Source organism: Scomber japonicus, chromosome 22 (assembly GCF_027409825.1).
Source record: "Scomber japonicus isolate fScoJap1 chromosome 22, fScoJap1.pri, whole genome shotgun sequence".
Lineage (NCBI taxonomy): Eukaryota > Metazoa > Chordata > Actinopteri > Scombriformes > Scombridae > Scomber > Scomber japonicus.
Genome location: NC_070599.1, coordinates 3,074,529 through 3,196,424, shown reverse-complemented (window position 1 = coordinate 3,196,424; position 121,896 = coordinate 3,074,529). Strand labels below are relative to the sequence as shown.

The 121,896-nt window shown below is 39.3% G+C and overlaps 7 protein-coding genes across 8 annotated transcripts; 4 read left to right on the top strand and 3 right to left on the bottom strand.

Annotated features, from left to right (window-relative positions):
* Window positions 1-2,608: 2,608 nt before the first annotated feature.
* cd99l2 (CD99 molecule-like 2) lies at window positions 2,609-17,192 on the bottom strand. The gene is made up of 10 exons (XM_053343817.1): window positions 17,088-17,192; window positions 13,842-13,907; window positions 11,655-11,711; window positions 11,188-11,301; window positions 10,518-10,598; window positions 4,839-4,907; window positions 4,702-4,755; window positions 4,477-4,596; window positions 3,939-4,004; window positions 2,609-2,722 (listed from the first exon to the last, which is right to left on the bottom strand). Exons 1-10 carry the CDS (start codon window positions 17,146-17,148, stop codon window positions 2,661-2,663), a joined length of 750 nt encoding a protein of 249 aa, XP_053199792.1. The 5' UTR covers window positions 17,149-17,192; the 3' UTR covers window positions 2,609-2,660.
* A 10,687-nt stretch (window positions 17,193-27,879) lies between these two features.
* Window positions 27,880-41,980, top strand: arrb2b (arrestin, beta 2b). 2 transcript variants are annotated; one of them, XM_053343478.1, is made up of 14 exons: window positions 27,880-27,991; window positions 32,803-32,833; window positions 32,996-33,056; window positions 33,788-33,832; window positions 34,373-34,569; window positions 36,907-37,034; window positions 37,458-37,593; window positions 37,672-37,756; window positions 38,538-38,610; window positions 39,065-39,202; window positions 39,294-39,377; window positions 39,631-39,707; window positions 39,835-39,889; window positions 40,712-41,980. In XM_053343478.1, exons 1-14 carry the CDS (start codon window positions 27,969-27,971, stop codon window positions 40,797-40,799), a joined length of 1,221 nt encoding a protein of 406 aa, XP_053199453.1. In that variant the 5' UTR covers window positions 27,880-27,968; the 3' UTR covers window positions 40,800-41,980. The 2 variants fall into 2 exon arrangements, with proteins under 2 accessions (XP_053199453.1, XP_053199452.1); XM_053343477.1 differs by having other exon boundaries at window positions 27,883-27,991; window positions 40,709-41,980.
* Window positions 41,981-42,123: 143 nt separating this feature from the next.
* On the bottom strand, window positions 42,124-48,125 carry med11 (mediator complex subunit 11). The gene is made up of 3 exons (XM_053343482.1): window positions 47,941-48,125; window positions 47,202-47,332; window positions 42,124-43,267 (listed from the first exon to the last, which is right to left on the bottom strand). Exons 1-3 carry the CDS (start codon window positions 48,008-48,010, stop codon window positions 43,070-43,072), a joined length of 399 nt encoding a protein of 132 aa, XP_053199457.1. The 5' UTR covers window positions 48,011-48,125; the 3' UTR covers window positions 42,124-43,069.
* A 30-nt stretch (window positions 48,126-48,155) lies between these two features.
* pelp1 (proline, glutamate and leucine rich protein 1) lies at window positions 48,156-68,346 on the top strand. Its single transcript, XM_053343472.1, has 19 exons — window positions 48,156-48,375; window positions 48,594-48,658; window positions 49,735-49,840; window positions 49,946-50,095; window positions 50,408-50,479; window positions 50,617-50,676; window positions 50,769-50,925; window positions 52,205-52,337; window positions 56,151-56,238; window positions 56,713-56,801; window positions 56,955-57,068; window positions 57,342-57,492; window positions 58,791-58,944; window positions 59,033-59,088; window positions 59,271-59,401; window positions 60,215-60,317; window positions 61,354-63,000; window positions 65,491-65,799; window positions 67,724-68,346. The coding sequence occupies exons 1-19, from the start codon at window positions 48,235-48,237 to the stop codon at window positions 67,814-67,816; spliced, it is 3,819 nt and encodes a 1,272-aa protein (XP_053199447.1). The 5' UTR covers window positions 48,156-48,234; the 3' UTR covers window positions 67,817-68,346.
* Window positions 68,347-74,945: 6,599 nt separating this feature from the next.
* On the top strand, window positions 74,946-93,330 carry alox12 (arachidonate 12-lipoxygenase). Its single transcript, XM_053343474.1, has 15 exons — window positions 74,946-75,119; window positions 79,173-79,319; window positions 84,195-84,396; window positions 84,889-84,970; window positions 85,056-85,178; window positions 85,390-85,496; window positions 86,075-86,247; window positions 86,683-86,826; window positions 87,205-87,408; window positions 89,516-89,602; window positions 89,933-90,102; window positions 90,797-90,918; window positions 91,426-91,526; window positions 91,662-91,832; window positions 92,956-93,330. The coding sequence occupies exons 2-15, from the start codon at window positions 79,173-79,175 to the stop codon at window positions 93,133-93,135; spliced, it is 2,013 nt and encodes a 670-aa protein (XP_053199449.1). The 5' UTR covers window positions 74,946-75,119; the 3' UTR covers window positions 93,136-93,330.
* A 297-nt stretch (window positions 93,331-93,627) lies between these two features.
* rnaseka (ribonuclease, RNase K a) lies at window positions 93,628-97,532 on the bottom strand. The gene is made up of 4 exons (XM_053343483.1): window positions 97,184-97,532; window positions 95,791-95,870; window positions 94,951-95,077; window positions 93,628-94,545 (listed from the first exon to the last, which is right to left on the bottom strand). The coding sequence occupies exons 1-4, from the start codon at window positions 97,256-97,258 to the stop codon at window positions 94,528-94,530; spliced, it is 300 nt and encodes a 99-aa protein (XP_053199458.1). The 5' UTR covers window positions 97,259-97,532; the 3' UTR covers window positions 93,628-94,527.
* Window positions 97,533-100,544: 3,012 nt separating this feature from the next.
* On the top strand, window positions 100,545-106,575 carry zgc:92664 (uncharacterized protein LOC436695 homolog). Its single transcript, XM_053343480.1, has 5 exons — window positions 100,545-100,848; window positions 101,409-101,503; window positions 102,378-102,622; window positions 104,514-104,621; window positions 105,690-106,575. The coding sequence occupies exons 1-5, from the start codon at window positions 100,828-100,830 to the stop codon at window positions 105,752-105,754; spliced, it is 534 nt and encodes a 177-aa protein (XP_053199455.1). The 5' UTR covers window positions 100,545-100,827; the 3' UTR covers window positions 105,755-106,575.
* The last annotated feature ends 15,321 nt before the right edge of the window (window positions 106,576-121,896 follow it).

Below are 121,896 nucleotides of genomic sequence, written 5' to 3'. Positions count from 1 at the left end.
AACTGTCCAAAAGCACTCATCACGATACTTCAACATCCTATCACTAACTATTGCTGCTAACTTCATCTACACGGCTAAAGCAGACCTGTTTTTTATCAAATGCATATTATTGTAACCAGTATCATCTCTGAGGCAGTGCCAACTCCTCTTCCACTTCATACGTCTGTCTCTGATGTTCTGACATCACATCAGTGCCACCACTTATTACTCTTCCTGTGGTGGCCATTTTGAACTCTACCAAGCAGAGGCAAATCTACAGGAAGAGGACAAAATAAAAGGAACAGTGTAAAGTTCCCAGTATGCTGCAACCATCAAACAGTCTAGTGTGTTTGAAGCATACAGAGGCCTTAAGTTCTCCAACAATGTGAAACTCTGTTTTTACAGCCTTAATACAAACTACAGCTCCTCTAAAGGATTCAAACTTTCTAATTCAAGAGCCTCAGTGCTCATATCAAAGAGGACACAATAATGTAAAGGATGTTGTAATGACACAAAAATGCTACATATAAGCACATCACAAAGCAATATCTACTGCTATACTACATCTTAATGTCCCACTGCTGTGTGTCAAGATTCATATTTATGGGACTGTAAAAAATAGGGCAAACTTTTAATAATTTCACTGATTCAGACGTTATCATTGAAGCATATTATATCATATTTTTGTACCTGTAATTAGAAGAGGAGTAATAAAGGTAAACATTTGTGACCACAGTAGTGCTTAATCTGAATGTTAGCAATTGCTTGCTAACAAGAAATCTCCAGACTTGTTTGGGGTTGCTAGCTGCTAGCTAGTTTTTATATCAACCCAGTACAATTTCTCACTACATATAAATTCAAAATGGCCACCGTAGGAGAAAGATAGATTTGGAATTGTTGTGAACACATGGCACTACAATATTAGGACAAAAATAGACAAACAATATAAGCTAGCATGTAGCAGTCATTTCATGCCACGTGCCTGCTTCTTCAGAACAAAGCGCTGTGGTTTTCTGTGGTTCACCACTGGAGGAAATCCCCTTCATATTCACTGAGAGGAAAAAGCACACACTGCATTTTAAGCTCAAACTGCAGAGGAACTGATTTAGCTAGCATCTTTTGTTTTGTTTTGCTACATCAAGTGTGGTGAGTCCTTGTTTCTGCTTTATATTTGGTGCTACGGTGAAGACCCTGAACTGTTAATGTTACAGGGCTGAACATTCACTTTACCAGCAGTGTGGTAAATGAATGATTACTGACTGTTTGTCTGACTGTTATTTTAGCATCACCACTTTGGAAAACCAAGCTTCTCCAGGCTTCCTTCATTAGGCATTGTCAGTAAAGACTAGTTGAAAAAACATTTTATATTAGGCTATTTACACTATAAAAAGTCACAGGTTCTAAGTAGACAGAAAATTTTGACGCCTTATTTTTCCCCACTGCAAAAAGATCCCAATCTGAATAAGGCAACTTTGTACATTAAGATAAACAACACGAAGAGGGTGGAGATGGAGATGGAGTAGCACATAGCAACTAATGATGTAACTGTCATATGATGTAAACAGCAGTTACCTCCAGTTCTATGAGTATGTACCTTTGTTTACTAGTCAACAACTAACAGTAAACTAATACACATCAGCGGGCAAAGCAAATGTAATGAAGCCTGTAAGGAAATATCAATGATCACTGATTATTAATAAATAACACTTTATAATAATTATGAATTCAGATTTCATCATTATTATATAGTCAACTGAAGATGAAATAAATGAAATAAAATGTCACATTTTGTCGGATCAAGAGATACTAATATTGATAGATGCAATAACTATGTACCTCACCCTCAGTTTAACATGTTACTGTAATATCACACTATTACATGATCTGCCTTTTTTCCCTTGTTTCATCATTGTGCATCAACAAGCAAACCTGATGTGTGATCTGATGTGTCAAGAGAAAACTGAGAACTGTTGCATTCCAGTCAAAGTCAGGAAATTCCTGATTAAACTTCACATCTTCCACTCGTATTAAAAGAACAGTTTGCGTGTCACAGAGCCCAGGGCCAAGCAAACATCATTCTTCTGATTCACTGGACGTTCCACAATGTAAAGAAAATACTAAATTCATTTGCTCGTATGGTGATTGACTCCATGTGAACTTTTGAGGAGCTTGAGACACACCCACACATGCCTAGAGAAGTTTCATTCAACACATAATCATATTAACTTGAAACACTTAAACCAACTAAACAAGAAGCCAATCTGTTGCCTTTTTTTCTGTTTGTCAGTATTCCAGCTTCACAGTGTGTGGAGCTCACAGAGGAGGACTCACATGCTGAAGGCCAGTAACTGGAAACCAATGCTGTTAGTAGTGTTTAAAGGATGAACAATAAATTACTATATACACATACATTTGGCAAAGTTCAATACACCGCCATGTTTACAGCAGAGGATAAAAAAATGGTGTTCACATTCAGTGTAGAAGAACTACAATTCCCAGCTACTGCAGCACACAGCTGCTGGATCAACAAGGACATACTACACATAGGACAGCCTATCCTGTAGCATGGTATGTGTGTGTGTGTGTGTGTGTGTGTGTATGTGTGTGTGTGTGTGTGTATGTGTGTGTGTGTGTGTGTGTGTGTGTGTGTGTGTGTGTGTGTGTGTGTGTGTGTGAGTGAGTTACACAGCATTCTCTTCAGTGGGGGGTTCAGCGTTGGGTGGCTCCAGGAGAGTCTGTTGGACTGCAGAGACAAACATACACACACACACACACACACACACACACACACACACACACACACACACACACACACACAGGTTGTTACAGATAATTTCAACCACAGTCATGCAGAAAGATGAAGAAGTTGCTTTGTTTTCATATATATCATTCAAATGAGATTATAGTACCTTTGCATTACATGAATATAAATTTCATATTTTATTTTTTTAAAGTAAGTTGCCAGTTTATAAAATGAATCTAATGAGGCCTATTAAGGTTTTGTTTGAGGACATGTAGACAGGATGTGTCACACCTGCAAAGAGGGTTTTTTAATACCTGCTCAATTCTTTTAATTCAATACTTGATTAATATTATACTCAAAGTCCAGATCCACTCAAAACTTCAGTTGGATGTTCTCCTCTCTGTGCAGAATGATGTAAGAGCACAGTTTGTTTTCACATTCATCTGATGAAAGTGGAAAGTTTCTCTGAGCTCATTAAGAATTGGATTTGAATATAAGGGGCCTGTGATCATGATTTAACCATTTCAAGTCCTAGTCCAGTATTCAACTTACACAAGTCATGTGATGAGGAAACTTGAAGCCTTGAGGATGGACTTCACAGTAAAGTAGCAGACATAGTGTGTGCAGTAGTTCAACTTTCATGATGAAATATATTTACTTGTTCACAGATTCTGTCCATTTGAATGAGGGATGATTAAATTAATAATGTAAACTGAAAATGATATTTTTTTGTGTGGGAAATGTCACATTATTATTGCTCCAAGCAGACTGAGTAGCACATCATGTAGTTAGATTAAGTTTAATAAATTAATAATTAAAAAAAATATCAATAAGATTTAAGTTTGGTAATTACATTTTTGTAATAAACTGAAGACTGTTGGTTTTTTCTATTTGACCAGAGAGAACAGAGCAGAACAGTGTGTATGGAAGCTGATAAAGCACAGCATTTAATAAGAAGGACAGATGTTGTCTGACTGTGACACCTGATTTCCTGCTGACCTCACATTAAAAACTCTGAGCTTCTGTCACATGTTTAAACATCTGTCCATCTGTCTGTCTGCTGCAGGAATGATGATGATGAGGAAACAGCAGCTCCAGAGTCAAAACAAACAACAAATCTACATCATGTTCTTATATTTGTGCACAGTGGTCATAGATGAGACTGAAAAACCAGTGTGAAGCAGAAGTGAGCAGAGTGCAGCAGAGTGGAGTTTACCTTGTGGTTCTGTAGCCACCACAGCTTCAGGGTTCTCAGCTTTCACCATGTCAGTGTTCAGACTCTCTGTGAACACAGGAACACTCAGTGAGCACCAGTAGCTTTCCTGCTATCAGACAATAATCATTTGTTTATCTTGTTTTTTGAACGTTTATAATGTAGAGATGTATCAGAGAAGAACAAAGTGAAGATCTCATGTTCTGTAGTAGAGTGTTAATAGTTTCCACTGCTGTTTGGTTAACAATGGTTTTGTTAACAGACCACATCTGCTGCTGCTGTCATAGGATGTACAGTAATAGTTGGATCATTTTCTATCATTTCTTATCTTTCTATATTGTTGCCATGCTATATTGTTGGACATTTATTTAGTCCTTTATTTATATTGATAAACCCCAGGAGGAATGATTCATGTTCAGGTTCATTTGAGCTACTGATTGTGTTTTAAGACTCTTGAAAATGGTGAACCTGTCTGTCTAACATTTCTAAATGTTTGTGAACAGTGTAGTTTCAGAAAGGTCAGGCTTAGTGGCAGACTTACGCTGTATACTGAAGCACAGCTTCTTCTTCTGGTAGGAGATGTAGCTGGTGACTGCACCTACTAGCGCCATGGCAACAGCACTAACGATCCCTGCAATGGTTCCCACCTCTGCTGTGGTCTCTGGAAACACACACACACACACACACACACACACACATGGATATACTATAAGCACAGGCAGTCTAATAGACATGTAGTTATTTGTGAACACACATAAACACCCACCACTGTTGTCATCATACTGGTTAATGTGATCACTGTCACCACTGGGCCGTCCACCTGTAACACACACAACACACATGTTCACACCTGTTTATACTGCTGCTCTGTGTACTGACAGGCTGACACACAGCAGGCTTTACCTTTGCCTTTATCAGGTTTGTAGGTGTCATCTTTGCCAACGTCAGCCAGGTCACTGTCTGACAATCCTCCTGAGACACACACACACACACACACACACACAGATTATCAGCACACTGAGGAATGGTAAACAGGAAATGAAAGGTGAAGCTATATTTTCTCTGATGGCTGATATGTGGCTCAACTGGTGTGTGTGTGGGGGGGGGGGGGGGCTCTAAAGACCTTTTCAGACTTGGACTAACCAACATTGTGATGACTCTGACATTCAGACATGACAGGACGTTTCCAGAAAGACACAATGCTGACGTGATATTAACAGACAGAGATGGAGAGATAAAAATGAAATGATGACAGGAAGAAGGAAGACTGTTTCTTGTTTGTTCTCAGGCTGTATTACTTGTGAATATTAAAAAAGAATATACTGTTGATGTAATTCATAAGCATCATGTTAGTACTAAAGAAGCTCAGTTACAAAGTTTCTTCATGGATAAATACAGAACAAGAGCTATTAGCAGCGATAAGGTCTAAGGTCTATTAAATATGTGATTTACATCATGGACCATTCTGAACCTGCATGTGAAGTGTGAGTGCAAAAGTAAAACAGGAAGCAGAAGACAGTGACAGTCTGTCAGTCTGTCAGTGTGTGTGTGTGTGTGTGTGTGTGTGTGTGTGTGTGTGTGTAAACAAGAAAACAATTAGCTCCCTCTCAGGAAGAGAGAAGAGTTGAAGGAATGTGTGGCTGAACAACAGACGACTGGTTCAATCAGACTGTGTAGAAGAACTATGCTTCTTACAGCTGACATCTGCAGCCTGCTGGAGAAGAGCTTTATTCACAGTTCCTCCCATTTCTCTACTCTGTTATTGATTCAAGCCTATAAAATAAAGTCACATTGTAAATCTCTCCAGTGTGAGGCAGTATTTACTAATCACTTCAGACAGAACGGACCTGTGCTACTTTTTTCTCTTTTAAATGTAAAATGTTTTCATTTTGTAATGAATCTATAAACCGAATGTCACATCTAACTGTTTATTAATACACACATTTACTTTAAAATGTCTTTTTATTCTTTGATTTTGTTATAAATGTACCTCAGTAGAATGGTCCACTAACACTAACACTGTCACTGTTATGTTGGTTCTTGTAATCTCTGTCCTGTTCCCAGCCAATCACATCCCTGCCTGTTCTCCTGTTCAGTCAGCTGTTTCCTGTCCACTCGTTAGTTCAGTTTGGATTTAAGTCCTGTTGTTCACTTCAGTCTTTGTTGGATCCTTTGTCCTGCACTCCTGACTGAGGATAAACTCTCACTGTCATGTGTGTGTGTTCATGGTTAAAGACATAAAGCATAAAGACAGGAAGTAGCTAGCTTGGCTCTGTCCAAAGTTGGAAAATACATGAACCAACAGCTCTAAAGCTCCCTGATTAACATGTTTCATCTGTACTTTGTGTATTAGTGGAATAATGTGCAGGATTACTTCCTGTCAAACAGCAGGAAGCAGTGACTTCTCAGAATGCTGCAAAGAAGTGATGAAAGACAGAAGTGTAGTTTATCCACCATTTTTTAATCTGCTCGTTCTTAGAAAGAAAGCTAATTAGTTTCCTAAAATGTTGAACTAATCCTTTTTAAAATGATGAATTGTGGGCCACATTTTTACAAATTGTGGTGCTTCATTTTAATACTGCTGCTGTTGTTTACTCTAAATGTGAAAATGAAATGTTTCTGATTACACTTTCTAATAATGTATAACCTTCAATTGTTAAGCACGTAGAACACAGCACACTGTTATCATCTCTGACAGCGGAGGAACAAGGAAGTGAAGAAGGTCAACAGCTCAGAAAAAAAGAGGAGTAAAGCTGTGTGGAGAAAGAGAAAAAAGAGGAAGAGGTAGAAAAGGTGAAGGACACAGACATGTTCCTGATGAAATATGTAAACCATGTTCTATATATCATGGCTGAGGCGGGTCTAAGTGTGCAGCTCAATGTTGGGAGAACAACAGAGTCCTCAGTCATTCACATGTTTCATATATAGAACAGATGTGGAATGTACTGTAATGTATACTTATATTACTGCTTCATATTACAGTATAGTTAGAAGAAATGAACTTACTGTGTTGTAAATGTTGTGGCAGAGTAAAACATTTTAAAGGACATACAGTATGTGGGAGTAGGGTTGCAAAATTCCGGGAATTTTCAAACTTGGAAACTTTCCATGGGAATTAACGGGAATTAACGGGAATAAACCGGGAATTTACTAAACTGAAGGTATGTTCTTATTAGGGAACTTATTATATATATTATATTTTAGCATAATCCTGACTAAAACAACCAGATATCATGCAGTACAGTTGAATATCTATGCTATCACATGCTCACATAGCACACTGTTTACCGCAGGGCTACTGAGACCACACCCCCTACACGCACTGTCCATAATGAGACCACGCCCCCTACATGTACTGTGCATACTGAGACCACGCCCCCTACATGCACTGTGCATTCCTCCATCACATGCACAGATGATTTCTACAATCCTAGACCACACTTTTGAACCCAGAGCACACAACTTGAAACCAGACTTTTGAGCCTGTGGTTTTGATGACATTATATGGTAATATATATTTAGGGATATTTTTATGTGTAAGTGCTATATTTAGCCTTTATACAGTAAATATCACTTTAACAGACAGGAGTGGAACTTTGATGTTACTAGTTATATCATTTACACCTAAGTAAATAACAATAACTAATAGTTTTACAAACATCTTGTATATTTTGGATTTTATGAGTTGTATCTCCACCAGGATACATTGGACACACCCCCCTCAGGGATGTGTAGCTTCACAGACACATTGTTGTATTTTTTCAGAGTTGTGTGAAACCATTAACAATAATAACATTTAGTTGTTTTTTTAATATTAAATGATAAATAATTGTATAATTTAATATAACTTCAACAGCTCAGGCACATCAAGCGGCATTGTGCACCTTTTTTCATCGTCAACTTAAAATAATGTTCTGATTTTTAATGAAGGGGTGGACTTTTTTATCCAATTAATCAATCAAATGATGATACCTTTCCACTAAATTACCCTCAGTTGCCATAAATTCCTCATAAAGTTTCCAATTTGGAATATTTCCAAAATTCCCCAGCTTAACTTCCCATGGAAATTTACCGGAAACTTTCCGGAAATTTTCCACCCCTTTGCAGCCCTATGTGGGAGAGATGGATAATGAATGATGGAGGTGGCATGTAAAGCACCGACATAGTGTGCAGTGTACACTATTAATAAAGCAAAGAGGTATCGTACTGTCATGCATGCATGCATGTATGTATGTATGTATGTATGTATGTATGTATGTATGTATGTATGCATGTATGTATGCATGTATGTATGTATGTATGTATGTATGTATGTATGTATGTATGTATGCATGTATGCATGTATGTATGTATGTATGTATGTATGTATGTATGTATGCATGTATGCATGTATGTATGTATGTATGCATGTATGCATGTATGCATGTATGTATGCATGTATGCATGTATGTATGTATGTATGCATGTATGTATGCATGTATGTATGTATGCATGTATGTATGTATGTATGTATGTATGTATGTATGCATGTATGCATGTATGTATGTATGTATGTATGCATGTATGTATGTATGCATGTATGTATGTATGTATGTATGCATGTATGCATGTATGTATGCATGTATGTATGTATGTATGTATGTATGTATGTATGCATGTATGCATGTATGTATGTATGTATGTATGTATGTATGCATGTATGTATGCATGCATGCATGTATGTATGCATGTATGTATGTATGTATGTATGTATGTATGTATGTATGCATGTATGCATGTATGTATGTATGTATGCATGTATGTATGTATGTATGTATGTATGTATGCATGTATGTATGTATGTATGTATGTATGCATGCATGTATGTATGTATGCATGTATGTATGTATGCATGTATGTATGTATGTATGTATGTATGTATGTATGTATGTATGTATGTATGTATGTATGTATGTATGTATGCATGTATGTATGTATGTATGCATGCATGTATGTATGTATGCATGTATGTATGTATGCATGTATGTATGTATGTATGTATGTATGTATGCATGTATGTATGTATGTATGCATGCATGTATGTATGTATGCATGTATGTATGTATGCATGTATGTATGTATGCATGTATGCATGTATGTATGTATGTATGCATGTATGTATGCATGCATGTATGCATGTATGTATGTATGTATGCATGTATGTATGTATGTATGTATGTATGTATGTATGTATGTATGTATGCATGTATGTATGTATGTATGCATGTATGCATGTATGTATGTATGTATGTATGTATGTATGCATGTATGTATGCATGCATGTATGCATGTATGTATGTATGCATGTATGTATGTATGTATGTATGCATGTATGTATGTATGTATGTATGCATGTATGTATGTATGTATGCATGTATGTATGTATGCATGTATGTATGTATGTATGTATGTATGTATGTATGTATGTATGTATGCATGTATGTATGTATGTATGCATGTATGTATGTATGCATGTATGTATGCATGTATGTATGTATGCATGTATGTATGTATGTATGCATGTATGTATGTATGCATGTATGTATGTATGTATGTATGTATGTATGTATGTATGTATGTATGCATGTATGTATGTATGTATGTATGCATGTATGTATGTATGTATGTATGCATGTATGTATGTATGTATGTATGCATGTATGTATGTATGTATGCATGTATGTATGTATGCATGTATGTATGTATGTATGTATGTATGTATGTATGCATGTATGTATGCATGTATGCATGTATGTATGTATGTATGCATGTATGTATGTATGCATGTATGTATGCATGTATGTATGTATGCATGTATGTATGTATGTATGCATGTATGTATGTATGTATGCATGTATGTATGTATGCATGTATGTATGCATGTATGTATGTATGTATGCATGTATGTATGTATGCATGTATGTATGTATGTATGCATGTATGTATGTATGCATGTATGTATGTATGTATGTATGTATGTATGTATGTATGTATGTATGCATGTATGTATGTATGTATGTATGTATGCATGTATGTATGTATGCATGTATGTATGCATGCATGTATGTATGTATGTATGTATGTATGCATGCATGTATGTATGTATGTATGTATGTATGCATGCATGTATGTATGTATGTTTGTATGCATGTAGACAGAGGCTGAACTGATGGGCTGCATAAAGGACCAGTAGAAGATAAATAAGCAGTTTTTAACTGGAAATCATGCACAGATATTCCATTAAAGCTCCAGTATGTAAATCTGGTAATGTGCAGAATATGTCCTCTTTAAATGTCACTAATAAATGATAAAATAACTACTATATATAAAAGCCACTATGTGTAGAACCTATGTGCTTAAAGTATTTTGAATTGTACCACTGGGGTTACCAAACTGACAAATGTTAGAATCCTACACATTGTGGATTTAATTCCACATGCTTGTATTCATTATTAAGTCATTGGACTTAATAGATACCGGTGATTCAAAGTGAAAGTTGAAGTATCATCTCCAAATGAACTTTTGGGAGATACTCCCACCCACCTCCCTGCCCCTTGTTCTTATCCTTGCCACCAATGTCATTTTTGGGGTCCAAGGCATCAGCCAGGTCAAACTCATCAGCAGCTGTAAGGGTCAAATGATACATGTTACAGCAAAATAAAGGCAAAAGCAGGGGTAAAACTTTTTATAGTGTTAATAATAATAAATAAAAAATAAAAACATGTTTGTGATTGGAACAAACAGAAAGAACATCTGAGCAAACTATCTGCAAGTGTCAGTAACAGAATGCAGAAAATCAGTCTCATCATATTGAAATTCAGTGTTTGTCATGTTATAGAATTTGCTTTACTTAGCAGAGTAGTACACGCCTATTATCCATACTGAAATGATACTGAATGATGCTGTTTTCACATTATGGTGACGTTAGGCCATGCTGTGTTTATATGGGATTTATGAGGCTCCTCGGTGCATCACCCAAACACAAGTAAACACTGAATGTTTGTAATAAATTTCATGTAAATCCTCAGACTGACATTACAATCTGTAAGTGTTGTCAGCAGAGTGGTGAGTATGACGTGAATAAAAGAAGAGTTTAGTTTGTATAAACTGCAAATTTAAAAAAGCAGCAGATTAGTCAATAGAAAGGTTTGTAAAAAAGAAAAAGAGGAGTTTAGAAGGGGGTTAGAGGGGGGGCTTTGGTGGATTCTCTCACCTGGCTTAGGTTTGGGCTTGATTGGGGCTTTGGTTGCTACAGGGAGCTTAGGCACAACCTTGGGTGGAGCTTTGGTGGTGACAGGGTCATCAAAGAAGTCATCAAGTTTCAACTCTGCAGAGAGTATGGAGTACACTCATTATTAAAGACTGTGTTTTTCTTCTAAACACATTAAATAGGTCATACATGTATTTCTAAAAAAGGTGTAAAAAGCATTTATTTATTCTTACTTAACACAGACTTTAAATAGTAAATAGACTTTAATTTATATAGCAGCTTTCTACTCTTTCTACTCAAAGTCAACATTCAGCCGTTCACACACACACACACACACACACACATTCATTCATCACATTCATGACATTTATTAGACAATCAACGAACCTCCAGCCTGTCATTCTCCCTGCTTACACTCATGTTGTGTTTTATAATGTTATAGAGTTAAATATTCATGATGTGGTTCTTACCTCCTCCTGGTCCACCTGCTGGTGCTGCTGGTGCTCCTGGTTTTGGTGTTGGGGTCACTGTTGTGAGAGAGAGAGATCAATTATTTATATATATAAGTTTTACCTTCTTAACTATAAATCATATGTTCATGTTTCTGAATACATGCTTCACATTTCTAGATGTTCAGATGTATTTTCTATTGATTTCCATTCCATTTCCGTACAATTTGAAAATCCACTAGGTGCTACAATTTAGGTGCAGATTGAGATGAAATATGACCTCAAACAGATTAAGTACTCTGGTGTAAATGACTGTAAACTTGATGTTTTTAAGACTACAGGTCATTCCTGTCACATTTCCATATTGCAGAAACTCAATGGAAACCAATGGAGATAGTTCTCTTATAGATACGCATTAAAAGACAAGCCAACGATTGTGAGATTATCTTTTGTAATTAATCAATTCAATAAACTGAAACAGACGATAAAAGAGACATTAGAAACATTAGACACATCTATACATAGTCTTCACTGTGCTGAGAAAGTGCATAGTTAGTTGGAATCTAGGGTGTGATTACAATGTTAGACATTAAAGAAACTGTCTCAGGAGGAAATGTTCTCCTTCAGACTGTTGAGCCTGACAGTGATGTATAGAAATGTATAGAGATGTATGGAGATGTATAGAGATGTATGGAGATGTATGGAGATGTATAGAGATGTATGGAGATGTATGAAGATGTATGGAGATGTATAGAGATGTATAGAGATGTATGGAGATGTATGAAGATGTATGGAGATGTATAGAGATATATAGAGATGTATGGAGATGTATGGAGATATATAGAGATGTATAGAGATGTATAGAGATGTATGGAGATGTATGGAGATGTATAGAGATGTATGGAGATGTATGGAGATGTATAGAGATGTATAGAGATGTATGGAGATGTATGGAGATGTATAGAGATGTATGGAGATGTATAGAGATGTATGGAGATGTATGGAGATGTATAGAGATGTATAGAGATGTATGGAGATGTATAGAGATGTATAGAGATGTATGGAGATGTATAGAGATGTATGGAGATGTATAGAGATGTATAGAGATGTATGGAGATGTATGGAGATATATAGAGATGTATGGAGATGTATAGAGATGTATGGAGATGTATGGAGATGTATAGAGATGTATGGAGATGTATGGAGATGTATGGAGATGTATGGAGATGTATAGAGATGTATAGAGATGTATGGAGATGTATGGAGATGTATAGAGATATATAGAGATGTATGGAGATGTATGGAGATGTATGGAGATGTATGGAGATGTATAGAGATGTATGGAGATGTATAGAGATGTATGGAGATGTATAGAGATGTATAGAGATGTATAGAGATGTATGGAGATGTATGGAGATGTATGGAGATGTATGGAGATGTATGGAGATGTATGGAGATGTATGGAGATGTATAGAGATGTATGGAGATGTATAGAGATGTATAGAGATGTATGGAGATGTATAGAGATGTATGGAGATGTATGGAGATGTATAGAGATGTATGGAGATGTATGGAGATGTATAGAGATGTATAGAGATGTATGGAGATGTATAGAGATGTATGGAGATGTATAGAGATGTATAGAGATGTATAGAGATGTATGGAGATGTATAGAGATGTATAGAGATGTATAGAGATGTACAGAGATGTATAGAGATGTATAGAGATATATAGAGATGTATGGAGATGTATAGAGATGTATGGAGATGTATAGAGATGTATAGAGATATATAGAGATGTATAGAGATGTACAGAGATGTATAGAGATGTATAGAGATATATAGAGATGTATGGAGATGTATAGAGATATATAGAGATGTATAGAGATATATAGAGATGTATGGAGATGTATAGAGATGTATAGAGATGTATGGAGATGTATGGAGATGTATAGAGATGTATGGAGATGTATAGAGATGTATGTGGTTTAATGAAATTGTAGGGTTTGTTTGTTTTATATTTACATTGTTTTAATTGGGGTGGGGTTAGTTACTCGCATTCATTGTGGGGATTTGGGCTCATAGCTACAGCTCTGCATCAATGTACTGATTATGAATGAATCAGTGTCCAGCTCACCTCACCTGAGCTTTGGACCAGCAAACACAGAGAACACATTTAAACAGGTGAGTGCTGTTCAGTTGTACTTACATGATTTACTGTCTTCATCATCAGCAGGAAGAGCATCGGACAGGTCTAAGTCTCCCTGACACAGGACTGCAGAGAGGAAGCAGGTGTTACACATTCAACACAAACTGTCTTTAAGTCTTTGATTAAAGCATGATACACTCAGCAGAGATATAAGCATTCAGTCATCAGCATTCCAGACCGTGCTGCTCTCACACAGACCCTAAAGCCCGGGGCCACGCTGTGCACACAGAGCTCTAATCCTCTCTGTTTGTTGTCTGCACTCCAGGCCACAGATCATTTACCAGCACTGACACAAAGAGACGCAGACAAACAAAAAACTCATTGGCTGCAGCAAATAAACACATGGTGGGTGTGTGTTAAAGCACATTTATGTATGGATGATGTAATGATCATTTATTGTAATATATAGATCTAATTCTAGGTTATGATGTATTTTTATTGATTTCTTTCTTTATTTCACTCTGCTATTTTGTATCTCTTTGTGTTCTGTGTCTTGTGCTGCTGTTGCACCTTGTTTCCGCTCTGGAGATCAATAAAGTGTAATCGTATTACTCAAGTCTTCCAGCATTGATTTCCTGTTCATGCCAGGCCAGATTAAAGGACCAGTTCATTTTTTATTTTCAAGGAATTTGATGTAAATGTGTCAGATATCACTTGATATGACTAACTCACACTGATGAAGCTCAATAGATAGATCATAGAAGATGATCATCTACTTTTAAATGACTGTGTGGACACACTGTGGATTTTATCCTCCATCACTTCCATTGAAAGCTCATTTGAAGATCTTTTAATAGTCAGTATGAACAGGAGGAATGATTCATATAAACACCTGACTGATGTTTTAAGACAGACTTCAAAAAATGTGAAGTTGTTCTTTAAGGATATTTTGTCATTGCTGCTTTCATTCATTATCTGACAGAACAGACAGAAACATTAAGAGAGGTAGAGGGGGAATGGAGGGGGCAAGGTCCCCAGCATGAATTGCAACACATGATATTGAAATCGGTGTGTAATTACATGGTACTGTATGAGCCTGAAGGCATCAGTATGCATCAGTATGCCTGTTAGATCATCTACCAGTGTCTGAAACCTCTTTTTTCTAATGGGGGAGGGAGGTGGGGGGTACATGCGCTTCATGCAGGAGGTGGGGGTTTGAACTTCCTTCTCAAGCTCTCATTTTCATTCTGGGCACAGCCGGGGCCGTCACCGTTCATGTGAACAACCGAAGCGACGGCGTGAATGCCTTCCAGGAGAGACTGTCTGAAAGTGTGTGTCTTTGTCCCAAACACACAAAGATGGTGGAGAGAGGAGAAGGGGGGGGGCGTGAGGGGGACGCCGTCACAGCATGTGGACTGGACACGTCATGTGACCTCATTTGTTTGAAGCACTAAACAAAACGTGCTCCTATTAAAAAATATATTCATGAGGTTTTCTTTATGGATCAAACTGAAATGCAAATATCTGTCAGTTTCAGACTGTTGGACATTTAGTGATGTTAATGAGGATCAAGTGATTCATTGGAAAAATGGTCTGCTGATGAATTGATCATTCTAATAATCGTTATGTTAGTTGCAGCGCTACAAGAACGCTTCCTGACGATGACTCTTTATAGTAATAAGTAATAAGAACTGAGAAGAAATCCTCCCTTCATACTGTAACATCTGTCTGGAGCTGACCTACAATCCTTCAATCTACATTTACACATAATCCCCAGTCTCTAGAGGATTCTAATGTAAGTCAGGCTTAGCTAGGCTTAGTTACAGTAAGCTACACTTTTCTTCCATAAAGGATGGAGCGGCGTGCAGCGTTCAGGGAACTCTGTTACAACTATTCTTACCATGGATCCTATATCTCATTTAAATGTTCCTCATTGTATGCTGGTACTCCACGCTGCCCTCACAACTGCCCCACCCACCTTCACCCACCCCCACCCACCTTCACCCACCTTCACTCACCTTCACCCATCTTCACCCACCTCCACCCACCTTCACCCACCTTCACCCAGACATTCCTGAACCCTAACCAGACCAACCCTTATCTCACCCTACACATGCAATTATTCAGTTCATCCTTTCATTGCCCACTACCTAGTTATTTTGAGGTCAACATTTTCCTTCTTCTTAAATGTGCATATTTTTCTATCATATTTTTCTGTAGTCCTCTGTCAGTAAACTGAATATCTTAAACTGAACATCTAATGACATCATTTTGGACTTTGTGAAACATTTTTCACAATTTTCTGACATTTTATGGACTAAACAACTCATTTGGTAAATTGACAGATTAATCATGATAATGAAAGTAATCATTAGTTGCAGCTCTAACCGACCCCAACTAAAATAACAGTGTTTTACTAAAACTACCTAAACACAAGTATTTTCAATCTTATGCATAAACTCAATGTCCAGTTCTGGCTCCTGCTCATAACCCTGCTTATAATATATTCACATAATTTGCATTGCATGTGCATGATCTGCATCACATTGCAGCCTGCTGGCTGGAATCATTTTTTTTCACTCTATGACTGCAGCTGTTTAAGTCAGTTCCTTCTTTTAACACGAGGATCATGGTGCACTTCTAAAAAAAAAAAAAAAAAGAAATAATGAAGCAGAATGAGAAGTGAGGGGCAGCGCTGCACCTCCTGCTTGTCTGGGGGGTGTAACATCAGGTGGAGATCACAGAGGTCTGAGAGGACAGTGGGTGCAGATTAAGAATTCTACTACTAAATTTTTGCCTTTCAATTATTCACATTAAAGTGACTTAACTTCATCCTCATCATCCTCATCACCACTGTATGTGTGTGTGTGACGTGATTATTCCCAGCATGGCATGTGTAATCCAGACAGACAGACAGAGGTTACTGTGGGTGGTGCCATGCGCATCACTGACTGATAACTGTTACATATCTAAAAATAAGCTACTGTTATTATCACCACAAACATGATGTAGTAATATGTTAGTGAATGTGGAACAGCTGGATGTGTTCTAACTGCACCACTGCTAATACCTGGATAGAATAAACTGAGCCATGCTCTATAGACTAATAACTGAATCCAGCTTTAATGATCAAATATACAACACGTGCATGTGTAATCATGTAGTAATAAAGAAAGGATGAATCCAGTGGGTGTGTCTCTTTAACGTCCAGGCCGGTGGACCGTTACTCGGCCTAGAATCAAAGTGCGGCACAAAAGGCAGAACATGTGGATCTGCTGAGGTGAGCAGGACAAAGCCTTCACTTACCTTCCAGAGGCAGCAGCAGTGCTAGCAGAGCAAACACACACCACACAGAGCGCTGAGCCATGACTCCTCTGTCCACACACACTAACACCGCGTCCGAAGAGAGAATACAGCGGTTAATAACAGGCCCGACACCGGTCACTTCAGTCCAGTCTGTCTGCTGGAAAGCCGCATTCAAGGCGTTGACTATGGCAGTCTGTGACACTCCCACACGCGCACACACTCCTACACTTCCTGCCGCACCTTTCAAAATAAAGTCGAAATGTTGGATTTTACTTGACTTTATATATTGTATCTATTCTTCTTTTTTTAAAGCAACTTTTACTCCCTACTATTTTTACTATTTTAAAGTTATTGTAACCTATTTTTTATTTTGTATTTAATATAACATTAATGTTTATTTTTCTTTCAACGTTCTTTTTTGTTCTTACATACTGTGACTCATAATTAGTCTCTACACCAATTCACATTCATAAATTCCCCATCAGTCATTAATACATATGTTTGATTCATCTTGTGGGGAAAAAAAGGCATTCACAATCACTGTGTTATGGTCCAGGAGAACATTTTACAGAATATAATGAATAAATATGTTTGAATGCTGATTTTAAAAAAAAGCTGCAGAGCTGCATTTCTTGTATGAAAGGTGCTATAAAAATGAAGTTATTATTATGACATACATTATTATATAGACTTTCTTGTATTAGCATTGTGCTAATAAATGAGGCACAACATGGAGTTTCACCTCTCTGTCACTAATCAATTTAATGACATTACTTCATTGAGGGACTGCTGCATGCTGGATCAGACTGACATGCCTCCTAATCAGTTTGGATTTAGCTTTTACTTTATTTACTACAGTGGCCCCAGGGATAAGAGTCAGCTGCTGTGCCCCTGTGCACCCAGCTGTTCCTACAAAAGTGTGAAGAAGTGTTCAGAACCCTTTTACATAAAATCTCTTTTACAAGTAAGAATCCTGCATGCAGACAGATGAAGTTTGTTATACATTATATTATATGGATTATTGTTACTGATGCATCAGATAGGTTCATAATGTATCTTAAAGCAGCAGTCAGGTGTCTATATGAAAAGTAAAGAGGTTTTCCTCTCTGTAATCAATCCTCATGTTCATACTGACTATCAAAAGATCTTCAAATGAGCTTTCAATGGAAGTGATGGAGGACAAAAAACAGTGTTTCCCTGTTGAGCTGTGGTGGAAGTATAGTAACAAAAAGAGGGCATTTGGCACTAAAAAGACTGTAACGTTGAAAAATATCTACTAAGTATTAACATAAAAAATAGAAAGTGACAGATGTGATTTTGAGTGAATGTTGTGCGTTAATTATTTAACACATGGAACAACATTTTAGCACAAATCTTAAAGACTGTGTAAAGTGAATTCAGACATTTTCTTCTAAACACATTAAATAGGTCATAAATGTATTTCTAAAAAAGGTGTAAAAAGCATTTCAACCATTTACATTTGAATTGTGGAGCTAGGCTTCACAAACTGTGTTTCAAGATTTCTGTGTTCAGGATTTAGTGGGCGGGTCTGAAAAGCACTGCCACGTTACATAACGCAGCGGTGATTAGCATAAACCCGCCCCTGCTGCTGTAGAGGTATAAATACATTCAGCACACACTACTACTACTCATAGACTGTATATAAGAAATGGACGTAACATCCGTGACGTCACCCATTGGTTTGTGGACTGCTGCTCGGAAGCCAATAGTATCGAATCTAGGCAGCGCCATCTTGAAAATTTCAGGTGCATGCCGGGAAAAAAAGAACACGGATTCTACTTATATGGGCATGAGGCGGGGCCATGGACGGAAATATGGGCGGGGCCAACGGTGGAGCGGGGAGGTTGCGATTGGTTGCGAGGGCTGGATCTCGAGGACATTGGTCAATCAACCTGTTAATCACAACATAGCCACGTAGCCTGCTTTATCGTCAAATATAAAATCAGGGAGGCCAACATTTCACAATTGAACATCATACTGTATTGAAGAAGGCTTTAAACTAGCAATTGAGACCATAAACACATTTTGAAAATGTTTACTGAGGTTACAAATCAAGTGAGAAGTTGGTGAATTCTCCATTGACTTGTATAGAGCCGGAAGTTTTTTTGAACACAAAACGGTCGCCTCCTGGTGGCCTTTTGATTAGAATGCAGCTCTAAGTTACTTCCGCATTGGCTTCTTTTCAGAGGACTGGAACTCCCCGCCTGCTACTACTACAGTCTACAGTTAGCCAAATAGCTTAGTTAGCTGCCGAGTTAGCCGCAGAGCTAGCAGTGAGTTAGTTGCCGAGCTAGCAGTTGAGTGAGCCACCGAGCTAGCAGCTGAGTTAGCAGCAGAAAGCTGTTTTCGGTAGAAGTTTCTGGTAGAGGTGGTGACTTTGATTGACAGATGACACTTGGTAGGGGGCGGGGTTTCAGCGGACTCAGCGGCCACTCCCACAGCATTTGGCAGCAGAGAAAGAGGCTGATTTTTACACAACTTTGAAGCCTAATTTCACATGTGGCGATTTTTTTAATCATTCAAATTTGGCAGGGTGGTTAACAACACACTTTTCTGTGGTATGTCAGAAAACAGTGCAATAAACCTTGTAAACCGGGCAGGCGAATACTGCCACCACCTGGAATTAACCAGTAAATGTTTTTGTCAGAGGATTTAGTTACCCACACACACAGGACACAGAAAGCAGTTATATAGAAAATTACAAAACTTTATTTCCTTTTCAATAACAATTTAAAGGTTGAATATGTAGAATATTTATTAAAAGCTATATATATTTTTTAAATACACCCACGGGGCATTTTGAGGGCTACAGAAGGAAAGATTTGCTTTTCCATAAAAAAACATTTTTTAGTCTAAATTAATATTTTTAAAAAATTTTGACGGGTTTGACAATGACTTTCTGTCATGTTCTGTGTACATTGTACCAGCCATTTAGCGGCCGGAATTGCGGGTTGCCAGGGTTGTCTGTTGTTCCGGTGCAGCTACTGTAGACTGGCACTGGGTGAAATGGAGTTGTAAACAAGCAGAGCCCTGTTGGACTTACTAAAACCAGCGATTTTTGCTCTCAAGTACAACTTTTCATCACAAAACTTCGAAGGTAAGACAGAATATCTGTTAGTCGCTGTAAATAAGTGGTTGTTTACCTTTGTATTCTTTGGCTGCTGGTTCACTGAGTTTTTAGCTCAATAATAATGGTACTGTTGAACTCGGCAGGGTCTTAGCTCTCATATGAGATGCTATTTGTTTGTGTACCATGAAGTATCAAAACGGTAGCAATGGAAATGTGGAGAGTGGGTTGACTTTCTGACGCTATTCGGATTTTGATATTTGATCATTAATATTCTTGGTGTTTGAGTTGTGTTTGGTGTGTGTAAAAATGACATATGTGCTTGTAGCGGAGTTTCTCCTATTTAATTTGATGTGCAGTATGACTGTATTGCTACATAATTAGGGCAGCGTTTTATGCCTTTTGCTGCGGAGAGTCTCAGGGTCTCCCAATTGGGGGGGACCTTGGAGTTTAACAGGTTTAACTGGTACTCCCACTGCCGTTACAATGTAACCGTTACAACTAACTTTGGCAACGTTAGTTCTGCTATATGACCATACTATATATTATATATGTATGTATGTATGTATGTATGTATGTATATATATATAGCCTATATATATTATTAGGGATGCAACAGTACAGTGCGCCCACGGTTCGGTTCGTATAGTGGGTTCATGGCCCACGGTTCGGTTTCGATATTTAAATATATTATTTTAGTTCTAACATGCAGTAGATTATTTGCCCTTTCAATTTCAAATAAACAAACCACAGATGAAGTTAAATCACCACATTTATTATACAAAAGGAACAAACAGTTCAACAATATCAAATATAGTGAAGTGCAATAAACTAATGTGAAATGTAAACATGAACATTAATCAACTCAAACAACTTGTCAGTCACACACTAGAGAAGGGGGGGGGGGGGGGTGACGTGACGTGCGCGCACACAGAGAGAGAGAGAGAGAGAGAGAGAGAGAGAGAGATTTTGGCTGTACTAGTCTCTGAATGTTTCTCGTTTGTAGAAGAGCATTTAGCTAACGTTAACCCTATGACGTTAGCCCATCCACACCGCTATAGCTAATCTTATACTGCCCTCGTGCGGATAGGAGCCGAACTGCACGCCAAAAAAGGAGGAGATAAAAAGACGATAGTTCATATATTTATTTATGCTTTAGTCGCATTAACTAGCCTTTTCGAATTTTTACAATGTAACTAATATATGAATATTCGAAAATCGTGACCCATCCCAAATAATTACTATAAAATGTAAACATAAACAACATTAAAAGCAGAAAACAACGTATTAGAACAATTAGCCTTATTGTAACCTACAGTCTTATGGGAAATGCAAGCCCTCTGTTACAAATAGGTAGCATAAAATGTAACTTGCCAAAAATGCAATTAGTGCCCTATAATAGAGCTTTTCGTTTACTTTGAGGTTCTTCTGTAAAAAGACAAGCATGTCTACATTCTCTGGGGCAAGACAAGAAAAGAGCTACTCTTTTACTTTGAGGTTCTTCTGTAAAAAGACAAGCATGTCCACATTCTCTGGGGCAAGACGAGAACGACTTGCACTCACAATATCACCTGCAGTGGAGAAAGCTCTCTCACTTGCAACAGAGGTTCCAGGGACACAGAGATACTTTTGTGCATGCTTTGAGACCACATGGGGGAATTCGAACTGATTCATTTTCCACCACTGAAAAGGATCACCATCTCCATGAAGGCAATCAGCTGCTTTGTAGAAGGAAACCTCTTCCTCAATAGTTTTGGTAGGTGGTTTGAACTGCTGCTCCTCTGTTGCTGTGAAAAGATCCCCAAGTAACTCTGACATGGCAGTCTTCTTTTGAGGAGGGGATACTGCTGGTGATGGTTGTTCTGTCTCTGTGGATGGTCCTGCTTGCACTGCTTCAAGCTGCAAGAAAATATTAGAAATGAATAATGATTATAACAATAATTATTTAATGCACACAATGAAAACAAAGACAATCAATTACAAATTAACATTTAAAAAAAATTCAAATACCTGATGTCCATGCTCCCCAATTCCTGTTATGAGGTCCTTGTAGACTTGGTCACGGGCAGCTTCATCAAGAAAAGGTAATGACTTGAACCTGGGGTCGACGACTGTAGCTCTGTGCAGGTAGCCTCGGAGATCTGGGTCTGTATCTTTTCTCCAAGTCCTTTGTGATGGCTAGCTTGGCTTCCCTGATAGTTGGACTGTCCTGTGCATGTAGTGTCATGGATTCATGGAGTCATTGTCTTCAGAGGAAGAATCATGGATGAGGTGGGAGTTGATTCGCTGCTCATCAGAGTTGTCATTTTTTTCAGTGGGTTAAGCAACTGGATGAGGTCTTCCGCCAGTTTCAGCTCACCGTCAGTGAGCATGGCCATATCCTTGCCTGTGTTTTTCACAGCCTTGTCTACCATGGCAGAGAATATGGCTGGTTGCTGCTCCACATAACGCTCAAGCATGTCATGTGCTGTGTTCCAGCGGATTTCAACATCATGGATCAGTTTGTGCTCTGGTATGTTTAACATGTGTTGTTTGTTGGTCAAAACTTGAGCAGCAGTGGTGCTTTTATGGAAAATGCTACTATTTTTCTGACCTTCCCCAGGAGACATGACACTGCATTGAGAGCCACAGACTTCTTGGCTGCAAGATTCAAGACTTGTGCAAAAAACCCAATGTGTGGCCCAAAGACATCTGTGTCACGGATGGCATTCACAATGTTAGGAGCATTATCTGTGGTAGCTGGAATAGTGATGTTTTCTCTCTCCAGCTTCCATTCTGTGACTGCTTGCTTCAGTTCTTGTGCCAAATGTGCACTGGTATGGCTCTCATACTTGGGACGAGTCTGTAGCACGTAGCCTTTTAGCTCCCAATCTGAAATGTAGTGTACAGTCACTGTAAGGTAGCTAGTTGTTGCCCTGGATGTCCAGCTATCAGTAGAAAGAGCAAGGAAGGGGGCTTTTTTCAACTCGGTTTCAGCTTCACTCCTACACACTTCGTAAAGTTCAGGAATGACTTTACTGCTGAAATGGGTGCGGGAGGGGATACTGTAACGAGGTTTGAGTACCTTTAGCATGTAGCAAAATCCCCTGTCGGAAACCACAGAGTATGGCTGCATGTCTTTCGCTATGAACACGCCTATTGCTTTTGTTATTTCCTTGTGTTTTTCCGAATTGTTAGAGAATTGTTGATGAAAGGCTGCAGCAATGGTTGGCTGCGTTTTCGCTGGGAAACTAGCTCTCTATGCTGCTCCGCTTAGTGTTACAGCCGGGTGATGGCGACGCAGATGGGCCGACATGATAGTTGTAAAGCAATGCTTGCACACCGTGATTTGCCTGTTGACAGTCCTCTTCCCCTGCTCGTCATAGTTTACACTGAATCCAAAATGCTTCCACACAGCGGATTTAAATGTCGGCGGTGCCTCTTCATATTTACTCTTGTCCGTCTCGTGTTGACTCGCCATTATCATTCAGCGGAGAAGTTTTGTGTAAGCTAGTTTCCCCTCACTTCTCCAGCGTCTGCATTCAGAGCACTGATTCTGGTTCTTGCATGGTTGTGGAGAGACACTGAGCAGACATCCCCTCTGCGTATCACTCAATACACATAATGCGTGCTCAATAACCACATATTAAACATTAAATTTTGATGTTGCGTGTACCGAAATATTGCGGTTCACCTGGGTGTACCGAACGGCTCGGTACAGTACCGAGAACCATTGCATCATATATATATATATATATATATCTTTGTGCAAACCTCAGTCTCTCCATCAGCCTTCAGCCTCACTGTCACTGCTGTGGAAGCTGCTGGTCTGCTAGCTAGCTAATCGATTACATCCCACTCAAAGAAAGACTTCCAGTTGAAGACTGGCTAACGTTGAATACTGTTGTAAAATTAATTGGTCGAAATTAGTCATTACCCTGTATGATTCATCACTTGACATGGCGCAGGCTGATTGATTGACACACTCGGCAACGAACCTGGCAACCCGACTGCTGGAATTATTTTTGGTTGTTGCGACTACGATCTCGAGACACTAGATGGCAGTGTTGTGCTCATTCTCCATATTCAACCTTTAAGGCACAGGAGCACCGGCTGAGACAGGTAACAGACCAAATAGCCAGATAGCCACAACACCCAGAGCTCAGTTTCACACCACAAAAGGGCTAGATAGACAATAGACTAGCTTACACCACACATGGGGGGTCTTCGCTTGATGCGCCGTCTGACTCCCCGGGGAACAACACTTCGTCGGCGCACCGAAAGGTCTCAACCCCAAGCACCAGGTCACACAGTCACAGCAGCACCGCTGATGAAGTGCTGGGGAAAAGGCTGTGGAAGAACGGCGGCTAGCAGCCCTGTTAAAGCCCCGGCCCTTGCTACCTAAAGGAGGCAACTAGCCTTTCCTCCTCACCCAGGTTCAGCTCCCCTACCTTAGTACGCCGGCAGCCCTAACCGACTGTGAGCGCCCCTCCACAGACCAAAAGGGAACCAGCCACCAAACAAATAAGACGTCCACACTGCTCTCTCACATCAGAGACTGAACCCCTTTTTTAAATTTCTGCTCTCTACCTGGCGTCTCACATGTGTGTCCAATAGTCCGCAATTAGTCTTTTTGCAGCGAGACAGCTCCACCTGCTGTCTCACTACAATATTTATTCTTACTTTACACAGACTTTAAATTTGACACAGATGGTCTTGTCAAGACAAGGTCTGGAGATCAGGTGACAAAGCAGAAATTACCTCATTATGTCACTTGTTGAACTTTACTAGTGTATATTTCCAAACAAATGTCTCTTTTCTTCTAATCTGTCTTTGTCTTTGGATGATTCCAACATATCAAAGTCCCATGAAACAAAAATACTAGACCCCTTTTAGCCAGATTTGTAATGATTAGGTTTTCAAGATTTATTTTTTGATGATATAAAATGTTAATAAATATTTGAAAAAAAGTTTTTTTTTGTTGTTTTTTTTGGTATATCATGCTCCTTACATATTTGCTCAAAGCTAAGTAGTTTGCCATTTCTGTATAGGCCTTTGGTTGCCAAACAAATGTCTTTATTTAACAGTGACATTTAGAATACAGACAGAATATAACAGAGAGAAAGAGAAACTCAGTGTGGGTTTGTGGTTACATGTGCTGTATGTACTGTTTGTGTGGGCCAGTGCTTTACTAGACATAAGAACAAGGACAACACTTTGCAGCACAGTCTGCAGTGATATGTTTATATATTCAGCAGATTATTGTAAAATGTTAGATGGATTTTATTGTAGACTGCATTGTTCCTTATAGAAGGAGTACATTTGCATGCTCTGCTGTTAAAAAAACCCCTCTGAAACACTGGCTCAACTTCCATCAGAGCTGCTGTCATAACTAATGGACAATGCTTTTACTCACTGCTTGCATTCATATATTATTTATAGTTCATATTCTAATGCTTATCTTAACATTATTTCTTTCCTTTTTATTATGCTTTGCTAAGTTGTTAACATTCACAGGGACTACAGATGAAAACTAACTCTGTCACATTTACATTGCAGTGTGAACTACAATGTTGATTGATGTGTACTGTCCCTGCCAAATAAAATAAAGTAAATACATAAGTACAAATATTTATAGTTCTCAGTCAGATGATGCTAAATGATGACTTCCAAAATGACCCTAACCCTAACCTTAACCTTTTTAACTACTAACTTTATTAATTACTGCACTGCTTTAGAATTACTGTAATGGAGCCATTGATAATGTTTACACCTGTGCTTTTTCTGCTCTAGCAAGTCTGCTGTGTCTGCTGTGAAAAAGGCAAATGAATCAGATTCAGATTCATTCAAAAACAAAAACAAAATAAGCATGAATGGACAGGCAGAGTCCATTCACACTCTCAAAGAGACAAACTGCTTTGTGTTGAGCCACCTTCAGGACATGTAACAGTAGCATTGCCCTCTACTGGTAGTGCTCTAATAGCAAAATAATCATTTATTAACCTGAAAACTCAACTGTAACCTATAACTGTTTGTAAAGACTGATGGGTAAAGGAGCTGTAGTGGTTTTACATGACAGTGGCTGATTTTAGAAGAGACACCCACATCTGATGAGTTTATTTACATGTTTTCTTCTTTATCTCTCCACTATTGGTATCTGATAAAGGCACATAAAAGCTTACTAGTATCATCTGTAGAAGTCTCCAGGTCTTTATATTTCATCTTGAGGAATTTCTTTAATGAATTATTTGTGACTCAGACTTACTTTGACACAGTGTCCTTTTCCCACATTCATCATGTAAAGTTTGCTGCTGTCATTAACTGCTGACTGGTGTTTTTCTCACAGAGCTTCATGGACATAAACACTGATTAGTCTCATCCTCTCAGCCACATGGTCACTGTCCTTTACTACAGGCCCTTTATCTACAATGTTACACCCTATCTAATCTGAATGAATATACTGAATACTTTCCTCGAGAACATTACAGTTGTTATTAGAAGCTTAGACCAAATTATTAATACCTGATTACCATAGATAGATAGATAGATAGATCGATAGATTGATACATATAACCATAAAAGTAATAAAGCAACCAATGACAGACAGTAAAAAGGAGGTTTAAGAGTAAAACTTTATTATATTTAAAATGACCATAAAGGTGGTTATAAAGTTCTAAATAAAAACCATATGTAATGTCTAAAATAAATAAGGATACTAAAATCCTGTTATAAATGCATACTCAGCAACCTGTAGGCATGTTTACATGCTAATAAAACTTGCAATGCCAATAAAGATTATTCTATTATATTCTATTCTATTCTATCTCAATCTTATACTATGGATACAATCTCACAGTTCTCCAGGTAAATATTGACAGATGTCATCTAATTCATAAGTGCTGCTTTTTGTTACTTTGGCTCCTCACTTATTCTCTTACCCACCCAATACAGGTGTGCAAAGATCATTTTTCCATCAGTTATCAAGCTCCTCTCCTGTGGAACCATCTGCCAGATTCAGAGACAGACACCCTGCATATATTTAAGAGTAGGCTTAAAACTTTCCTTTTTAATAAAGCTTATAGTTAGGCCAGGCTTGTCCTAGACCAGCTCCTAGCTTATGCTGCTATAGGCTTAGACTGCCGGGGGACTCCCATGATGCACTGAGCTCTTTTCTTCTCTCCATTTACATTCATGTACTATTAGTTCTCTGTGCTCTCTCATCTCACAGGTGACCTGCACAGTATCCTGGACCCTGCAGATGGCCTAAGCTCATGACTGTTGTTATTATTATTTTCAATGTTGATTGATTGTTTGTCCCTCTCTCCCTCTCCTCTTTACTTATCCTTTCTCCCTCTTCTCCTTCTCTCGCTTTCCCTTCCTCTCTCTCTCTCTCAACCCCAACCGGTGGAGGCAGATGTTCTCCCACCTAGAGCTTGGTTTTGCTTGAGGTTTCTTCAGTCAGGAACCCAAATTAACACCTGGGACGTGTAATCATTCCTCCTGCATACTGAGCATGTTATGTCTTCAAATCTTTAAAGGTTAAATGGAACAAATCTCATTATTATTATTATAACCATGATGATTAACATTAGTAGTAGTATTGCTGGATTTTTTTTTTCTTTTTTTTTTGGTGGTCACGGTGTACATCATATCTGGTGGGCGGGGCTTTTGTCCCTCAGCTGCGGAAACAGGCTGAGTGGTTCCAGAGAACAGACAGCTGCAGCAGCATGCTAACCTGATCTACAGACACACACCACACACACACACACACACCACACACACACTCCACAAACACTGTCCGCAAGGCTGACGAGATGGGGGATAAAAGTGGGACCAGGTAAGACAGTCATCTTATTAGTTCAGTAGTGATGTAAACAGATGGAATAAAACTAGTTCCGTTGTGTCGTGAAGAGAAAAAAGGGAACTGTGAGATCGTTTAAACAGCAGACTATTGGAAGCTGTTGTTTACCGCCGAGAGGAGCCTGAAACCACCTTAAACAGGCTGTTATTATCACATCTGATAGAACATCTGTTTAACACCAACAGACCGACAACATCTGCTGTAGCGCAACATCTGGACTCAAAGTTGACGTTTAAAAAAAAAAAAAAAAAAAAAAAAAAAAACACCAAACAAACAGATTAAATGTCGACTGATATGAATGTAGAATATAAAAGTGAATGTGAAGAATGAGTGAACACTTCCAGATGTTTCCTGCTATGTAGACTATGCAGTTATCAGAGAGAAGCGTTAAATGTATACATTTCAACAAGAGTCTGGCGTAACTTCCTCATAAGAGAGAACGGACAAGGAACTAAAGGAAGGAGGTGTAGTCTCTGTCTGTTCAACACTTTTACCTTTATTTCTATTATTATTCGAGGCCACAGAATCCACTAGTCTCCTAAAATATGGATGTGTATATTTGTAAGTCGAACATGGACCATGGAGGTAAACAGCAGGTCGATCAGCACCGTGCTTGTTCTGAAAACGCCAAATTCTTACATAATCATTTGAGGAAAACAACAATTGTTCGGTGTACAGTAGAGTTAGCTTTAATCCGTTTAGAAACACTGGTTTGTACTTTGTAACATGCATAGTTAGCTGATAAAAAAGCAACAATGAAGCCAATCTTTTGGCTGCAGTGTCTGTATCTGCAGCTCCTGTTTAACTCTGACAGACAGACAGGCTGAATATTAAAAGGAAGGACGTTTACACAGAGAGACAGCTGGTTTGGGGACTTTCTTAGTACCACAAAGAATGTCCAAATTTATAAATGTTGAAATCTTGGATGCTTTAAAGGACTCATTCAATATATTTCAAGTGTGGCTTAAAACAAAATGAACATTAAACCCTGTTGTTCTTCCTGTAATCATTCCTCCTGTTCATATTGACCATTAGAACATGTATTTATATTTAAACATAACCCAAATGAGTCAAATCTTCATCTTCTATGTTTCAACATTTCAGTGTTTTTAGTGTCAAAGTCTTCTTGTTACTATACTTCCACCACAGCTCAACAGGAAACACTAAGAGGGAATTTACTGATAAACAGACTGTAAATGTGTCAGATATCACTTGATATGACTAACTCACACTGATGAAGCTCAATAGAAGATGATCATCTACTTTTAAATGTGGATACAGTCCTCCATCACTTCCATTGAAAGCTCATTTGAAGGAGATCTTTTAATAGTCAGTATGAACATGAGGAATGATTACAGAGAGGAAAACCTCTTTAACCTGACTTCTGTTTTTTAGACACACTTGAAAAATGTGACGCTGTCCTTTAAGATAAATCATCTGAGTAACACTAGAGGAACACGTATAGATTGTCTAAACTAAAGGTTCATTCTTTGAGGAATATAAATGTGCTAAGTAAAGAGATTTTAAAGGTGCACTTATTGATATTTCATAGCATAAATGGATCTAATGTGTGATGTTAGAGGGGTCAGGGGTCTTTTCAAATGTCACTTCATTTTCAAATGTAATGGTTTGATAAAGCCACTGTATACTACTGTACCTGCTCAGCATCAAACAGCACACACACACACACACACACACACACAGCTGCTGAACATAGTGAAGCATTTAGCAGCAAGAGACAGATACTTTTCTACTGTGTGTGCTGGATGTGTAAACAGACAAGTGAAAGCCAACACTTGATCATTTATGTGTGTGTGGTGTTGAAAGCTTGTTCTGCTGCCTCCAAGCAACCAACAACATGAACACTGCTTTAAGTTAAAATACAAGCTGTGATCAACAACTATAGTCTCCATCAAATGTTGTAAAGATATCACTAGCTAATCCTACAGCATGCTGAGCTGTTGGAAGGAGTTTATCATGACTAGATGTTTTTTGTTTTTTTTTGCCTTGAGGATAGGGGGTTGACAGGAAGTGGTTCACATGTCCCAGTGTTAAAGGAAGTAATGGACGTTTCTGTGATAATCAGGATGTGCATTTTGTTCTTCGCCCGTGTTTTCTTTCCTCTAAATGTAAAAGGCAGCACATTCCTGCACAGGGCCATGCTAAAGGTTCTTAAAAGTGCTGCTGTCTGCACAAACCTGGTAAAGCTGACTTAACCTCCAACAGCTGACTGCTTATAATCCCAAATATGTACAACAATCATTTTCTACAATCACCTAAATGAGGACTAAGCATATCTTGTGTTTTGGTGTTGTGCTGTTGTACACAAAGGGACAAACGGGTGGCTGGTTAATCACAACTCGTGGTCACAGACTAATTTCTGGCATACACCACCCACATTTCCTGGAAAACACTTCACCCCACTTCCTGTTCAACTTCAGTAAGGACGCTCTGCCCATTCGCTCTCTGCTTTGCTGTCATTTACCCATTTGTGTGCTCTTACTTCTGCTTTTTATGTGCTCAGTGTCTACATATATTGAGCAATGATCCTCCTAACAATAACATCACAGGGATTGTCATTTATTCTCTGTATTGCAGACAGTAAGTTTTTGTTTGAAAAGTGGAAATTGTTACAAAAGATGCACTAGAGAAGATTTATGAATTCCACAACCGGCCCACACTGTGCCTTTTAGTATGGAGTTAGAGTTGTGAAATGGTTAGCCTAGCTTAGCAATTCACAGCAAGAAAGTGAATAAGCATTTCCAAAATGTTGAACTACTTCCTTTTCTATGCTAATATTAATAAGAAGGTGGCAGGGATCCTACAAACCTTCCTCCATTGTTACTGTGGCTTGTCCAGAGTCTGCTGCTGATCCTGACTTATCGTGTGTGTGTGTGTGTGTGTGTGTGTGTGTGTGTGTGTGTGTGTATTGTACTTGTGTGTGTTTTAATTGAGGCGTGTACGACTCCATGAATTTCCTCTAGTGGGATAATAAAGTTTGTCTTGACATTGACCTTTAACGCTCCATGAGCTTAATTAGATTTTCTGGAGACTTGCACAGCCAACAGTCTAAAGAAGACACATGCAGTAGCCATCATGTGTGTGTATCACACAGATAAAAGTAGGTAACCTATATACACTTCCTAAACGCCTCATTTGTGTCTCTGCTGTTGCTTTCTAAAATTTGTCATTCCTTTTATGTAAACACCTGTTCCTTCTACTATAGTAAAGGACTGGTGCTCTGGATCTGGAGGTGTGTGTGTGTGTGTGTGTGTGTGTGTGTGTGTGTGTGTGTGTGTGTGTGTGTGTGTGTGTGTGTGTGTGTGTGTGTGTGTGTGTGTGTGTGTGTGTGTGTGTGACAGGAAATATGATGTGATTAAACAGTGCTGTAGTGTGTACAGGGCTGTGATGAGATCCACAGTTCCCACAGTCAGAGATTATATTAGTTTATCTTCCACAGTCTGACTAACTGGACTTTAAGGTTTCCTGGTTCACTCTCAGACTGTATATCATTTATATCTACTTCTACATTTATACAGAAATTGATTATGTATTAGAAATAGTGTGAATGCAGCATGATTCAAATGTGTAAAGTTCTTAATTCTGATGAACACAGAAGTGCTTTTATTTTGAAATGACAGCAGAGTTAGGTAACAGGAAAATGTTGTTTCTTGTGTTTTTCTGTGTAGCTCTTACATCAGTGATGAAGTGGGAGGAAAACTAATTAAAACTCGCTGAACCATCAGACAACTTCGGGCGCTTTTATTTTTTCGATGGGGTTGCTACAGTGAGGTTTAGGGCTGTGTCAGTGGTGTACTGATCCCAAAACAGCAACACTCCTGGATCAACTTCAGACAGGAGTTTCAAACCTCTCCCTGTTTCCTGTCAAAATTAAAACAAATAAACCCCAGAACTAATTAAAAGAGAAATGTTAAAGACTGTGTAAAGTGAGTTCAGACATTGTCTTCTAAACACATTAAATAGGTCATAAATGTATTTCTAAAAAAGGTGTAAAAAGCATTTCAACCATTTAGATTTGAATTGTGGAGCTAGGCTTCACAAACTGTGTTTCAACATTTCTGTGTTCAGGATTTAGTGGGTGGGTCTGAAAGGCACCGCCGCGTGAGCCATTAGCATAAACCCGCCCCTGCTGCTGTAGAGGTATAAATACATTCAGCACACACTACTACTACTACTACAGTCTACAGTTAGCCAGTTAGCTGAGTTAGCCGCCGAGTTAACTGCCTAGCTAGGCGCCGAGCCAGCAGCTGAGCTAGCTGCCGAGCTAGCAGCTGAGTTAGCAGCAGAAAGCTCTCAGACCTAGCGTCCATGTTTCTGGTAGAGGTGGTGACTTTGATTGACAGGTAACACTTGGTAGGGGGCGGGGTTTCAGCAAACTCGGCGGCCACTCCCACAGCATTTGGTAGCAGAGAAAGAGGCTGAGTTTTACACAACTTTGAAGCCTAATTTCATATATTTGGCGATTTTTTTAATCATTTAAATTTGGCAGGGTGGTTAACAACACACTTTTCTGTGGTATGTCAAACTCAGAACACATATTTATTCTTACTTTACACAGACTTTAAAGTCTGATGGATGCTAGATTTTTGAGGCCAATGGTTTGAAATATCCAATAACAATATACTTGCCTATTTAAAAAAAGGAAGTTTAGCATGTGTTGTTGAATTAGTACATACTTCAACCCAGGTTACTGATATGATGGCGCTATTAAATTCATTTCAAACAGACTTACTAGTTACTAAGATAACCTCTCTCTCTTTCCACAGAGTTTTTAAGAAGTCCAGCCCCAACTGTAAGGTATGTGTGTATGTGTGTGTGTGTGTGTGTGTGTGTGTGTGTGCGTGTGTGAGGAGGAGTTCTTATCATCTCTTCTTTATCTCTAGACCATCTTTTCACTTTCAGTAGCTGATGTAGTTTATTTGAATCTTTTTTTTTCCCTGCCTTTCTTTATTTCCACAGGTTACAGTTTATTTAGGGAAGCGAGACTTTGTAGATCACTCAGACCATGTAGATCCAGTAGGTGAGTCTAGACATGCGCGCACACACACACACACACACACACACACACACACACACACACACACACACACACAGACAGAGGTAAATACGACTTTTGTTAACAAAGATATACTCATACACTCATAGTCTCATCTGGACAGATGTTCTGTCCACTGTGGATCACATTGAGTATAAACAGTAACTGGCTCCCAAATCAGACGGTGACTCCCACAAAGCTTTATCGCTCAGAAGATCAGAAGGCTTGTAGGATTTGCCTTTGTGTGTAAAATGAGCTTCTGTGCTCATCATGTGTTGGTAAAGTTGTCTGTGTGAAGAATTGGCAAATTTAGTATTGAAAAAAAAACTGTCAGATATTTCACTCCAGTGCATTAGATTACGGGATCTTAAGGGTTGCAAAAGACACTCAAGTTGTGTCTACATTTAGACAACCCCAACTAACCCTGCTCATTGCTCATTTACTTTAGAAATGTGGACACCAGTATTACACATGTTGCAGCAAGACAGCATCCTTCTCAAAAGTGCAATTTCCCTTAATGTTTGAGTTATAGCTAGTCTGGATAATGTGTAACCATGTAGTATGTAGACTAAAGCATACACACCACCACAACCTTAGTGTTTTGATGTGCATTATTCAACATCACTGCTCAGGTGACAAATGTACAGCTGTAAATGTGTGTGTGTGTGTGTGTGTGTGTGTGTGTGTGTGTGTGTGTGTGTGTGTGTGATTTCTAGTGGGAGTGATCCTTGTAGATCCAGAGTATCTGAAAGATCGAAAAGGTAAGAAACCCTAAAGGTCCATTTATGCTCAACGTACGTGCGAAAATGTTTACGTCCTTTTCAAACAATGTTACCGTCACTGCTCACATACTTCCATGTGTCCTTTACGTTGGCATGGATGTTAACCAATACATCCACCAGGGGGCAGCACAGAGTCAAAAGTTTATGACAACAACAAACTCAAAAACAAACATGGCGACTGTGGAGGAGATATTGATAATGTTCCTCTTCCATAAAAGTTCCGCCATTGTTATTTCTTCTTCGTGTCTCACTAGAGCTACGTATCGAGTAGGGACAGTAACACTGCCCCCCCATTGGTTTCTGGTGGTACTGCTCCGTTTGGTCCGTATCCGTAAGCTTTATGGAAACGTGCAGAAATACGGACGAAATGAACGCAGAGCACGGACAGAAGGCTCCGTCCGTATCCAGATCCATATTTAATGTTGAGCATAACTGGGCCTTAACCCTGCAACAGAGATTGCATAACTGGTTGACTGACAGATGACATTGCTATATAACTGAGCTTCATCATGTCTTCAGTGTTTGTGACTCTGACCTGTGCGTTCCGCTATGGTCGGGAGGACCTGGACGTCCTGGGCCTTTCCTTCCGGAAGGATCTTTATGTCAGCAGCTTCCAGGCCTTCCCTCCACTGCAGGAGAACAAGAAGCCTCTTAGCCACCTGCAGGAGAGGCTGCTGAAGAAGCTGGGTCAGCATGCCTACCCCTTCAACTTCACTGTAAGACCACCAAACATCACCCTGAGACTACCTCACACCAGCACACACAGCCTTTAATCACACATGACCATTAACTGTACTGTACTCTGATTAACAAGCAGTCCTTTTTTGAGTACACCTGTGACTTCCAATTTAGACTAACTGTGTACAAGCCTATACAAGAACCTGTAAACACAACACCTTTATCAGTTGTGGCTTGGGTTTGTGAGTTATGCCACATGGCTCCACTTTGTAAGGAATTGCCTGAACAAGTAAGAAACCAAATTGCAAGAAGATCATCAGTAAGCTATAGGGATGAGCAATTTGTCAAGATTTCCTACCAGCCACGGTTGGCCCAGCAACCAGTAATTGCTGATTTATTTGTTCCTGTGGGTGTGTGGCACCATGGAGGACATCGCCCTTTTTAGCAAAAGCAATCAGCTTTATTATGAAAGAGTATACAAAATCCCCTATTATGATTTGGTTTGGTAGTGTTTATTCACTGAGATATAGCCTAGACTGAACACATATTGCACTGCTACATTCACAGCTATACTGCTAACTTCGTGCTCTCGCTCCACTGCACACTCACCCCACACATAATCTACACTTAAAAAAAACAAATACATGATCCAATCAGCACAGAGCCTAGTACTGTAGGTTACTGAAGTCGAAACACAGTTGCAACACGTGTAGGAGATACAGGAAGAGAGGAGGAATGATATAAGGGTCAATAAGGTTTTATTTGTGTCCATGTGGTTTAGTTTAAATTTAAAGAGTTAAAATGTGAAAATAAACATATGAATAACTTGCACACATTCTTTTTTTGTGGACCCAGCATCAAATTCCTGCTTTTAATCCATTTAGAGAGAATATATTAGAGGATTATGGTAAAAATGTCTAAGTGGTGTAACCATAAAAACTTTGTACCAAATAATTGAACTTGCTTAAAAACAGTAAATAGTCAATAAAACACCATATCAACTAGTTTGGCATGATCTTACATTATAACTTTTATATTAAATAAAGCTAATGGAATACTATTGTTCTAAATATTACATTTCATCTGGAGAATCATGGAGATCAGGAAACATTTACATTTTTAAATGAAGTCATTATTAGTATAAGTCCACTTAAATACACTGTAGGTGATCAAATATGTAATATTTATCATTTTTTTGTGGTTACACCATTTGACATTTTCAGGAGCATTCAGTCTTACTTTTGGTAAAATGGTGCAAATGTCATTTAAATGATATAAAACCAACAAAAATACTAAATGTACATTTTAACAAACCTGATGCTGCTTTTAAATCTAGTTTAACTGATTTATGGATTGCTCATCTTGCCAACACTTTTTAGTCACTGAACCATATAGCAAATATTGACTTTTGTTGAAGTTTGTCCTTAAATGTTTGACCTTTCATTATAGTTTAATTAGTCAAACATTCAGGTTTTTTTCCAATTGGCTTAATTGTTCTTGGGGTTTATCTGAATAAGAAATAAAATAACAATAAAGTTGTACTAAAGAAAGGATTTGTAATTACTTTTTAGTGATACTTACCAGGGCTGTACTCAGTGTTGTATACTGTATATAAACAGTAAACTATATATGCAAAAAGATATTTTTCAGAAACCACAGAAGGATTTCTTGCACTCACTCAGTCTTGTGTTCTTGGTAGTTATAAATGCTATGCTTCTTTTGTGCTGTTATTTTGAAAAACATCTTAGATATCTCAGTTCAATGTTTGTGGACAACATCACACCAGTCTCACAGGGAACATGTTGTGCTTGTAGTGATTTTATGTTATTTATATACTGTTATGATCTCAAATATTAAACATGGAACTGTAAATAACATAAAAATATTCCAAAAGCACTCTAGAATATAAATATAGACCTGGGAATCTGTTATTCACTGTAACACTGAACAGCTCATATGAATCATGTCACATTCTGTAAAGAGAATAAAAGCAGGCATAAAGCTGTTTAGTCTTGTGTAGTGTCAGACTAAGCAGCCTTCATTTGTACTGGAAACCCTTTCACATCCTGCCAAGTGAAGTACTGTTGAGTGAAATGGATAAGAGCAGGCTGTTAATTGTTCTAGTGTTTAGTATTACTTAACAGAGCACATAAGTGAAGTGGATAAGAGAGTAGGTATTATGTAGTAGTATGATATCAATACTGATACCTTTTTTATATTCTGCAAAGTGAAATGAAAATAAATAAAGTATTAAAACAGTACACATAGCTACTCTTAAGTCCTATTCTCCCTTTGAAATGAAGTGGTTAAAAGAAGGCATGTGTCTCCCAGAACTAATATTTGGATTTCACTTGATTTATATTTGGATGTGTTAGATCCCCCAGAACCTTCCGTGCTCAGTGACCCTCCAGCCAGGCCCAGAGGACACTGGGAAAGCGTGTGGTGTGGACTATGAGCTTCAAGCCTTCTGTGCCAAGACTGCGGATGAGAAAATCCACAAAAGGTCCAACACATTAAGACACCTTAACACTACAACCAAACTAACCCATCTAGAGAGATACCTTATATATACCGGGGGCCCCCTGGGCACTGAAGCTCATGTTCCCCAAACAACTTTTATTTTATTGTGATTGGATAACACTGCTGTCAGATGGAAACCTTGTAACTCCATGTTATTTGGACACATTATTGGAGCCCTATCTGCTCAGGGGCCCCTGGGTACTTTCCCAGATTGCCCATACGGTAGATCTGGCCATGCCCAATATGGTTCTCTAAGTAGTACTAGAACAATATGTAATACCCAATTTCAGGGCTCAGGATCAGGGCTAACTCTGTGGCTATGGAGGATGTAAACCTCTGTCCTCAGTAAATAAGCATACTGTCATATCAACTTTGTGTGTGTGTGTGTGTGTGTGTGCGCGTATAGGAACTCTGTGCATTTGGTGATCCGGAAGGTTCAGTATGCTCCGGAGAAGCCTGGTCCACAACCGATGGTGGAGACCAGCCGCAGCTTTCTGATGTCCGATAGATCTCTGCACCTGGAAGTGTCTCTGGATAAAGCGGTAACACACTCATCAAACACACGATGTGTTATTTGATTGGTGGAATGCAAGCCATGCTCAGTCTCTGTCTCCTTCCAGCTGTACTACCATGGTGAGCCCATCAGTGTTAATGTCCACGTCACCAACAACTCCACTAAGACTGTAAAGAGGGTGAAGATATCTGGTAACTCCACCTGTCCTTACATACTTCCACTATCCTTTCAGTTTAAAGACTGTGTAAAGTGAATTCAGACATTTTCTTCTAAACACATTAAATAGGTCATAAATGTATTTCTAAAAAAGGTGTAAAAAGCATTTCAACCATTTAGATTTGAATTGTGGAGCTAGGCTTCACAAACTGTGTTTCAACATTTCTGTGTTCAGGATTTAGTGGGTGGGTCTGATTAGTATAAACCCGCCCCTGCTGCTGTAGAGGTATAAATACATTCAGCACACACTACTACTACTATAGTCTACAGTTAGCTGAGTTAGCCGCCGAGCTAGCCACCGAGTTAGCCGCCGAACTACCAGCTGAGCTAGCAGCTGAGTTAGCAGCAGAAAGCTCTCAGACCTAGCATCCATGTTTCTGGTAGAGGTGGTGACTTTGATTGACAGGTGACACTTGGTAGGGGGCGGGGTTTCAGCGAACTCGGCGGGCACTCCCACAACGTTTGGCAGCAGAGACAGAAGCTGATTTTGAAGCCTAATTTCATATATGTGGTGATTTTTTTAATCATTCAAATTTGGCAGGGTGGTTAACAACACACTTTTCTGTGGTATGTCAAACTCAGAACATATATTTATTCTTCCTTTACACAGACTTTAAACAACTGTTATTGGGTGTAAATAACTAAATCAAGTATTATATATCACATCTCCTGTAATCTGACGTTCCCCAATGTACACCTTGATTAGAAGACAACACGACTAACAGAAGCACTAAAATCATTCTCCTCTCCTCTCAGTTCGTCAGTATGCTGATATCTGTCTGTTCTCCACGGCCCAGTATAAGTGTGCAGTAGCCCAGGTTGAAGCAGAGTGAGTATTATGAGTATTATGGGAATATTAGCACTTTTTATAATAATCTATTGAAGGGGTAAGTTTCTCTAAAATGTGTGCCTATTTGTGACATCACAACTAGTTTGGATCCAGTCATGGTCCATTATGCAACTTACACAAGTGTGATTTGTGACCACACACAAAGAATGTATTTTACAGTGAAGTAGTAAAACATTTTATGTATTTCACAGATAGTAGATTTTTCTATGGGGAATGGTTAGGTGTAACTTTGTTTGTGGAAGAAACATTCCAGACAGACATTATTTAAGGCAGAGTACTTGAACAGCTTCCTCAAATATTGAAATGTATTATATCTTATATGTGGCTGCTGTCAAGAGTCAACATAAAAGCTCAAAAATCTCTCACTCTTTAAAACTCTTCCCCTTTGCCCCTCTCTCACTGACATTTACCCCTCCACCCCCATTCTCCTTAGTGACCAGGTGTCTCCCAGCTCCACCTTCTGCCAGGTCTACACTCTAACCCCCATGCTGGGTACCAACAGGGAAAAGAGAGGCCTGGCTCTGGATGGAAAGCTAAAGCATGAAGACACCAACCTGGCCTCCAGCACCATGTACGCACATACACACACACCTCAGAATTGGTTTATGGATGTGCATTGTGTACTGTATATCTCTCATACATGCTGTGTGTGTGTGTTACAGAGTAAAAGAAGGGTGTAACAGGGAGATGATGGGGATCTTGGTTTCCTACAGAGTCAAAGTCAAACTGGTGGTGTCTCTTGGAGGGTAGGTGGACAACAATATTTAAGTTTATTACACTTTTTGGTCATCATTCATATCCAATTTTTAAACAGACAGCATCCTTCTCAAAAGTGCAATTTCCCTTAATGTTTGAGTTATAGCTAGTCTGGATAATGTGCAACCATGTAGTATGTAGACTAAAGCATACACACCACCACAACCTTAGTGTTTTGATGTGCATTATTCAATTGTGTGTGTGTGTGTGTGTGTGTGTGTGTGTGTGTGTGTGTGTGTGTAGGGATGTATCAGTGGAGCTTCCATTCGTCCTGATGCATCCCAAACCTGCAGAGCAACCCAGACCCAAACCACAGCCAGGTATGTCTCACACACACACACACACACACACGTATGCATATACACCTCATAACAGTTAACAGCTGAGCTGAGCTGTGTGCTCTGTGAGGATTACAGTGTAATTAAATCAATGTGTTCTTGTGTGTAGTTGCTCTACAGGCTGATGCTCCTGTGGATACAAACCTCATAGACTTTGAAGTGAAGTAAGTATGTGTGTGTAAATAAAGATGAGATTTATCATAGCCTGCTATAAAACTATTTTTCACCATATTTTCCACTTCTAGACTGGCTGGTTGTGATTTAAGTCCTAAGATAATATACTGACAATCTGAATGCTCCAAATAGGACCAGATGATACTATTTTTTCACCAGGGATTACATACAATGACTAAAACTCCATCAGGATTAACAATGCAGGGAGAGATGTGGAATTAAATATTTTCATTGCCACTTGATAATTGTATAAGCTCGACCTTATAAGAATGATGGGTTACATTCCATTTTAAAGATGGGGGAATGACAGGATATGGTCTGCATTAGGGGGAAAAAGAGTCAAACTCAAACAAATCTTAACACACTGACATGAAACACATATTGATATCATTCAGTGTAACTTTCCAAGGATATGTCATTATTTTCAATGTCCATTGCCAATAAACCTTCATAAATCAGAGAAAAAAAGAGGCTTCAGAACTTGCCAGAGTATCATCAGATTTTTAAGTTTATTTTACTATCAAAGTAATCCATGGTTAAACTTCTAATAGCTAATTCAGCATCATTTCAAAGATGTCATTTGGCAACAAATATTTGGATCAAAACTAGACTCAAAGGAGCTATAATTATTTCTGGGACCCCCATACACGTTTCTGACTGGATTCACATCACTGAGGAGGTGATGTTAAAATCAACCCACCTCCCCAGGATAAATGTGTTAGGATTAGATGAGGCATTATACATAACATTAGTTCAACCTTAACAAACCAGCTGTCTGATACCAACACCCTCTTCCTGTCTGTGTGCAGTAGTTCCCCTCAGGGTGATGACTTTGTGTTTGAAGACTTTGCTCGGCTACGGTTGACGGGAATGAAGGATGAGGATGACCCGCTCGGTTAGGTGCAACTCCTCAGTTACCAGGGTTATGTGGCTGAATGGGAGGTTACAGGAGGCCTCAAGAAACCTGCTTTAATTGTACCTTTTTACTCTGTATGGGCTATTAGATGTCTCTTTTTAAAGGAGCAGCCAACAATTTAGGAAATGTGTTGTTTGCTGTTTTAGCCAGAGACATACAATAAGTGTGTTACTATATTAACAGAAGAGATGGTTAATGCATCAAGTGTCATGTGTCAAAGTGTCAAACAACAGCGCTCACCTAACAGGAGCTACAGTAACATGTTTTCTGTTGAAATGTTGCTGCTTGACCGCTGATATCAGCATTATTATTCATGCTGCTGTGATTCAGGACTTACAATTCTAGCAGGGACATCTTTTAAAGGAAACATTCAAGATATTTTTATATAGATTTTTTATTGATAATAGGTCAGTTGTTGTCTTCAGGTATCAGTAAAACTGTTCAGAGATATGCCTTTTACTGCTTCCTATTCATTTGTCTGTAACCTTTTTTTTTTTTTTTAATGGAAAACAAATACACTTCATATGAGGAGCAGAACAAGTTAGAAGCTGGTGTTCAAAAAAGGAATAGGAATCATTTTATTTTTGTATTTTGTCATTTCTGTTTTTATTAGTTGTATATCACATATTAAGAAGATGATTTATTGCCCTCTCTGGTTGTAGTACATTATAAACCTATTACCACTGTAACCACACACAACAGAGATGTCATGGAGTACACCTGTATCACCACAGCTAGGTCAGGAGGTCAAGATTTTGAGGAGGTGTTATCTTATGTACCTTATATAAGTACAGTCCATTTACCTTACGTTTTAAAATGTGTTTCATGCAAAATGCAGTTAATCCAGGATCCAAACACAGTCCCAGTGAAGTGTCTTGATACTATCCTGTGTCCCAGTGGCCTGCAGTATTAATATGATGACATGCAGTACGTCTTTACTTGAAAATGATGTTAGATTACCATGAAATTAAGTTCAGACATTTAGCCTTAGCACAGCCGCACAGAGCTGCTAGCACGCCTGTAGCATTGCAGTCACAGTTGACACCTCTTGGTAGGTTACAGCGTTGTAATGTTAGAATATTAATGTCATATGCTTTAATGTAATCTGTCATATGGAACTGAGACACAGCGTAGGAGAAGACTTGGCCAACATGTGTACACACAAATGTTAGCATGAACGTGAACATACTTCATGCTACATGCCAAGTCTTTCCTACGTCACTACCAGTGTTTGTCAGTGTCTCTTTCAGTTGGACACTTGTGCTTTTATATCATGATGATATGTGATTTCAGATTAAGTATTGAGTATTTTGTTGGTTTTTTTTACAATCCACCTACTATATCTAGTTACCACTATAATCAAATGAGATTGATCAAATACTTAAAATGCTACATGTTAATCTGACTACACAATATAGTATGAACACAGCAAACTGTATGAATATGTATTTTTGTCAATAAAATGAAACAAAAAAACAAGTGTTATTCAAAAATATCTTTATTTTGTTGTGTAAAGATTAAAAAAGGTTGTCACACAGCTGAACGTGAATTTCTCCACCTGTCAGATGGAAGATGTGACGTGACATATTTAAGTGATGTAAAACATGACAAAAGCTTTTGTATTATTTAACAAGCAAAACACGTCCAGATTCAACAGACTGAGGACATATTTAATGAAGCTTTATGTGATTTTTAAACCAAGAGACAAACAACAAACCTGGCTTTGCTCACTCTGTCTCTCATACACAAAGCAAAGTTCACTACTTGACCAAGAACTGGATCTTCCATGTAAATCAATACAAACCATGAGCACCGTATGGGCATGAAAAACACCTGTTTGCCAAAATCCTAACATTATCAAACACAGAATTTAACAAAACGGGAGAAAGAAATGCAAAGAGCACATTTCACAGTGCAGACCAGATATTTGTCCTGAGTCTGTCCTCAAATCATAACTGTCATCACTCTGAGGCTTCATTAGAAGTACGACAAACTCTACAGATTATATGTGACACATAAAAAAGAAAAAAATGCATCACAAAACAACAAAATGGACCCAGAAACACAATATTCATGCTTAGACAGAGTTCTTGCATATCTGTCATCTTTTTTGTGTTCTCATATTCTTCAGCATTTGTACTCATGAATAAAAAAGGAGAAGTGAAAAGATCAGAAACACTGGTGGTAGACAGTCACATCAGCATGAGATAGATCCTGCTGTTATCCACCAGTCAGCCAGCTGTCCTCGCTGCTCTTATGTCTGCTGTTGCTGCTGCTGCTGCTGCTGTTGTTGCTGTTGCTGCTGCTGCTGCTGCTGCTGCTCCAGCATGACTTCACAGGTCCGTCCCAGTTCTCCCAGTTTGACCTTTGCGTACTCTGCTCTGTTCAGGGCCATCTGACAGTCCTTTCTGGCTGAATACGTTGAACCTTCATGCGGTTGACCGGTAGCCACCTGTGGAAAAGAGATCTTTAATTCTGCTGCTCACAATACGATGCACTCTGTCTTTACATTTTTAATGTATTAACTCTACACTGGGTATTTAAGTGAAGGCCAGCTGTGGTATTAAATGTGTTTCACAAGTACTCAGTTACTAGTTTCTACATTGTAGAACGATATTAAAGATGTGTTTTTAATTTCTGTAACCCTGTACGGTGTCCTTGAGTGCCAAGAAAGGCGCCTTTAAATAAAATGTATTATTATTATTAGGGCCCGAGTGCTGACCAGCACGAAGCCCTATTGTATCTGTAAACCGACATCCGTGGGGGGGGGGGGGGGGGGGACCCATTCACCGCTGCTTGCAGCTTTAATTATTATTATTATTATTATTATTATTATTATTATTATTATTATTATTATTATTATTATTATTATTATTATTAGTATTATTAGTAGTAGTAGTAGTAGTAGTAGTATTAGTATTAGTATTATTATTATAAAGACAGCAAATCTTTGGAATAATAGAAATGGAATTATCCAGTGAACAAAAAAATGTTGAATGTGTTTCATATTGTAGATTCCTCAAAGTAGCCACTGTTTGCCTCAATGACAGCTTTCAATATCCACTTTAAAGCACTGTGCTACACCGTTAGCCACCATATACATGTACATTTTCAACCAGGCACTGCAGCTCCACACAGTCCCTGCCTGCTTCAAATCATCTATAGTCTCAGTCCCCAAAAAAGCAGAGAAGTACACAGTTGTAGGACTACAGGCCAGATGTTCTGACTCCTGTGGTCAGGACATGTTTGAAGGATCATCCTGCCCCACCTTAACCCTTACATACTGCTCCACCTTAACCCTCACATACTGCTCCACCTTAACCCTCACATACTGCTCCACCTTAACCCTCACATACTGCTCCACCTTAACCCTTACATACTGCTCCACCTTAACCCTTACATACTGCTCCACCTTAACCCTTACATACTGCCCCACCTTAACCCTCACATACTGCTCCACCTTAACCCTTACATACTGCTCCACCTTAACCCTCACATACTGCTCCACCTTAACCCTCACATACTGCTCCACCTTAACCCTTACATACTGCTCCACCTTAACCCTTACATACTGCTCCACCTTAACCCTTACATACTGCTCCACCTTAACCCTCACATACTGCTCCACCTTAACCCTCACATACTGCTCCACCTTAACCCTCACATACTGCGCCACCTTAACCCTTACATACCGCTCCACCTTAACCCTCACATACCGCTCCACCTTAACCCTTACATACTGCTCCACCTTAACCCTCACATACTGCGCCACCTTAACCCTTACATACTGCTCCACCTTAACCCTCACATACTGTGCCACCTTAACCCTCACATACTGCTCCACCTTAACCCTTACATACTGCTCCACCTTAACCCTCACATACTGCTCATATTCTGATCATTCACTGTATGGAGTGGGTCATTTTGAGTATTCCCTTTATAATTAATCCCTATACCAAATTTTTAACAACTGTATTTTGAATCTATAGATATCTTATCAGTCATCTATTTATGAGAAAAAAATATATTCACAATTACACTATATTATGGTCCACCAGAGAATATGACAGCTCAAAGAATGTCATTTAGGGTTTTCATTGTTTCCACAGGTTACAATGCGTTTTATCACTTTTAAAGAATACTGTGGTATCAATTATGAATTTCCCTTTAGGGGGATCAATAAAGTTACCCTACCCCTAAGTGTTAAATCAATCACTGTCCCACTGATGGACCCCATGACTAAGAGGTCTGAGGATGACACAGTCAAAGTAGGCCTGCACTTCATCCTCCAGTATGTGGACAGCCGGAGAACCTAGATCAGGATCCTCTTTGTTGACTTCAGCTTGGCATTTGTCACTATTGTGCCAGAGCTCGTCCACACGGAGCTGACTGTGCCTGAGCCTCTCTGTCTGTGGATCACTAACTTCCTGAGAGACATGAAGCAGTGAGGCTGGAAAAGCACAACTCCACCTCTCCTCTACTGTCTGTGTATGAATGACTGCACTTCCACAAGCTCATCTGTGAAGCTCCTCAAGTTCACCAATGATAGTGATCACTGGTCTGATCCCGAATGGGGACGAGCCTGCATACAGACAGGAAGTGGCATGACTGGAGATTAACACCTTTAAGACAGTAGACTTCAGGAGATGTCTTAATGTCTTTTACTTTGAAATTTGATGACTTTTTCTAAAGTGGTAAGTAAATGAATAGTTAATAGTTTTAATAAGGATTTCTTTTTATGATGTAGCAGTGAAGACTGATGGCTCTAATGGTTCTACATTTTACCTTTACATTAAATACATTTCCATCATTATTGCTATATTATATTTTCATGTCTTAGGTAAAACAGGACATGATATATATGCATCTGTGGTTCAAATTTTGGTATAGACACTTTTAATGAGGGGATTCTTAGACTGAGTCAAAATGGAGCTGAAATATACAGTGAGGGGTGTAGAATATGAACAGTATGACTTAATGGGACATCAATGTAAGCTGCATAATCAATGAGTTCCTCCTGAGGCAGCTGAATAAGCTCAACCAACTGCGGTTCTACATGGAGTCCATCTTCACATCATTCATCACGGTTTGATACAGTGCAGCAACCACACAGGACATTCAGAGGCCCCATCGCATCATGCACTCAGCTGAGAAGATCAGCCTGGAATCCAGATCACAGACTCTGAACTTCTTCCCTCAGGAATAAGACACACCTCCAGCAGCAGAACAGGAACTCCAGTAGCTGTTGTTCTACTTAAAAAGCTGACTTGTACTGTTGTACTGCACTGGTCACTTTCATATATTTCATCAAACTGGATTTACATTATACACTGCATTCAACCTCCACTGTTACACCATTTAATTAGAATTATAATAATAATGCAGTGCTGCATAATATGACCTGGCCTCCACAATCACCTGACATTAACCCAAGTGAGCTGGGTTCAACATATGTAGGAAAACCTTCAGCATCCTAGGTGATGACCTCATCAAGCTACTCAAAAGAATACCAGGAGTGTGTTCAACTGTCATGGAATCTAAAATATCAAACATATTTTTGTTTAAGTGTTAAAGTGTTAAAGTTTAACACTTTTCTTGTTCACTTCCATCTATGATTCCATAGATGTTATTTTATACTTCTGTTACCTTCAGTGTAGAGCTGGGTGATTATGGCAAAAATCTAAATCACCATTAATTGAACTTTTATCCTCGATTACGATTAATGAACCATCATCTCCACCCTTGATGAACAATGATGTATTTTCACAGTTTGTTTAGTTTAGTATTTTCCACTGCTGCCCTCACACATGAGGATCTTTAGGGAGTGAAAATAAAGATGTTTGAAGGTGTGACGCTGTGGTTAATATCTAGTTTACTTGATTAGAACTATGTAAAGATCATGGTTTGGGTTCAAATGATCACTGGAGACAAGTTTTAAATTCCTTAAAGATATGCAACCTTTGCTGTCATGGCAACAGTGAACACCACCATTAATTGACATGAGCAAGATTAAGTCGATTAGAGTTTCTAAATGTTTAGATTATTTTTCAATGAATTGCCCAGCCCTACTTCAGTGTTCTACAATGTAGAAACTAGTTAAAATAAGGCAAACCGTTGGACTGGTACTGTATCACATTCAAAACCTAGTTAAATGATAAAAGCACACTATAATAATACTATTGGGGTCTACCTTTCAATTTAAAGTTACAGTTTTAAGTAAAATCTATCAAGGTGTTTTTGATCAGCTTTCACATTAATGTACATGTGTACATCTGTGCATAACTACCTAAAATGATAAATAAAATAAGGTGAATCAGCTTCTGACACATTTGCACTATAAAACACAACATCTCTGTTCTAATACTAATATTACTCCTGAGTTTGACCTGTGTGAGGTAGCGGATCTGGCCGCTCAGTTCATTCTCCACTCTGTTGACGGAGCTCTGGAACTGGACCAGCTGTCTGTCCAGGAGGCTGGCGTTGTGTTTGTCTTTAGAAAGCTCCAGAACGATAGTACCTGTAGAGCAATAGATCAGATTAATGAGCAGGTATAGTGACAATAGCATGACTTTAAATTCACCATCAACATCTGTCCACCTGATCAAAATACACTCACAAGAAAAAAAAACTAAAGCAGTACAATACAGTAGAGCAGATTAGACTCGATATTAAACACACCTGTCAGTATAACCCAAAAGCACCAGAGCAAAAGACACTAGGGGTGTTTTTACAGCAAAACAGGTCCCTGAACAGTATGTAAGGGTTAAAACAATCTTTACTTGGAATAATAATGTGTGCCTAACAAGGCTTTTCCACATAAAAAGCCCTCATTAAAATCAAAATTCAAAATTACATCTAAGATGAATGTCAAAATAAACTCTGCACATAGAGAGAACGTCCAGCTGAAGGAAGTAGAATATGTATTTCCTATCATAAAGCATCAGATGTATTTCCTATCATAAAGCACAGTATGAGCTGAGGGGCCCAGGATTGTTTGGGCCCGGCTCTGTCTGGTCCTCATTGACAACTAGCGATGAACTATAACAATGTAAGTCAACAATAAGTCAACATTGTGTAAAAATACTAAACTATAGGTATGTATGGGTATACTCTGTCTGTCCTCACCAGCACACTGCAGGGTCGTCGCTATCTCCTTCTCCACATCCTCCAGAGCTCGCAGCCGCTCATTAGCCATCACAGCAGGCAGGAAACAGCTTCAGTCCTCGACTGTCCAACAACCTGGTCCTCCGTCCTGCAGCACAGTGTGGTCTCACAGCGCTCAGCTCAGCTCAAACACAACTCAGTTTGGACTTTCACCTCCTCCACACTGAAGCTGTATCAGCGCACAACAACAAAGAGCTCACTAAATCGACGTCACCCTGTCGCACAGTAGTGACGTTCGCTTGGCGGAGAGGCAACATGGCTACATCGGCTTGGCTGCATGGCCCATCTGCGATGCGACTAACCGAGTGTTTGGTGTCGGTTCTGAAAGAGCAGCGTCCGGAGTATTTACCCTCACTGCTGGCCAACTACAGAGAACATGGCGTGTTCCCCACACAGGTAGGGCCTGGCACATGGAGGACAGTTAGCTCTGAAGCTAGTCATGTGTTAGCCTGCTGTCGCTGTGCTGTGCTGCAGGCTGGGGCGCTTTGTAGACCACTGAGCTGTGTCTGGAGACATTTGGGGGGGTCGGGGGGTGTCAGGTCAGGTCAGGTGTTATTAGTACTGTTATTGTTATTGTTCACTATCAGCTCACACCTGTGTTTATCTCTCTGCAGAGCGCGAGCGCCGTTGGAGGTCTCGTGGGTTTCAGCAATGCCAAACTGGGCTCGAGCAAGACCAAGTGAGAAAATGTTTCACGTTATAATATCACAATGTTTCTGTCATCTCAGCCTGATTTAAGCTGTTTGTGTCTATGCTGTGTGTTTGTGTCATTGTTATCCTCATCTTTATTGAGTCGCCTCATGTATACATAGATAGACTTATTCATCTCCATTGAGGAAATTCATGTATACAGTAGCTCATACAAATACATAAATAAACACATATGCATAAATAGATTACCCATAATATATACAGTAAAAAAAAAAAAAAAAAAGTAAAATATGTAATACAATAATGTGTTCATCTTATTGCAGTGCCCAGCTGTCACTATGTTGTAATGTTATCATTGTAAAGTGTAAGAGCTGCAGGTATAAACAGGGCAGGTGATGAGTCTGCTGTGCTGTAAAAATGATGTTCATTACAGCCTGTATCATAGCACCTGTAGCCCTCTCTACTGCTTCCTTCAGTGTCTCTAAGCTATGAGTGTCCAGCTTGCCTTCCTCACAAGCTTATCCAGCCACTTAACATCATTGTCTGCCAGGCTTGTTTTACATATACAAATCATCTGATTGGAATAATAAATTGTCTGTGTTTGTGTTTTTCCACCAAAAATAATTAATAAATATGTTTAAATAGCATATGTTCATGCTAAACAATATAACTGGCCTGGTAACTCAGTGCCTTTTCAGATTATGTGGTGCTAAACAAATAGTGATGTGTCTGCACTCACTCAGTCAGGCTCTTAATGTAGTAGAGCCTGACTGATGCTGGATGTTTATGGCCGATACTGATATTAGGGAGTAAAAAAAATGATGATTTGGACCAACAAATGAAAGAAAAAACATTAGATGCATTTATTAAACTTGAATTAATAAAAAGGATCAAAAAGCTGCCTGTATAACTTATAACTGTGTATATATATATATATATATATATATATATATAACTGTATACTTAATAAAATATATCAGCACACATCGGACAAATGAAAAAGTGCATTGATTTTTGTTTAAGAACACACATAGTAGAGAGAAACTAACTAATGTTGTGTGTGTGTGTGTGTGTGCGCGCGTGTGTGTGCGTGCGCGTGAGCAGATTTGAGGGGCTCTGCCTGCTCTCCCTGCTGGTTAAAGACAGCTCCAGTGATCTATTCCAGCAGCACTGCCTTTCCTGGCTGCGCTCCCTGCAGCAGGTCATCCAGGTAACATCCACACACATGCACACACATGCAAGTGAACACATGCTCACTTCTTTACTCTATCACAGCTAAATATGTACAGCCTTTCTAACACAGTTCTTCCTCCAGTCTCAGGCTCCAGTTCAAACCATCCAGCTAGCTGTGAACATTCTGAAGGATTTGCTGCAGTACTCGTCTCAGATAGCCGAACTGGCCAGAGAAGTCGGCCTCAACTCCATCCTGGGTATCCTTACATCACTGCTGGGCCTCAAGACAGAGGTGAGGGAACTAATGAAGAGCACGATTCAAGATGGCATGACAACACAGTGTGAAAAGATATTTGTATTTCAAGCCATTTAACACTTACTCTATTTAGTGTGTGTGTGTGTGTGTGTGTGTGTGTGTGTGTGTGTGTGTGTGTGTGTGTGTGTTTGTTTGAGCAGAGTGATGGAACCGTTTTCTTTAATGTGATGACAATAAAGACATTCATTCGTAATTGGAAAAAGTCCTGAAGAGATGAGTTCTGCAGTTGTCATAGTAACCTGCTGAAAGCCTCTATCAGTTACATTGTGTGTGTTCCTCTTGTGTCAGTGTGAGCAGGCAGCTATGGAGGGGATGACGGCCTGTATGAGCTACTACCCCAGAGCCTGTGGATCCCTCAGGGTAAGACACACAGTGGAGGAAAAGTAAATGAAAGGATTATTTCTCGATGTAGAAACTTTGACTTTGCTTTTATAACATGGATGTTTAATCATTTGAGGGAAATGTGAAAACCTGTGCGGTGATTTGTTGTCTTTCAGGACAAACTAGGAGCTTATTTCCTCTCCAAAATGGACAGTACTAACAAGAAAACACAAGAGGTTTGTGATAGTGATCTGTTACCTTACATGATCTCTGATTATCTATGAGTAGACCAGAGTTATACACGATTCTCCTCCTCTCATTCATTCAGATGGCCTGTCAGTGTTATGGCCGCCTCCCCTGTTTAGGGGGGCTGTTGGACAGAGGGGTGGGTGCCGGCAGAGCTGAGGGCTGGACCAGTCAGATTCACTGTCTCCTGGCCTCAGCCAATGGCCTGCTGTCTCAGATCTACCAGAGTTCAGAAACAGGTACAACACTAACAACATGCTCCATAGTTATTCTAGAGGCAATCATTTCTACCACTTCTAACATTTTGGAGCACGATGCCAGCAGGTTGTAAATAAAATTCCAGATCAGACAGAGTGTTTCATGCCTGTTTAACTCAAAGTATTATTGGCTGCTGCCTTTGTTAAAAACTCAGACAGGTGCTGTTAACGGGACAAAAAAGGCAAAACTCAGCTGTGAGGAAGACAGAGCAGCACCCAGACAGTCTACAGCACTCACACACACTAGAGTTATCTTGCAGCTCATCTATCAGAAAGCATTCTATATATATATATGTACTGTGAACTGTCTTTCTTGGAGATGCAGCAGAGAGGCTGCTCTCCACTATTGGATACATGACTTTAATATGAACAGAGCCAAGCACTTCCCCTCCCATCAGTGTGTTAGTCTCATACAGGCAGCAGACTGTGAGACGCTTTTAAATCAGTTCATTCACTAATTAATTCACTTTAGAAAATAGAAAGGCTGCAGACTATTTATCTTAGTGGACAGTTATGTATCATATTGTTTTTCAGTACTGTGGAGCACGAGACTGAAGATTGTGCTTCCTTTTCTATTCATTTACTTAAAAAGCAGTTTTCAATCAAGAATCGATTTTGAATCAAATGGGCACTCAGATATCATGATGGTCTCAAACTGGGAGATCAACACATGATCCCAGTCCTAACACCAGCATTTCATTCCATCACAACCTTTATTTTTCATCTTATTGCAACATCTTAGTATGAAAATTAAATCACTTTGGACACTGTATGTCAAATCATGTTTTTTTTACTTTGACTAAACTATGTAAAGTACAGCACACACGTTCTCCAGCCTTTGAACCTGGGTCTCCTAAAACTCTAGAGAAAGCCCTGTTAGATGAACACAGTGAGACTGTCTGGTATTAGTTTATGCAGATGTGCACACAAATAGAGTAATGACTTGACATCATTTGTTTCTCCCAAAGCAGTCTGTAGCTCCAAAACTGTTAAACCTCAATTCTCTTTATCTGTTAACCCCCTAAACTAGGCTTAAGAATAGGTCAAGCTCAAGTCCAGCTAGGCTCCTTAGTCCTTCATGTCCTTACATTTATCTACTGTGTATGTGAAAGATGTAAAATGGCCAAAAATGTTGCAGTACCTCCAACTTTGATGCATACAGTGTGGCTGCAAAGAGAATATTTGTACTAGAAATAGTGAGAAAGAGTGGAGCAGTGAAAGTGTGAAACCATGAGTGTGTCATCACTGTTTGCTGTGACAGATGGAGCGGTGCAATACGAAGGTCCTGGAGTGGAGCTGGCCTTTCCTCATCTCGACCAATCAGATCCCCTTCTGCTACTGCAGCTCCAGCACAGATACACAGCTGTGTGTCTGGCTCTCAAACACACTCTCAGGTACTAACACACACATGTGAACACAACCTGCATCTGACATGAAGAAGCATCTGAGATCACTCACGTGCCTCATTGTGTACAGTGACAGGAAGCCTCTGAATGACCAGAACCAGTCATTATATATATATATATATATATATATAATCACCTTTCATAGTGCATAGTTCAAAGTGCTTTACAATGAGTTGATTGACAAGTGACAACATTAAAAAACAAAGAACAAATTAAAAGACAAAATCTGTGACCAATGCACCCAAGAGAAAATAAGAATGACAAAAATGTTTAGAACATCATTTAGGTAGATTGCTATTTACCAGTAATGTGTTTCAATAATATAACATGAGTTACTTTTGCTGAAAAGAAAGTTGGCTGATGAGCTGCTAACCTCACATTTAATTCATATAAAGGAAGAATATAGAGTTATAACCAACCAGTGTGATGAGTGTAGAGGTGTGTGTAGTTATAACCAGTGTGATGAGTGTAGAGGTGTGTGTAGTTATAACCAGTGTGATGAGTGTAGAGGTGTGTGTAGTTATAACCAGTGTGATGAGTGTAGAGGTGTGTGTAGTTATAACCAGTGTGATGAGTGTAGAGGTGTGTGTAGTTATAACCAGTGTGATGAGTGTAGAGGTGTGTGTAGTTATAACCAGTGTGATGAGTGTAGAGGTGTGTGTAGTTATAACCAGTGTGATGAGTGTAGAGGTGTGTGTAGTTATAACCAGTGTGATGAGTGTAGAGGTGTGTGTGGTTATAACCAGTGTGATGAGTGTAGAGGTGTGTGTAGTTATAACCAGTGTGATGAGTGTAGAGGTGTGTGTAGTTATAACCAGTGTGATGAGTGTAGAGGTGTGTGTAGTTATAACCAGTGTGATGAGTGTAGAGGTGTGTGTAGTTATTACCAGTGTGATGAGTGTAGAGGTGTGTGTAGTTATTACCAGTGTGATGAGTGTAGAGGTGTGTGTAGTTATAACCAGTGTGATGAGTGTAGAGGTGTGTGTGGTTATTACCAGTGTGATGAGTGTAGAGGTGTGTGTAGTTATAACCAGTGTGATGAGTGTAGAGGTGTGTGTGGTTATAACCAGTGTGATGAGTGTAGAGGTGTGTGTAGTTATAACCAGTGTGATGAGTGTAGAGGTGTGTGTGGTTATAACCAGTGTGATGAGTGTAGAGGTGTGTGTAGTTATAACCAGTGTGATGAGTGTAGAGGTGTGTGTGGTTATAACCAGTGTGATGAGTGTAGAGGTGTGTGTAGTTATAACCAGTGTGATGAGTGTAGAGGTGTGTGTGGTTATAACCAGTGTGATGAGTGTAGAGGTGTGTGTGGTTATACTGCAGCAGTCTGGTGTAATCAGCTGATTTAATAAACAGTGATCAGCTGTGCGTAATGGCACTGCGCTCTGTGTAGCATCAGAGGCTACAGACTTTCATAGGTTGTTAGGACTGTCCACAATGGTGCTATCCATTTTTTTTTACAATTAATTAAATCTGATAAATATTATGACTAACTAATGAAATGTATTTTTAATATGTTGATGTACATCATAATATGAATTCACATTGTAATCCTTTTATTTGTAATGTTTTGCATGTTTGTGTGCTGTGTGTCCGTGTGGTAACAAGCACAGTGTCTGTGCCTATATACCCGCCTATATATTCCCCTATATACCTGCGCCTATATACCCCCCTATATACCTGCGCCTATATACCCGCCTATATACCCCCTATATACCTGCGCCTATATACCCCCCTATATACCTGCGCCTATATACCCCCTATATACCTGCGCCTATATACCCCCTATATACCCGCCTATATGCCCCCCTATATACCTCCCTATGTACCTGCACCTATATACCCCCCTATATACCTCCCTATATACCTGCGCCTATATACCCCCCTATATACCTCCCTATATACCTGCGCCTATATACCCCCCTATATACCTCCCTATATACCTGCACCTATATACCTCCCTATATACCTGCGCCTATATACCCCCCTATATACTCCCCTATATACCTGCACCTATATACCCCCCTATATACTCCCCTATATACCTGCGCCTATATACCCCCCTATATACCTGCGCCTATATACCCCCCTATATACTCTCCTATATACCTGCGCCTATATACCCCCCTATATACCTCCCTATATACCTGCGCCTATATACCTCCCTATATACCTGCGCCTATATACCCCCCTATATACCCGCCTATATACCCCCCTATATACCCCCCTATATACCTGCGCCTATATACCCCCCTATATACCTCCCTATATACCTGCGCCTATATACCCCCTATATACCTGCGCCTATATACCCCCTATATACCTGCGCCTATATACCCCCCTATATACCTGCGCCTATATACCCCCTATATACCTGCGCCTATATACCTCCCTATATACCTGCGCCTATATACCCCCCTATATACCCGCCTATATACCCCCCTATATACCCCCCTATATACCTGCGCCTATATACCCCCCTATATACCCGCCTATATACCTCCCTATATACCTGCGCCTATATACCTCCCTATATACCTGCGCCTATATACCTCCCTATATACCTGCGCCTATATACCTCCCTATATACCTGCGCCTATATACCCCCTATATACCTGCGCCTATATACCCCCCTATATACTCTCCTATATACCTGCGCCTATATACCCCCCTATATACCTCCCTATATACCTGCGCCTATATACCTCCCTATATACCTGCGCCTATATACCCCCCTATATATCCGCCTATATACCCCCCTATATACCCCCCTATATACCCCCCTATATACCTGCGCCTATATACCCCCCTATATACCCGCCTATATAGCCTGTTATACTGTTATTTAAGAGGTCCTTAAATAACAGTGACATATGCACCAGTGACTTTAGACCTGGTTTTTTTGGTCAGTAGCTCAATCGCTTCCCTCTGCCTCAAAATAGCAACGTGCCACCAATGAACCTGACCACACCTCATTTAGAGACCAACACACCCATAGGTGCACAGACTGGTGCAAGTGTATTTGCTATTTAGACAACGTGGGTGCAGGGGGAGAAAATGACAACTGCGCTGGGGGAAACTAACAAAGACACATGCACCACGCGCGCCATCCACCGTGCACCAACCGCAAGATGGGGCCCTAAGAGGCAACAGTAACATATAAATAAAATAAGATACAAGGATAAAATTATAGACTGATAATAAAATAGTGTTAAAAAAGTAGTTTAAAAAATGTAAAGATAAAACATTTGAAGCATTAAAACAATGAAATAGAACAAAAAGACTATAAAAGGTTAATACACAAGTGTGATGGAAACAGAGGACAGTGTGATTCCAGCTCTGCTCTGATGATCAGCTCTTCAACAGACAGCACTGTTTACAGGGAAAGTATGGTTTATTACAGTCCTGTCCAAGCTTGGGTCAGGAGATCATTCTGATGATTAACGGGAAACTAAAAACGAAGAAAATGGAAATCCCCAAATAGTTAATATATACTTTTGTTTTATCTTAGTTCGTCTCTGAGCAGAAGTTCTATTAGTTTTAATAGTATACCAGTTATACCAGTTAGTTATATTTACTCATTACTGATCCACATATATGTCACTGATAATGACAAGAAATTGAAATGTCAAAGCAAAAGTATCTCTATTATACAGTTTATCCAGCAGAGAGCAGTGTTTATTTCCAACACATATATGAAGTGTTTAAACAGTTAAATATCTATATTGTTATTGGTATAATTGTACATGACTGTTTTATATAGGGCTGCCGTATTCACTGCTTTTTGTCTCCATGTGTCAGGGTGGATCCACACTCAGCTGTGCGTCTGCCTGTCAGACCCATACTCAACCTCGTGTGTCGGGCCCTCGCTGTCAGCTCCAAGAGCATAGTGAGAACACACACACACACACACACACACACACACACACACACACACACACACACACACAGTTATCAGTTAACAGAGAAGGTGTGTCATTTTGATTCCCAATTTGTTCACATGGTTTCCACTGAAATCTGTGTATGGATTTGTTTACTTAATGAATGGCCATTTGAATGTTTATTATTAAATTAAATTGAATTAAATGATTTAGGTAAATTATATTTATGTTTATTTTTGATATTCTACTTTGCATTGTTATTGTGTTTTATCTCTTATAGGTGAGGTTTTAAGATAAGCCCATAGTGGGTTCTTACCTCACCTGAACGTGTTTTATTTTTAAGTTCCTCTTTTTCTCTGACTTTTATTTTACAGATTTACAAAACCAAACGTTTTATTACTGCCTCCAAACTACAAAGCAATGGCTGACTAATATGGACTAAAATCCACATTTTGAATTGAGTTTGTGTGTTTGTGTGTCAGAATTTAACAGGTGATGGAAGTGTGAGGTTACTGGTCCTGCCCATCATACACACCAACACACTGGAGGTCCTATCAGCTCTTATCACAGCGTGAGTGATGTACACACACTGTTATGTATTTCAGTTCATAGATATAATTAGAAGTATGCTGAATGATTACAAGCACAGAACATAACAGTTGAAGTGTAGTGTTGACAGTTGTGTGATGCTGACAGTGTGTGTGTTATGTTGTGTGTATTGCAGTGTACGTAGCAGCATGGTTCAGTATGCAGCTGTACTACAGAGGCTGTTTTCCCAAACTCTGTCTGCCTGGACACCTGTACCAGAAGCTAACCTGGGTCAGCAGAGAGCCTACAGGTAACTAACAAGCTCGGCTCATAAACAGGATTTGGTTTGATAAGGTGCTGAAGTTCACCAAGGAAAGCTATTCAAACATCCTGAAAGACTGTGTAAAGTGAATTCAGACATTTTCTTCTAAACACATTAAATAGGTCATAAATGTATTTCTAAAAAAGGTGTAAAAAGCATTTCAACCATTTATATTTGAATTGTGGAGCTAGGCTTCACGGCGGGCACTCCCACAGAGTTTGGTAGCAGCAGTTTGGTAGTGTCTGTGTGTTCTTCCTGCAGCTCTGTGCGGGTGTCAGTGTACAGAACCTTAGAGCTCTGGGTCCAGGTAGCTGGAGCCTCCGCCAGCATTCTTCAGGGAAGCCCTGGTCACTCCGAACTCCTGTTTAACCACCTGCTTGGTGACATCACACCAGGGGCAGAGTCTGTCAAGGTGAGTTCAAGTTTCAAGTAGTTCACTATATATGCCTCGTTTTATCAAGCAGCTTTGTAATTTGGGTGTCTGTCTGCTGTAACTGTGATGTGATGTAAATATTGTAAAGCACTTTAAAAATCATTACATGTACAGTAACGGTCAGACGTTTGGACACACCTTCTCATTCTATTGAATAGAAGCATGTTCAAACTTTGTACTGATAAATGTGAAAGAAAAACACTATATTGGCTCCACCCTTTTCATTGACGTCCAAACAAGATAAAAGTGACTAGAGCTGCAACAATTAATTGATCAATCAATATTCAATAAATTGCCATGGATTTTAATAAGTAATCCATTGTTGTCCATTCAGTCATTTTTGTAAGAAAAAAATGTCCAAATTCTCAAAATCGAGCTTGTCAAATGTGAATATTTTCTGCTTTCTTCAGTCCTCTATGAGGGTAAACTGAATATGTTTGGGCTTTGGAAAACACTGATCAACATGTTTCACCATTTTCTGACATTTTATTGACCAAACAATGAATTAATCAATCAAAAAAATGATCGCCAGATTAATCAATAATGAAAATAATCTTTTATTTGCAGCCGTAACCATGACAATGCTTATTACAGTGTTGCCTTTTCAGTAACAGACTGTGTATGTGTAATGTTCTGTTGGGTAAAACATAGTGGAAAACAGAACCAGGCCACATGTTGAAGTTAAGGTCAGGTTTTCAACCATTTAGATTTGAATTGTGGAGCTAGGCTTCACAAACTGTGTTTCAAGATTTCTGTGTTCATGATTTAGTGGGCTGAAAGTCACCGCCGTGTTACGTAATGCGTGACTTTATTGGCATGAACCCGCCCCTGCTGCTGTAGAGGTATAAATACATTCAGGCCACTACTACTACTACAGTCTACAGTAAGCTGAGTTAGCCGCCGAGCTAGCCACCAAGTTAGCCGCCGAGCTAGCAGCTGAGTTAGCAGCAGAAAGCTCTGAGACCTCAAAGCTCTGAGCATCCATGTTTCGGGTAGAGGTGGTGACTTTGATTGACAGGTGACACTTGGTAGGGGGCGGGGTTTCAGCGAACTCGGTGGCCACTCCCACAGCTTTTGGGAGCAGAGAAAGAGGCTGAGTTTTACACAACTTTGAAGCCTAATTTCATATATTTGGCGATTTCTTTTGTAATCATTCAAATTTGGCAGGGTGGTTAACAACACACTTTTCTGTGGTATGTCAAACTCAGAACAGATATTTATTCTTACTTTACACAGACTTTAAGTTTGATAAAGAGCTCTTTGTATTTTTCCTCCAGCTGCGAGCCGGTCTGTCAGCTGATGTGGTTCCTGGAGGGAAACCTGGCCCTCGGAGGACAAAACCATTGGTCATGGCAGATTCAGTCGGGCCGTCACTCCAAAGGAAAGGAGACCTTTTGGCCAATCAGGATACATGCATTTCAGCCCTGAGGGGTGAGAGCCCACCTCTGTTTGATTACAGTATGGTCTACTGGTTCTTTGTAAATCTTGTCCAATCACACAGATGTTTTCTTTCTTATAGCACTAAGACAAATCATACTGACCAGTGGTACACTGCTAAAGGATGATATACACAAGGTAAGGCTGAGCTGAGAATCACAATGAGCTGCTTTAGTAACTGACTGCACAGGACTGGAAACTACTGAGAATCCTTGTTGTTTAACTGTGTGGTTTCCTGTAGATTTTGTGTTCTCAGACTGATAGTTCTCCTTTCTGCACATTTCACACTGTTTCCTGATCTGTGTTTCCTTGTCTCACAGCGTCTCCATGATGTGGTGCTGCCTCTGTGTGTGCGTCTGCAGCAGCAGCAATCCAGCAGCACTGCCTGTGAGTCTGCAGGTGGCGTCAGCGGGCAGTATGGCAGTGCTCTTACCCGACGAGAACTATACAGGTACCACCTTCATTCATTACATACAGTACACTCCAGACAGGAAGTTAGTTCCATGTTTTCTGCTCTTCAGGCTCTGTGTTTCTGCTCTTCAGGCTCTGTTTTCTGCTCTTCAGACTCTCTGTTTTCTGCTCTTTAGGCTCTGTGTTTTCTGCTCTTCAGACTCTCTGTTTTCTGCTCTTTAGGCTCTGTGTTTTCTGCTCTTCAGACTCTCTGTTTTCTGCTCTTCAGGCTCTGTGTTTTCTGCTCTTCAGGCTCTGTGTTTTCTGCTCTTCAGGCTCTGTGTTTTCTGCTCTTCAGACTCTCTGTTTTCTGCTCTTCAGACTCTCTGTTTTCTGCTCTTTAGGCTCTGTGTTTTCTGCTCTTCAGGCTCTGTTTTTCTGCTCTTCAGGCTCTGTTTTCTGCTCTTCAGGCTCTGTTTTCTGCTCTTCAGGCTCTGTGTTTCTGCTCTTCAGGCTCTGTGTTTTCTGCTCTTCAGGCTCTGTGTTTTCTGCTCTTCAGGCTCTGTTTTCTGCTCTTCAGGCTCTGTGTTTTCTGCTCTTCAGGCTCTGTATTTCAGAAGATTAATTCTCAAATAAAGTTAATAGATCTTAACTCGCAACCCAAATTTTGAGTAGATTTACATCAATAAAGAAAGTTATAAGGAGTGTTTAGATCATGTTAGAAATCATGCAGAGATACTCCAGTACAGCCACAGAATAAAGACCTGGAAATATGCTGAATATGTTTTCTTTAATGTTGAAATCAATATAAAGAATAAGAACCTGTAATAGAGTTGTAGGAGTTATGTTACTGTTTATCTGTGTGGATTTGCAGGTTATTGCTGGCTCTGGTCCTGGTCCCGTCACCCTGTTGGCCCCCACCTCTGACCTGTGCCGTGTCCATCCTCAGTAACTGTCGCACTGACCGAAATATCAAGGTGACAGAGGATTATTCATTATTCAATCATTTTGTCAGCATTGGGTATCAAAAAAAAGTTAATTAACTAAAATAAAAATGAAATGATCGTTGTTTTGTTCTTTTTTAAGAAAACTAAATAAGAACTAAAATGAATAATGCCAAACTAACTAAAACTAAACTGAATTGCAGATAAAATCAGCTTCGATTTTTACTGTTCAGTTTGACTTCTTGACATAACAGGCTGCTTCAAGTAGGTGGCAGCATAGCAGGTGTAGACTGTCACATAATGCACAAGAAGAAGATGCTTGACTTGAATTTGTAATTTCTGCAAAGAAGACGAAGTTCCAGGCAGAGAAGGTCACAGCCCAATATGAGAATATTTAGACTCTGACCCCGCAGTAGATAAAAGTAAAAGTGTGATGAAGAGTGATGAAGAGTGATGGGAACATTTGTGGGATACAGCTCAAAGGGAAAAAGTCCAGCTTGGAAGCTCTCACAGAAAAGCAGGAGACAGTTAACATAATGTCACAGTTAGGAACACAGTAAACCTTACCTCAGTGTCAGGATTACTTCATCCTTTACTGCTTCTACTAATCAAGAAAAACTCAACTAAGACTACTTCATCACTTGTTAAACTCACTAAAACTAAACTGAAATAAAAAACAAACAAACTGAAAAACTAAATGAAAATAAAAACTAGTGAAACTTTCAAAACTATAATAACCATGAGCAGTACAAAACTGAGTGATTGTATGTATTAAAATGAGTGGAACTGCTTTCTTCCTGTCTAAAAACTGAAGTGACATATATTAATATTCCTACTGTGAAAATTACAACAGCCATACATACCCAGCATGCCCTGTGGTCAGATAACATTATGTAATTCCCCAGCAAATCTGAGAGGTAACATAAAACAAATCACTACCAGTGCAGCAGTGTGGAAATGTTACAGCAGACACAAGATTTCAAAACACCACATCCTGGAGCAGAGTGTCATGTTTATTTAGTTTCTGTTACAGTATTTTACTAACGTTGTCTCCTCCATCTCTTCTCAGGTGTCATCATTCTGTACTGAGGCTCTGACTATCTGCAACTCCCTCCTCCACCCTCGCATTCCCTCCATCTCACTCCCCTTACCACCCCTCGCCCTAAAACCCACACCAACTGCTCCCATCCTCTCCTCCTCCCAGGGACCAGCCCCCGGACTCACTTTGCCGACCCTTCTAGGAGGCCCGGCCCCTGGCCCTCCCTTCCCTACCCGTCACTCCCTAGGCCTAGGCTCTGCCTCCCTGCTGGGCTCTCTGGAGAACCACCTGTCCCTGGTTCCAGGTCTGCCAGGCCAGGGCCATGGACCAGGTGACATGATCTTGTCCCCACACACACACCACCAGCCGGACCCAGCCGGGCTGGGCCCTCCAGAGGGACAGAGACCCGTGTTTGTCCGCTACGACAAAGAGGAAACGGAGGATGTGGAGATCTCTCTGGACAGCGACTCAGACGACAGCGTGGTCATCGTTCCTCCAGGGATGCTGAACATGGAGAACCAGCAGGATGAGACGGGAGCAGCAACAAACTCCCAGAACCTGACCTCTGCCGTACCAGGGGTTGCTGCTGTCACACTACCAGGAGCTGAATCTGTCACCATGCCAACCACTGCACCAACAACCACAATAGACGGAGTCTCCCTCTCCAATGACCTCGCCACCTCCTCACCCCTCCTCACCACCTCCACCACACCTATCAACTCCTTCCCTCCTCCCAGCGCCTCAGTGGTCTCCCTCGTTCCACCTTTGAACTCCAGCACACTCACAGCTCCACCTGGCGGTTTGGGGGACCCTTTGCCTGGCAGACCGCAGCTCCAGCAGATGCTGATGCAGCCCTCCTCACAGGGCCCGCCAGGCCCCATGGGGATCCCCCTCCAAATGCACCAGCTGCAGAACCAGCTGAGCCAACAGGGAAGGCACGTTCACCAGCACCAACCACCACCTGCCAGCAACGAAGACTCCACCGTCATCAACATCAACAGCACTGATGACGAGGAGGAAGAGGAGGAAGACATGGAGGACGACGAGGAGCTGGAGGAGGATGAGGAAGATGAGGAAGGGATGGATGAGGAGGACGAGGTGAGTGATTTTGCGGAGGAGTTCTACGACGGGGAGGAGTATGACGATTATGATGAAGAGGAGGGAGAGGAGCTGGAGGATGAAGAAGAGGAGGAGGATGGCGACATACCACCTCTAGAGGGAGCGGAGGACAAATCAGGAGAAGCGGGCATAGAGGAGGGGAAGGTGCTGCGAGCGGCGGTGGATGAAGGAGGGATGGCTGGATTCAGTGTGGAGGGAGAGACAGAAGGAGGGATCGAGGAGATCCAGACCAACAGAGCCATGTTTGCAGAAGATAGGATGAAGGTGCAGGAGGTGGAGAGCATCGGAGTTCTGGAGGAGGCGAGGGAAGGGGAGGGAGAGGAGGACGAGAACGAGAGGATGGACGACCCCACCATGCCCCAGATCCTGTGTGTCACTGGAGGAGCGCTGGAGGAGAGGGAGGAGGCTGAGGAGGAGGGAGCAGCAGCAGCAGCAGCAGCAGGAGGAGGAGGAGGAGGAGCAGCACTGCAGGAGGAGAGCAGCTCCTGGGAGCAAAGAGCCAATGAGACAGAGCTGACTGCACCCTCAGAAGAACGCACAATGAATCAGAACCAACAGGTAAATAACACAACTATATATGTCACCTCTGAAGAGAGAGTGCTGAGGTCAGTATAACATGATGGAGGGATAGGCTTCACAAACTATGTTTCAAGATTTCTGTTTTCAGGATTTAGTGGGCTGGTCTGAAAATCACTGCTGCGTTAACATAAACCTGCTGCTGTAGAAGTATAAATACATTCAGCTCACACTACTACTACTATGGTCTACAGTTAGCCAGTTAGCTGAGTTAGCCACCGAGTTAGCCGCTGAGTTAGCAGCAGAAAGCTCTCAGGCGTAGCGTCCATGTTTCTGACTTTGATTGACAGGTGACACTTGGTAGGGGGCGGGGTTTCAGCAAACTCGGTGGGCACTCCCACAACGTTTGGGAGCAGAGAAAGAGGCTGAGTTTTACACAACTTTGAAGCCTAATTTCATATATTTGGCGATTTTTTTAATCATTTAAATTTGTCAGGGTGGTTAACAACACACTTTTCTGTGGTATGTCAAACTCAAAACACATATTTATTCTTACTTTACACTGACTTTAAGTGTTGCTTGAAATGACCAGGGCTCAGCTAGTGTTGCCTTTTTAAAATCATCGATTTCCTGGGATTCCCTGGAAAATTGGCTTCTTTGCCCGGGATTTAAAATGTCTTATTTTCGGGAAAAACATTAATCCCTAGTGCGCATGCGTGACCAAGTGTACCGTGCTCAAGCACACCTCTTCTAAGCGTACCATGCCAGGGAAGTGTACCGTACTCAAGCACAGTACACTCTCTCTCACACTAGCCAAATAATCCGGTCTTTAGGGGGCAAACATGCTTGGGCACAGCATGATTGCATAGTGTGAGTGAACCCTAAAGCAGTTTACATGCACAGGAAATAGTTTGAGCTGAAAGGAGTTTAAGAGACACTGAAGGCTTCAGTCTGCCTCATGTAAACTAGTTCATGTGAAAGATCGTCTAAACAAGTCTGAGTATTCATACATAGCCAAAAGATTCCTGCTGATAAATGTGAACATTGTCATTGTTGTTGCACTTTTCTACACAAGGCCTGATTTACTAAGATCCCAAATAAAGAGTACTAAGTTGTGTGTGCAGTCCAACAGATTGCAAGTTTGGTTAGTGTGTGTTTTGCAGGTGATCTACTAGAATATCTGTGTAAATGACAACAGATGCAGACAGCAGTATTTAAATGAGGGTTTTATGTCTTAATGCAGAGTTTGGACGAGCAGAAAACCCACAAGCACAAAATGAAATGTGATCACATGGAATTAGAGGCAAAGCAAAACAAAATATTACCAGAAAAAATCTTAGTTTCAAGTGTCCTGCCTGAAGAGTGTTAGAGTTCTCACACAGATACAGAAAAGAACTCAGAAGGATCAACAAAACAAAATGAATCTCCAGTGTGAATTATGAAAGGACATGAAATGACTTCATCAGTTGGCAGCAGTGCTTTTAAAATGAACTAATTACATTACCAAATGTATGCCATTAGAAAGTAACTAGTTCCATTCCAGCATTACCTTATGAGAACAGTAACTGGTTAGAGTACTTTAGTGTTACTTTGTGATTCCAGACCTCCTTTAAATATAATGACTGTACCATCATCACACAGCCAAGTCTGACCCTTTACACTAATAGCAGGAATGACACACACTATGTCCCATTTACAGTCTTTATTGGACTAAAGTGTCTTCTCAAACATAAGCTCACATACAAGTTGTAAACTCCATCCAGGCTTTTAAACACATCTACATCACTGCTACAGGCCAACACACACAACTTACATGTTACTGGAATATTCCTGCTCTTATTTGTGAATAATTACACCAAATGAATGCTGTCCCTTCTGAGCTGCCATACAGGTGAGCAGTGATAGAACCGTAGCACGTAGCCAGCTGTCTGCCTGACAGAAAAGCAACTATGAGAATTAGTGGTGGATTTTCTTTTCTTGTGGTAAACAGGTAGCTGGTTGATAGTTGGTTAAAATAATAACAGATTACCTTTCTGAAGATGTAACTAAACACCTGAGAAGTAAAACTGTGGAGCTAACGCATTAGGTTACTCATTACATCAAAGGAGCTGGAGGGCCACTTTGAACTTTGGAAGTAAATGTAGTTTGACAGGTCAGACAGGAATAAAAAGAAATATGAATTGGAAAAGTGAAGGAGAAAAATGGAAGGAATTCTTAAAGAAAAAAAGGACAAAGAAGAAGGGAGGTTGGTGTTGGATAAATGATACTTGTCATAATTCAGTGCTGCTCTATGAGCCTTTCACAATAAAATGATATATTGAGTGTTAAGTTGGAAATGAGCAGAACTCCAAACACTCAATTTCTTTTCTCCACATTCCTAACATTCTTTCTTCACAGCCCTGAACGAACATCTGTCCACTTTAACACTTTATATTGTCACAATTAAATGTCAGACTGTGTCTTTAATTGAACATTATCCATGTGTTTTTCACTGATGTTGATACATGAGGCTGATATTGTTCCTCTGAGCAGGAGCCGGTGTCTGAACCTGCACAGGAAGCCAGTGTGAGTGAGAAGCAGGCCTCCAGTCATCCAGAGGAACAGCTGGTAGCTACTCAAGACGGAGACTCTGCAGCTGCTGATCCTCAAACCTCTACATGCTCCAATACAGAAGAACAAGAAGATACAGATGCTGAGAAAAGAGACAAAACAGAAGCAGAACAGCAGGAGACACAGGAAGGAGGGGGAGGGAGTGATGGAGAGGAGGGAAAAGGAGTGAAAAGGAAGAGAGAGGAGGCGCACAGGGAAGATGAGATGGGACAAACCCCCGAGAAGAAAAAGGTAAAATATCCTGACTAGTTTCACATGAATATCATGTTTACAGGTTGAGACTTCATTTAGAACCACAGTAGAGCCTGACTCATACTGGATCTTTGGGATCAATACTAATTTTAGGGAATAGAGAAATTCTAATATCGATATATATATCGGCCAATAATCTTATATATCCAGAATATATACATAAAACACTTTTTTCTCCAAATGTGGTTATCAAACACTTAGATAATGTAATGAAGGTTGTGATATTTTACAGTTTGAGAATAAACATTTTTTTATAAAATCCCATCAGTGCAGTGAAACAGTAAACCTCACTGGGTATTTAATATGCATATATTAAAACTTGAAATAGGAAAAAGGATTCAAAGATCAAAGTTTATTCTGACTTCTTGAAGATGATTTCAGTTAGATGTAAATAACACTCATTGAATAATTGAATAATATCAAAAGAGCCACATAACCAGAAATCCATGTGTTCAGAGTTGCATCAGTTAGTTCATCAATCACCTGTCAAATATTTATTCAAATAGTCTCCAGAGTTTGAATATTAGCTCCATCCAACTAAGAACACAGCACTTCCACTACAAATCTCAACACAACACTATAGGAAATATTGTAAACCCACCTGTCCACATCCCGCTTTTGTTTTACAATATGTTGGGTTTTTTTTTTTTTTACTTAATTCTGGTTAAAGAACCAAGCCAGCCAACAGCAGATATCAACCTCCATCCATTTTTAGATCCAATTGATCCAGTGTGTGACTCATGTATGTGCTACACTTTATAGTCCTGCAACTATTCTGATCATTTATTCATCACTTCCAGTCATTTCAAAAATATATTTATCCCCACCCCCCCCCCCCCCACTTTTAATCCTGTGTCCCTGTGTTAATATATTATTTCTATATCTTATTATATGCCAAATCTGTCATAAAATCAGTATCTTTACATAATTACATATAGTTTCAAATGTTTACTCAGAATGTGTCAGAGACATTTACAAAAGTTCAGCCAATCAAAGCTGACTTTGTGTAAGTAGCCAGTCACAGTGGACATATAAAAACACATTTGACTGTGTGTGAGTCACAGCATCTAACAGCATTATGGAGAGAGATTACAAGTGATTTGACATCACAACAATGTGTCTGAACTCTTTATCTGAAATGAATCTTATCTATCACATCTCAGGTCTGCTAATAACTAATCAATGAATCAAGAAAATAACTTACATAAAACAATAATGAAAATAATCATTGGTTGCAGCCTTGTATGTGTCTAACGTTGCTATGGAAACATGAATCATTGGTAAAGGTAACAGGATTCTTGCCGATGTGTTTTCGAGCCAGCTCATGATAACAGTGTTAACCCTTTGTAGGTCACACCATAAAGTGCTAATTAAAAAATCATTGTTTTGCTTTTCCTATCCCTTTGTTGCCATGACAACATTGACAACATTCTCATTGAGCCTAAATGTGATGTTGTACAGTCTCTACAGACTCATTCACACCTCATTTGTTTTTAAAAACATGTTAGACTCATTCTGTTCATGTACAAGGTGACAGAAAGTGACCTCTACCGAACAGCTGATCAGACCTACAAAGGGTTCATTTTGGCACCTGATTTAGATTGACTTCAGTTTGTGTGTGTTAATTTCAGTCAGATTAGATTATTGTCCGTTTTAGTCAACAAACACTAAAGATGTTAGTAGTCTCATTTATTTCAAGAATTTAGACAGATCTACTAGTACTTCCTGCTTCAGCTTTGACCTGCTCCACTGACTCTACTTAGTTTAGTATTACATCAAATGAACTATATGGGAACAATCGCAGAAGACCAACATGCACTGAGGAACAAACTCTCCATTTAGCTTCTTGTGTCCTTCCTGTCAGCATGTCTTAGCTATTGTCTCTCTGTCATGTCTCCCTCAGCTGGACGATGAAGCCATGGCCTCCATGTTGGCTGATTTTGTTGCCTGTCCACCGGATGACGAAGACGGCGCTTCTGGATCCAACTGCACATAAACACTTGCCAACTGAACTGATGCGGAGTTACCATGGATACCTTTAGATACTGCTGTATCATTAGTGACATTTACAAGGTTTAATTTCCTCAGACAGCTGTCATTCATCAGTGTTCACAGTAAGGCTGGCAGACACGAGGCTTCCACTGTTCTTCTTTTTAACATTATTGCTAACTTCCAACTACACTATGTGGGAACATTTAGGGAAAGGGAAGTCCGACTTTTTATTGTGTCACATCATCCATCTTATTATTGACATCAACTAGTATGAGCTAAAAGACATGAGTACATGTTGTATAGTGCAGCAGGGAGGTGAAGCTATATGAAAGGTATTACCAGAGTAGGGAGCCTTTGTTCTTGTATACAGTCAGTGCATATTATCCTACAGGTAGTGTCCCAAGTGGATTTCTTGGAATTATATGTATCTTTTATGCTCTCTGTTTTGTCATCACTGTCGTATGCTTTGTCATAAAAAAGTAAAAAAGAAAAAAGAAAAGAAAAGTTTTTTTTCCCCTTGCAATTTAATTGTAAATCAGAACAAGAAGTTTTTACATGAGGTCACAATGAGGTCTGTGGATTGTTCTGAGTAAACAGAATAAACATGATGCTACTGACAATCATTTGCTTTGTGTTTAGAGCAGCACAAACTAAATTCCTTTCACTACCAACATACTGAGGGAATTTAGCTGAACTTACTCTTTACAATGAGACTATCAAGTGTGTGTGTGTGTGTCAGTTTCATAGTAAATACTAAATGTATATAGTATACAGTCAGGTGAAATGATGGAGGACTGTATCCACAGCCATTTAAAAGTAGATCATCAGCTTCTATGAGTCTTCATCAGTGTGAGTTAATCATATCAAGTGATATCTGACACATTTACAGTCTTTTTAGCATCAAATTCCCTCTTAGTGTTTCCTGTTGAGCTGTGGTGGAAGTATAGTAACAAAAAGACTTTGCTACTAAAAACACTGAAATGTTGAAACATAGAATACGTGATTTTAGCTTCATATCAACTTTTAAATCCATGTTTCCACAGAAGGAGGACTGTGGATGTAGTCCTCCATCACTTCCATTGTAAGTACATTATGAAGAGATCTTCTAATGGTCAGTATGAACAGGAGGAATGATTACAGCAAGAAAAAAACAGCTTTAATGCTCTCTGTGCTCCTGATTGTTGTTTTAAGACACTTGAAACACTGTGAAGCTGTCCTTTAGCTGCCACTGTATTCTGTATTTGTGTTAGTATATCAGTACAGTTCTGTGCTTACAGGACACTATTAGTACATATGTCAGCAAATCTACAACTTTGAAATTTTACTTTTTGAACAAAACACAGACAGCAAATAGTTGTTTTCTATTAGATCCTCACACCTACTGCATGTGTACATATTTCAAACTCCCCCAGTTTTTAATAAGCTTCATTTTAAATTAGAATTTTCCAAACCACTGACATCATGAGGGCCTATAGTCTCTGATGTGACGAAGCTCCAGAGCCACACAAGATATTCTACAACTGTTTACAGAGTTAACAGTGTTAGCATACCATCACTCATTCAAGGATTTTACTCATCGCTATAACTATGTAGGTACATGAAAGAACTGAATACAGTACTCAGGTCCCAGTGAGTGATTAATATACATATAAACATGTACTACATATCTACAGTGCCTATAAAAAGTATTCACCCCCTTGGAGGTTTTCTCCTTTTTATTGCTTTTATAAATGTAATCATGGTCAATATATTTTTGCTTTAACAACTCTTTAATGTCAAAGTGAAAACAGATTTCTACAAAGTAATGTCAATTAATTAAAATATATAATGTAGAATAAATGATTGCAAGTATTCACCCTCTTCAAGTCAGTATTTAATAGATGAAATTTTCAGTTCAATTTTCTTTTTTTAAAAGGAGAAACCATCCAAGGGGCTGAACACTTTTAATTGGCACTGTATACATAAATACGCGATCCAAAAAAAAGAACATCTATAATAGAATAAATGATTTTGAAAATGAGTTGAGCTACCCCATCAACAACCTAATCTGCTGATATTCAACATCATTCTTCTGTCATAATAAGGACTTAAATGTCTCAAGCTTCTGTTCTTCATTGTGGCAAATCTATTCTGAATATGTAAGGAAATTATTCAGTTGGTCTTGATAAATGCGCTGATGGTGCTGATAAAGTCTGAATCATGATATTTTTAAGAGTTAGTATTAGGAAACAGCTGCATTTTTCTACTGTATCTTGGGTGTTAACAATCATGCCCTTCATGAATCATGTTTGTGTGCAAATATCCTGTGCTACCACAGTTTGCTTGGAGAATGCAGATCAGATGCATTTGAATGAAATTTGTAGGACACGGTTGCCGTTATCTTTTATGCACCACATACAGTAGTCTTATACACAGTGGGGTTGTGAAATGCTAATATGCCTTCACAATCTTACACTGTCAATATACCACATAATCACAAATCAAGAGCATTATGTTCAAAATTAGATGTAATTAAAGTAATTAAAGTGAAGTAATTAAAACTGCAATTCAGAAGCTGCATTTAAAGTCTGTGTAAAGTAAGAATAAATATGTGTTCTGAGTGTGACATACCACAGAAAAGTGTGTTGTTAACCACCCTGCCAAATTTGAATGATTAAAACAATCGCCAAATATATGAAATTAGGCTTCAAAGTTGTGTAAAACTCTTTTTCTGCTACCAAATGCTGTGGGAGTGGCCGCCGAGTTCACTGAAACCCCGCCCCCAAGTGTCACCTGTCAATCAAAGTCACCACCTCTACCAGAAAAATGGACGCCACGTTTCAGAGCTTTCTGCTGCTAACTAGGCGGCTAACTCAGCTAACTGGCTAACTGTAGACTGTAGTAGGTGTAGTGTGTGCTGAATGTATTTATACCTCTACAGCTAGCTAGCTCCACAATTCAAATCTAAATGGTTGAAATGCTTTTTACACCTTTTTTAGAAATACATTCATGACCTATTTAATGTGTTTAGAAGAAAATGTCTGAATTCACTTTAAGTCTTTAAATTTAGCAGAATATCAGAATATGCGGGAATATGTGTAGAGTCACACACATCTGGAGAATCCATGACAATGAGCATTGAGGCTGCTTTAAATGCTTACTTTACTAAGACATGTGATGGTTATCCTTTGTCACACATCTGTTGTTAATCAGGAGTTGGGACAAAGTGAACACTGCATAGAAAGCCAAGAACAGACCTCTGCCTCACAACTGGCAGGAGCTCAAGTTTGACAGCTGAGTGGAGGAGCAGCTCTGGGAAAAAAAACTCAACACCACCAACACATACATTTGCACCAAAGTGAAATTCTGTAGAAACCTGAATATCACAGCTGAACGAAATCTGAGAAAAAAGAAACACAAGAAGCAGCCAAAAACCCAGGTGAGCAACTAGGAGAACATTTCCAAACATTAAACAATTTCATGTGATGTTGTTCAGAGATGTAAGATAAAATAAATAAAATGATTTTTAAAAAACACTTTAGATTGTTAAGTGCAGCTCACCCTGTTGAACTCAGACGTGACACTACAATGTCTGATCTTTCATAAAACAGTCTTACATGTAAGCACACTGTGTACAGGCATGTAAGAACTCATTTTGCACCAGCATGATTTACATTCCAGGACAGAAGATATAATCTAAAGACTTTTCACTTCTACAAACTTCTACAAAGAGATGCTTCTGTCCATATTCTGCCAGGCTTTTCTGGATGCTTTTATAATCAAATGTTTGTTTCTTATAAAAAATTAAGAAACACACCACATTTGAAACATTGTGAAACAAGCAAGAAATTCATATATCAGCCTCAGGGTAGTCAGCGATCAGTCATCCTCTCACTCAGTTCCTCCCAGCTAAATGTAGTAATTTCATCAGCAGATTAGTCTTCATGTTAAGTCCTTCAGCAGTACTTTCTGAGCCAGCTCCTTCAAAAGTAGCACTCTGTTCAGTCATTAAACACCAGTAGCCCTTGTTTGGGCCAAAATCCAAAACCTACTAATGCTACTAATGCTACTAATCTATCTATCTATCTATCTATCTATCTATCTATCCATCTATCTATCTATCTATCTGTCTATACAACACTCCCCTTTTTGCCAAGCACCCGTCAAGTGTGGAGTCGATTGGATGAACGTCTCAAGTGATTTGTAAGGGGCAAACATACATCCAGATAGACAGAGACTCCTTATATAGAGACATGAGTGATGAAAAGAGGATGCAACCCACCACAAAAATGTATTCTGTACAAACCTTCACACAGCATGTTTATAACACTCCCACACACATGTACAGCATGAGTTACAACCCAGCTGTGTTTACAGTGCATCATGATCATGATGTAAGTGAATGAGATGGTGTAACTGCTTCTGCTATTACCAAATGTCATTGACTTACTGGAAAACCTCATCAACTGAAGTGCACAACCTTTCATGCTTTGTTTCTCATAGAAAAAAGAAGTCTCTAACTCTCATGCAAGTCAAATCTGACCGATTGTACAGAAAAATGGAAACACTCAAACAGAACATCATCAGAGAATGATAAAACATCCTAGCAGGGTCCGATCACCCTCTGACGGAGATTTGTGCTTCAATATTAACTGACTCTTTAAGAAAAGGACACACCATGTCTGACACCTCCTTCAGTCTGCAGGCTTCAACTAAAAAGGAGGAGAAACTCAGGGTTAGTTGAAGAAAACCTGCCAGTGAGCAGGTTAGGTTCACAGAGTATGTTGCCATGGTAACTTACTCAGAGTTAAACTGAACTGGCTTTGTGAAACCAACAAAACAGAGTTTCCTTGAACTCTGACTCAACTTACTCAGAGTTTCACTAAACCTGCTTTCTGAAACAGGCCCCAGAACTGGTAAACACAGTGTCACTCTGTATTTTATGTTGTGTTGTACACTTCCGGTTGTATTTTGAAAGTCTAGTCTTCCCCTGTGCTGTCAGTTTACTTCCCTTCTTTGTTCTTTTTCCCGCCTTAGTTGATTACCTATTTGTTTCACCTGTGTCTTGCCTCCCTGTGTATATAACCCCGCCCCACCATGTCTTCCTTGCCAGATTGTCTTTGTTACCCTGTGTACTTGCTTTCTCGCGTTGTTCATGTCTGTTTCATTGTGTAAGACTGGTTTGTTTTTTCGACCTCAGATTTTCTGCCTGCTCCTTGCCTGTTTTGTTTGCCTGATTCCTGCTAGCCTTTTCGTGTATAACCACCTGCCTCCTCTTTGGATTAAAGAACTTGCCTTACTGGACTTTGTACCTCTGCCACGCTTCCCCTTCTTGCAACTGGGTCCACACTCACCAGTCGTTACACAGAGTTAACAAAGCCAGTTGATAACCAGCCTTTCAGGATTAGGCTTAGAAGGTTAGAGTTAGGTGAAACCTATCCAGAACAATCAACAGCCTCCAGTTTTTGGTTTCAGGCCTGCCAGCAGATGTTAGAACTTGACTGCAGATATTTGCTTCCATTCAGAGCATAAGTGAGGTCCAACACGGATATTAGGTGACAAGATCTGGTTGGTGTTGGATGAGCCTTAGGTCAGGGCTCGGTACAGGACAGTCAGGTTCTTCTACAGCAAACAGAGACAAGCATTCCTTCGTGAATATTTGTCCATGGAGGCAACAGGAAACCACCTAATTGGCACAAATTTGGATGAAGAACAATTTGGAAGAACACTAAATATCTAAACTGCCATTGCATACTGTAGCATTAAGATTTCCTTATAACGGAAGCAAGAGGTCCAAACCAGCAAGCCAAGTCTCTAACTCTCATGCAAGTCAAATCTGACTTAATTACTTAATCAAATCTGAGTTAATTATTTGTTTCCACTACAAGCATCTTGCAAATTGTATGGGCCCCATATTGTTTCAGGAACATGGGCCCCACATCTGAAGCCCATGTGGGCTGGCTATATGGGCCCCATTTAAGGTCCATTCTGATCCCACTTAGACCCCATATGAGAAAACATATGGGACCTACATTGGTCTCACCCAGTTCGGCCCCACATCAAAGCCAATCAGAACCCACTTGAAAACCATATGTGACCCATATTTGCAGCCCAATTGAACTCTTATGGGGCCCACATGGGCATGCTGGCTTGAAAGACAGTGAAATTGCATACTGCAGCTCCAACGTCAAACACAGTAATGATTCAACTAAACAAATTTCACATCTTTAATGTCAAACGCATGAAAATGATGAAATAAAACTGTTAAATACCACCAAAAACATCCCTTACCATATTTCCCTTTTCACGACTAAAGTACAAGTACCTCAACTTTGTAATTGAGTATAGTACTTGAGGAAATGCACATATTTAGAAGCAGAACTCGAACAAGACATTGTGGTTTCAGCCACAGTTCAAACTGATACTGTTCTCATACTGATGTTGCACATAGTTTCTTAACAGTCTTTCCTCATTGTGGACTTCTTGTAACTGAATAAATCCAGCTCACTTTTTGAATTATTGGTGACTGCTACTAACTAAAAACATTTCGGGGGTTTTTGGTTTTTTTTGGTTTTTTGACAGTGCTGAGATAAACATGAACTGTCTGCCCATGAGGTAAAGAAAAGGAAACTGATTTATTATTTTGTTTGAATCTGGGAAAGACAGCAAACAAATATTTGTATTAATGTTTGGTTGTTTATTGTGACTGTTAAAATGTTTGCATTGAAGACTGAAAATTGTATTAGGTACTGCTGAATGATTACTTATGTTATCAATCTCCTCTAACTTTTCAATGTGAAGTTTTTACAGCTGCCACTGGTATGCAACAACAGCTCTGTAACACAGGTCTTATCAAATACTGTTCGGTCCAGATATTAACCCAACTTCCCTTTTGCAACTTTGCGTGTGTGTGTGTGTGTGTGTGTGTGTGTGTGTGTGTGTGTGTGTGTGTGTGTGTGTGTGTGTGTGTGTGTGTGGGTGTGTGTGGGTGGGTGTGTGTGTAATGAGGAGTGAGGTAAGACCAATGGCCAGGAAGTGCGCAGGGCACAAAGAGTTGATTGAGGGGAGTGTGCGAGAAAAAGTCAGTACAGCTGTGAGTGCAGTGCAGTGTAGTGTGTGTGTAGAGAGAGAGAGAGAGAGAGAGAGAGAGAGAGGGTGGATGTACAGGTCTGTGACGACTCTTAACAGAGAAGAAGAGAGAAGCTTGAGGACAGGGTGGGAGAGAAAAAGAAGGGAGGTGTCAGAAAAAACAAACTGCACCACAAGAAATCTACAGGAAGGGAGAATAAGGAACTGATACTCATCTCTGAACACAACTCAGGACTAAGGTATGTGTTTTCTGTAGTTTATTGGCTTCTGACACTCCTGTGATGCTAAATGAATGTCTGCATTTCTTTTGAGGTCAAAACAAATGTTTTTTCACACAAAACTGGGTTCTTTCAGTATGTTTTATCTTCCATGGTTTTCCAGGTTCCTTGCACCAACTGTACCTGAACTTCTTTTTGATAAGCTAACAATTCAACATGTAACTGAGACCATTGCCAAAGTGAATAACTCCTGCAACAAAACATTGTAATAATCTCTTTGAACTGATGGATTTATGGATTTATCACTTTCACTTTTATCATCGTAAATGAATGTTTTCAAATGTTAGCAGTACAACTTTTACTTAAAAAAAGTAAAAAATAGTCGTCATCTTTTTGGAAAGGTTTTGATAACAGGACTTTTAATGTCTGTCAAGTTCAGAGTGATACATAGAAACTCTTGAACAAGAAAGGGATATCTGCTACTTCTGTGTACATGTTGGCAGGTGTGATCTGAACCTCTGAAGTTAAGAAAACCTGACTCAAAGCCAAAAATACATGGATAGCACACCAATCTCTCAAATCTCCTACTGCTTTTATTTTAAGGTTTGAGGTCCATATCACAAGGCTGCAAACTGCATCATGACCTTTCCATTAGAAAGACACGCAACGCTTACTCCTCTACCTTAAATAAGGATATTTGACTTTGAAGAGCTAAAACTTGACATAACATAAAGTCACTTCCTGTTAGCATGAGAAGGGTAATATGTGGTAATTCAGACAGCTTATCTGTTGTTTTCATCAGTTCATTTGCATCAGTGTGGTTTACACATTTGTTAATGCTTGACATGATATTCAAATTATTATCTGGAAATAATACTCCCATCCTCGAGTACCTAAGTGAATATTTGACAACTATTATTATGTTTGTAATATCTGGGTAATGTAGTAGCTTTTATTCAATGGCTTAGACTGTAGAAAGGTTCATGAATTGCTTCTGACTAATGAGTGAATATGAACTATAATAGAATATGAACTAAAAACATTTCCTGGAGAAACGTGTACTATGCTTTCTCAGAGACATCAACATATTTATCAGTATTAACTCTGCACTATCAAGTTGTTGATGTTGCATGTGATTGTTTGTTTGTTTGAAATGCTCATAGCAGAACTGGTAAACACAGAGTTAACAAAGCCTGTTGATAACCAGCCTTTCAGGATTAGGCTTAGAAGGTTAGAGTTAGGTGAAACCTATCCAGAATGATCAATGTTAGTGTGATAATTGAACCTGTGACTCTGACAACATGTTCATGAATCTGCTGCTATACCAGCCTCCAGTTTTTGGTTTCAGGCCTGCCAGCAGATGTTAGAACTTGACTGCAGATATTTGCTTCCATTCAGAGCATAAGTGAGGTCCAACACGGATATTAGGTGACAAGGTCTGGTTGGTGTTGGATGAGCCTTAGGTCAGGGCTCGGTACAGGACAGTCAGGTTCTTCTACAGCAAACAGAGACAAGCATTCCTTCATGAATATTTGTCCATGGAGGCAACAGGAAACCACCTCATTGGCACAAATTTGGACAAAGAATAATTTGGAAGAACACTAAATATCTAAACTGCCATTGCATACTGTAGCATTAAGATTTCCTTATAACGGAAGCAAGAGGTCCAAACCAGCAAGCCACAGTTGGCACTATGCAATCAGACATTGAGCTTTTGACTTTGCTTTGGAAGTTTGAAACTTAGTGTTGATAGTGATTGCTGCAAACAAGGGCAAATTATGTTTGGACACTACATGCTACACAATTTGGCTTGGCTTCACAGGAACAGACTTTGTTGAAAGTCACTGAGCTCTTTAGTACAATCCAATCTACTGCAGATGTTAGTCAAGACAATAGTTATGCCCCAAGACAACACACTCTAAGCGCTGAGCAGATGTTGAGTATGTAATGTATTCACACTGGAATAGTGAAACTAGTTTCCAACAATGCAGTGCCCAAAGTAAATAGAGGAATTACTCACAGTAGGCATTAAGTAATAGAGGAAGGTGGTAAAACCTCCTCCAGTCTACATGTCAGTATCCTTGGGCAAGATACTGAACCCCAAATTGCTCCTGATGGTTGCGCCAATGTTATTTTAATGTATGTGTGAATGGTTAGCTCCTCCTGGTGAGCAGGTTGGAACCCTGCATGGCAGCCTCTGTGTGTGAATGTGGCTTGCATTGTGAGAGTGCTTCGATTGGTCAGAAGATTAGAATGGCATGATAAGTGCAGTCCATTTACCATGTATTATGTTTCTATCTATCTATCTATCTATCTATCTATCTATCTATCTATCTATCTATCCATCCATCCATCCATCCATCCATCCATCCATCCATCCATCCATCTATCTATCTATCTATCTATCTATCTATCTATCCATCTATCCATCTATCCATCTATCATCTATCTATCTATCTATCTATCTATCTATCTATCTATCTATCTATCCATCCATCCATCTATCTATCTATCTATCTATCTATCTATCTATCTATTCATCTATCCATCTATCATCTATCTATCTATCTATCTATCTATCTATCTATGACAGGAACATCTGTCTGTCTGTCTGTCTGTTATTCGCATATCTCTCGAACCGTTCATCCGATTGATTTCAAACATGACAGGTGTCTTGCTACAGGCACGAGTAAGTGCAGTGACATTGTTTGGATAAGAAATGTAAAAGATTTTGCGTGGGCACTGCACTAGTTTAACAAATGAATATAAAAGTGGTTTCAGTCTTCTCACTTAATTTTAAATTGTGTATTCAGCAGAGAGAAGGAGGTGTTGGCTCTTCCTGAGATAACATCAGGGGCCATTGAAGGTAATTCCATGTAAACAAAAACAACCACATCCTGTACACAGTGTTGTTAAAACAGAAATGTTTTCATGTTTGAAAGTACAAGCTTTAGTTACCTTATGTGGAAATATTAACAAGGCCAATGGAACCTGAACCTCTCACACTGTGTAAATGACAACATTCACACTGTATTTGGGTTGCTATCCCTCCCTTAACAAACGACTGTCACCAACAAGGCTGTATTCAGTATGACTGCAGTTTGTATTTAATTTCCACACTGGAGAAATCCTAGCAAGACAGAAGAAAGAGCTTTTCAATGAGGCACAAAGAGGCCCTGGTGATTTCAACAGCAGAGAACAGATGCAGCAATGTAGTGATTCATTCATACAGCTATGGAACACCTCTAGTAGACACACTGTAAATAATATCTGTCTCAGAATTTTCAAAATGTGTGTGTGTGTGTGTGTGTGTGTGTGTGTGTGTGTGTGTGTGTGTGTGAATCTGTATGTGAGGGATGGAAAAATATTTAACAGTGACAGTTATTTCATTTATTTTGTTCTCTCTCTGTAAAAAAATGAATGTATACATCACTTCCAGAGAGAGACAGAGGGGATGTGGAAGTGGGTGGACGGGTCTCCACCAAGTTCACACAGTTTCATAATCACTCTCTTTGCTGAAAGTTTTTAGGTTACTTTTATAGGTTTTAAAGTGCACTGGCACCTGACTTTAACTGAGGTTGTGCTGCAAAGGAATTAGGCTAATAAATCTGCCTCAGTGTCAGGAGAGCACAGAGTAGTTTGTGTGCTGTTGCAGGAGAGACGGAACTGATCTAAAATGTTCCCATTTAAATGCTGTTTACACAAGTAGGGTAAAAGAAAAAGGAGGACAAAACCCTTAGAAGGTCTGTGATTATAGTGTAATGCAGAGAAACTCACATTATTTGAATTGCAATGTTTATCTGTCATGAACTATGAAGGAAATAGAATTTCCAACGTGTTTAATTTTGTTTGAATAAAAAATCATTTCAGATGCTCCCTGTGTTGTTCTAGCACCAGTATCAGGTCAATATCATTGTTCCATAAGCTCTAACAAGCCAGAATTTGACACCAGACAATCAACAGAATTGGGTGGAGAACACTGAAGAGTTTTCTTGATGTTAATAGTGACCTCTTGTGTTAATAATTGAACCCCCTGTTCATGAACATGCTGTGTGTATGTGTGTATATCCTTAGATGGAAGTCTATACTGTAACAGTGGCAACTGGCACATCCGAATATTCAGGCACCAACAACTACATCTATGTGACCCTGGTGGGAGAGAAAGGGGAGAGTGAGCGTACCCTGCTGGACAACCCTGGACTGGACTTCTGTCGAGGAGCAGTAAGTGTGTAGAGGACACCAATACATTTGTCAAAGTCTGGACAGATCTTTTGTTTGTCTCACACACACACACACACACACACACACACACACACACACACACACACACACACACATACATCCCCTCCCCTATAGTAGAGGCCACAGTATCTGACTTAAAAACCATATAATAATCATGATGCTATAACTCTGTTGCAGATTGGTAGCCGCTGAGCTATTCATCTTATAAACAATGCTTATATAAAATTAGCACTGTCCTGAACATAACAGGCTGGAATGACTGTAATAGACTCAGACTTGGGTAAAGGCAGATGACCTTAACATCACAGCATTCAGTGATACAATTGGCCACTGTAAAAATCTAAAACATCTACATAATCTGACAACAATTCTTGGACCTAAATTGAATGACATATTCAAATTACCACAGTAATGGAGCAAACAGTGATGTATACACTATTATTAATAGTCCATCTGATTTGGTCATTCTAGCATAATGGGAGACCTTCTATATGCCACCAGTGTTGTGCCAGTATAGCCACTATATGTTTAATGAGCCCATAATTCATATTCTGGCATGGTATCTTTAAAACCAATTCATAATCAGAGTAAGACATTCTTACCGTTTTTGGCCAGTATTCTGAACACCTGGAGTGCTGCAGTAGGCAAGGCAAGGCAAGGCAGTTTTATTTATATAGCACATTTCATACACAATGGCAACTCAATGTGCTTTACATAAAACAGAAAAACATGTAATTTGAGAAACTTAAAAAATACAATTACCTGACCTGAATCAGTAGATCTCAGAGCTCTACTGGGTTTATATTCTACTAACATGTCTTGTATTCTGGACCTAAACCATTCAGTGATTTGTAGACCAGTAGCAGAACTTTAAAATCTATTCTATAGCTGACTGGGAGCCAGTGTAAAGACTTTAGAACTGGAGTAATGTGCTCTGATCTCTTTGTTCTGGTTCAAACTCGAGCTGCAGCGTTCTGAATGAGCTGCAGCTGTTTAATGCTTTTTTGTGGGAGTCCAGTCAGAAGACCGTTACAGTAGTCGAGTCTACTTGAGATGAAAGCATGAATCAACTTCTCCTGGTCTGTTTGAGACATAAAACCCTTCACTCTGGATATGTTCTTAAGCTGATAGAAGGCTGTTTTGGTGACTGATTTGATATGACTGCTGAAAGTCAGATCTGAGTCAATCAGCACGCCAAGGTTTCGGACTTGGTCCGTAGTTTTTAGAGAGAGTGACTCCAGATGTTTACTGACAGCAATCCTCTTCTCTTTATTGCCAAAAACAATGACCTCAGTTTTGTCCTGATTTAATTGAAGGAAATTTTGGTTCATCCAATCAGTGACTTGCTCTAAACAGTGACACAATGACTGTATTGGACTGTAGTCATCTGGGGACAGTGCTAGGTATATCTGCGTGTCATCTGCATAAATGGACTGTACTTATATAGCGCCTTTCTAGTCTGTGCGACCACTCAAAGCACTTTACATCATACACATTCACCCTTTCACACACATTCAAGGTTGTCTTAGTTTTAATAGGTGCAACAGCATCCATGACATTTGAGATTTTCCAGTTAAATTTATCCAGGAGTTCATCAACTGACTCTGCACTCACAGTTGGTGACATAGCTATAGCCTCCATAAACTTTGCACTGGTATTCTCATTTATGTACCTTCTCCTAACAGACACAGAGGTTAACTGAACATTTGGAATGATTTGTAAGTCAAAGAACACACAGAAATGATCAGAAAGAGCCAAGTCCTTAACATCAACAGAACAAATATCAACACCTTTAGAGATAACCAGATCCAGAGTGTGGCCTCGAGTGTGTGTGGGCCCTTTCACATGTTGCAAGAGGCCAAAAGTGTCAAGTAGAGCAGAGAGTTCTTTGGCATTACTGTCCATGTTATTGTCTACATGAATGTTAAAATCCCCTGTTATGATAAAAAAGTTGTAGTCAGTGCAGATAACTGACAGCAGTTCAGCAAACTCATCAATGAATTTTCCTGAATATCTTGGAGGTCTATAAATGATTAAAAAAAGGACTTTTGGATCACCTTTTAATAAAAAACAGAGATAAAATCACCTAATGTAATTTCCTTGCACTGAAATACAGATTTAAAGATGGCAGCAACTCCCCCGCCTTTCTTACCAGTTCGACACTTGTTCATAAAACTAAAATTTGTTGGTGCTGCCTCATTGAGAATAGCACAACAGCTACATTCAGTCAGCCATGTTTCACTAAGAAGTAAAAAATCTAGATCATAGGTCATAATGACGTCATTAACTAGCAGTGATTTGTTGGCTAGCGATCTGATATTGAGTAGAGCTAACCTTGTGGAGATAACAGGAGACACTGGTATATTTTGAGGTTGACATGCTATACTTAATAAATTAGCAGATTTAATTGAACCCTTGTTATTTCTCACCAGTTTAACCGTTCTTCTGTTACCTGTCATCACAGGGATTGAGAAAACTACCTGAACTCCATAGGGCCCTGACTTTTCCTGGGGGAGAACATAATTGGTATCAGTATTGCAGCCTGGACCCGGCACATATCAGTCAGACTCACAGATGATCTGAGTCAAAGGAGGTGGGGGGGCTCTGTGACTCTTGGATGATGGTTGTTTCCAGCGTGGTGGAATGGGAGGGGCTTGACGATGGGGGAAGTTGAGGGGAGAAAAAATGGGATTTGGGCGTGGTGTGAGTTGGATTCCAGCATTGACAAGGTCATTCATCCTGTCGGTGAAATCCAGAAGTGGGGAGTCCTGACTAAGTGGAGAGAATGAAAGGCTGGAATGGGTCCTGGTGGGTGAAAGTTGGGAGTCTCCAGGTGGGGCTAGGGGAGACTCCACTTGTCGGGTTGTTGGGGCTGGGGGAGACTCCACTTGTTGGGTTGTTGGGGCTGGGGGAGGCTCCTCCTGTTGGGTTTTTAGGGCTGGGGAAGAATCCTCCTGTTGGGCTGTTGGGGCTGGGGGAGACTCCTTGTGTTGGGGCAAGGATGATGACGTTAAATCATCTCTCTGGGTGTGCTGACTTTCATGGTCAGTCCTTATCTCAGGCGGTAGCAATTCTTCTCCAGAACGTTGTCTTATCTGTTGTTTTGGATTGTCTTGTCTTGTCTTGTCCTTGGCAGGGACTGCTGGTGACTGACGCACAAAATCAAAAATGTTGTAGCTTAACAGCTGTACTCCTGACTTGTTAAGGCAAAATCCATCTGCCTTAAAGAGGTGTCTGCGTTCCCAAAAAATGTTGAAATTGTCAATAAAGTTCACAGATTGAGCGGCACACGTATCTTTGAGCCATCTGTTGAGCATCAACAGCCTGCTGAATCTCTCGTCTCCTCGCCGAACTGTCGGTAGAGGTCCACTGATAAACACCTCAGTATTCAGACATCGAACTTTGTTCAGCAGATCATTAAAATCCTGTTTCAATACCTCTGATTGTAGCTTGATAACATCAAGCGCTCCTGTGTGTATGACGAGAGATTTCACTGTCGGATGCTCAGCAGTGATTTCCAGAATTTTCTCTGAGATATCGGACACCATGTCGTTGGTAAAACAGAGTACTTTGGCGTTTTTGTTGAAAAAGTGTTTTATCTTATTCACAGCTCCGTCACCCACTATCAGCGTCTGAGGCCCAGTAGTTAGCTCTTTCTGCGGCCTTTTAGTTTTTGATTTAGCCACATACCTTTCTCTGGTGCTGGAAGATGACCTTTCTTTTGGGGAGTCAGGGTCTTGTAAAAGCGGAGCAAATCTGTTCTCTAGTAGAATCCCTGTGTCTTGGGTCGGTTTGCTCTTACTTTTTGTTTTTGCCACAGTCCACGGCTGTTTTCTCCTTGGTACTGGGGTTGAAGAGACCCTCCTGTGCGATGGCAGTGCAGGCCACTGAGTTTCATCACGAGCCTCCGGGTGCTGGGTTCTGCCTGTTAACCGTCTTCCCATATCTAAGGGAAGCGATGATTTATTCTTTGGCTTTGCACCAAGAGAGTTCCAGGGAGGACTACTGGTTGATTTACTGCCGTAACCACCAGCCTCCTGCTTCTTGGTGGTGCTAATTAGCTGTCTGTTAGCCTGCTCCTGTCCACTGATTTGAGTCATCGGTAGAGTGGTTTCATTCCCATATTGTCCATTTACCTCCACGTTGACTTCAGTAAGCAAGCATTAAACCAGAATTACATAATCCTTTGTGCTTGAAGTATCTCAGGTTCTAATGCAGTGTGCCACATTTCTGTGGTGAAGTGTGAGCTAAGCTTAAAGGTGAAGCTCTTGATTTACTGATCAATTTACATTCCACCCCTTGCCAATGGTTATGAACTTTGGGTCCTGAAATAATGAGATCTCAGATACAAGCAGGGCATCTGAGCTCCCACCTAGAGAGTGTGTGATTTGCGCATCATCTGTCATCTGTAGGGAGTAGAACCACTGCTCATTCATGTCAAAAGGATCAAGCAACTGATTAGGATGCTCCTGTATGCTTCCCTTTAGAAGTTTTTCAGAGCCCATCTGAGACGAGACACTGGGTAGATCAAGGATTGTATATCCTGTTTGGTCTGGGAATGTTGTTGGATCCTTCAGCAAGGAATTTGAGGATGTATCTGTGAAGCTGCTTGCTTAGTCTGCTTCCATTGCAAGATGGACCAGGATAAGTGCTAGGATCTGGATTTATAGATGATTGGAGAGGAGAGGAGGGACAGCGGTTGGAAGGTCTTAAGTACTCAAAGCACACAGAGATCTTTGAATGCTGTAGTATTTGTCTATGTTTATGTTATATGACTGCTGTTAAAGCTTGCATTGATGATTTTTATCTTTGTCATTTCTCTTTCCCCATCTCCCTTCCCTCCATATCTGTCAGGTGGATTCGTACAAGGTGAACAGCCCTTCCCATTTAGGCTCCCTGCTACTGGTCAGGCTGGAGAAACAGAGATACTGGGTGGAAGATAACTGGTTCTGTCGCTACGTCACTGTGGAACCTCCTGGTGGAGCCAAAGCACTGACTTTTCCATGTTATCGCTGGCTTATAGGAGACATAAAGTTGGAAATAAGAGAGGGAACAGGTAGGAAAGATTCTATGTATTTGGAATAAGCTGCTAAAGATACAGTTGAAGCGCTTTTGAGCAAGGCAGTCAACCCCAACTGATCATTGCTCAGTGGCAGACTAGTTATCCTGAGCAGCTGTTCTTACACTGCATCATTGTACAGTGTGCCATTCAAATTCATTTTGACAGTCAAGCATCAAGGATAGGGTTCATGCAAATCCTGTGGAATGGTCATTCTTTTTGCTTTTTAATATTTTGTCCACTTGGCCCGTTTACAAACTGCATCAAAATGTGATCAGATCTGGTGGAAGAAAAACATATTTATACAGATGTCAATCCAAGCAGAACTGAATGTGGTATGCAGGTTATCTGGCTCACATTGTGATCTTATCTCAGTCAGGTTTAAATTCCTCCCTCCAAAACCTTGGGGCCGTGGACATGAGACCCTGTAGGTCTGTACTGTTGCTAAAGATGGTCTTTTCTGTCTCTCTCCTTGTCCTGTCTCCTTAGCTAGGACACTGAGCAATGAGTCCATACCTCGGCTGCTGGCTCACAGAAGGACAGAGCTGGAGGAGAGACAGAAGACTTACAGGTCCAATACGCACACAATAAAACACAACAATACAGCTGCACATTTTTTATTGATATTTGTATGATACTGTTTCGGTTTCTGCCAGATGGGTGACGTGGGCTCCAGGGATTCCCAGATCTATTGACGCTAAAACGGAATCAGATTTACCCCAAGATGTCCGCTTTGACAATGAGAAGAGGAGTGACTTCGAACATTCCCTACAATATGCGTAGGTGGTACACACACACACACACACACACACACACACACACACACACACACACACAGGGAGAGAGCTGAGAGAGAGCACTTCAGAGGATTTAAAGGATGTAGCTTAACCCCCTAACCCCAATCACTACTAGCCTAACCCTAACCCTGAGAGCTTAGTTCACATATGTGACTGTGTAATCAGTTCCACATGCAACCTTCCTTTTCATCAGCTTGCTGGAGCTGTCTCTCAAAAAACTGGCCATCAAGTTTGGAAAGTCCTGGGATGACCTGGATGATTTCCAACGGATCTTTTGGAAGCTGCGCAGTCCCATAGCAGGTGAGTAATTTTAATGAAGTCATACAACTAAATTCATCTACAGCGTACTGAGGCCTTTAGGAGTTCTGGCTAATCCACTAAACATATTTTCTTGTGGGTTTTTGGTAAACCAATCACACCCTTTGATTCTGCAGTATTCTTTAGATTGACAGACCAATGGGTCAAATAGAAGTTAATTTACTTGTTAAACCTGTACTCCTTCTGTGATGGGATTGAGTAGCTAAAAGCATTTGGCCAAAGAAGACAAGAACAGGGTTGGTTTAGAGCCATCTCTGTAATCTACTTCTTGGGCTAGCATCTGTTCCAAAAGCCACTGTTACACAATGAGTATTCCCAAAGAGGGTGTCTATCAATCTTTATCAATCAATCTTTATTTGTATAGCACCAAATCACAACAAAGTCATCTCAAGGCACTTTACACATAGAGCAGGTCTAAACCGTACTCTTCAGATATGATCTCTGTTAAGAGAAATTTGTATAGACTGTACATGCTAGTTATATTAAGACAACCTGTTATATTAAAGACAGAAACCACTTGTGTGATTACTCACGCAGTGTAACATGTGTGTTTGACTCAGAGTACTGTATGAAGCACTGGAAAGAGGACTCGTTGTTTGGATACCAGTGCCTGAATGGCTCCAACCCAAGAATGATCCAGAGGTGTAAGAATCTGCCAGGGAATTTCCCTGTAACTCCAGACATGGTGCAGAGCTCCCTGCCTCCAAAGACCAACCTGAACAAAGAACTAAAGGTGGAACAATTTATTGTTTGTTGATCTGCTGCTTCCAAAACACAATCTCACAGCTCAATTATTATTTTTTAAGTTATTAATCATAAATGGACAACAATAGGCAACTCATTCATAGTCTCATTTGTCTAGAGACAATTATTTGTCTATAGAACTGTAGTCACATACAGGTAACTACTAAATTGATGGCTGCAGTGCAGTGGTGCTAGGGGCAGCACTTGACAAGCGTAATATGCTCCACAGCGCGGCAGTAGTGTGTTTTCACCTTAATTCTTTAACTACATTTATGTGGGTTACTTTTATTTATGTGGGATTTTTCAAGCAGGACTTACTTGTAATGGAGTATTTCTATATTGCTGTAATGGTAAAGGATCTGCTACTCACTGCCTCCTTCAGTGTCCTCATTTCTTCCCATTGATCAGCTCCTCTCCTGTCCAGGCAGGGAATATCTTCTTGTTAGACTATGCCATCGTGGATGGGATTCCCACCAACACAATCAGGGGTGAACTTCAGTACATCGCTGCTCCACTCTGTCTGCTGTACCAACACCCAGACCAAGGACTCATACCTATTGCTATACAGGTAGATGAATACCAGAGAAATTGTGGCCTAAGGAAAATCTGAAAATATTGATTGAACTGCCAAATGAAAAAAAATAAAAAATCTGACAATGAAAAATACTTGGATATACATAATGTAAACCAGTGATTAATAAAGGTGATTTTCTTTGTTTCAGTGCTGAATCTAAACCCAAGAAATTTGTATAAAATCAGACCAAAACTAAGAATACTGAATGTTAACCTGGGAATATTGTATATAATCCTGAATGTTTTTTGTTTGTTTTTTATTTGGTCAGAAAATCAAATCCAGTATCTGCAACAAAACTGGAGTCTGATATCCAAACTTGGTTTGGGACTTTTTAGATATGGAACACTAACAGTCTCCCTTCCTAACCCCCAGCTCGAGCAGACTCCAGACTTGGACACACCCATCTTCCTGCCAAAAGATGCACCCCTGGCCTGGCTAATGGCTAAAATGTGGGTACGTCACGCTGAGTTCCAGGTGTTCCAGGTGCTGTCTCACCTGCTCAGGACACACCTGGTGATAGAGGTGTTTTGTGTGGCGACTCTTAGACAGCTGCCTGCTGTACATCCTATATACAAGGTAAACACACATAAAATATTATTCATTATTGTATTTGTTTGTTAAAAAATGTCCTCCATATATGTTTAATAATTGTAAGTTTATATTAAGTGTGAGAGAGAAGAGAACTAGACTTTTGCTTTCATATTATACTCACCACTATTCTGCTCTCACTTTGTCTTTTCAACATGGACTGTTTTTCAGTTTCCAGTCCATCCACTTTCAGTCAGTGTAGCACTTGTTACCTGTTAAGATGTTTCAATGAAAAGAGTTCTACCTTCTCAAAGGCTATACAGTAATCCTTTACTGGCTTCATGTGCAGAGGTATTGAATTCAACAAGTCCTCCAAATTAATAGACCAGATATTAGGTTTGACCATGTGACTCCAGAAAGACAGATAGATAAATATGTATCTGAAGCCTGGAAAAAGCCTCAGGACGGTCTATATGTTAAGTTGCTATAATGCCTGTTATCTCGTTATCTGGTTTTCATTTGTTATTATTTGTGCTTTTCTTCTTTTGTTTCAGTGTCTTGTAAGCCCATTTGGGCTGGGCACTTCTGGTGCATTACACATTAATAAAAAATCAAAAAATCAAGATGTGTTTTCTAGCCTGGTGCCTATCAGCAGTAATTCGCAAGACAATTCAAAACACTTTATTTGTCCCCGAGGGGCAATTTAAAAGGCATGAGGAGCAGCATCATACATTTTTTTTAAAAAAGGACAAACAGAATATCAACAACATAAAATCATAAAGTGCTATGGTCAGTATTTCAGTGACTGTTACAGTCCAAGTGCTCTGTGCTTCATGGTAAAGTGCTGTGTGCATTTAGTCAGTTGAGGGGCAGTGATGTTGGGACAGGGAGGGGTCAGAGTTTAGGAGCTGGACTGCTGTAGGGACAAAGGTGGCCCTCCTCCTTTGTGTTCTGCAGCGTGGACAGTGCAGTCTGCGGCGTGATGGGAGCCACTCAAACACTGAGTGTAGAGTGTGTGAAGGGTCATGTACGATCCTGTGAGCAGTATGGATTGTTTGTTGTTCACAAAAAGCAGAGCTCTAACAGGGTGTCCAATGATTTTGGAGCGGACTTTGGTGATGCTAAGTAAACGTGTCCGATCTTGCAGGCTGATGGAATAGAACCAGGAGATGAATGAGAATGTTAGGATGCTCTCAATGAAGTGAAGGTAAAAGGTCAGGGGAATGTCTTTATTAACTCCAAACGATCTCAGGATATTGTCTCTGGTGGCACTTTTTCAGGATCTCCTCAGTGTTCGCGGAAAACCTCAGAAGCCCGTCAAAAATTGTGCCCAAGTACCTGTATTCCTCCACCACCTCCACAGGCTCTTCCCGGATGGTGGTAGTGATGGCCTCTGCCAGTTGTCTTGCTTGCTGGAGAATGTCACAATCACCTCTTTAGTCTTTGTTGAGTTCAGCTGGGCCCAGAGACAACTTCATTTGTCTGCGTTTTCTAAAACTGTCACATATCAGTTAAAAATAATGATGTTTTATGATGTGACAACACTGTGGTTAAGGTCTGGTTAGATGCTGGTTTAGGTTAAAATCAGGTGAAGGGTTAAAGGGATAGAGAAATATGGTGCAGGTTAAGATGACTACTTCTTTAAAGTTAGGCCACCTTCACTGTCACAGCAACAATAAACACTACAACAATAAAAACTCATCTAAATCATGGTTGGAAACAGGAAACAAAAAGCAGTTTATTGTGGCAGAGTCATACTGTTGGGTTAATGCCTCACCCCTCCTCCTCTGAATGAGGAAATTTGTCCACATATATATCATCTGCACTGCGCCATTGCTCAAGGCCACAATTACTATGGCCACTAGATGGCAGCTGTCACACAGGCATAACTACAGGGCAAATCTTGTTGAAAAAGTATAAGCAACTGGATTAATTAGTGAATAAAATCTGACCATATAGTGTTCAGATAATTCTGCAGCTCCAGATTGTTAGTGATATTATTTAAGAGTCTTAACTTAACTAGTCTAACTTAACTATTTGAATTCTTGCTTTTATTTGAAATTTGGCACTAATTTGGTTTAATGTTAGCTTGTCAAGCTGTAGTGTACAGAAAAATGTTGTACACTGAATTGGCTTGTGTATCTTCCTGCTGCAGCTTCTGGCTCCTCATCTGCGCTACACGTTAGAGATCAACTGTAGGGGGCGTACTCAGCTCATCTCCTCTGATGGCATCTTCAAACGGGTTTGTGAGGCTTTTTATTTAAAGTGGCCTTGATATACTATACTAGATTCCCAGACAGCATGTCCATGTGAGGCCCAAAAGGGTTAAATTTGTTACTGAAACCATGTGGGTCTCGCAAAATTTGCCCAGTTCAAGCCCATGCCCACTCAGTACCCACGTAACCCGCATTTAACCCATGTGGGGCCGACATGGACATGCTGCCTGGGAATTGTTACAGTGACCAGGCTCTCCACTTGGCCTCTCTTTGACATCTGATACAAAAGAAATGAAAGACAAACTGTTGATGGGTGTGATGTTAATAAAGATAATGATAGTCGTGTTTGTGTGTAGGTTGTGTCTACAGGCGGTGATGGCCTGTTGATTCTGGCTCAGAGGGAGTACAAGACTTTAACCTACCGCTCCCTCCAGCCCTGCCACGACTTCAATGACAGAGGAGTTTCTCACCTCCCAAACTATTATTACAGGGAACACACACTGATGCTGTGGGATGCTTTACACAGGTACACAATGCACACCATGCTCATCCTCTCATCCTAGCATGATGTTGGGTCTACTTTATTATAAATTAAAAAAAGGAGATTTAAATTCACAATGAAACAGAAATGTGACATATTTCTGAGGGAAATGGAATGTGTGTGAAATAGTTTTCAGTGTTGCTAACCAACATCTAGTAGCCCTCATCTGGATAAGTCTCTAGGAGACTAGTGAGCCAGTAGTGTATGGGTTTATGGGTTGCTGCTGAAAAAAACGAATACAGAACACAGATAACTCAGTTTCTACTCACCAGTAGGTCCCAAAACAAAACCATTTACCCTGATTCCACTTTATCAGTCTAATTGGAGCATTTAGAACATTTATCTACTCATGTGAGAGGGTTGGAGGATTGACTTTGACATCAAGTTCTATGAAAACAGATATCAGAAAATGAAAATCATGATCTAGATTCTCTATTTATATCCCAGGGGTCACTATGCACAGCAAGGGATGTCAGCCTCATTACAAGGTGCTTTGGTCTTCATGCTCTTCTTGATTTCTGTATGTTGGACTAAGCAAAGTCATTGTTCTGAAATGTTTGCATTGTACACACAAGGTTAATTTTAGGCTTAAAGTTAATCTTTGGCTATTGGTTTGAGGGAATTGAGGGCACTGTTAAGGACCAGATGACTGAATAGCTAACTGTGACTCTTCCTTCAGTTTTGTCTCAGATATGGTTGGATTGTTCTACCAGTCAGACCATGATGTGCAGGAAGACCTGGAGCTCCAAGCCTGGATCAGAGACATAACACAAGAAGGCTTCACAGAGCTCCCCAACTTTGGTTAGTTTCAAATTTAACACTTAAAATAGATCCAATTGGACTTAAAATCATCCCTTGAAAAAAGGCATAGTTAACATCTGGGGAAATTTTTATTCACTGTCTTTTCTGGATGTGAGTGTGTTCTCCAGAGCTTCAGTCATGAATGATTGGCTTCTTAGCCTAAAGACTGGAAGCACTGAATGAAGGATAGCTTGGTTCTGTCCAAAGTCCAAAAATATTACTTAAAAATATTACTACAGTCAAAGTTCATTAATTTACATGTTGAATCATGTTTGGTTAATTTATACACAAACAGAAATAGAAAAGAACAACACAATTTTGTGTTTTTAGGGAAGTCATGAGCTGGAACTAGCAGGAAATACTTCCAGTCTTTATGCTAAGCTAAACATTGTGAGTCACAACCTTACAAACATTACAGGAATCCATTGACACACACACAATACTGTCAGCAGAAGAGATTATTGACTGCTTGTGTGTATCTCAGACTTGATGGTGGATGTATTTCAGGTATGCCCAGTCAGCTCAGCACCAGAGAGGAACTCATCACTCTGCTGGCAGTCATCATTTTAACCGCTACAACCCAGCATGCTGCTACTAACAACGGACAGGTATGTAACTCACTGATTAGGGTTGCACTGTTCTGACTCTCAGAACATCTGGAATGAACTGAATTTTTTTTATGTCATAAACATGTACCCCCCCACTACAGGGTTTCAACCCATTTTCCTTGTGTTATTGTTTAGTTTGACTGGTGTGCCTGGGTACCCAACACCCCTTGCACCATGAGACGCCCTCCACCAACAGACAAGGATGCTGTTACTATGGATATGATCATGGCCACACTTCCTGATATCAGCCAGTCCTGCATGCAGATGGCAATCACATGGCATCTGGGACGTCCACAACCAGATGCAGTAAGTCCATCTTTCTGCAATACAGCTGCAGATCACATAATATATTAGGACTCGAAATTTTAGTCAGAGTTAGACTTGATTTACCAAATTGTTGTTTTTTAGTTTTTCAGTGATTTAAAAAATATATTTAATTCAATTAAAATTTTATGAAAGCAGATAGTTTTGTTTTTGTTTTCAGATATCTTAAAAATCTCTGCATCCACAAAACAATGGAGGTGAAGGGACTTTCATTTACGTTGCTCACTGTATTGAAAAATTATGGAAAAAAACTAGTAGCTGCTTCTTTCCAAGGTCCCTGTATTTTAAAAAAAAATCCACAGAGCAGTCTTTGTTTTCAAAGGGTCTATCCTTCAGTATAAAGTAATCCCAATGAAAAACATGAGGTCTGCATATCATCAGTAAAATAAGTACAGATACAGAATAGGCTATATAAATATTGCAGCCCACTGAAGTTATATAAACATGCAAATGACAATATGAACATGAATGGCTGACAGTGTGGATTCATGGTTTATTCAGTTGGGGGGCCTGGAGCTTTATGTGGTGCAAATATGAAGGTATAAAAGAACATAAATGTAATGTGATTAACTTTAATTTAAAGACTGTAGTGTTTATTTATGTATGGGTAGAGACCTGTCTTTTTCTTTTCTGGTGTGATTTGGGAGTAAAACTGATCTGATGGGACTTTTTTTTTTCTTTTCTGTGGTTTTTACTTCATTTTCCTCTTTTTAGTGTGTTTCTTTTTGTTCCCTGTATGCTTTGAATGTTGCTACTTTTTTTGGTATGTTCTCATTTTCTTTTATCTTTTTTGTTGTATTACATTTTTGTATAATGTTGTGGGTTTTAATAACTGTATTGTCTTTCTGTGTGGACCTGAGGAAGAGTAGCTTTTGCCCAGCGCAATTGCTAATGAGGATCCTAATAAACAACAAACAGCATGTCCTATCTACACTGACCAAGCACTTTATCAGGAACACATGTACAGTCCGCTGCAACAGCTCTGCCACACATTCCACATCACTTTGACTTTTGACTTGACGTGTTCCTAATATTTTGTTACATGATGTCATGTGTCATGTTACATTGGTTTTGTTTCACCAGCTTCCTGTTTTCCTCTGCTTAGATTCCTTTAGGCCAATACACAGAAGAGTATTTCACTGAGGGGCGGGCCCAGGAAGTGATTGACAGGTTCAGAAAGCAACTGAAGGAGATTGAGGACAACATCCTGAGTCAGAATGAAGGAATGGAGCTTCAATACCTTTACCTGCTGCCCAGCCGCATAGAAAACAGCATCACTATATAGAATCAGTAACAGATGGTTCAACACAGGCTTTACTGTTTGTTCTTTCAGGGAAGAGCTCATACATATCTTAATGGAGCATCATCAATATGTACTTCGTAACAAGCACAGAAGGTTATAGAACTTTTTTATTCTTTACAATTTTATCTACAACTGGATTAAAATGAGTTTTGATAACATTTTATAGTTTTTACAGAATGTGCCAGTACTTTAAAACAATACATTTAAAAGTACATTCCAATAATATATATATATATTCTTATATACTAGTTTTTGGGGTATATGTGGTACAGTCATGTACATTTTTTAATGAAGCTGAATGGAAACTGGTTGCAGTTTTAACTGTTTTGATGTCAAATTAATTTCCTTTGAGTTTTATACGTTGTTATTGTTACTTTATTCCAACAACTGTCTACTTCTCCTTCACTATGAGATGAGTAGTAGACATGAAACACTGTTAAATGTTTTAAAGAAATATGAAAAAGTTCAAATGCACTTGTTTGTATTTATTTATTAGCAAAAATGTTGTGTATGTCATTAAATCATTTTTCATTTATACATCATTTTTCTTAAAGAAGCAACATGCATGTATTTAGAGTGGAAGTGTAACCTGAATGTCCACCTTAAACAGTTTGGTTGTATCTACTGATAACAGGTAGACACATGGTAGAAGTTGGTTTCAATGTGAGCAGTGCAGCAGTCAGGCATCAGCTTTACATGTCCACCACAGCGCTGTTATACTGCACTGTGAATGTAACTGAACTCTGTTATATACTTTTCTATGGAGATGTTGTAGAAACATATCCACACAAATGTTTTCAGTTTAAAAAAAAAGCAGAGTATGTAAAAGAGAAGCACCTGAACTGGCTGTAACTAGATCTGTTTCAGCAGGTGGAGCACAGCTGGATCACATCTGGTGGACATAAGGATGAAGTCAAACAGCAAAGACAAATGGACAGACAGGAAATAGCTTAAAGAAATGAATCATTTGATCTGATAACTTCATTCCAAACCCAGTTGGTTACTGGCAATAATCAGATATACATTCTCTTGTACTGTAGGTCTGGATGACAAGAAGACGAGATAAATTACAACATGTAATGCTTCACAAAAATAATCATTTAGACTCTGAAGAACAACACGACTGCTAAGTTTGAGTGGATATTAATTCAAATAATTCAAGCACTTATGATCAGAGGTAGCAAAATTTTATAATACATGAAGGTGCAGAACATCCATCTGCGGTCACATGGCATCCAGACTCTTCCCTGTGGCTTCTGATTAAAAATTTCAAACCCCAGAGCAGGTCAATGATCAAGGAGCAGGTGATTGTTCAGGCACAGCCTCCACTGCTGTCAGAGTGCTGCTGTCAGGTTCTCAGTCCAGCAGGTGGCACTAGTGCACCAGGTACTCCTAAAGAACAGGTTGGTAACATGAGTACACATTACATACATTACTAGTAATCATGTATGTGTATGAAGTAGTGTGTTGTTTGTTCTGTCCAAATGATTCATAGTGTGTGTGTGTGTGTGTGTGTGTGTGTGTGTGTGTGTAATAATCACTGAATCATATAGGGGAAGCAAGTGGAGCTTTCCATACATTAGTTTAATGTACTATTTCTACCAAAAATGTAGTTCCAGTGACATAAATAGAGAGATATTACTACTGCCTAGATGTAGTTAGGTTCTATCTTCTTTCTCACTTCTGCAGTTTACTGTCCTCTGAGTCTTTAAGCACAGGTCCTTCGAGAGGAAAACTATCACATTTGCTCTAAAATCAACACATACACTCGAAAACAGTCTAAACAAATGAACTCACCCTCTTCTTGATGAGCTTCATTTGGCAGCAGGAGAAAGCGCCAAACAGGACGTAGATAGCAGCCGCTATGAAGCAGTTGGTTCCCACCTTCTCATAGAGTGCGTAGATTTTCTGGGGAGGGTTGTCACTGAGAGCACACACACACACACACACACACACACACACACACAAAAACCCAAAAACCCATCATAGTCTGCACAACATAAACACTTGTTCAGGGTGGCCAGTATGAAGAAGCAAGACACTGACTAATCTAAAGCTGAATGTTATCTTGTATTGGATATTTCATGATGTTGCAGTTGAAGCAGACATCAATGTAAAACAACAGTTGAATGATTCAAAAAGAAGTTTGTGAGTGAATCTAGTGTTGTTGACTGTTAAGCTCCACAAATGCTGCTGCCACAAATGTCACAACTTACCCACTAAATCAGACACATCCAAACTACTCCATAAAGGGCTGTGTGCCTGCAGGTTTCAAGAGCACACGATTCCACATCAAATGAGTCTAAACCCTGGTGTGCTTCTGCTTGGTTGGAATGAAAATCTGCAGCCATTATGGCTCTTTGTGGAATAGTTTGGATACCTCTGCACTAAATAAATGGTTCTAATGAGTATGGGTTAAAGACTAATTTGATACACATCTCTATGTAACAATGTCGTCATGACCACAACGTATGCAACTGTTGGATCTTATTGGATCATACACCAACAGTGGCTGACCCCTGTATAACCAGCTGAGGGTGTTAAATCTTTACATGTTCATGCACACCTGCTGAGCTCAATAACTTTCCATAAAGTACAACAGAACACCGATGATGTGATGGACAGTAGAAGTCTTACTCTTTCATGTCATCTTCTGTCACTGGCACATCTTCAATCAGACCTGCTGAATGTGTAGTGAAGAAAATCCCCAGCATGGTCTGAAGACAGGAGGGACACTTGTTACTGAAGGATCACTTCTTACTCTGCATACATTAAACAACATCATTCATATTTTTGTGTGATTTTTTGAGGCAATATATCTAGAGGCAATTAGCTGGTTAATTGATTATTCTATTAACAGTCAATGAATCAATCAATCAATGAGCATTCCCAAAGAGGGTGTCAATCAATCTTTATTTGTATAGCGCTGTGGATTCACAACAAAGTCATCTCCAGGTACTTTACACATAGAGCAGGTCTAAACTGAACTCTTTAACAGACAATTCGTTGGCACATATTTTATTAATCTTATAATAATTTCAGTCATCTTTTAAGCAGAAATGCTGGTTACAGCTTGTTGAAAATTTCTATGTCATACATGTTACTAAAACTGAATATATTTTATATATTTTGAACTATTGATCAGTCAAAATTAAACATTTGAGGATGTCACCATGAGATATGAGAGAAATGAAAACAGGAATTTTTCATTATTTTCTGACATTTTACCAAACAAGCATGCAGCCTTATGTGTATATATATATATATATATATATATATATATATATATATATATATATATATATATATATAAAACTTATTTAAACCAACAATTCTTGCTTTTGAAAGATTTTATTCTAAAATTTTGGAATAACCTTTGAAAATCTACAGTTATGTAGTAGTTCTCTTCAAATTTCATTTTCTTTTTATTCTTTATCAAATAAAGAATGTATCGCTATATAATAATTGCAATAGAAGAAAAAAGAAAGAAAAGAAAAAGAAAAGAAGACATCAGTAAAGACAGACAGTAACAGACAGTCTGAGTAGATCTTGATTTCTACTTTTCTTATTTAAAAAGACTCAAAGTAACACTGTCTAATCTATCAAGAATCATTTAAATGATGGCTATTTTATGTATTCTGGCTTCATATGTGAAATTCACCTAACAAAATAAGCAGGTTTATAATGTTACATATATTTATCTTTATAATCAAAACGGAGTTGGAAGCCTTTTAAAAACAGCTGTTTTTAAACCCTGCTGGTATTAGTATTAATACTAATACCAGCAGGGTATTAGGGTATTACTAATTAGTATTCATATTCATATTGTCTGTTTGAACAGCACAGTTCTATGACATGTTTGTTGAAAGTGTGGTTAAGTCAGCTGTATAGAAGCTGCTGTTAAATGACATTAAAGTCATCACAGGAGAACTGTGTGTTTGTTGTTGACACAGTCTCAGCTCTGCTCAACTTATAGTTTATAATCATTTGACAGAAATCATAAAACCGAGAACAGATCAGTCTCACTCACCAACATGATGATCCCCCACAGACTCAGCACTATCCCACACGCTGCCAGTTTGGGTCCACAGATCAATCCGCGCATCTTTAACGGTAAAGTTGTGTTAGAAATGAAAAAGAATCGGACTTCTCTGACTTGTTGGTCAAACTTGTGTCACTTGTTCAGTCAGGTGACACCGGAAGTTTCCGTAGTGTCGACAGAGCATGGATGTATAATAAGAGACCAAAAATGGCACCCATTCACTCCTATCAGAGCTGCTCAGCTGGCACATACGCCAAAAAGTTTCTTCCGGGTTTGTTTTTATAGGGAACTAGAAAAGTTATGAAAGTTTTTTGATAGTTTCCTTGGATAGGCCTACTGAGTATGCGCAGTAGTGTTTCTCCCGCTGGCCCCGCCCGCGAGCTCTTGCTGAGCCCCATAGACTATACATTTTGATGACGTCATGGGTTTTAATCGTTTTTCTCGGCTCGAGAAAAGCTTTACACATACAAATCTTCCATAGATCAAAAAATGATAATAGGAAGAGTCAGACTTGTTCTGTCAGCACTTTTACAGACGTCTATTTTATAATGGTGGTCTATGGGGATATTTCCCTCCAATGGAAGTGGAGTGACCACTGGAGGAAATCCGCTGATAGGCTGGGCAAAGGAGCCCTGTCCACCTCTTACAGCTCTGTCTGTTAACACCTCTTTGATTAAAGTTTCATTTAAAAGTTGGGTTTTAATTACCAACAGAAATATCAACTATTTGGTCAAGTATTTATCATTCGGAACTATATTCAATTTAAATGAAAGGTAAATTATACTTCCTATTATGTAATTATACCAGTGTAGGACAAAAACAGCATGTGTGATGTTACAACATATTTAACATTAATTGTCTGATAAAGGGGGAAAAAATCATATGACCTAGTCTTAAATCACATGACTTTTCGCTCAACGGTCGCGCCCGTCGCGCCGCGGTGCTTCTACGGTGCATTCAGGTACTGTTGGAAATACAAAACTTGAAGGCCAGTTTCACAAATTTTTCAGTGTGTCTTAAAAACAGCTGTCAGGTAAAAGAGGTATTCCTCTCTGTAATCATTCCTCCTGTTCATATTGAATATTAAAAGATCTCCTTCAATTGTTCTTTCAATGGAAGTAATAGAGAACAAAATCCACAGTGTGTCCACAGAGTCATTTTGTGCAATGATGTATTTAAAAGTTGATCTGAGGCAAGTGGATATCTGCCACATTCACTGTCCTTTTAGCATCAAGGCGATTTCTTCAGGTGATAAGCTGGGCCTGTTGGATTTGCTGCTTATCCATTTATTATTTTTCTATAAAGTCGCTTACAAATATGGATAGTTGTGGATTGCTGTTTTTTTGGCTTGTTTCTAAAGTTTAGTTGCTTATTTGGGCTTGCTCCCCATATGTCTAATATAAATACAGTTTGACAGAACTCCATGTAAGTTGTCAAATATCACTGCCTGCTGTCAGAACCACACATGTAATGTTACTAGATGAAGCAATGCATTAGTTTACGCAAGACACGGAAGTCATACGCCCCAGCAGTAATCATCTGACAGCCACTGATTGAATTAACATTAAAATCACCCTGCACCCCTGTGGTTCATCAGTTAGTGCACATACCATGTTAACGTTAGGCTGTCTCTCTCCTGTCTAATAAAATTAAACATTTTTTAAAAATGCAGGTGCTGTATCAGTGCCTTTTAAAAATAAGAGCCATACTAGAATACTAGGAAGGAAAGGGCAGGTCAAATTTGTTTTCATACATTAATTAAGATGGCCAAAATCATATCGTATCACAAAGGCATATCTCAGGCCTATACCAGCAGCTCACATTGGATGGAGAATCAATGAAGTTCAAAACAGTAAACACAATGTGGTGTGTATCAGCACACCAGGCTAAACCATGGAATGTAATACCAAGGCATATTCCAGCACACTATGGATAACCCATTACAAGGACTACAAGGTAGTTGGAGTAAATGATACCCTGGTGAGCAGGGATGATGATTCCAGCCATGTGTACAAGGTGGTACTGGGGGGAGCTGCAGGACCTCGTCTGAGGAGAGACAAATGTGTCTTAATGATACTAGAAGTGGCGTACATGTACGTTACAGAATTAACCCTAGAGGGATTCATTCAGTTGCTGACCAGGTTAAGACAATTGTAAATGCCCCACAGACAACTAACCAAACACAGCTGAAGTCTTTCCTGGTCATGCTTAATTACTACCACAGGTTCTTACCCAATGTCCTCCACCATGCTGGAGCTGCTACTTCATGTGCTCTTGAGAAAGGAGAACCCCAAGGAGAAGAGGAAAACATTTGAGCCCCCCCAAAAGTGCCTCCAGTCAGTGCAATTGTTTTTTGCAGTTTTGCACAGGAGGACTGTGGATGTTGTTCTCCATCACTTACATTGTAAGAAGGGATCTTGTCATAGTCAGTGTGAACACTAAGTGCTCAGTATTTAAGTACTGAATTAGAGTATTTTTTTTCATTTTGTGTTACTTTACACTGCTACTTTACTCCATTACAGTGAGGGAATATTTTAACTTTCATTGCTCTATGTTTATTCAACAGCTATTATAGTTATTTTGTAATATATAAGAAGGAAAAAAGAAAGAAAAAAAACAACTTATGAAGTACCAAAAAATAGCTTCCACCTCCAGCTTCAACTATGAAATCCTGCTAATACATTAGTGCATCAGTAAAGATACTAAAATGAAATATAACTGACAGAGTAGATTTTCTTGCATAATGAGGTCTTTTACTTTGACACTCTCAGGCAACATTCGACCAATAATAAACTTTTACCTGTTTTTAATTACTGTTATTGTAATTCTAAATTGAGGTAATGCAGTGTTTACTTAAATAAAGTAACTGAATACTTGTACCCTTGCATGGTCTGGTGTTTTTTACATGCTGCTGTTTCATGTCTTACAGTTGTAGTCAAAGACTCATTTCAACAATGATCGACAATAAAGAAAAAATATTGTTGTATTATAATAGTATAATAGTATTGTTAAATCTATACAGCACACATGAGGTATTGGAACTATGAAATCACTGACGTGTCGTCTTGACTTGTTGCTATACTTTCAGCCACCAGATGTCACTGTGGTGCTGAGTTCAAAACCGAAAACTATATCAGCGAAAGGAAGCACTTCTCCATATCACTGTATTGTAGTGAGGACGTTAATTAACAGGCTGAGTTTATAGTATGTAGCGTTAAATGCATGTACAAAATAATACACACAGTCAAAATATACTTTTCAACCTAAACTCTCTTCAACACAGCACACAATAAGTTGGATAAGCGAACACGGAGTTTACGAGGAGACCTTGAAGGCAGCACATGTTCTCTCATTTATTGTATTCGGTGTATGAACTGACCTGTCTACTTCTAGCAGTAATGTAATTCATTGGAGCTAAAGCGTTCATAGCACTGTCCCCCGGTCTGTTCACATGTTGAACTTTTCCAGACGTCGATAATAAGAGCAGAGGAACAGCAGCACAGGTCCTAGTCACACCAAATGCTAAGTAGCTACACTGTTAGCATCTTAGCAGCTGCTACGTCCACTTCACAGCATCATTGAGTTCCAGTAACTGGCTGTGTTCAGTCTATGGTGCTACACAGAGCTGCACCATGACCTCAGCTTCCACTAAAGTAAGTGCTCTGAACACATGAATCACTGGCTTGTTTTATGTCTCTGCAGAGTTATGTTAGCCAGACAAGAAAAACATCTTATTCATTTATAACGTTACACAAAACAAAAGAGCTGCTTTAACTTTTCCAGCTACGAAGAATATCAGTGTTGAGAGATGGGTTTAGGAAAGTTAGAGACTTAAAGTAGTTGTTTGGAGAAACGGTTCTGAAAATATTCTAATGAACCACTGAGATGCTGCTGTCTGTTTACAGTCAGGTGTCCATATCAACAGTAAATATGTGTTCTTCTCTGTAATCATTCCTCCTGTTCATACTGACTATTAAAAGATCTTCACATGAGCTTTCAATGAAAGTGATGGAGGATAAAACCTCCAGCCAGACCTTATCAACGACATCAGTGTTATATGAAAGCAAAACCTGCAGCAGCAGACTGTCGGCTGTTACAGCAGCAGATTAATGAACATGGAATCAGGATAATAATTTTACTATCAAATATGGATGCAGTGTTGAGTGCACACATACACACTGAGTTTTACAGTATGTGTTTGTGTTTTGCACAGGTTGGGGAAATCTTCTCTGCAGCTGGAGCCGCCTTCACCAAACTAGGAGAGCTCACCATGCAGCTTCATCCAGTGGCTGACTCCAGTCCTTCAGGGTAACACACATACACATCTGCATGCACACACATACATACAATACATGGTGAATTCAGTAGTGAAGTTTGCATGAGAGCAGACATGGATCTTATAAAAAAGTGATGATCATATTTATCTCTGTGCACTCAGCACACACAGGTCTGGCGTATATGTAGCTGATTTAAACACAAAACTAGCATTTCTCTCCTTATCAACCCTATTTTTCTGTTCTGTCCACTGTCTGTTCACTTCCTGTCTGTGCTGAAAGTGAGACCATGAGCATGTCCTAGTTTGTTGGAGGACGTCTGCTGCATTGTTGCACATTTTTCACCATTTTTATAATGTAACATTAAACCAGTAAGAAGTGCTAGCTTGGCAACAAACAGGGACATCTGCCAGTTATTAAATTCAGTGCTGCTGTTCAACAGCAGATCCACTACTTGTTATTATCAAGTGACTGGTCAGAAATAATTGATGGTTGTGTTTTCAAGGTCTATACATACCGTATAAATCATTTGATATATCATTACAGAAAATATCTGAGTATGGACATTCAAGTAGTGTGTTAATACAATGTTATTCCACCACCACCACCACCATCAAACCTTTTTTTTAAAATACATGATGTATATGAACCCTCCAGACAAAAAAACTCAGCAGATTTAATGAATACATGTGGAGTGGAATCATGTTTATTCACTCTGTATAAAGGTGTAACCATCTGTCCACCTTTACAAAAGATGGTTAGGAGACAAATGTAAAAATGGACCAACAGTCCAAAACTCAAATATGTCCAGATAACAATGATATACAGCAAGGTGTTGCAGATGAATTGATTATTGGAGCATTCATTTGATGACAGCTGACCTGCTATAAATACTAAAGTCAGGTTAGTTCCCATCTTCCCTCCAGCGGTCAGGTGAAGAGCACGGTGAAGAGGAAGCTGTATGAAGACGGTGCACTTCCAGCTTCCTCAGACGCACCCAAGAAGGTCGTCAAGAAAGCGGTGGCCGCTGTCTCCATGGCAACACAGGGCACTCCAACCATCATCTCTGTTCCCACAGCACAGGTTGTTGTGGCATCGGGACTCCAGGGTCCAGCCGCTAACCGTCCTCCAATGAAGAAACAGAAGACTGCAGGTGAGTGAAGCAGCACAAACTGACACACACTGTATCTAGTGTTTACTCTGGATAGAGATGTTGATTTGTCTAAATGTTTCTCCATTGCTTCGAAACTCCATTCTTTATTCTCACCTCTTGAGTTGAAAGTATGAATCTCAAAACCTGTCAAAATAAAAGCATTAGGTGTAACACAGTAAATAAGTTTTTTCCTTTTTAGTAATTTGGGTGATATGACCTTTCAGATGGAGCAGGAAGTGACAGGCCCAAAACACAATAATACAACTCCAAATATGAACATACATCAACCTAAATCTGCTGACAGTAGAAGAGAGAAAATCATTATTATCTGGATTTTTTTTATCTTACGCAGTGAGACAAAACTCCAGTAGCTTATGGTACAGTAAAATATTTGTATTAAAAGCAAAGTGTTTGAACTTTTGTTGGACGCTCTGTTTCTCTTTACCTCCTGTTGCTTGCATTTAAAGCACAGCTAATTCAATATTGAAATGAGGAGTAATCAATGATTCCTCCTCATTTCACTGCATAAAACCTAAATAAGTTATCAGCTGGTTAGAGGCAGATCACCAGGGAGCTGGAAGGTTGTGGTTAAGTTGCTGTTGGCTATATTGTCATTTCCAGTAAAGAAGCATTAATATCATAATCACAATATAAAACATATTTTCTGTTGTGGTTAATTTTCCAGTCTGATCTTGAGTGTACATCTGGTTGGTTACATGATGTAATATAAATGCATATTTAACATATTCATACAGAGAGCATCTGATGTTACACAATGTGATAGTCAGACATGTGCTGGCTGTTAGGATATGCTGTAAGATATTACACTAAATGAAATCTGGCTGTAATAATAAATATAATAGAATTAAATGTAACTGGATGGCTTAGGACGAGTTTGGACTGTCCACTAGACTAGAGCCCTACTGATATATTGATCAGCCAATATTACAGATAGACAAAACCTATCACACATATATTGGTATTGGCGAATATGTTGTCCAACATGTCCTGATATATATGTATATATGTGTGTGTGTGTGTGTGTGTGTGTGTGATAACAACATTAGCTAAAAAGTGTGTGTTTATCTATACCTTCTGTATGTATAACATTATCAGACAATTTATGATATCAGAGTTCTTTTGCTCCCTAATATCAGCATCTGCCCCTAAAATCCAGTATGGGTCAGACCTACTGTCTACAGCTGTGACTCATTCTGACTATGCTGCTTTATTTCACCTCATATCACTGTTTGTATCATCCTGCCTGTCTGACCTGTACAAAAAACAGAGAACATCAGTTACCTTTAGGCCCTCACCCATCCTGCTACTGTTGTAGAATAATTCCATAATGTGTCAGTTTGAGGATGAACATACAGATATGTAATAAACTCATAAAGACAATGAATAGAACATCAGCTATATAGCTGGATTTTACATTATGGAGTGACTTAGTGTAAAATCAGATTATTAACATCAATTACTTTATAATAATAATAATAAAAAAAACAACAACAATTATAATAATAATAATATGAATTCTCAACTATACATCTTCACAGTGTTCAGTTGTTTCCTTCTATAAGCCATCAACTATTTTTTTTGTCAATCTCTTTTTTTGTTGTACAGCCCAACTCCTTAAAAAAACCAAAAAAAACTTGTAACTGCACACAACCTCTGTCACCATGGAGATTTGCTTTTATTGAGTCATTTTTAACTGAGCGTTTTTAATGTTTACATTGTCCACTAATAATACAACACATTGTCATCTTTCTGGTGTGTGTGTGTGTGTGTGTGTGTGTGTGTGTGTGTGTGTGTGTGTGTGTGTGTGTGTGTGTGTGTGTGTGTGTGTGTGTGTGTGTGTGTGTGTGTGTGTGTGTGTGTGTGTGTGTAGATGTGACGCTCAGTGCTTTGAATGACTCTGATGTGAACAGTGATCTAGTGGACATTGAGGGATTGGGTGAAGGATCCAACTCCAAAAAACTCAACAACTTTGATCAAGGTGAAGTTGATGAGGAGCCACACACACACACACACACACACACACACACACACACACACACACACACACACACACACACACACACACACACATACATTCTGACAATGACTGATGATCAAATCAGGTTTTTTGCACTGATTGACACATACTGAATATTGGAAATTGTCACCAAATGTTCTCAGCTGTGTGGGTGATCTGATCTTCATGACTCTGTTACATAGATAGGTCCTGATTACAATTTCAACATTTTGTCATTTGTACTCTGTTTTATAGTATTATATGGCTGCCTGTGCTCAGACTACATTTAACTTTTGATAACTTTTTCCACTGTTATCAAAGGTCAAGAAGAGTATCATGTTTACTGGATTGTACTCTTAAATGACTATCACCTCTTGCTTTTTAATGTGATTACAGCATCTTTCACATTATTCTGATGTATTAGTTGTTGTTGTTTTCTTTTTTTACTACTGTATCGATTCATAAATATACTTTACACAGAAGCTTTAATTACAGTGCATGTTATGATAATAAATCCCATGTGCTGAGGCAAACCACCAGTATTATAAGCCTGATATATATGTGTGTGTGTGTGTGTGTGTGTGTGTGTGTGTGTATGTTCTTCATCTGTGTCATAGAGTTTTCTCCAAAAACTATTCCAAAAGCATCCATGTGCCTCACTGCTGCTGGAAATGCTCGCTAAAGCACCAAATGTGGATTAATCCGCCGCTTAAAATAGTCCCCAAATAATGCACCACATTTCCTCTTGTTTGATTAACAGGCACTAAACCGTACAGTGATCAGTTTTAGACTGTTAGTCCTCTATCTATTTTTATTGTCAGGTGAGAGTAGCTATCTGAGGGTTTGAAAAGAAAGAAAAAGAAAAGATATATTTTGGAGGTATTTTTAAAGATTCATGTCTTCATTAGGAAGCAGTGGAGTAGGAGCAGAGAGTCACAAACAAGTGAAAGTACTGAGATGGTTTGGGTCTAACTGTGTGATTTATTGACAAAAAGAAAAAGAATGATTAACACCAGACTTTATCAATGCTGTCTTTGTGTGCCTCCATAGATAACCTGAACCTGGACTCCAGTCTCATCATGAATCCTGGTGATCTTCCTCTGCTGTCCCGCTGACATTTCACTTCATGTGGATTTCATAGAAAAGATGAACAAAACTCTGAAAATAAGACTGGACACACAATGCTGTCATCACCAGAGTAAATCTAACAGCAGTGGATGTTGTGTTGGATCATACACTGCTATCCAACTTTCCTTTTTTTTACTGCCAGATATTTTTGTTTGACTGTATGTCCTCCTGTTAATTGATTTAGCTTTGTAGGAACATCCAGGAAATTCTAAATATAAAAGACAATCTTCAGCCTGTGAGGAAGCTGTTCTACTATTCATACTTCCTGTGGTTCTTTAAAGAGAAGCCAGCAGAACAGAAACAACCCAGCAGAAGCATTTACAACACCTGCATCAATGAGAACAAACAGTCCTGCTTCACTTGATTTTTTTGTCTGCTTATCCAGATGTGTTTCTAGAAGATGGCTGTTTAGGATAATAAAGCAAATATTTATCTGTACTAGTTTATAATATTTCATGTTCAGTTGAGTAAATGATCATATTAGCAGATGTGAACAGAATTGTCAGTGTGGGGGATTAGTTAGAAGTAGAACAAAAACATGTTGGATATGTGTATGAGTGATTGGTTCCAGTATATTTTCAATGTGAATTGTCTAGATGCCTTCCTTCCTCTTGACTTGCCAGCAGAATTGTGTTAGAGTTCATAAGAACAGAGCGTCACATCATACAGCCAACACATTACAGACACACTTTATAATAATACTGATGGTAATGTGGCTGGTATTTTCTCATTGTCTTGTCTTACAGATGTGTAGCATTAACATAAACACATGAACATGGCAGAAACATACTAGGTGTGGATGTCAGTTATTTTAACCCTACAGGATTTTTCTACGGCTTTTAACCACATCATGAAGTCTTGATTAGCGTGTGGAGATGGAATCATGAAATGCTCCAAATGAAAGAACAGCATTTTAAAAGAAAATAATGTGGGAAATAGTCTCCTCTACTGTCTTTCTGAGTTTTATGAGAAGATCTATATCAATCTAATGTCTGTGCCTCAAATATGAAGGCAATTAGCCTAGCTTAGCATAAAGACCAGAAGCAAGTGGAAATTGCTGGCCTGGCTCTGTCCAAAGTTAAAAAATACCCCCACCAACACCTCACACTGAAAGATGTTAAATACTAACTTTCCTACTTTTCTCAGCTTCTGTGCTTCATAAATAATCATATGTCTGACAGATCACATTGATTCAAACAATACACATAAATATTGCTGGTAAATGGATGTAAAATTCACTTGGTAATGTATCATGACATCATTGTGTCTCTAGTGTTTCCATATGGATGTCATATAACAATAACCCACAGGTAAAATGTAAACAGACCTTAGTTATCGTTTGTCTTAGTATTTAACATCGTACATATTTGACATGACTGCAGAGCATTTTCCAAAGCATGCTGTACTGTTTATTTGTTAATGTGATTTTCCACAATTGAAGCAACCACTGGCTTCCATTTATTTCAGTCAGTGTGAAGCTGAAGTTTGGCAGTCTGTCATCATCCTGTCTGCTTTAATTGTTGTCAAGTTATTGTGAGAAAGTGATGCATTCAGAAGTATGGACCAGACCACAGTTGGTAAATATGCTAAAAATCATGATGAAGACCTTATGATGTGATTGAAAGCACTGGTAAGGCTAGTGCAGATCTTTATTTAAAAAATCAAAACAGCATCTAAGCTCCAATGCTGCAAGATAAAAGGTCAAATATGAATTTTTTCATTTAAATGTGAATTTATAGACATTGGTATTAATCATCATGCTCACTGTGATAGCAGCTTTCAGGAATTCATTTCAGTGGAAAATGGATGTTAGGAATGTGTAGTATAAAACATGAACATGTTGAAGTGGACCATCCTTTAGGAGGGACTGACTAATAATAAAAGTGATTTCTACATTGTGTAGTTCTCATTTCCAGTCACAGTGTGATGTGTACACTGATTTCTGTGAGTGCAACAATTTGAGAAACTTCCTTTCCCCCAAGTTAGGATTTCACATGAGGATTCTTTTTCCTAAGTGAAAGTGGCTTTGGAAAACTGCCACTACAGCCCACTCTCACCTTCATTAGTTTAAAATGAAGAAGAGTAGAAAACATGAAGGCAGCAGACATTTTGTTTTACAGTATGAGACTTTTATTAATACTAATAGTTTAATTATTGTAATAGTGACCAAACAAATCTTTGTAATCCTTCAAACAGCCATATATTGAACTAGCTCATATTCCATATTTTACACTGTGACAGGAAAAGTCTAAAAAGGTACTAATCCATTTCCTTATTTGTTGGAGGAAGAGGATGATGATGAAGAGGGGTGTGTGTCTGACAGGAGCAGCACATATCATACTGGTAATACACACAGGACAACTACCAGTAATGATGTGCTGCTACAGCCTGGCACACTGACTGCTACACACACACACACACACACACACACACACACACACACACACACACACACACACACACACACACACACACACACACACACACACACACACACACACACACACACACACACACACGTTGAATAAATAGTGAGTTAGGTTTAATGAAGCTGTCACTTTATTAGCTTTTCTTTTCAACATTCTTGTGTGTGAATGAGCTGTGTTCCACTGGCTGCACACAGCTGAAGTCATGATCACAAATACAAAGCAGGTGTATCATTGACTCTCATGTTCAGTATTGAATCATCTACATGTCGTACACATTTATTTCCACTGAAACAAACTGTCCGGGTGTGAAGGATACACATTACTAAAAAACTTTAGTGATGACTGAAGAGATCACATTTCCTCTTTTGGCTGTGATCACAGTGACGGTGTGTCTGTCAGTGTCTTCCAGGGAGGCTGTCACACATCCACCTGCTGAAAAACAAACAGAAGCAGCACAGCTTGTCAGACATGTTGTCCATCTTAGTGGCAGCACTGATACACACTGTACAAGTGTCTCTCACACACACACACACACACACACACACACACACACACACACACACACACACACACACACACACACACACACACACACACACACACACACTTCACAGAAATGATGTGACATGTGTGCTTATTAAGTCTACACACATTTCTATTAGAGTGTTTCATGAATTCAAACACTGTGTAAATCATGATGAAATACACACAACGCACCACTAATTTAAAGAAATATCAACGTACACAATGAAGCTGCTAATAATAAAGTCATACAATTTAAAAGTGTTGGAAATGTGCACACATTACTTGTGTATTATTGTATGAACTACATTAATATTACTATCACATGTACTGCCTGTCCTTGTCCCCTTAACACTTTTTTAAATTATTATTATTATTATTATTATTATTATTTTTTTTTTTTACACACTGCACTACATGGGACATTCTTTCAGCAATACTGACCAGCACTTTGGGCTGCTTTCACTTAGCAGCTACACAACAGTGCAGTTGACTTTACATACGTAGATATACAGGAACTGTTACACATCACCAATTATTTATCTCCACTTCACCAACATTACATTACTTCTCATTTCTTATTACATCACAATTACAACTGTCTGCTTTTTATCTGAATGGCAGATACATGTTGCCAGTCTTACTGCTCTAAAGCCTTCTCTCACTTTATTCACTCATTTACACTGCAACACTTTTTTCTAGCTTGCAGCTGAACGGCTGCTTAGTAACACACAAGAAACATGTGAACAGCAACATGATGCTTATGTTCTAAAATGATTGAAATACATTTCAATGGTTTTCTTATTTCAGCAGTATTGTTCATGCTTCATAAAAATAAGGCAGCTTTATGGGAGCATGTGAGTGGATTTTAATAATAAATAGCACACATGTTTGTGGCAGTGATGATGTGGTGGACGATCTGAAACAATGCTACAAATATTAACTAGCAGGGACTAAACTATACACAATATCAGTGCTGATGATGTTTGTGGACACGCTCAGACTGATGTGTGAGAGGACACAGTGATGCAGCTGCTCACACACAGCAGAAGAGCAGCACATGAAAACACACACACACACATATACACGTACACACACACACACACACACACACACACACACACACACACACACACAGCCCTACATGGACAGAAGATGAGAAGTTAGTGAAACCACGTGTAGAAGAAGTGAAGTTGATCCCAGGACTCACGGTGGCAGCACATAATGATTTGGAGTGATTCAGCATATATCTGCAAAACATGATGTGCTGCTAGAGTGCACCCTGGAGAGTCCATCACTGTTACTGCCTCATGCTCTACACACGTCATACTGTTTTCTTTCAATCGTGTTTCATATTGAATGGAGCTAACAATGAATGAGCAGTGTGTTTCATGTTCATGTGTACAATAGCTACAAGCTGTTTAAATAGGAGGCTTTCTTTAACAGCTGTTCACTGTGAAACTATCTGTAGCAAATAACTTCATTCATTTCATTGCTGTGAAAAAACACACACACAGTAGCTGCTCAGTGTTCTCCATCATTTGTAAAGGAAATCTAACACAAACAAAATGGTTGAGGCAGACAAAATGGAGGAAGAGGAAGAAAAAAAAAGAGGAAGCAGTAGACGTGAAGACTACACCAGGGGAAAAAAGTGCTGATCTACTTTAAGAATGAGTGTAGAAAAATGAGCAGAGTGTGCAGTGATGTTACAGTAGAATAAAGTGGATTCTCACCTATTTGTTTCTCTTTGTATGAAAATGTAATTCATTTTTATTTAAGGCATATTTCACACATTATAAAATATCTTTTATGTTTCTCTTGTGTACATTTACATTGAAACATTGAAGAAAACAAATAGAATGATAGAAATAGAGTATAATCGTGAGTATGAAATAGCAGAATCTCATTTCAACTGCACACTGTGTTACTGACTGATGAATGTACACATGAAGCTACATTATATCTGCTGCCTGCAATTATCTACTTTTTTTTAAAACCAGCCAATGATTTTATTTGACTAGTTAACAGCTTGTTGAGCTGATTTATTGTGCCATAGTTTACACTAACTGATGGACAGGAAGCAGCTTCAGCCCTGAAACCATCTCACCACATTAACACATTCCTCTTCACTGAAGAAAATAGATTAAATAATAACTGTAGCAATTGTGTTGTTTTGGAGTTATAAAACAATACTCTGATTATTTGTCAATGTGCTCTGTGTCACTGATGCCACACACACACACACACACACACACACACACACACACACACACACACACACACACACACACACACACACACAGAAATGTGAAACAGGTTGAATTAGAAAGTGAGAGCAGAGGCAGAGGGGAGGTGTGATCAGCTGAGCAGCATCTTACCTGCAGGCCTGCACAGGGTCACATTAACACTTCAACAGATAAAGATGAGTTAGTAGGGGGAGGGGGGCTGGCAGGTCATGTGATGTTGATTTGGCCTTTGCGTGCCACTTACAGTAATATTAAAACTGGAGTTGTGTGGTGGAGCTCAATCATCTGGACGTGCTGCTGTCAGACTGTGTTTATGTGCTGTCTACTGCCTGGATAATATCACTGTCTCAGTAATGAAGTCAAATGATTGAGCAGTCAGTGATGTGACAGAAAACACTATGAATCCAGCTGGATTCATGACACCTGAAGCTGAACACCAATCACAACACATGGCTGCTCTGTGTGTATGAAGATGATGATGATGATGATGATGAAGAAGAGTCTGCTGCATTAAATATGCTATATAGAATTATAAGACATGATTAATATTCCTATCTGACATTGTCTGCATGTGTAGAAATGATTCAGATAGAAACTAACCTGACAGGACTGTTTCATTTTATTTAGTCAATTTAATATCTGACCAATCAAATCAGTGTATTTCATTCCTGTTCAAATCATCAATGATCACTGTAGTTTAATACAGATGTTACACAGCTAACTACACTACAACTAATAATTCTTCATTTCATGTTTCTTGGTTTTTTTATTCATCTAAAGAAAATTACAACATAGAGAAAAACATGTTTAAATCTAACTATAATCTCATCATTTAAAAGATTTTGACTTGTTACATTTACTTTACAATTACTGTTGACTTTGATGAATAATTAATTATGAAAATTGTTGGCAGTGTATTTACTGTTAATATAGAATCTACTGCTCACTTCATTATACAAAGTATCATGTATGTGCTGTATACATTATTATTAATGGTTTGTTTCTTTTTCAAGTCATCTGTACATTTTTTTCTCAATTATTTAATGAATTGTTTGCTCTGTAAAATATCAGAAAATAATGAAATATGACTATAATAAGTTCCCAGAGCTCAAAGTGACAGCTGAATGTCTTAATGAGTGTGAAAAACAGAGCAAAGCCCTCAAATATTACATTTTAAATGATATGAAACAGAAAAGAAGCACATCCTCATTCTAGAAGCTGGAAGCACACATGATTCAGCATTTTTGCATAAATATGGCTTTAAAAATGTATCTACTTATCCCATTTGATGCAACTTAATTGTTCAATCAACTAATCAATGAACTATTAGTTTGATATATATATATATAGATATATATATATATAGATAGATAGATATATAGGTATATAAACTAAAATGAAGTTAGAGAGCAGAGCAGAGGAAGAATGATGGCCTGTGAGCACCACACCCACCCTGGTGTACTTTAACATTTTTACTTTCACTAAAAGTTGACATTAACTGATAAAAACATTCAAATACATCACACGCTCTGCCACTAATTAAATATTAGAAAATGGAATGCACTTAAACAACACATGAATCATTTAAAAACCAAGTTCAATGTTTAAGAGAGAAAAGAAGTAGATGAAGTGGAAGAGACATGAGAAGAAGGAATGATAGGTGGTCGCTTTTAAAACAAGAGGTCAGAACAGCAGAGCAGCTACACACGTACACTCAGTCCCAAACTTCCAGCTTCATTCAAAGAAAAAAAAAAGAAGCATGAAACAGGGAGAGAGGTAGACTGAGGAGGGGGGTGAGTGAGAAGGGAAAAAAGAGCGCAACTAAAATTGTGGTGGAGGGAAAGGAAGAAAGAGAGAGAGAGAGAGTGAGAAGCAGAGAGCTGTGTGAAAAGCTTCTCTCTGTGGCCTGCTGCTCTCTCCATTCACAGCAACAGAGGCCATTTTAAACGCTCCACAGAAAAAAAAATCAAGATTCACTTACCGTCTGCTGCAGACATCATAAAGCAAATGAATGAAGCACTAACAAGCCCTAACTAACTAACACACACACACACACTGCTGCTCACCTGAACACAAGCCCAGCCTCAATGTGTGTGTGTGGATGCTCTTACCAACAGGCCAGTGTCATAAATCATACTAACTAATCCACAGTTACAACTACTTCTGAAAAATTTGAAATTAAGAAAAAAAAACAACATGCGTGCACACACGCACACACACACACACACACACACACGGACAAACGCTGCACTGAGGCTACAGGATGACAAAGATATTCAAATAAAAATGAAAACAGGAAAAACAGCAGGCCTAAAAACGTCACTAAAAACACACATATGCTCCATACAAACACATATGAATATCTGGAATATACCCAGTCTACTATAGTGACAGGGAGAGCTGAAAAAAGGCCTGTTAGGGATTTCTGGTTGCTCCTGCTTCTGTTCCTAGTAAGAAGGGGGGGGTCTGTGGGGGGTTGAGGGAGATCTGGTCCCAGTCCCAAAAATTGGCCCCCCAAAAACTGAGTTCCCCCCCCCCCATCCTTTCTTCCTGGCCCTTCACATCTTCACCTCCTAGCTATGTGAGTGTGTGTGTCCCAGTCCTCCTCAGTGCTGCCTGCTGCCTCGCTGGAGCCCCAGCTACGCACACTGAGACAGTGAGGAGGCTCAGTAGGCATAAAAACCTAAAGGGCTGCAGCCTTTTTCCCCGGCCATCACTTTCTACAATACAAATCAACATTTTTGGGGGCGCCGAAAAATCTGAAAAAAAATCAGGGTGGCCCCCAGGGTGTGTACGAGACAGGTGTGAAAGCAGGGGTGTGTCGGTGCTACCAGTCGTTTGTAAAAAATTAATTTGTGGAAGGCGAGGGGGCTGCTGCGCTGTGCCGAGCGCTGAGTTGTAAGCCTGCCAAGCTGCTCGGCTGTCAGACTAAAAGAAAAAGACTGAGGAGACAGGGAGGGAGGAGAGGGAGGGAAATAAAATGAAGAAAGTGTTGCTGTGAGAGGAAGCTCTCCACACTTTCATACACACCGATTTACAAGTGTGCTTTCAAGGCTTAAGTTGCAAAACTAAAAGCATAAACCACAGCAGGGCTATGAGCAGAGCGAGTGAGGCTGGCCGACATTTGTACACAGAGACAGGAAAGCAGAGGGCTGAGCACACACACTGGTGGACGGGCATTAATGGAGAAATATGCTGTTAATTGCACTGATGGCAGGGCTCAGTGTGTGCTTCACTCTCCTCTATTTTCTCCTGTAATTTGGTCATGAGATGGGAGTCAACGGGAAGGAGGCCGGACCTCAGACTGCTGAAAGTGCTGCTCTCAAACTACATGGCTTTACCAGGAGGACACAGAAGCTCTGCCCACCCCCTCTCTGTTACGCATGCATGCGTACACACACACACACACACACACACACACACACACAAATAAGCATATAGTGCACAAAGTGAAAAAAGAGCAAGGCTTTGTGTAATTGTAGCTGTGGCAGTACACACGGAGCTGTGTGATGTTAGTGTCACAGCAGAGTCACACACCGCGCTCCATATTTACACATCATAATGTAACACATGACATTTGTACTAATCAGCTTCTTAAACGATTGTGGAACCTCGGACACTTTTGAGCACTGTCTGAAATTTGACCATAAATTTGTCTGATCACACTTACAAGTTTGAAGCTTCTTAGAGTTGTTCTTCTTGTTTTAATCCAGTATTTCCTACTATTATATTCTGTAGTTTTATTTGAGTTAAGTTGTTGTACATGTGTGGAGCTTAAGAACATTACAGACTGATGCAGTTCAGACTTAAAATAAAGACAAAAGGAAAAAAGAGTTTTTATAGAAAAACAGGTGTTTTCTCATCAAGCTACTTAGTGAAAAAGATCAGATTGAAGTTTGTGCACTGACAATCACACACTAGCATCAAATAATTTAAACAGCCAGCTGCTCAAACTACTAGTTCATTAATGCATCAACAAAAAATTAATTGGCCACATTTTTTTTATTACCATGAATTATTTGTGTAATAAATCAGCAAAGATGTCAAACAGTGTCAGGTTGAAATGTGATGATTTGATATCACTGAGAGAGTTCTGACTTCTGCTCTGAAGATGAAGACAAGACAAGACAAAAGAAGAGGAGAACTGGAGACAATCAGTTCTGACTACTTTCTGATATTTTAGATAAATAACATTATTAAGTTGTTAAAGGGGACAGCTAGTATAATGGCTCTGATAGTTATCATTCTGATGTGTGGATCATAAAAACATGTCATTTGATTAATATTTTTACAAGTAATGTTAAAAAAAAGAAAAGAAAAAAAAAGACGACATTTCATATTCTGGATTGTTCCATTTTTGCTTGATTTAAAAGCTAAATGTGAATCATCTCATATTCACTGCATTGTTCTTATGAATCTGAATGAAGAATGAAGAACATTCTTAGAGGCTAAATTCATTTTAAAACCTCCTTTGTATCACCTCTGAATATGATTCATGTAGCACAGCAATAAAAACATGTAAACTAAACTAAACTACATAAAACAAATATCAATGTATCAGTTAGTTAACAGGAAATAGACTGCTTCTAGCAGCTATTCTAATATAACAAACACCTTCTGGATTTTTCCTAATTGATCTCATTTTAAATTGATCAGTGTGGGGGGATTTTGGATTATTGGTCAGACAGTTAAAAGTTCAAAGACATCACCTTTGTCTTTTGTTACGCAACAGATTTTATTGATAACCGATGATTATTGATGATGCCCACCACAGTCACTTATAGACTTTTTATTGGTTAAATCTATTCACTAAATTAATAATCAATATATTAAGTGATAATGAGAACAATCAATAGCTGAAACATGTGAAATGACAAAGAATGTAATAATAAGCTCATTTTTACCACCTAATCTGACCACCTGTTTTACTTGTATTCAACTCTAATAATGACAGAATGGAAGACAATTCTCAGAAATATAGATTTTAGATTTTTTTTTTATGAAGAGGACACAGCAGAGGTTCAGTTTGACTATTTAACACACCTCACAGGATGATTCACTGAAAAGGGTTTGAGAAAAATTGAGACTCAATATTTAAATGTTTTTAAAGCAGATGGCTGGCATTACCTGCTCACTGACTTCTATCACATGCAGAGGAGAGGTGGTGCTAATTGTAATGTAATGACACTATATATTAAATGTTAACAAGTACAGTCCTAAACTATTAAAGGCGGTTAAGGAGGAATATGAATAAATGTGAATTGGATTCTAATTGCATTAACATATCACCCCCCCCCCCCCCCCCCCCTCATATTCTATCACTAATTTTTATGTATTATAATAAGAGAAGACACTGGCTGCCTGAATTATATGCTGCACTGTTCCTGGTTGAGCTTCAACTAGAAAACAGTTGAACTATTTTCATTTGGCTGGAAATTTCCACTAACAATACAGCAAAACAAATAAGGCCTAAAGAGCCAAATCTTTACATTGTTCTCAATATGTGAATATGTTCAAGAAGGTTTTTTTAATATATATTTAACTAGTTAATGTAAAAAATCTGTGATCTAATTTGACACCAACTACCTGCCAAATTTGACACAAATCAGCTGTAGCGCTTTAGTTTAATGTATATGTGATAATGAATAATGACTAATGTATAAGTAGCTTTGTCTGATTAGCGAAATGATCAACAGGATAAAAGTCATTAACCAGGCTGTGACATTGTATCTTAATGGAGTAGTGGAACTACTGTCTGCAACCTGCTAACAATGTAATGGCAACATGACAGGGGCGAGTCCTCCACAAACTGCTGAGTCAGTCCGAGTCCGACATTCTCGTTCCAGCAGCACTCTGTCTACACAATGTAGCCTGAATCTCTCTACGGTTTGCCGCTGTGGAAAGTCTCAGAGGTAGTTACGAGTTCGTTTTAATATGGTTAAAATCACATTTCAGAGCGTATTTAGTCGGAGTGAACGGTCGGAGTGGGTTGGGGTCTTTAGGGAGGGGGCTGTGACTGGGGGAGTGTCCGCTTCCTCAGTTATCTCTTAACTCTTTTGTACAGAAATATAAAACAATTCCTGCAATGTTAACGTAAGCCTACTATATAGAGAAACTACTTTTCTTTTTTTTTTCAACCGACCTGCCCCAACGAAGAAAAGGATAAAGTAGCAGCCGTGTGTCCTGCAGTAGAGCCGAGCAAAGCTTCGGCTGTAATGTGAAACAGCCTTTGTTTCTAAGTGCAGTTCGTTGATAGCCTACCAAGCAGCAGGTTACACGACAGCTTCACAACTACTTACACAAACTCCAAATTCACTCAAAGGCAGCTCCCTTTCTCACTCCAGCTCATTATAACAAGCCCAAAAAGTTCAGAACTGGAATACAAATAGTAGCAAAAACAAAAATAAATGTATCAACTCAATTATAATAAAAAAATATATAAAATATTTAATGACTGAATTGCTTACCTTCCGAAGGAAAAAGTGTCCAAAAGAAAAGCAGTGTTAAAATATTCCTCGTCTAACAGTAATTATGGAAAACAGAAATAAAGTGGTGTGTAAAATGTGTTTGAAGCCGGACTCATTCTGTGTCAGTGGAGTATTTGAAAGTGGCGCCAACTGCTCTGCTCCTCTGCTCCCCACACAGCCGTCACACACACACAAAAAATAAATAGAAATTTCAACGAGCACGCAGCAATATTTCACTTGTATCAAAATGTGCCTGTCGACCAGCCCAATCGATCCCCGTGGTCGGTTTTGAATAATATCGCTCCTGTGATTTTTATTTATTTTTTATGTTAAATTAAAATAACCGTCAGAGACTTTTCATTGCCGCGGTGCAGGACGGGAGATTGTGCGGGGCGGTTGTGTTTTGAATTTCAAACCGGTTACAGTGTGTGTGTGTGTGTGTGTGTGTGTGTGTGTGTGTGTGTGTGTGTGTGTGTGTGTGTGTGTGTGTGTGTGTGTGTGTGTGTGTGTGTGTGTGTGTGTGTGTGTGTGTTGCCTGCATATGTTGCAACAGTCTTCGCTTGTCAAGTCAAACTTTATTCACTTGTAATAGTACAATCAACAAGGAGTTTAAACAAGAAAGTGCTTCAAACATGACATTTGTTTGAAAGAATTTTAGCAACTGAAAACTAAAAGGCCAAGATTTTATAATACTGGGGTCATGGAGGCATGAATGAAGTTCATGTGGCAATATATACTTTTTTACTAATTTATTTTATTAACAAATAAAGTTAGTATTTTTCATATTTTATATATTTTCATATCTTATTTTTCATTCAAATTTTGCGTGAAGTATATCTATCTATCTACTGATCTACCTATCTATAGATAGATAGTTAGATCTTATGTTTTGCAACCTTTATACAAACATTTAGTTATCTCTGTATCTTGTGGGTTTCTTAACTATTTTCCCACTTGATGTTTTGACAGGTGACTTGTCCACAGTTTCTTTTTGTGACATATCAGGATCTTGGTGCTACCATGTTTTCAGTCTCAGTCTTACCCTGCTCATGTATGTGTGTGTCTTTCCACAGCTCCCTGGTTTTCACATAGTCTGTTTCTCCTGTAGACTTGTCCATCTGGAGTTTGCACTAAGTATGATTTTGGTTGTACAAGATACAACATATATTTATTGTCATTTCTCTGAGTATTTTCACAGTCTGAAAGAAACGAGATGTGTCTATGTTTTTTTGCTGGCTGTCCTTACAAATACAATGTTTGTAGACCTTGCAGCTCTCAAACCAGGAAGTGAAGCTATAGGTCAGGGTGCTTTCGATGGTGCCCCTGTATAAGGTGGTGAGGTGAGGAGTGGAGAGGCCTGCCTCTGAGTATCTGGAGGTGGTGAAACCGCTGCTAGGCTTTCTCCAGCAGTTTTGCACCATTGTCATAATTTGTTAGACTTTGTCTTAGAATGTATAATTTCAGCCTACATCCCATAAGGAGCTGAGCTGGTGATGCTTCTACATCGCCTAATTGTGGTCTCTATTATCTGCATATGTTCTTTATTATGAGTTTGACATTTTGAACACCTTTCTATACTAATCCATTTGCCTGTGGGTAGTGTAGGCTTAATGAGATGAGCTAAACTGGGGCTCATTGTCTGAGATCATTGCATCTGGAATGTCTCAATTATAATTTCAGCTATGACAGTTGTGCTTCAAGTGTCTTTTCTCAGAAACTCCACCTACATGAACTTTGAGTACTCTACGATGAGTAAATACTTAAGAGATCGACACTGATGTCTTCTCATTGCCTCTCAGGTATACTGTGTAGCAATAGTGGCTCTTTGGATCAGGCCTGTCTATGTGTTACACACTTAACAAATACTCAGCATCTCTGTTATTTCATTGGACATTCCAGGCCTAAAGAGCAGATCCCTCACTCTCCTCCTGCAGTTTTCTATCCCACAGTGACTCTCATGAATGTGAGTAAGCATGTCCTGTCTCTAGTGAATGTGATACAATGATTCAGTCTCCCTTGAAGATGATTGCATCATAACATGTTATTTCTTCCATAGTTCCAGTAATCTCTGATGTTTCTGGGGATTTGGCTCCTCCTTTCTGGCCAGCCTGCATGTACCACCTGTCTCCGTTTCTGCAGTCTTTCATCATCAGCTGTCTCCTTTCTAATGTTTTGTAGCTGGTCAGCAGACAGTCATATGTACATGTGTCTCTGTATCTTGATCATCTGCTGCTGTACCTTGTAAGCTCTCAATTGTTTATCAGGTTGGTATTTCACATTCATCCAGTACTTTTCAAGAAAGTCAAGATTCAATACTTTATTGCCATGTCGACATAGTTGATTGTTTCTTTGGGTCTCACAAATACACCAACATTCACTCTCAGCATGTGTTCTCAGTTGTTGAGTTTAGTGCCTTTTATTTTAGAATGACCTCTCATGGTTTGTGATCAAGTTCAACATCAGTTTCTTTGCTACAGACAAACTGATCAAATCTTTCAAGTCCAAAAACTATTGCCAGTACAGTATTTCTTTCTCAATTTGTGCATGGCGTTGTTCTGTTTCACTCATGGCTCTTGAGGTATATGCAGCAGCTTTTTCTTCCTGTTGAAGCACTGCCCCTAAACCACTATTACACTCATAAACTGACAGTTTCATAATATTTCAGTGCATATGCTTCTGAGAGCATTGTTTTAGCTTGGTTTAAACTCTTTCATTATCCTTCTCTCAGTGCCACACCACATCATGATCATCTTGTGCGAACTCTCTGACCAGTGCTCTAGCGTCAAAGATTTGCTATAAATTTCCTGATGTGTTACTATTACCATCAATCTATCTGTATCTTTTTTGCACTCTGGGGGTGGCATGTTCTTTATTGCCTCCACCTGGGTCTTGTTTCAGTCCATTTTAGATACAATGTGTCCCAGATATTTAATTTCATCCATTTCTGTGTTGCATTTTTCTTGATTTAGTTTCAGGTTCTTAGCCCTGGCTCCTTCCACAACTTTCAGTCTCTTATTGTGTTGTTCTTTAGTGTCATCCTACACCAGTATGTCAGTGATGTTTCCACACCACCCAGTCTTTCAAAAACAACTTTATTGTTCTATGGAAAACCTTTGATGCAGAGTGTATCCCAAATGGAAGTCTTAATAATCACTAGTGTCCAAATACAATATACATTCAACACATCAATGTGTAGGGCTTTTGTCATCAAGTTTGATTTGACAGAATTGTTCCAGAATTTTGATCATTTGAATGTGATTTCATCCCCAGCTGGAAGCTGATAGTGTTCCCTTTTTATCACATTATTTATATCTTGTGGACCAAGACCAATTCAGAGAATTCCAGTTGACTTGAGTACAACAAATCATTCACATTAATTTTCTTCACAACTCAATTTTTTTCCATCCTGCAGAGCTGCTCTTTCAGTTTATCCCTGAGCAGGACAGGTATATTTTTGGTAACAGTCTTACGGTGTGCCATGTAGCTAGCACAGGCACTGAAAGACATCCTTGTATTCAAAGAATAAATAATATGTCATCTTTGTTTCAACATTTATTCTTTTGATCATATGCATTTCTTCAGGCCTTCAGGCCTAATATCAGCTTTACATTTCTCTTTACCACAATGAATGTAAGCACATGCACTTTTTTCCTGTGTTTCACCTGCAGATTTCAGTTTTCTGTCCAGTGTAGGTTAACAGTCTGACTTTTGTATTTCTCATTTTCCTCAGCTTTTGTAACATTCTGAATGATATGACATTTGCTGGAGCACAAGGGGCATGTGATTGGATAAATCATCTGTCTATCTCACCTTGCCAGGCAGCTGCATTTGTGATGCTGATTGGTCCCTAGGTGATTTGAACACAAGCACATAACTTGAAGCCTGTCAATATGGATTATTGTGCGATCTTGCGAATCCAGCTGCCTTATAAGGTAACATTTCACACCATTTGCATTTAAACTTTTCTTTTGTCTTTTCTTTTATTCATCTATACATCCACATATTTGCTCCTCTGCATGCTTATTTTACTCATGCATCTGTTTCAATTGTGCCTTGGTCATTTCTGATGCTTCTGAAGCGTGTGGCTTTTTCCAGAGTGAAGTCCTCTTCTCTCTTTAACGTTTCTCTCATGGAATCAGAATTGATCCCACACACCATTCTGTCTCAGATTATGGACATTTCAGCAACACCAAATTCACATGAATTTGCTCCTGTTCTGAGTTCAGTTACATACTGACTGATAGTCTCACTGGGCAGACATGAAAAACATGTTAAGTTCTTCTTCAGATTGCAGTATGCCTCAAACTTTTGCATTATGGCCACCAAATCTTGTTTTTCATCTGGATTTGTGAGAATATGTCTACTCCAGTCACATGCAAAAACAATGTTTTTTTACCTGGAAGCTACAGGCTACACAGAGAAAGATGCTTCTCTGTGTACCTTGTAGCTTCCTGGTACAGCGTGA

Bases quoted from the DNA above. Each gene is read 5' to 3' on its own strand.
- cd99l2 (XM_053343817.1), bottom strand. From the start codon at position 17,148: ATGGCTCAGCGCTCTGTGTGGTGTGTGTTTGCTCTGCTAGCACTGCTG. The intron at 11,302-11,654 runs GTAAGAACCACA...TACTCTCTGCAG, and splicing joins AGCAGGTGGACCAGGAGGAG to AGTTGAAACTTGATGACTTC. The intron at 4,756-4,838 runs GTAAAGCCTGCT...TGTGTGTTACAG, and splicing joins CAAACCTGATAAAGGCAAAG to GTGGACGGCCCAGTGGTGAC.
- arrb2b (XM_053343477.1), top strand. From the start codon at position 27,969: ATGGGGGATAAAAGTGGGACCAG. The intron at 34,570-36,906 runs GTAAGACCACCA...TGGATGTGTTAG, and splicing joins CCTACCCCTTCAACTTCACT to ATCCCCCAGAACCTTCCGTG. The intron at 37,035-37,457 runs GTCCAACACATT...GTGCGCGTATAG, and splicing joins GATGAGAAAATCCACAAAAG to GAACTCTGTGCATTTGGTGA.
- med11 (XM_053343482.1), bottom strand. From the start codon at position 48,010: ATGGCTAATGAGCGGCTGCGAGCTCTGGAGGATGTGGAGAAGGAGATA. The intron at 47,333-47,940 runs GTGAGGACAGAC...ATTGCTCTACAG, and splicing joins GACGACCCTGCAGTGTGCTG to GTACTATCGTTCTGGAGCTT. The intron at 43,268-47,201 runs GTCAAACTCAGG...TCTTTTCCACAG, and splicing joins AGATCCGCTACCTCACACAG to GTGGCTACCGGTCAACCGCA.
- pelp1 (XM_053343472.1), top strand. From the start codon at position 48,235: ATGGCTACATCGGCTTGGCTGCATGGCCCATCTGCGATGCGACTAACC. The intron at 50,096-50,407 runs GTGAGGGAACTA...CTCTTGTGTCAG, and splicing joins TGCTGGGCCTCAAGACAGAG to TGTGAGCAGGCAGCTATGGA. The intron at 59,402-60,214 runs GTACCACCTTCA...GTGGATTTGCAG, and splicing joins ACCCGACGAGAACTATACAG to GTTATTGCTGGCTCTGGTCC.
- alox12 (XM_053343474.1), top strand. From the start codon at position 79,173: ATGGAAGTCTATACTGTAACAGTGGCAACTGGCACATCCGAATATTCA. The intron at 85,179-85,389 runs GTAGGTGGTACA...CCTTTTCATCAG, and splicing joins GAACATTCCCTACAATATGC to CTTGCTGGAGCTGTCTCTCA. The intron at 86,248-86,682 runs GTGGAACAATTT...TCTCCTGTCCAG, and splicing joins ACCTGAACAAAGAACTAAAG to GCAGGGAATATCTTCTTGTT.
- rnaseka (XM_053343483.1), bottom strand. From the start codon at position 97,258: ATGCGCGGATTGATCTGTGGACCCAAACTGGCAGCGTGTGGGATAGTG. The intron at 95,871-97,183 runs GTGAGTGAGACT...TCCTGTCTTCAG, and splicing joins TGTGGGGGATCATCATGTTG to ACCATGCTGGGGATTTTCTT. The intron at 95,078-95,790 runs GTAAGACTTCTA...GTGTGCTCTCAG, and splicing joins ACAGAAGATGACATGAAAGA to TGACAACCCTCCCCAGAAAA.
- zgc:92664 (XM_053343480.1), top strand. From the start codon at position 100,828: ATGACCTCAGCTTCCACTAAA. The intron at 101,504-102,377 runs GTAACACACATA...AAGTCAGGTTAG, and splicing joins GCTGACTCCAGTCCTTCAGG to TTCCCATCTTCCCTCCAGCG. The intron at 104,622-105,689 runs GTGAAGTTGATG...GTGCCTCCATAG, and splicing joins ACTCAACAACTTTGATCAAG to ATAACCTGAACCTGGACTCC.